At 46.7% G+C, this 144,179-nt stretch overlaps 1 protein-coding gene and 1 long non-coding RNA gene across 2 annotated transcripts; one reads left to right on the top strand and one right to left on the bottom strand.

Annotated features, from left to right (window-relative positions):
- Nucleotides 1–3,181: 3,181 nt before the first annotated feature.
- Nucleotides 3,182–73,782, bottom strand: LOC144132371 (uncharacterized). Its single transcript, XR_013314794.1, has 5 exons — nucleotides 72,209–73,782; nucleotides 25,266–25,363; nucleotides 24,969–25,033; nucleotides 4,577–4,654; nucleotides 3,182–3,352 (listed from the first exon to the last, which is right to left on the bottom strand). It is a non-coding gene; the product is annotated as an uncharacterized LOC144132371 (long non-coding RNA).
- On the top strand, nucleotides 8,875–31,129 carry LOC144132370 (neprilysin-1-like). Its single transcript, XM_077664725.1, has 2 exons — nucleotides 8,875–9,174; nucleotides 30,535–31,129. Exons 1-2 carry the CDS (start codon nucleotides 9,112–9,114, stop codon nucleotides 30,721–30,723), a joined length of 252 nt encoding a protein of 83 aa, XP_077520851.1. The 5' UTR covers nucleotides 8,875–9,111; the 3' UTR covers nucleotides 30,724–31,129.
- Nucleotides 73,783–144,179: the final 70,397 nt, after the last annotated feature.

The raw sequence follows: 144,179 nt of genomic DNA on the forward strand, positions 1-144,179 counted from the left end.
GTGAGCAAGCCAGTATATGAATGCACCCATCAGAAAACTCTCCTTGTGCATTTTTATTTTCTTCTGCACTGCGGTCCTCGACAAATGAGAGCTTGCTTGTACACGAAACAATAGTAGAGTCACTAATTCATCCTCGCCGCAGCGGTGCCTCAATGGTTATGGCGCTCGGCTGCTGACCCCAAAGACGCGGGCTCCATTCCGGGCGCGGTGGTCGCACTTGTGTGGAAATGAAATGCTAGAGGCCAGAGTACAGTGCAATGTCAGTGCACGTTAAAGAGCCCTAGGTGGTCAAAATTATCTCAGGAGCCCTTCACTACGGCATCTCTCACAGCTTGAGTTGCTTTGATACGTTAAACCCCATAAAAAAACGAATTCATCCTCACACCTTCTCCAGTTCACCGTCTGCGTACACTTTGTTTCGGTAACTCTTCCCCTCGATCTCTCCTACAGTTTAGTTCGATCCGTCCAATTTAGCAAAAATGCTTTTTGGTATACACAAGAAAGCAGCCTGTCCCTTCCGCATTTATTAAATATACACAACGCTACATCACACTAAAGAAACGTACGCTTACAAATCACCAAAAACACGCTGTAAACCTCTCTCAGGTATGTACAAGAAATGGACCAGCGATCATACAAAGTGATGAAACAATTTCGCGGCTGCATACTGTCAGCCGTATTACCTCGGCTTGCGCTTCGGAATTTCTACGCATTGGATCTAATTCGGGTGCTCGCCCCTCTGGATCACCGGATTATTTTCGTTTCGCTTCCGGTTTGGCCGCTCACACCACTATGCCCGGGCGTTTTGCTCTTCCAGTCGCCCATGTCACCTTAGCCGCCTTAATTCCACACTTCGAGCACGCCCCGCAGTCGCAACGAATTCGCTAGTTAAGGGGCCCCGAGCATCGATCGCAAAGGCGAGCTCGAACCCGACTGAGCGCAGTGCGAAGCACGAGGCACTGATCTGGCACGCAACGGCAATGGCCTGGTGCAACGAACCAAACAGTTTCGTTCTCCGCTCCACGCCTCCTCATGGCACTCCTCCGGTGCGAGCGCTAGTTGTATTCTGCCCCGCTGGGTGTGGTGACATGGGTGATACAACACCGCCACTTTGGCGAACAGGCCATAAGGCTACCGGATTTAAATATGCAAGCTCTGCCTGTCAGACCACCTGACATCGAGTGCTTCAAGATGGCGGCAGTCCTCATTTTCGCGAGAACACTAGCTCTTTCAGCTATTTTTCTCTCCTAGTCAATGGTTGCTTTGTTTGTTTGTTTCTCCTTCAATATTTTTTTTTTGGATGTGGTACCACCTTGCCCCTGGAAAGAACTCTGGAGTGAAATCAGATGACTAATTAGCATATCAGAATACGTCTGTCCCGCTTCGCTTGAACGCAGCGGCAATTACACTTTTCTTGAAAAGTACACCCAGTATAACAAAGTGGACAGCTACGAGACCTGAAAACAACGTTTAAATGCACTTTCTAGCGCGTTAAAAGCCACGGAACGACAGCTAATGGCGACAACGGAACAACATAAAATAATCAGCGCGTGTTTTACATAAGAGGACATATTTTTATGCTGCTTTTGGGTGTTAATTCCGCATTTTGCAATTTGACAGCCCATTATTCCGCAATGTAGGCTCGGCTTAAGAATGCGTCACGGAAGCGGGCTTCAGTAGTTATAGTGGGAATATTCCTCACTCAGTGCGTTCTTTGAGCACACTGGGAATACCCAAACAGATGTTAGCCTACCGTAGTTCGACTGCATGCTCTTAATCTTTAACAAACGTTTCGATGCGCAAAATGGTGCATTTTTGAAAACAAAAAACAAAAATGCTGGTCATGTAACTTCAGCATGGAAACATGGTGCTGAGGACAACATCGTTTACTTTTCAGCTTTACATCAGTATTGATTCGTGGCAGGTCAGGGGCATGCACAGCTATGCTCCATTAAGTACGCACACAAACAGCTAAAAAAACGGCGCAAGTGAAAGTGCCCAAGGACGCACTGCACTGCCCAATGCACTGACACATGAGTACATGTTCCTCAGAGGAAAAATAGGAAATGCTCGCTTTGCTTTGTCGCAGTTGACGCAGACCACCAAGGCAAGGATGTAACCCTCAGTTACGTTAGCTGCGGCTTCCTAATGGCGGTTACCCAACACTTTTCGGTTAGCTTTGATACCTACCTTTGACACGCTTTCGTCCTTTGGCGTTTGTGGGGTTTCTTGCGCAACTATGACCCTAAACTCAAGGCCAACCCCACTCCGCTAGCTCTAACCACAGATTAGGAATAGCCCCCAGATAAAACCTTTTATTTGAATCCCCATTGAATGCGGACGGCCTCCCTCGGTCGCGCGCAGGCAGGCAGCGTCAGCCAGCAGGCACAGGGAACAACTGCGTCACTTGGGCCCCAGAGGGGTTCCCGCGTCCCATCCGCTACGTCCAGCGTCTCGCTTTCAACTCCCCCGTTGCGTGCAGTGCCCGCGCGGCCCCCTATGTTACGAAGACTCGAGGAGGGAAGGACGACCGCCCCAAGGCGTTGCTCGGGACTTTGGATCCGGAGGGCGTGCAGGTAAGTTTGGTGCATGCTTTGAATGGTTGGTTCAAAGGCTGACCAGGCCTAATGAAGGTAATGCAGCCTTGCAAGCTATCTGTTCGAAGGGCGGCAAGAATGTACTGGCCGCATGAACGCGGCTTAAAGCTCTCGACGAAGAAGAATGCTGAACTGAGCGAGTTGGAATTCATTTATGTTAACATCATAAATGCTGAGAAAAAATACTGTCGGCGTCTCAGGTGCTGCTTCTCTAAGGCCGACCTTTATAACACGCGCAAAAGAAGAAAGGAAGAAAGCGCTCAAATACATTCGGAGCTTGCGCAAGGCAGGCTATGACAAGTAGAAGTTGGAACAACAAGGAACCTATAAGAGTCCTTATCTCACATCGTCATTAGGTGGTGAAAGTGCTAACGAAATATCGGCATGTTTTCGAAGCTAGACTGCACAAAATACTGCTGAAAAACACAAATATTCTGTGACATTCAGTTTTTCGGTTTTCAGCTTTTCTGTTTTCAACCATAAATATGCTGTCTTCGTGTACAAAAAAATTGTGAATGTTCTGTTTTTGCTTTTCCTGTTATCTACCAGACTTTGTTTTCTTCTTTAAACGTCCATTATTCCTTAAACACCTTATGTGTATTTTTTTTTATTTCATGAAAACAGATATGGATGCATTCGACCTATGGAACTGAAGTAACACTATCAGTGCAAGCAGTTTTCGTGCCAGGCAATGCTTCTTCTTCCAAGTTACTCCTAGGTGCCGTTCCCTCATATCCACAACTCTTGTGGCTCACCTGGAAGAGAATGACACGTTTATTATTAACGAATAAATATATCTGAAACATTTGAGTCACACGGTGAACACAATATATACAGCGCATGTCAAAGATGTTTGTGGACCCAGAGAGAACAATTTTTTTTCAAAACGGGCGTCTGAGGTTGTTGCGATGACAGTATTGTGCAGCCTGCACTATAGGTACCTTATCTAGGTTTTCTGCATTGTTGTACTACAGACAATACGGTGGAAGTCGAAAAGTCACAGTTTAATGTGGCTGGCCCTTGCAATAAAGCATGGCCCTACCTCGGTACATTGGATATCAAATTGAAACATTTAATAAACCCACATCCGGCAACCAACAAGTAAAAGTGATCTCGCTAATTAGAGTGCACCAGGTTCTCAGTTCTGCTAGTATTGTGCACTCGTCAGCGGGCCTACCGCTACGAACAAGATGAAGTGATACTCGGAAATTCGCACTACTACCGGTGGGTCGCACGCTTGTAGGCGCTCTAAAAACAGGAAGTGTTGTCTGAAGCCCGACGAGGCTTTCGTCTGATCTCACAAAAAACATCTTACCTCGAACGAGTTATTAGGCGTGTATCCCCGTCTTGCTTTGTTGAGTAGCAAATATACACCTTGAACTCCGCTTTCTTGCTGTGGCCAAAGGCCCGCGCAAGAATCGTCACCGATATTACAAGAGATAGCTTAGACTTTGACCCGTCTCGGCGCACTTACGGACTATTGGCAACATTGTTAATCAGCCGCGACATCAACTACATCCGCGCGCACCACGCCAAATATCCGATTAAGAAAAATGACCACTGCGTGCGCTCATACGTGCACGCAGTGCACTCATGGACAAAGCGTTGTCAGCGCTCCGTAACGACAATTTCAATCGGGGCAAGATCGGCCGTTCAGTACAGCACCAGCAGGGAACAATTTAGTCGCAAAACTAAGTATCAGACTTTAAGCAAGCTAGAATTTTGGGCCAGTTGGTACTTATTTTTACATCGTCAAACATCGTGTTCTGTCTGTCTTTATGTTCATGACACGTGCGGAAAGAAGGCGCGCATTCTCACCGAGGGATTGAGTGCCTTTCGGTTCGCGTTAGTGGCTAGTGCGCTCTTGTCCGTGTCGTTCCTTCCAAGTGTCCTGGGGTTTTTATGCGCTGTTTGACGATGGAAGAATAAGTATTGAACATCATAGAGTATACCCAAAATACGCATTGTGCACGGCTTACCTTATTTGCCAAGTAGTCCGATCGGCAAAAGCGTCAGCGAACACACGTGCATTACGGGGGCGACCATCTTCTAGAATTCTGGGCCGCAGCAAAACAGTGGAACGCACAGCACACAATACAAATCCGTGAAAGCAAAGGATACCTGTATTCACATTTTTACTTTTTAATGCGAATGCATTAGATGCCCCATTAGCGCAAAATCCAGCGACCGCTGCCTATTGCATGCAGTTCGGAGGGTGCCCGAACGCCGATGTACAAGGCCACAGCGCAAGTAAGCGAACGTGTATACTCATCAACTATGAAATCTACCGTATTGTACCGAGCGGTGGCGTAGTCGTTTTTAGCATTCGCCTCTTTAACGGGAGGTGCGGCGTTCGATCCCCAGTGCCGCAGTGTACCCACAGGTGATAGAATGGGTACAAGCTTTATCCTGCGTGGTGATCGACTTCTTTGGGGTTAAATACTCGGGAAATGGGTCTTTGACTCAACCTTGAGTTGAAGAAAGAACCTTGCAGCATGTCGCTCTTTGGCCACAGATTCCCTTGCGCTGTAAAATTTATTCATCGTCAAACGTAATGTACATATCAAAGTACCAGTAAGAGTCATGGCTAATGACTGACCGTCATTCTACAACGTGTCAAGACTCAGTGCTTTACATGTAACGTAATGTAAGGTACACAGAGTTTGTATAAAATATGCGTAGTCATAGTCATGACTAATAATCATTCTGCAACGTTGCTTGACTGAGCACTTTACATGTAGCGTTTGGTAAAATAAAGCATTTATACAAAGTATGCGTAGTTATGACTTCTATTCATAGTGATGACTAATAATCATTAATCAACGTAGCATGACTCAACACTTCACTTCTGCAAAATAGCATGACTCGACTTTGCAAGTAATATAAGGTAAGGTGTATAAAGTTGTACAAACACTGTCCATAGTTATGCCTCTTAGTCAGTAACAACTCATTGTGCCATACTTTAATTAATGCTCTTACTTTCTCACACGTAAGCAGTCTTACGTGTCGAATTTTAAGTATGCAATCTGATTTATAAGACACGCTTGCATTTCAAAAACAATTTTTTTTCTAAGCAGAGAACCAAACCGCCGGCACTTCCGGTGTAGCTGTTCCAAGAACAGATAAAAAAGCAGTAAATACCAGCAGTGACTTTGCACACATTTCTTACAGTGTAGGGGGTGCCACTATTTGGCGGATGCGTTTGTCCACTTTGGCTACGAGGATTAATAGAGTGGCAAAATAAGATCTTCAAGAGCGGCAATGATCCGATGGATGCCGTTTTGACACACCCTTTCCGGCATTGCCATATGTTCACTTATGTTTACCTCGGCACCGTCCTCTTGGGCGAAACTGACGTTCTTTTGATGAGGTTTCGACTTGATAAGTCGAACTCTTAGTGAAATAACGTCGTGCATATCATTTCACTAAACAGACGCACAGGCGGTTGTGGGCTATTTTATAAATAAAATCGAACGTCGACTCCGCACATTCACCTAACATTTCTAAAACATTAGTTTACCATGACATTGGACTCAAGTATGCAAAGACGACCTGAATTGTACGCAGGAACAGAGCTTAGAACACGGGTCACTAAACTCTAAGCTCTACAGGAGCTTGACATATCAGGGGCATGTATCTAAATGTCATTATTGTCATGCAACAAATGCTCTACGCATGACAATCATGACTAGTTGAGAACATCAGGACATTGGAGGGCGGTGATCATGGCCTGGCGGCGTTCATTTCTGTGCGCCAAACTAAGGCTTTGTACGCTTATGGAAAGCGTCGATGGCGAATAAACTACGTTTATTTTATTTGACAGCATATTGCTTCATACTTCGTGGTGTAATGTGTAATTAGCACTGTAGAATTATGTGTATAAAGGTTCCAGGCTGCGTGCAACGGCAGCGATTTTTATTTTGTTACTATTGGTTGGATAGAGCCTGAAAATAACTTCGTGATTTTTTATTGCAGGTGCAGGTGGTGGAGAATATTCAAAATCCTAAGTGACGTTATAAGCCTAATGAACTAAATTTTGTGTGTGCTAGTCCCGGATAATAATCAATATTAATAGCCGTAAAAAATTAGAGAATTGCACTTAACTCTGCTTGAGTGCGGAATTGCGAAAACGTGTTCCTTTCGTCTTTCTCCCCTATTTTTATTCTTTATTTTTAAAATTATGCTAAGCTTTATTTTTAGTTATTTTCATTTTTATTTTGTTTTTCTTTTCCTTTTTTTTCTTTTTTATACTAAGTAAGCCTCCTCACGCACTTGCATCGTTTTTCTTCGAATCATTCCCACAAAACCCACTTCACACACTGCAATTAATTATTAACGCCACTTTAATTAACGTATTTCAAATCATCATCCCAATTTCTCGCATCCTGAGATGTACTCACACACTGCCTAACAAAATTAAATATGATAGTGCGGACAAAATTTTCCGACATGCTTTTCGGACACTTTTTGCAGACGCGACCGTATCATATGATGCTTTCGCATTAATAATTGGTAATCAGGAAAGGAAAGACGCTCTTTATTTTTCATTCTGGGTGGACATTAGAACTCGGCATCATGGAAGGAAGAAGCCGGAGTCCTCTGGTTCGAACCCGACCGCGGAGGCAGCGCTTCGATGGAGGCGAAGCGCGAAAGGCACCCGTGCGCTGTGTGATATATATCAATGCACGTTAAAGAACCTAAGATGTTCGAAATTACTCCCAACCCTACTCGGCGGCTGCTGCTGTTGGTGCTGATATAGGAAGAAGGAAGAGGAAAGTGCACGGGCCTGCCTACTGGCTGAAGCCGAGCCACGCTCGCTGCCGCGTGCTGAATGTAGGAGAGTTAACACAGGTGAAAAGGAAAGGCGCACTCTAATATGTCCCGGGCCGATCCCGGGGGCAGTGCGATACCGGGCCGACCCGTGCCAGAGTGCTTCAAGCCAAGCACTCCGCCATATTCGAAAATTTTGTTTAATATCTTGGGCCCAAGGACCCGCAGCCGATATTTATTCAGGTATCAGATACACCATCAATATTCTGCGGCAGCTTTTTCTTCCTTTAAATACTACGCCCTTCATCACTTCCCCTACGGTTCGGTTCGGGCGTCCACCGAGATGTGTGGCAATTACTGCGTCATTTCCTTTAATGAAACACCAACCAAAATCAATCAACCCCCCACCACGGTACCTCTATCCCTCATTCTTCGTTCCCTCCTACCTTTCTCCTTTCCCTTACGGCGCGGTATAGGTGTCCACCACGAAGTGAGACAGTTACTGCGCCGCTTCCTTTCCTTCACTATTTCTCTTGAACGACGGAGCGAAAGAAGTTAGAAAGAGGCGCCGCAGGTAATTTTGTCCACCTGGAGTTCTTTAACGTACAGTGACATCGCGCAGCAGACGGGCGTCCTAAGCGGAGCGCGATTTGATCACGCGTCCTCAGCCTGTGTAGACGAATTCGCTAACCACAGAGCTAACTCGGCGGACAGATTTAATGGATGGAGCACATTTTCGGACATGCAGAGTATTCATCAAGGCAAGGGGAATCATTGTCAAAAGACAGCACTGTCTCACAATGCCCACACGACCTTTCGCATTATTGCTGAAGACGATATCACCACGGCCTGCATGAATTGTGCAGTGGACACATCTCTTTTCGTTTCCACAAGGAGGAGTATAAAGCATTCGTCTCATATTCACGCCAAATGGTGAGCTAAATGATGACACCGTTGGCGCGTCAACGCAACTTTACATGCGTCCCTCATAGCCTGAGTCGCTTTGGAACGTTCAACTCCAATAAACTATAAAACAGCAATTTTACACAGCCTCATTTCAATGGAGGCAAAATTCTAGAAGTCCGTGTAACGTGCGTTGTCGGTGCACGGTAAAGAACCTCAGGTAGTCCAAACTTTCGGACCCTCCTCTACGGCGTCCCCCATAGCCTTAGTTGCTTTCGGACGTTAAGCTCCCAGAAATCAAGGGAGTACGAAGAAATAAAAGGTTTGAAATGAGCGCAGAATGACGATCGTAAAGCAAAGAATCTAAACACAGCTTGCTTCCAAGAGTCGCGTTGAGACAGCCGTGAAATGGACATCAGACGGGTCTCGGACGCAAAGAAAAGCTGAAGGACGCTTTGACAGCCACGATGAACCTAAGGTAATTGTTGGCAACAGGCACCGCGAGGTCACCTCTCGGACAAAGCGTGGTACGCCAATGCTCGACCGAAAACTGCTTTCAGCTGCCAGCAGAGGGCAAAGAGCCGTGACAGCCGCGTACCATTTGCACTGTTGAGGTTGGAATGAGAACCTGTCCCTTGCAGTCTTCATTGCACTGTGCCACAGTGCACTTTGCCGCTGCCTAAAGCTGATCGAATGGAATAAAGTTTTTCGCTGGCAGGTGGACCCGCGTGGAAACATCGTGTCTTCGTGGCTGAGCGAGACGGTGAAGCCGCTGTTCGCTGTGCGCGTGCTCGGATGTCTGCCCAGCGGCGAGGCCAGCGTGTTCCCAGAGATACCTGCGATGGAGGTGGCGTACGCCGCTTTCAAACGAGACCACAACCAGAACGACACCCAGCTATCGAAGGTAGGGCGCTGATGACTCACCGAAACGTGACATATACTCACCAGTATAGCCGACTTAGATGCTCGAGTGAAGTTTGCAACCGATTAGAGTGTGCATAGGGAATCGGCGAAATGAACATGTGGCCGGCGTATGCTTTGTGCTGATGAATTTTCCCCATTTGCTCAGTGAAAAAAACACGAAGGCTGTTCGAAGCTGTGCTGCTTTGAGACGGCACTGAAGCGCTCCTTGAACGTTGCCTCATCCAAAGGTTCGAAAACACATTCTTCCGCAGCACACAGCAGTGACAAACGCATCACAAATTCGAGACCTTCGTGGGCTTATATGGACTAAAAGCTGCTGAAAAATTAGTCGATTTGCGTAATAAGCCCAAATGTGGACTAGCTGCACTAACACATCGGCTTTCACTTTGGTTGCGGTGATCGGATACAAAGTTCACGGATGAAACTTGTTCGGATAGCGATAATGGCTTAAGGCTTTATTATGCGGAAATGGTCACTTTCTATTTGACATTCATAGATCGCTGGGAGTCCTCATACCACTCCAGGCGCAGTGCGACAGCAGTTAAGCGTTGCCCCGATGTGGCAGGTGATGCCATCGTGATGGGAGTAGCGAGACCCAGGACGCTTTTCCCGAGCAACCTCCCGCGATTAATCGAACTGTCACTTGTCACAGAGGCAGTTAGCCTCACACATACTATAGTCTAAATGGTGGTATTAAAGTTCTTGGTTTTTTCACCGTGCAGATCCCCCTGCTTTTATATTATCACCCATATATATATATATATATATATATATGGACCTTTATATATATATATATATATATATATATATATATATATATATATATATATATATATATATATATATATATATATATATATATATATATATATATATATATATATATATATGGACCATATGTGACCTTTTCACTGTGCAAGTTTTCACTGGCCCGTTGAGCAACCCTAACTGCTATATATATATATATATATATATATATATATATATATATATATATATATATATATATATATATATATATATATATATATATAGGCAGACAAGGTAAAGAAAATAAGGGGATCGTTTCACAAAGACATGGAGGAAGTGACAGTCACCGAAACCAAGGTGCATAGGGGAATGCTTCTATTTTTTTTTATTTGGAGTGCTGATCAATTGGGGAATAGGACTTCGATTATTCTGTCGCCTAAAAAAATTACTTATAAAGCAGCAGAAAAAACAACCATGCCGCCAGTTTGATCGCAACCGACGATTTCCGAATGTTGCGTCCGGTGTTCTGCCAACTGAGCTACGGCGACGGCTGTCCAATCTGCTGCTCTCATGGATATTTATGTTTATTGCGCGTAAGCGAACCTTGAGAGTGTTCACCAGTTGATTAGAACTACAAATAAAAAAAATAGAAACATTCCCCTATGCGCTTTGGTTTCGGTGATTGTTGATTTTGTCAAGCACTCGAAGTGCAAAACACGCAACTTTAGAAGTGTGATTTCCAGTATGTTTTCTTTATTAAGTAGGCTGAGTCAGGATGGAGTTTAGAACCTGTTCTTAACTCTGCAGGCAAAAAACCCCATCGCACGCCTCTACTAGTTCAAGTGCAGCCTTATGAGTGCGACGCGCAATTTCTAAGGCCGAGTAGGTATGGTTGCTACTCAGAGGATGACTGGTTTTTGCTCATAGGTTTGAATACAGAAAAAGAATACAGTGAAGAGGGTACCGTTGTAGCTCCCTCTCACCTTCTAAACTTAAGCCTGGAAAAAGAGGAGTCGCTAATCTACTTAGCAGGTTAGGTTATTTCCAAATAACAAATAATCTTCATTGCAGGGCTGCACTGCTTCTCTAACGTCTAATGATGCAAGTTGCGGCCTAATTCAACTTAAGAACTACTACAAATCGCACCTGTCGCTCACCAGCTCTTCTGCGGAGGTGGCTGAAGTCATCAAAGTAGCAGAAAACTTTTTCCGTGCAAAGAGCGAGGCAGCGCTATCAAACCGTGTCTGCACATCTGAAGTTGAAAGACCAATGCTAAAGAGTATTTGTGTGCAAAATGTTTTTCGTTCATGTCAGAACATAGTGCCTGAAATCGTGCGTATGTTCTTGAGGGTGCGAATGCAAATCTTTGTTCGAACTGAGGCTTCTTGGAGGGCACTTCACGTAGTGTAGAAGCAGAAGTACCGGTAGGCATGCTGTGGTATCCCGAGTACTGTAAACTATTTAGACCTTTGCTAGTGGTGCACATGACAGCAGTATAGCGCTGTCATCAGCGAGGCTTCCACAAGTAATAAAGACGGCGTTTATAAGGATTTGCACGCGTTGGTTGTCTTTAGGCCGATCAGTTGCATTTCTACATTAAGGGACCTAATATTATATTCATGTGACGGTTTCATTTGTTCACCGACTAGAATTCTTTGCTGTATTACCTGAATGTATTCTAGTTATATATGTCATACATTCATATAGATATTAAAATAGTTTGCGTGATAGTGTCGTTTATTTCGGTTGCTGTACATGAGTGCTATCGCGTGGCTTTTTCTTGTATCACCTGCTCAAAATTTTTGGAGCCTACAATTCAGATGTTTCATTTCCTTCAGTTAAGATATAAAATGTTAATGTTGCATTGATCTGGTGCGCTACCCTGAATAATATAATTGTTCTGTTTTCATGCATATGAAAACAGGTGGCTAACACCATGCAATGATTCGTGTTACTGGGCTCGAGCTTATGCTAATTCTAACCGGCGGTTTATGCAAATATTTTCATTTTTCGAAGCCTGTGCCATCCTGGATTTTTTTCTGCGAGTTTCCCGTGTAGCGTTTAAGGAGTCACCTGAAATAAAAATTGCATCGAGGCAGCTGTGTGTTGGTGTTTCGAAGCGGCTGTGTATTCCATGCTCCAGATCTGTACTCTGGGTCTGGAATGAAATTTGCTTTGGGGTGGCACAATGTTTAAAGCAAGTAGCCGAAAAAGCTGTCAAAACCGTGCCACCCTCTCAGGTGTATGGTTATGGCTCGGGCTGTCAGCTTTTCCAGCTCTTACGAAATAGATTTATTAACGAATTGCAAAAGGAATGATATCTGGGTGAGTCATTTATGTAACAGATTGGAAGAAAAAATTGGCGGTGGTTTAGCTCTCGTTAAACCTGGAGTGACGCGATAGCTACAGCTGGCCGAGTGGAACTTGGTTACGTGACCAACCACGTGATCAGGCACTGCGCCGGGCTGCCGGCAGCTGCTCCGCACCACGTGACCAACCACGTGACTCCGTGGCGGCGCAGCCACAGTGTGGTGGCGCAGCCACAGGGTGGCGGCACCGCCACGTGTAAGGCTCGAAATGCTACCGTAATGCAGCTATCGCTACAATAATGCGCAAACGCTGACCAAAACTTCGCGAATACAAGCTTTGAGCACCTTCTTACCTTGCCATGAATCTTTAGAGCGATGAAGGCGTTCGTGCGACTGCCGCGACTGGGAAATTCTACTGCGATTCCGAGGTTTAACGCCACGTGATGAGCCAGTCAGCAAGGATGCCTTTTAAGGCGGACTTTGATCGCCACCAGGCGAAATCTTTAGTCTATGCTCTAAACATTCTTTGCTATTTATGCTCTCAAAATAACGTCAGATTCCTTATCTCTGTGGTTTCTAAAATAGTACGAATTGTTTCTTCGAAGCTGACCCAGCCACAGAATGGCTAAATCCTTTCTTATCGTGCTTTACAGAGCTCAATATTGCATCACCAGCCAGGTAGCCCAAGACAGCGGGCCAATAATAGAAAGCCACTGGCAGAGCGTGGCCATAAGTAGGCCCAGAGTTGCCAATGCGCATCTGATATTGGCTGTGCCATCATCAAGTCATGGCTATCATGAGCCATGTTTGCCAGAATTCTCCCACTCTTTGCCAGGACTGGCTAAACCTTTTTAGAAACCTGGCTATCATGGGCCATGTTAGCCAGAGTTCTCCCACTCTTCGCAAGAATTGGCCATGCCATTTTCGAAACCTGACTATATGGGCCTCTTATTGCCACCTCTTATCCAGTGTTAAAAGCATACTGGCAGATGTTGCTGAACATTGTTCCATCCATTATAATGGGTACAAGATTGATTTTATTGTCGAGTACCATCTCGGCAGTTTATAATTTCGAACGCTCTAAACCTCGTTTGGGCTCCTGGGCTGGGCTTGTGCCAGTTCAAAAATTTGAAGTTTTAATCATCTTTTTCTTACCGAAATTCATTATTACAGCGCAAAGACGGCACAGAACAAGAAGGGGACACAACAGCGCTGATCTCTTACCGAACACTTTCGCAGTGTATGTGTGGAGTTGGATAAACAACGAATACTCTCCGACTGCGCAGTCGTAGATAGAGGCATAGTTATGGAAAACAAGCTCATTGAAATCGAAACTGTCAGCAGATCGCGCCAGTCAGACGGAGCTCTCGTACAGGAGAAACTAAAGGAGGAGTATATGTCGACGCCCTCGAGGCGCGGCGCCGCGACGTCTGCTGCGGGCTCCGTCGCCGATCAACTGGGTTCTCAGGCGCTTCACAACAATTTCCAAACGCATTCGGAAGCATTCCAAATGCATTTGCTCGCTGTATAGCAATAGTGCTGCTGCCGTAGACTTTTTTTCTGTCCGTTCACTGATTTTGAGTTGTGAAACGACGAGACGGCACTTCGGTGGTGGTCAGTGGACTGTGCATATTCCGCCACAGAGGAACCGGTCTGTCGCGTAAGACCGACGGCGACACCATCCAGACCGACAACTGCAGATCTATAGAATTCTATTGCTAATACTGGGCAACTAGAAGCGGCTGTAACTAAGCACTGAAATTCCCTTTAAACGGTCCCGTAAATTTAGTAATTAACGAATGCGCGCTGGCATGACCCAGTTGTCATGATTCGTGTAACTATATATGGCTTAGCCAAGCCGCTAATAAAAAATACATACTTTTTTTGAAAGTTGAACAGACTTTTCACGGTGTTGCCTTTGTCCAATTTCTGGACATAATAATCCGCCTATTGGAATGACATTTACGTGTTTGAAAGCGTGTTTGCACTCTCTGCTTGCGTGAGTATCTGAAAACCAGACCAAGTGGGATTCCTTCTAAAAAAAATCACATGAGTTTCATTTCATCAATTTTTTTTAATTAAAAAAGCGCTTTCTTGCTTCACTCTGGATAATTCACTGCCACACTGCGCAGTGGGTGTCTGCTTAATGGAGATCCTAAATCAAATGTAATAGCTTAATGCAAGTGCATTCCCTAAGCCGACTTTGTGCTCAATTTTAGCAACGTACAGAAACAAAGCAGTGGCCGCGTAAGTTACGTTTATAAGTTACGCACGCGTGAAATATTAAGCCGCCGCTCCATAAACGCTTGCGATCACGCGGTAAGAGATTCCTACGCTTGCGTACGTCGTTCCCTGTGATCGCGCATTCCCCTGTTTTCCAATTTGCTTTTTCCTTCCTTTTCTTCAGATCGTAATGTTTCAAAATGTTGTTTTTTGGCGCATTTTTTATCTCTAGCTGTTGCGTAATTTGCATTAAGGGCTATATCTCTTGCTGGCGGCATTACTTATTTGCTCGCAATTTAATTTTTTTTTGCTTTCGAACATTACCTTTATTGATGAAAAGCATAAAAAATAATTGCGAGTCACAATTCAACACGGTTTTGTTTGCTTTAGTTTCTTGCGTCAAATTTCCACACCAACCAAAAGTTGGAGGATTCGTCGACGACCAGAGAATAAATCTACTGACAAATGGTGTTAGACGCCTGTTTACCTAGCTTGTTTGCCACATGTCCCGTATGGGATACTATGAAAGTGCCAATTTGCTTGCAAAATATTTTATTTATTGTTTATGTCTTTGTTATTTCATGATATCATTTTAAGGCATACTGAACTAACACACGGCCCCACAAAAAGCGCGAGTGTCTGAAGTCGTTTTGGTGAAATCCATCTCGAAGTTCCACGTTTTTCGCTTGAAAGTTTTCGATCGCCGGACATAGCGCTTCTTCGGCGACTTTGACGCTTCTGCTTTTTCCACACCCTTGCCTTCAAAACTGCTCATGACTTGTTCTCCGAGAATTGAAAACCTCTTTCACATTTGTCAGCCCCCTCTCTCGCTCTTTTGAAGTCTCATATCTCCCCAACTCATTCCTGGACGCGCCCTTTACAAGGCAGCCCGCTCACTCCCTACTCCGCGAAGCGCTTTTTTTTTACTCCCTTTCTCCTAGCTGTGTCTCCCGTGCGGAGCTACGCGCTGCACCGTTCGTGCATCCCCCCCCCCCCCCCAAATATCTTCCTTTCTTTACCTTTCAGCTCGATATTGTTTTTGCGGCCCGAATAGCTGTGTAAAAAATAATGGTTCTGCCCCCTGCAGCCCCCCCCCCCCCCCCCCATGCATCGCCACGACACATTCTTGACTGGACGAAGCTTGCCTTGTCTGGCACGGCGGCGCCCATCCGCACAACCAGCGCGACGAAAAAGCATGAACACTCGAGCTGGCTCCGTTCGTAGTCTGCGCAAGCGAAAACCCACATCTGATACTATATGAGAGCTCCGATGCGGTTCACTACCCTGGCCGGCATTATCTTATTTGTAAGTACTACATATACTTTATCTTGACATACGTTCCGAAATGAATGTTGTTTTGGGAGTAAGTGTTGCTCTGACTACATGCGGCTTTATTTTTGCCGGCAGGAACAGAGAACGAGACAAAGCACTACGACTTTTATGTACCTACTCTCATTGCCAAGTGTCTGGCTTGACGTCGTGCGCAGTGCAGATCTGTCCGAATGGTAGGAACTTTATTTTTCGTCTTTGGTGCCATGAAATCACGAAACATTCACTAGTTTGTGGAACAGCGGGTTTGAATTCATGTGACCTGAGATCCGATGGATTCACGAATGCGCTTGGCATATACAACTTATGCAGGATAGGAATCGGGGCGGCTTTGTGTCCCACTACAGACCAGTCGGTAAGGATATGTGTACTACTTCCGCACTGTTTCCATATGGATGACACACATGCAGGACCAATAGAAAATCTGCAATTTATGGTTAAACCTTTCGCCAAGCTATCTCTCAATGAAAAAAAGGCATTACTCTGGACAGTTAGACAGGTGTTTTGTGTGGTTTTCAAGTCAGTTTCGAATGTGTATTACATCCATTGGAAGCGACTATGATAAAGTGTTGCATTTAAAAACAAAACAAAGGTGTTATGAGTTTTTTCCGTCCATCCAAAAAAAAACGAGTTTTGTTCAAAATTGTTACTTTGAAGTCTATATGAAAAACATTCTACAACCTGTGCATCTTTACCTGAATAAAAAATGCGCTCGCAATTTAGAGATACGTAGTTATGATATTAAAACAAAATAATACATTAATTTTCTTTCATGATCACGTGACTTTGTTTTGTTTTTCACATTGAATATCTTTACTTGAGGTGGGAAACGGCGCATTTAACTAAAAATCACCAATTTGGTACCAGACAAATTAAATTTCACTTTGGCCAAAAAATGTGGTGTTAGTTGTTGCAAATTATCCTGTAACATGTGTGTCGAGTGTCTTCACGCCAACTGTGCCCCAGAAAGTTCGGTTTTATTTAATCATTTCTGTTTTGTCCTGTGACACCCATATTTATGCTCATCATGATATCATGCCTCTCTTTGCAGGCTCGACGCATTGTGAGGTGATCGTGCAAGACCTGGACGAGGAATTTGAGTGCAGTGGAAGGGTTCTTTGGCAAGAGAAGTTCAACGATTACTTCAGGTATGACTGATCAGTTCACTGGAGGACAGCTTCGTTAAGCACTTTATGGATGTCTTATGCCCCTGTCACACGGGCACATCAAAGGCCTTTGAGAATCGGGTCCTTCTATACAAAGGCGTAAAGTGTGCAGCTACAGGATACAAATGTTGCGCCTTTGCCACTAGGGGCCTTGGAGGCGAAGGCGCACGTCCGAGACCTTTGGAGCCCAAAGGCGTGGCCTTCGAGAACCTGCGATGGCAGTGCCATCCAACATCAAAAAGTAAAATCAATGAAAAAAAAGTAGCTGAAGCTAACAATGTTGGAAAACAACTTTTAAAAATATAATAGGAGTGTCTAGTGTTGCTCTTTGTAAATGTGTTTATATTTTATGCCCAGATTTCAGGGCAGTAAATATGTTGCAGACACACCGAGTGCCCCTAGTGGCAAAGGCAATACAGAAAACCTGCTGCTGCTGATGACAGCAGCTGTTGTAGTTCTTTCAAGCAAGCAGCTAGAATGAAAAAAATTGTCTGAGCTGAACGAATCAACAGAATTCCCCAGTTTAATTTTGAAACACTCACCTGAGCCGGCTCGAGCACGCCAGCAGGTGCTAAGCCTCAGCGACTGTTTCACCTTTGGGCTGCACCGGGTAGCAGCATAGCTGCTCCTTTAAGCTTTCGCTCCTATGGTGAAAAGAGGTGCCTTTGCTGGAAAGGCTTTAGAGGAATGCGGGGTCTTGCCGAGCTGCATTGTCCAACCTGAATCATCGGCACGCAGCAAACCTGAATATAAATGATTTTCCCAGAGCCTCTGTCGCCATGGTACTGGGTCTTTTCTTTAATTCCCAGGATGACTGGTAGCAGCGCAAACCATTCTGCGTGCGCTAGAAGCGTGATCCTTGTAACTCGATGCAATAAACCGGTCTTTTTCCTGTTTTCTTAGGCACCGAACCCGGGAACTCCGCTCGACTACTGATCTGGAGTTCCCGGGTTCGAACCCGACCGCGGCGGCTACGTTTTTATGGAGGAAAAACGCTAAGGCGCCCGTGTGCTGTGCGATGTCTGTGCACGTTAAAGATCCCCAGGTGGTCGAAATTATTCCGGAGCCCTCCACTACGGCACCTCCTCCTTCCTTTCATCTTTCACTCCCTCCTTTATCCCTTCCCTTACGGCGCGGTTCAGGTGTCCAACGATGTATGAGACAGATACTGCGCCATTTCCTTTCCCCAAAAACCAATTATTATTATTAGGCACCTTCATTTATGAATATTGGCTCGGTTGAATGGTACATCCACAGTTCCTGTCATTGGGCAGTGGTTTGTGTTGCATGTGCCAATTTTTGAAAGCAGGATACCAGTGTTCGAAAGCTGGCTATGAGTGTTTGAAAGCGGGATACCAATATTCGAAAGCTAGATGCCAGTATTCGAAAGCTAGAAAGCCAATACGAAACCTTTACTTGCCCATGGCGCGGAACGAACTCCAGGCCTGCGTTGGCCGCTCGATCGGCCGAACGTTGGCCCAAAACTGGCCTAAAAGTGCGGCCAATGTGTCAGAGTGGTAGCGCTTTGCGTAAATGCTAATGTAGGACCGCCGTTCATGCCACTTCTTGCCAATGATCGCCCAGTGTTCACCCAATGCTGTTTCATAGAATAAGACATAGGCAGTTAGAAAGGCAAGGGTGTGGCAAACGCGGAAGTGTCAAAGTATTGTTGCAAAGCCGCAGGAGAAGCATCATGTCCAGCGACCGAAAACTTTGAAGCGAAAAACGTGGAGCTTCGAGATGGATTTCGCCAAAACGACTTCAGACACTCGCGCACTTTGTAGGGCCGTTCAGGATGCCTTAAAATGGTATCATGAAATAACCAGAACATAAAACAATAAGTAAAATCTTATGCAAGCAAATTCGCACCTTTCATAGTATTATACACTTGACATGTGGCAAACAAGCAAGGTTAACATGCGGCTAACACCATTTGTCAGTAGATTCATTCGCTGGTGGTCGAAGAATCTTCCAACTTTTTGATGGTGTACAAATTTCAAACATTTAGCAAAAACAAAACAAAACGGTGTTGAATTGTGGCACGAAAGTATTTCCGCTGCTTTTTATCCATCAAGATAATGTTCGAAAGCAAAAAAAAAAATAATTTGCGACGAAATAAATAAAGAAGTCAGCAAGAGCTGTAGCCCTGAATGCAAATTACGCAACCGAAAAATAAAATGCGCAAGAAAAGAACATTTTGAAACATTACGATCTGCAGAAAATGAACGAAAAAGCAAATTGGAAAACTCAGGGGAAGGCGCGATCACAGAGAACGACGTACGGAAGCGCAGGAATCACTTACTGTGTGATTGCGTGTGATTGCGCGCGTTTGTGAAACGGCGGCCTAATATTTCGCGCGAGCGCAACATATAACTGTAAATTACGGGGCCACTGCTTCGTTTCTGGAAGTTGCTAAAATTGCGCACAAATCCTGCTTAGGCAATGCACTTGCACTAAGTTATTACGTGTGATTGATGATCTCCACTAAGCAGACACGCAGTGTGGCAATGAATTCTCTGCAGTGAAGCAAAAAAGCGCTTTTTTTAATTAAAGAGCTTATGAAAATGATTTCATTTTTTTTAGAAGGAAGCCGCTTTGGGCTGGTTTTGAGATACTCGCGCAAACAGTGCGTGCAAAAACGCTTTCAAACACAGAAATTTAATTCAAATAGGCGTGTTATTATGCCCAGAAATAACAAAAAAAGAAAGAAAAAGGCTGCCACCGATTGGAAGACGTTGAAGTAACGAGCGTTTGCTGTCTGTTTTACTAGATGAAGAAAGCGAAGAAGAACGCGCCGCTCGTCTCCATAAACCGAATATGATACACATTGAAACGGGGTGGATTGCCATCATGCTCGGCTACGCGTGCCCGCCGCCTAGTGGAACGATCGTTGCCTAGCGCCATCTATCAAAGAAATTATGATGCACGTGTACCATTATCGAGTTGCACCCCCTCATGATACGTCCCAAACTGAATTTGCTTCGTTTGGGGGGTCAAGATGGGCCTAGAATTCGGCTTTCGGTGCGAAATGGTAACAATTCAATTAGTAATGGCGTGTTTACGTTTGCCTATTATATAATTTACTTATTCTGCATACCTTCAATCGCCGAAGCATTGTAGAGTGGTGTAGGTTACACAAAGCAAAACCAGAATATAAAAGCGCCAGGTATGTAGTGCAAAATACAAAATAAATCATATAGCGTGAAAGGTTAGAAGGCAAGAAAACGAATATAATTTCACTAGAGAAGTAGACCGAAAATCAAAAAAAAGACATGGATAACAATAACAAGAAAACAGCAAAAGGAAGAAAAAAGGGCATCAATAAACCCTTAGGTGACATTACAAAAATGACTGAGCAATGCTTGCCTGGAGAGAGCGTAATCTGATATATATGCGATCTCTGAGGGAAGGTGGTTCCAGTCTTTAGACGTGTTTGGCAAGAATTAATAATAAAAGGTGTTAGTGCGGCAGTTAGGAAGAGCAACCTTGCGACGATAGTCGACACGTGAGGAGAGGTAGCTAGGCGACACAATGAATTCACTATGTTGAGAGTCATGGTAGTAAATTTTTAGAAACAAGCAAATTAAAAAATTTTACGGCGCAAAGACAGACACGGCAAACCGACATTAGACCTCATTAACGTTATGCTGGCTGCTCGGTTATAATTAGAAAGTACAAATAAAATAGCATTACTCTGCACCATTTCAAGAGCATGAGATAAAGTGTATTGATTGTAATCCCAGATGGAGGCAGCATATTCAAATTTGGTTCGGATAAGGGTTTTATAAAGACGAAGCTTTAATAAAGTAGGGGCTTTACTGAAATTACGTCCTAAGTATCCTAAAGTGCGATTGGCGTTGCTAATAATTTGGTCAGTGTAAGCTTTCGAGTTTAATGCGAAAGAAATTGTTAGGCCAAGGTATATTTATGAAGACACGGACTCAAGTGCAGTGTTAATTGTGTACACCGAAGTACAGGGGTAGTCAAAAAATCCAAGGCCGCTCCGAACGGCCGCGGAGCGGCTCCTCTCCGCTATCTGGGCGCTGTTATCGCACGCTTGTATCGCTGCGCTTGTGAAAAAAATAGAGCGGCGTACTCCTGCAGCGTTCGCTCTTCGCTCTCCGTAGTCGGCTGTGGTGCAGCGCGTCGCGGTGCAGACGACCATTCGCATAAAGTGACGCACTATGCTGGCGGCCGTATTTAGTATGACTTCATCTGCTTTGCCTGCGCGAAGACGCTAAACCTATTCATTAACACAAGACTCGAGATGACAACCTGTCAATAACGAAGCAGTAAAAACTCTTCAGAAATACAGGCAGAGAATGCGTCTTCAAACCCTGTTCGAGTGTACTAGGCTTCCAGAAAGTTGAACAAAAATACTGGAAATACTGAACGTGAAAATTAAAAGTTGACTGCTCAGAGAGCCGCAACAGAACTTAGGTGAAGGTAAATGCACTATATCGTACGCCAGGAAACCGAAACGTAGGAAGAAGCACACGAAGTCATACTAAATACGGCCGCCTGAATATTGCGTTACATTATGCGAATGGTCGTCTTCACCGCGACGCGCTGCACCACAGCCGAATACGGAGAACGAACGCTGCAGGCGTACACCGCACCATTTTTTTCACTGCTTCGTTATCGAGGAGAGCGAGAGAGGGGGGCATCACCCCCTCTCTGCGCATACCCTGGAAACACAAGCGCTGCGAGACAAGCGTGCGATAACAGCGCCCCGATAGCGGAGAGGAGCCGCACCGCGGCCGTTCGGAGCGGCCTGGGATTTTTTGACTACCCCTGTACATTCACCTTGTCGAGAGACACGCATTTTTTTACATTTGTTAATGTTTAGTTTCATACGCCATTTTGTGCACCAAAGGGCAATGGTACTTAAATCGGACTGAAGTATTATTCTGTCATCATCATTACGAACCTCGCGATAAATGACACAGTCGCCAGCGTATAAATGCATGCGAGAAGAGACGCAGCTCGGCAAGTCGTTAATGTATATTAGAAATAAAAGTGGCCCTAAAACGGAGCCTTGGGGCACGCCTGATGGACTTCGGTTAAGGGAGAATTACAATCGTTAATACAGACGTACTGAGAGCGACTAATGAGAATATTTTCAAGCCAATTTAGTACAGCAGGTTAAAGATTCAGTGCAGATAGTTTAGTCAATAATATGCTTATGAACTTTATTAGAGGCGTTGCAAAAGTCCAGAAATATACAGTGTGCCTGGGAATTACGATCAAGTATGCTGTTTAACGAATGCGTGAAATGAAGAAGCTGAGTTTCACATGAGGAAGAAGGGCGAAGGCCATCTTGAAGAGATGTAAAAAAGGAATTAGAGTGCAAAAAGCGATAGATATGAGAATATAATATACGCTCCAACAATTTACACAGAATACTGGTCAGCGATATGGATCGCTAATTTAAAGGGGATAATTTGCTGCCTGTTTTATGAAGAGGAACCACCTTTCCGATTTTCCAGCCCTTCGGCAAAATCTCTTGGTCGAGTGACTGCTGGAATAGTTTTGCGAGAAATAGAGATGAATACATTTTGGTTTATATCAGGAACATAGAATTGGTGCCGTCAATGCCACATGAAGAAATTTTTAGGAGTCAATTAATTTTACAATTCCAGCAGGGTCGACGACAATGGCAGGCATCGGAGAAAAGTTATATTGCAGGGTGGTTTCAAGTGCACTTGCAGTCGAGAAAAAATCTTGGAAAACATATAATTTAATGAAGAGGCACAATCAAATGACGACAGGGCTTCTCCATCATCATTGTTAAGTGAAATTGCACTATTATCGCGTGAATGAACACTATTCCAAAATTTTCGCGGACAATTTCTTAACATTGAAAGAAGAGTTTTACTAAAGAAAAAGTCTTTAGCGTCACGCACAGCTTTCAGGTAATGTACTTCAGCCGTCGAGTACGCCTCCCAGCGATCGACACTCTTCAAACGCTTTGCGGAACGGAAAAGTCGTTTTCTTTTTTTTGCAAATGCGTCTCAGAGTGGTTGTGTACCATGGAGCATTTGAGTTAGATCAGATATATTTTAATGGGACATGTGCATTCGTGAGCTCCTTTATTTTATAGCAAAAGATGTTTTATGGTTTATGAGGGTTTAACGTCCCAAAGTGACTCAGGCTATTAGAGACGCCGTAGTGAAGGGCTCCGGAAATTTCGACCACCTGTGGTTCTTTAACGTGCACTGACATCGCACAGCACACGGGCCTCTAGAATTTCGCCTCCATCGAAATTCGACCGCCTCGGCCGGGATCGAACCCGCGTCTTTCGGGCCAGCAGCCGAGTGCCATAACCACTCAGCCACCGCGGCGGCTTTTATAGCAAAAGAGGTCCCAGTTTTCTTGGACACTTCGCTGGTCGAATTCTGCAAGGTACGAGTCTAAATAAATGGCCAGGTCAGATTTTATAGCATCAAAATTTTCTTTTTTGTAATCACGAATTGGTTTTACCACTGAACTACAACGTGGGAGTGAAATGGTAAAGTCGAAATGAAGCAGTGAGTGATCGCTCAAGCCAAGTAAGTAGGTGATAGGAGATACAAAACCTGATGACGTACAAAGTATTAAACCGAGCGTATTACGTGAATGCGCATTATATCTCGTGGGGCACGTTACAACTTGTGTTATATGAAAAGCTGAACATAAATCTAAGTAATTTTGACACTGAAGACGAGCATTTGAGGCAGGAATAAGGGCCAGACCAAACGATATTAGGAAAGTTAAAATCCCCGAGGAGAACAATGGGGGCTGAGGGATATCGAGAAACCACTTAATTTATGGCGTCATAAAGATAGTCAACAAAAGTAGCTGGAGCAGTGTTCGGCGGGCGATAGCAATAACCAAGGGTTATTCGCATGTTTTTGACAGTTCTATATAGAGACCGAGACTAGTTCCAAATTGCTGATAGTAAAGATTGGAAAAGAGGGAATTTCGTTTGATACTGCAATCAGTGTCCCACCGCCGAGTCGAGAGTCTCGATCGCCGCGGTATACACTATATACCTTTGGTCCCTGGAAAATTTCCGCTCTACAAACTTTTGCACTGAGCCATGTCTCAGTCAAAACAACTATGTCAGCATTATTTTCGCATACAACAGAGTTTAGTTCATCGCGTTCGTTCATTAAGCTACGAATGTTTGTGAAGATAACTGGGATGCATGAAATAGAAGAAAATGCCTCACAAGTACCGCTAATTATTTGTTAGGATTTATCAAGTTGTGGCCCGGTACTTGGCGATGATGCTCTAGGGTGTGAACGAGTGCTGGCCGCGGGCCCGTGGGCGCTCTGGTGGGCGTCAGTTTGCTGTCTAGCTGTCTGCGCGTGCACGCTGCCACTTTCGCTAAAGCTTTGCTAACAAGCAGCCTGTCATGACGATGTTGGAAAAACTAGGATTCTGCAAGAGCTTTCGCAAACTCTGTAAGCTTTTTCCTTGCATACCTCTTAGTCGGGGGAAAAATCTTCGGTGACAGAAACGTCGGAGTTTAATTTAGACCGCTCTTGAAAGACTTTATCCCGAACCTTAAAATGACTGAATCTAACAAACACCGATCTGTTCTTGCTTTCACAATACGGGCTGCCGAATCTGTGGGCACGTTCAATTTTTTTTCGCAGTGAGACCGGGATCAATGTTTGCTGTTAATAGGTTTACATTTTTTTTTCAGTTTCATCCCATGATTCAATGCTGTCTTGTACACCGTGAAAAACAAGATTTTTACGACGAAACCTGTCCTCCAGGTCGCAAAGCTGAGACCGTATCTCATCGGTTTGCTGCAGGACGCTGTTAAATGTTTCCTGCGTATGCAAAACATCGCTCAATTTTTTTTAAATTCGTGTATCTAGCCTCAACGTTTGAAAGACGGGCGCCCATTTCAAGAAAACTAGCTACCGTACACTATTGTGCTGCTTTAACATCATTTACGGTGACAAACAAGTCAGCTTGCCCTTGAGTAATGATTGCAGACTCACGTTTCAGGTCTCTTAGGTACTGTAAAATTTGTTGCTGCCAGTCTTGCTCATTGGCGGTACCAGCCCTAGTAGCAGGATGGTTAGGGCCAGGATTACTTTCGACATCGCCTGAGCATAGCAAACTGATCACAACATTACTACATTCTTCGAATTCATCGCAAAAAGTGAGGTGGCATGGACACAGGAACAGATAACGATTGCTAATACGTTTCGCAAACAGTGAGCATGTATTACGAACCGCAAAGAAGCGGATGGGCAGCACGTCAGTCATCTCGGAAACGGCAGTGCCGTACTCACGCCCACTGAAGAGCGACCAGGTGGCGTGGCCCTTTAAATGTTCCGTCGCTGGTGATGCCGGTGCCGATGTCACTGTCGTTGTGAGGCGGAGGTAACTGCTGCCGAGAGAAACAATAATAATAATAATTATTATTATTATTTTTTTGGGGAAAGGAAATGGCGCAGTATCTGTCTCATATATCGTTGGACACCTGAACCGCGCCGTAAGGGAAGGGATAAAGGAGGGAGTGAAAGAAGAAAGGAAGAAAGAGGTGCCGTAGTGGAGGGCTCCGGAGCAATTTCGACCACCTGGGGATCTTTAACGTGCACTGACATCGCACAGCACACGGGCGCCTTAGCGTTTTTCCTCCATAAAAACGCAGTCGCCGCGGTCGGGTTCGAACCCGGGAACTCCAGATCAGTAGTCGAGCGCCCTAACCACTGAGCCACCGCGGCGGGTAGAGAAACAAAGGTGTCCGCGTTGTGGCCGTTCCTCACGTCGTTGGCGATGGTGCACAGGACCGGAGCAGACCGCTTTTTGGTCCGGCGCTGATTTCGACGAATGCCACAAGGCACACAAAGATTTGGGCAGAAGATACGGCGTGTTAGACATGTCAACGGCAGTGCTACACTCACGCCCACTGAAGAGCGACCAGGTGGCGTGGTCCTTTAAATGTTCCGAAGCTGGTGAAGCCGGTGCCGGTGGAACTGTTGAATTGAGGCGGAGGTAACTGCTGCCGAGGGAAACAAAGGTGTCCGCGTTGTGGCCGTTCCTCACGTTGTTGGCGATGGTGCACAGGACAGGAGCAGCGCCGGTTTTTGGTCCGGCGCTTGTTTTGACGAATGCAACAAGGCACACAAAGATTTTGGCAAAACGAAGATATGGTGTGTTAGCCATGTCAACGGCAGTGCCGCACTCACGCTTACATGGCATAGCGATCAGGTGGCGTGGCCATTTAAATATTCCGTCGGTGGTGAAGCCGGTGCCGATGTTACATTTGGTTCTGATGCCAATTTTGGTTTTATTTCTAAACCACAGCCGATTGGATTTTGGTTGCTGCCAAATTCGGTATACAACTGTCCCCGAATGGGTGCTTGTTGTTGTCGGAGTATATATAGCGGAACGAATGTATACATGTATAGCGGTCCCGTAAAGGGACAGTTTTCCTACCCGTTTTAGGATATATTTGGTGGGGGAGGGAGGAAGAGATGAGAGGGCAGAACCAATTTTAAAGGCCGCCATCATAGATTCGAGAGACCGAAACTATGCCGTCATTTCGTCCCCTGACGTGATACTCATATAGTTTCACTGCTATCCACCATATTGGATCGTGACATCATCACTGGCACACGGCAGGTGGTTGTTTCTACAGTGCTATTGTAGATGACGCTACAAGTCTCAATGCGAGATATGCTGTTTTCTAGTTGCAGCCACAGATGGCGATTTCATCTCAGGGTGGTAGGAGACCACATGAAATATCGAAACGTGATGAGTAGTTGCTGCCACAGATGGCGCTGTGATCAAGGGTGGCAGCAGACCCCAAGAAATATCGAATCGTATTGAGTAAGTGCTAAAGCTCTTAAAAGTACATTTTTTTCTAGCGGCTTGGGTAAGCCATATATAATTATACGAACCATTACAACTGGTTCATGCTAGCGCGCATTCGTTAATTACTAAATTTACGAGACGTTTTAAAGGGAATTTCAGTGCTTAGTTACAGCCGCTTCTATTTGCCCAGTATTAGCGATAGAATTCTATAGATCTGCAGTTGTCGGTCTGGATGGTGTCGCCGTCGGTCTTACGCGACAGACCGGTTCCTCTGTGGCGGGATATGCACAGTGCACTGACCACCACCGAAGTCGCCGTTTCGTCGTTGCAAACCTCAAAATCAGCGAACGGACAGAACAAAAGTCGATCGCAGCAGCAATGTTGCTATACAGCGAGCAAATGCGTTTGGAATGCTTCCGAATGCGTTTGGAAATTCTGGGGCACCTTACACCTCGTTTGGTGCGAGTGCCACTCGAAATGTCGATTAGCATTTGACTCAAAAGTTGCTTAAAAGTCGGCGTAGCATTGGTATTAGATAGAATAGCAGTAGTAGTAGTAGAGTAAAGCACAGCGCTACTACTCTAATACTGCTCAAATGTTATGATGTGCTCCAGGAATATGTGCTTTGATCTCAAGGATCACCGTAAAACATTTACTTTAGCCGCGTATACATGACAGTTATAGTTAAACTGACATGAGACAGGCCTATACAGGTCTGGAACTTCTTATACAGAGCCCAAGTCAGTTTTTACGAGTTCGAAAAATTGTAAACTGCCTCTCTGTCGTGGCAATATTGAACGTTGTCATGCTGTTTTAGCAGATGGCACAAGGTTGACCAGCGTTTGCGAGTACACATTTAACACTGGATGAGTGATGGCAAAGCTAGGCCAATACAGACAGCTTTCGTGAATGGCATAGCCAATTCTAGCAAACAGTGGGGACACTCTGGCTAACATGGCCCGTGATAGCCATGATTTCAAGATGGCATGGCGTTAAATGGCAGGGTGGGAGAATTTTGGCTAACGTGGCCCATGATAGCCATGATTTGATGACGGCACAGCCAGTACTGGAAAAACGATGGAGAACCAGGGCCATCATTGGCTGTGTTAGTAATTGGTTCAGCCAAAATCATATGCTCATTGGGAGGTCTGGGTCTACTTAGGGCCATGGCTTGCCAACGGTTTTCCAATATTGGCCCGCTCTAATGTGCTACCTGGGATATGGGCGGCATATGAATCACACAGAGGCGCCAGGCCTTTAGGACTGAAACTTGACCCCCCCCCCCTCCAAAAAAAATTCCTAATGTGCGTTAAAGTAAATCTCGCAGCATTTTTGCGGCCATTGTCGTGCTTCTGAAACTTCACGCGATAACTGACATTTAACTAAGTGAGCGCAATCTCTGCCTTGCTCGATTGCAAAACGATAGAGTCATAAAATTTACTTCCACGAAAATCCAGCGCTAGATGAAATTGCATTTAAGGGAGCGCCACTGTGCCGGAAAATATTGAAGAATTGACAAATTTAACCAGATTACTATGCTAATAAAAGACCTGCACTGTTGAGGAGGATGGTGTTAAGATATCAAAGGCGGTGTGGGTTATATTCAGTAAGCAGTGATTGCTCATCCCGCAAGCGCTCACGTTTAGCGCTTCCATTGATCCAAAGAAAAGGTGATAAATGTGAGTCGCGGTAGAGTCAGTCACGTTCGGTCCCATTCCAGTGGTTTCGTTTGATAAGGGAGCGAGAGAAAAAATGGCGGTGGTTTAGCTCTGGTTAAACCTGGAGTAACGCGATAGCTACAGCTGGGCGAGTGGAATTAGGTCACGTGACCAACCACATGAAGAACCGCGTTATCAGCCACGGCACCGCGCCGCCGGCAGCTGCTCCGCACCACGTGACCAACCACGTGACAGCGTGGCAGCGCAGCCACAGACTGGCGGTGCCGCCACGCTGAAGGCTCGAAATGCTACCGTAATGTGGCTACCGCTACAAAAAGCGCGAACTGACGTGCAATCCCGGGTGCAAGCGAACACATCGGGCCGGCGAGCGCGCGTTCGCCTGCGAAGCGTGCGGTGCGCAGCGCGCACAGCCGGCGGGCGAGGATAATCGAGAAAGAAAGCGCGGGATTGGAGGAGAGTGTCGATACTTTCAATATCGAGGGTTTTTGAGAGCTCTGGTCGCGTGGCGCCAGCTATCAGTAGGACCAGTACCCAGCTCTTTTTTTTTTTCATTCGAAGCGGTGACGCGGCGCCGAGCCGCTGCTAATATCTCATCTTTCTATGTCGCACGTTCTGGCACCAGCCCCTCTTGGCCTCTTCGGCACGTGGCGAGAGGTGGTCGCTGGGGTCGCCTGGCATAAAAAGTGGCAAAGAAAGCTAGGAGCGCTCTCGCTCTTGGAGGAAAGCTAAAGAAAGGTGGCCGATGAGGGACGTTCCCCAAGGCTCCTGTGCGCCTGTCAGTAGAGAGTTATAGCGTAGCGCAATCCGCGATCCGCTACCGTGAACCGCTTCCGCGAGGCGCCACTGCGTGCGCGCAGAACGCACTTAGGGTTTCAGATGGCGCCATGTGCCAGTCATCTGCGTGCGCGCCTGCAGCGTCGGGACCAATGAACGCGTACTCAGTGGTCACGTGTCACTGTGTGAGTGGTGGCCGCGGTAGTGGATCACGCTATGCTATAACCATATGTCAATGAGCCGTCCAAGAGTACCGTACACGTTTCCTGCAGTGCATTTCATGCTTACATCTGCTCTCAACGACGATATAGTATGCGATTTGTTATTATCAAACCAAACAAGGGGAAAAAATATAGTGTTGTTATCCTTCATTTCTCTTTCGGGTTTATCAGTGGAAAATTTTAGTGTAAGCACACTTGGGCTGGAAGTGAAGAAAATAAAAGGCTGTCCTTGCTTTCAGCGATTGTTGGCTTCCTTCATATGTTCATCGTAAGATCCTCGGTTCCCCAAGTCAACTCCTCACTTTTGTCGACTGTGACTGTGAGGCTTTCAAAAGGATTTTATAGTGATGTTTGCAGATCCTTAACGGAAAACACATAATTTACAAGCTCTTTAATAGGAATTGCCGAATATCTTGATGTGCTTCCTAGAAATAATTTTAAAGTGACGAGATAACTGGTCCACTGCGCCCACACGTCAGTTTTTCAATTGTCACCACGGTGTTAAGCTACCTACTTATCCACCTCTTCAAAAAGTGACACTGAATGCTCACAGATGTGAAGAATTGGGACTGTGTGTTCTAAATATGAGGTGAGCTCCGAAAAAAAAACAGAAAAATTTGTAGCGTTCAGGCAATGAATATTCGGTCTCCTAGCTTAGCAGGGTATAGTCGTAGACCAGTTGGCAATATATTAAATCAACAAACAAAAGCAATAGACACTGGACAGAAGCAGGCGTCAACACGGAAGACAACCGCCCTGTGTAGTCCCCTGGTTCTGTACTGGGTCTATTGCTGCTTTTGTGCGAGGCTGCGTCCCGAAGCACTGCCCGCTCATCGTCTGTTGCGTGTCCACTAAAAAAAGGCGCCAAATTGAATCAGTCATTGTGTGTGCGGCTCATTTCAGTCATTCAGGCATTTAAAATCATTAAAAACAACCTTTGCCCGTGGCCGTGCTTTCGATATGGATAGAATGTTGTAAACATTTCCAGTATTTTTGTTTTTTACGACCTCGTAAGTTCTCCGAGAGCATAATGTATTTGCAAGTTGTGCGGCCTTCCTCTGTCGCAGGAGTTGACCGAGGAGAAGGTGTTCTTCATCACCGCCTGCCTCCAGAGCTGCGCAAAGACGGACGCCGACAATTTCTACGGCGGGGACTGCAACAAGGCGATGGCCAACTTTGCTCCCTTCGCCAAGACCTTCCAGTGCCCCGCAGGCTCAGACATGAACCCCATCAAGAAGTGCGCCTTTTTCTTATGAACACTAGACTTCCCCTTTCACTGTTCTGTTTCTTCACTGCGCCCTCTCTTTGGTTCCGCATCGTGTGCTGTATGTGACCAATCTCCTTGGTGCCTTCAGTGTGGAATTCCTAGAATTTTTCATTATGATATCCTTTAGGGGTAAAACTTTGATGCAATTGCAGCCTTGTTTGAGGCCGCATCTGCAGGAAAGCGGTAGCGCCTAAAAGATGTCAGATTTTATGTTGTTAAATTGATGTAAAATATATACCGTGAGTGGTGTATTACGACAGCCTTTTCGCTGTTTACACCATTAGCATTCGTTCTGGTACACTGACTGCGGCAATGTGCTGCTACGAGAGCGCGAATAGTTGATTTAGAGATAAATTTTATGCAGAAGCACGAAAACGCGCCACTTTAAATTAAGAAATAGGCTGTTCACAATGTGAACGCTTATTAATCACTCAGCTTTTGGATTTCCATCGCCGAAATATTTCTGTGGACCCTGATGAACCCGCAGTGACAACTTGGCTGCGTTCATTTCTGTCTTGATCAGTACGTTTACAGGTGACACTGCTGTGAGAGAAATTGCCTAATCAGTGGGTGTTCACTTAAAGCCACCGTATTAAAGGCAAAGTGCGAATCGCCTCTGCTATCGCTCACAGAATAATGGCGATTTATTGTAACTGCTATCAGAAAGCGAATATTATTTTAACCGTGATTACCCGTACCGTTTTTTTTTGTTTTCAGTTAGCAGGATTGCGGCGCTTATGACACTGACTTTCATTCCGTTACTGGTCGTAGCCTTTAGAGACTTGCAGACCAACGTTTTGTCATATTAGAGCCCCAATTGAGCCAGCGTTGATTACTGGGCGCATTGTGCACCGGACTACATGCATGAACTGAAGCTGTGAGCGTTCTGAAAGCTGGCCTTAATGTGTTCGTGTTAACGCGGCATGTATTGTGAGCTTAAATTTAATGTGTGCACAGATTAGCCATTAGAGCATTCAAATTTTGTTACTTGCTCTGTGCAGACCACACAACACATTTCTGTGCGTGGGTTCTCGCCGCCGCTATTTCGTGGCTGCTCAATATATCGAGCTACCGATTAGTTACGCAATAAACTGCGACACTGTTGTGGTGCACATTTCTTAGAGTCTTTCCCTTCCCAGCAAAAAGCTGGCCAACAAGTCGGAATATATATTTAACGAGCCGTATTTGGGACGTTTTCAGTGGTAATTTTGAATGCCCTCTCTTCAACGCTGATTGTAAGGGGTATACGACGAAGTACGGCATTGAACATAATTACCACTACGGCGTCCCTCATAGCCTGAGTTACTTTGACGTTAAGTTCCCCTAAACCAAACCAACCGGTCTAATATCAAATTCGTTGTACAGGAAATGTACAATTGATGAACTATGGTAATTATGCGAAATTACCAGCTGGTGAGTTCTGCTATTTATATAAAATTCTTTCGAGCATCATACTCGGCGATTGAATGGGCTCATCGGATAAATTCCATTCTGATATTCTTTGTTTGATAGAAAAAATGTCGCACTAAATTCATCCTTCCAAAGTAAGGTGTAAAAGTGAATACATTTTGCCTCATGTGCCAATCTTGTGTCTACTGAAGGGGTTCCGATAATCCACACGCACTACAGTCTATGTCGTGTTAAAGGAATACGTGTTAGCGCATTAACAGACATAGGGCCCGGCTCTGAATTTTACCTCATGTGCCAATCTTGTGTCTACTGAAGGGGTTCCGATAATCCATGCGTACTACAGTCTATGTCGTGTTAAAGGAAAACGTGTGAGCGCATTAACAAAGGGCCCGGCTCTGAATTTTGTCTAGCGTGCCAATCTTGTGTCTACTGAAGAGGTTCCGATAATCCACACGTACTACAGTCTATGTCGTGTTAAAGGAATACGTGTTAGCGCATTAACAGACAAAGGGCCTGGCTCTGAATTTTGTCTCATGTGCCAACGTGGTGTCTACTCAAGAGGTTCCGATAATCCACACGTACTACAGTCTAAGTCTTGTTAAAGGAATACGTGTAAGAGCATTAAGCGACTAAGTCCCCGGCTCTGAATTTTACCTCATGTGCCAATTTTGTGACTACAGAAGGGGTTCCGATAATCCACACGTACCACGGTCTATGTTGTGTTAAAGGAATACGTGTTAGCGCATTAAGCGACTAAGGGCCTGGCTTTGAATTTTGTCTCATGTGCCAATGTTGTGTCAACTGAAGGGGTTCGATAATCCACACGTACTGCAGTTTATGCCGCGTTAAAGGTTAACGTGTTAGCGCAATAAGTGAGTAAGGGTCCGGCTCTTAATTTTGTCTCACGTCCCAATGTTGTGTCTACTGACGGGGTTCCGATAATCCACACGTACTACAGTCTATGTCGTGTTAAAGGAATACGTGTTAGCGCATTAAGCGAATAAGGGCACGGCTTTGAATTTTGTCTTATGTGCCAATATTGTGTCTACTGAAGGGGTTCCGATAATCCACACGTACTACAGTCTAGGTCGTGTTAAAGAAATACGTGTTAGCGCAATAATTGACTAAGGGCCCGGCACTGAATTTTCTCTCATATGTCAATATTGGGGCTACTGAAGGTGTTTCGATCATCCAAACGTATTGCACTTTATATCGTGTTAAAGGTATATGTTCAGCGCATTAGGCGGCAAAGGGCCCGGTTCTGAATGTTCTATCATTTATCAATGTTGCGGCGACTGAAGAGGTTTTCTTAATCCAAGCGTACTACAGTCCATGGCGTGTTAAAGGAATACGTCTTAGATATTTTTTTCTTTATTCAAGATTGATTAAGCTATAGATTAATAAACGCTCAAGGGGCAAAATGAGCTCGGCATGACGTAGGCCTTACACAGGCAAGCCTACCTGAACTGCACGAGCCGACCTTGATGAAATTAAATAGGGGGAGGTTGGGGACTGACATCGGACTATAATAATAATATTAATTGGTTTCTGGGAAAAATAAATGGCGCAGTATCTCTCTCATGTATCATTGGACACGTGAATCGCGCGGTAAGGGAAGGGATAAAGGAGGGAGTGAAAGAAGAAAGGAAGAAAAAGGTTCCCTAATGGAGGGCTCCAGAATAATTTCGACTACCTGGGGACCATTAATGTGCGCTGACAGCACACAGCACACAGGCGCCTTAGCGTTTTGCCTCCATAAAAACGCAGGTGCAGCTGTCGGGTTCGAACTCAGGAACTCCGGATCAGTAGCAGAGCGCCGTAACCACTGAGCTTTCGCGGTGGGGCAAAACATCGGACTCCCAGAGGCCGACGAACGAATTTTGCTGACTTCCCGACGAGCATGAACGTTTACACAGCGGAAACCTAATTTTAATTGTTTGGTAATTGGCCCGATATCGTGTGCCAATGCCAGCCCAAGCAAGAACCAATCACTTCGAGACCTCTGTCCAGCCATGTGCCGACCTTTCCCCGGGAACCGATATCAATCTATAATAATACAGCTATGTCTTGGGTCCCTCTCCTTTTCACTCGTGTAAAGTCGAGAGCTTCACGGGGAATATTAAGCAGCGGCAACACCCCTGCATCCAATGGCTTGCAGCTGGCTCATGGCTTCCTAGATAGTGAATGTGAAGTCAATAAAGAGCAAGCCATGAACCAGCTGGAGGCCAGTAGCGGCGCGTGTGTGGCAACTGCTTAATATTCACTGCGAATCTTTACCACTTGTTTCAGAGAATAAGAGTTGCAAGAAAAACAAAAAGAACCACGCAGGGCGAACGTCTACGTAACCATAAAATCTTATCAAGCATACGTCACAGTTGTGCACTGCTTTTATTTATGCAGGTAATGATCTCAGGATGGTAATAATCTTTCACTACATCACTTCGTTTACTCTGCACAAGTTTCAAGTGGGATTTTTCACACTGCACAATGAGAATTCGATTTTATTTACACATGAGCATCGAAAGCCAGACTGAACAAGGTGCAGGAGCAGGCACATACGTGAGCGCGGTAACATAGTTTGTATCTTTTCTGCAGAAGAATAGTGGGAGAAATTATGTTGTATACAACGAGAAACCCAGTAAAACCACCAAAATACCCCTTCACGTATACTTCACACAGTGCATGCTGTTGTATCAAGGTGGTAATGCTCTAGGCGAATCGAAACCAGCGAGAAAGATGGAACAGGAGTGGCCGCATTTTAAATCTCGAACGCTTATGAACGCTTTCGCCTCAACAGGTCTGGGCAGCTCATGAGCGCGGGCCAAGGTGACCATTAATCATTTTGTTAACTTGTATCACTGTTCTTTCAATATATTTTTAATGCCCGCCCTTCGCCCAACGCCTCCCTACAACAGGATAACGAATCAGCATACATCTCAACAAATTTTGAAATCCTGTAATGGTGCCGCTTGCCACAGATTGCGTTATGGTAACGCTCACAAGTCTGCACATCACTAGGAAAGCCCATTAACCTCTCTCGTATTAATAAACAGTGAGGTGGCGTCAGAATACGGAATTGTTTTGTTTCCTTCAAGTGTTTGTTCCTGAAGATCTGCCGTTGTTGGTTCATTGAGATTCCTGAGCACCATTTCCCCGGCCAGAAGCTGCATATCAGTAGAACAATTTCTTGGGCAAGTTGGTTCATAGCTTGAGTAGATGAAGCGCACAAAAACACAGCACACAGGAAAGGAAGACACGAGACAGGCGCCTGTCTCGTGTCTTCCTTTCCTGTGTGCTGTGTTTTTGTGCGCTTAATCTACTCTAGCAGAAGCTGCATAAGCGCTTTGCGTGGTAGAGCAGCGGAAGGCCTCGGATTAGTTTGGACAGACTGTGGCTCTGCATATGGGCTGCGTGCGGTGCCGCTTAGACTACATGTAGCTGTTTAACGTGTAAGATGACTTCCACAGTGCACGAGTAGTTTCGCATTTCAGCGCCTTAAGGATGGGGATGCACCAGCTAGGATTTGATCTCGAGACCATCGGTTCGGTGGTCAAAGGCACCGAGCTTCTGCAGCAGGTAAATGGGGAAACGCGCGAGAGGCAAATGGGGAAAGCAGCATTTTCCTCCCCGAAACGGCTTGCTACTGTACGCAAAGTAGCGAGTGGTAAATACTACGATATAGACTTCTGGTAAGCAACAGCAGTGTTTATTTTTTAGATGTCCTGAAAGGGCTGTCATGTAATTCCTTTAATCTGTCGCGTGGTGCGTTTGGGCAAACTAACAGGTGTTTATTACAAACTAAAAAGAGCCCGCGTGCCCCTTTCTTCACATGCATGTTTTCACTTCAGGAACTGCGGTTGTAAAAGCAGTTTCGGAAAAGAAAACATGAAATTTATGAATTAGAGAAAAAAATGGGAATATACTCATATTCGAGAATTTTCTTCAAATCTCTGTTGACAAAAGAACGGTCCTACCTATGCAAAAAATGTGAAATTTCTGAACGTACGAGATCCTTTCCGTCTTCATGACATCAGTGGCTTTCTTTCTGCAGACTTGGCTGGCAATCACGTATTCCTCGCAGAAGAGAGATCAACATTGCGTTAACAGTGCGCCAAAGAGGCTGTCAGCTCGTTCACTGAATTTTGGACCTTGTGCTGAATGTGGCGAAATAACAAAACACATTAAAAAAACACCGCAATGTCAAAAAACAATTCATAGCCTTTTCGTACTGAAAATGCTAGAAAGACTTTTGTCACTGTGAAACCTAAAAGCGATAGCACAAAAAGGACTCGAATTGTCCTATTTCTTCAAGCAATTCTAAAACACTACACGTGTAACAGAGGTTATTCCTAAGAAACAATCCTTTTTCTGTTAAAAAAAAAAGACATTTCTGATATCACTGTGCTTAACCCCGTCATAACTCTGCCCCCTCTAGAACTCGTCTGAACACCAAAGTAGCCTGCCTACAAAAGATATTTACTTAACATTGATTAAATAAATAAGCATGTAGAAATTATGGTAGGGTGACTTATGATCCAGTAAAGAGAGATATCCTGGCATTACATTTCTTAAGAAAAAATAAAAAATTATAGGTACAGTACAATACCTTTTGGGGAAAATATTACGCAGAGAGGATGGTTTGGTTTATGAGTTTTTGGGGATTTAACGTCCCAAAGCGACTCAGGCTTTGAGGGACGCCGTAGTGAAGGGCTCCGGAAATTTCGACCGCCTGGGGTTCTTTTACGTGCACTGACATCGCACAGCACACGGGCCTCTAGAATTTCGCCTACATCGAAATTCGACCGCCGCGGCCGGGATCGAACCCGCGTCTTTCGGGCCGGCAGCCGAGCGCCATAACCAATCAGCCACCGCGGCGGCTGCAGAGAGGATGATCTCACAACATAGGAAGATTCATTGTAAACAACGCGGGAAGACTGGACATGCGAAAGAGAGACAATATAGGCGCTGACTCGCAACTGATTTTTATTCAAAGTGTCATAGGTTTTTCTTTCCAGAAAAACAAACATAAAACAAAAAAGACTACTCATCATACAAGGTAGCAAGAAAAAAAGCGCCCATCACTGCGGTGCAACAACACATGAAGTTAGAATTTTAGATGATGCAAGTTGGAAAGATGATTGTTAGACAGTTAGTTACAAAGTTAGATGAAAGTTAACTGTGTTTTTCAGTGTCGTGTATGATGAATAGTATCGCTTTTCCTTGTTTTTCTTCTTTTACATGTGGTGTTTACTGTGTTTTTTTGGAAAACAAAAATATTGGTTGTTTTGGTTTATAGGGGTTTAACGCCCCAAAGCGACTCTGGCTACAAGGGACGCCGTAATGAAGGGCTCCAGAAATTTCGACCACCTGCAGTTCTTTAACGTGCACTGACATTGCACAGTATGCGGACCTCTAGAATTTAGTCTCCATCGTAATACAACCACCGAGGCCGGGATCGAACCCGCGTTATTCGTGGCAGCAGCCGAGCGCCATAACCACTGAGCCACCGCGGCGGTGGAAAGGAGAATTGATAAGGACAGTTTCTCTGAATAAAAATCGGTTTCCAGGCCGCGCCTGTGTTGCGTCTTTTTCTTTCATATGGCCTATCTTTCCGCTGTTTCTAAATCGCAGCCTGTAGTAACATAAGGTTTTTTTTTTTGTCCAGATCGAAATGTCACAACTAAAACCATCCAAAAAAACAAAATATGCAAGTTTTCTCTTTGAAAACAGAATGAGCAATTTATCTTTAACATCTAACATTTCTGCCTTTCTATAGAGCTTGTAAGGCACAATTACATTAATATTACTATAATTTACCACGCTTTTAACATGAAATATTATTTTAGGTGCCTGTTGATACAGAGTGAAGGTAAGTCTTTATTGTCCTACTCAAAATTTGATAATCTGCTGCCGCTCAGCAGAAGAACCGGTCTCATCATGTGAGCACGGCTCAGAGCGCAGATTTTAAGTCGCTTCTACCTTTTTTGCATATCCCAAGTACTAGGGGCAGGGTGTGTAGCCTTTTGGATTGGAAGTCTTGAGGCTGTTTGCACCCAGGAGATTTGCTTTGTGCAGGACGCCTGAGAAGGTCACTGCGAAATACAGGCATACAGTCAGGCATTCAGCAGTCATACAGGCATTGCGTAATCAGGGGGTAGAAGAGCCTTATGTCAAAATACTGGAAGATATATACAGCAACTGCACAGCTACTATAGTCCTCCATAAAGTCAGCAATAAAATTCCAATAAGGAAGGGCGTCATGCAAGGAGACACGATCTCGCCAATGCTGTTCACCGCATGTTTGCAGGAGGTATTTCGAGGCCTGAATTGGGAACAGTTGGGAATAAGAATAAATGGAGAATACCTAAATAATCTGAGATTTGCTGATGACATTGCCTTGCTGAGTCACTCAGGAGGTGAACTGCAAATCATGATCAACGAGTTAGACAGGCAGAGCAGATCGATGGGTCTAAAAATTAACATGCAGAAAACCAAGGTAATGTTCAACAGCCTAGCAAGGGAACAACAGTTCACAATTGGCAGCGAGAGCCTAGAAATTGTGCCGGAATACGTCTACTTAGGGCAGGTAGTGACAGCTGATCCGGATCATGAGAGGGAGATAACTAGAAGGATAAGAATGGGGTGGAGCGCATATGGCAAATTCTCGCAGATCATGAGTGGCAGTTTGCCAATTTCCCTCAAGAGGAAAGCGTACAACAGCATAATCTTACCGGTACTCACCTACGGGGCAGAAACGTGGAGGCTAACGAAAAGAGTTCAGCTTAAGTTAAGGACAACGCAGCGAGCCATGGAAAGAAAAATGATAGGTGTAACGTTAAGAGATCGGAAGCGGGCAGAGTGGGTGAGGGAACAAACACGGGTTAATGACATCCTAGTCGAAATCAAGAAAAAGAAATGGGCTTGGGCAGGGCATGTAATGCGAAGGCAAGATAACCGCTGGTCTTTAAGGGTAACAGAGTGGGTTCCAAGAGAAAGTAAGCGTAGCAGGGGGCGGCAGAAGGTTAGATGGGCGGATGAGATTAAGAAGTTTGCAGGCAAAGGGTGGATGCAGCTGGCAAAGGATAGGGTTAATTGGAGAGACATGGGAGAGGCCTTTGCCCTGCAGTGGGTGTAGTAGGGCTGATGATGATGATGATGATGATGACCCGCAGTTTCAAACAGAATTAACTGATATCTTTAAGCGAAGCAGCAGCACATGTAAAACAGCGCCAAAAACTAGCTCCCATAATATTTACCCACCTGAGCAACAGCAAAAAGTAAAATCTGCATCACCCTTGTGTACAACGCTGAAGCAGCACATTTCCCTGCAAACAGCATAACAGACTGCCAAATTTAACCGCTCTGGCTTCCCCTAGAGCTTGTCAGGCACAATTACATCAATATCTCCATAATTTTCCTGCACTATTAACATGAAATATTATTTTAGGTGCCCGTTGGTAAGGGAACCTCACTGCAGCTGCTAGGCTCTGCAGAAATAATTGCACAAAAGTAAAGCAGCACAGACCAACAAAGCAAGACTTAATGATTACTTAACTGGATCGCTATTGTCTAATTTCAGTAACTGGAGTACTCTTCTTAGCAGCTGTACACAATGGGAGCCGCACACACTACAGTGTGTTGTGGAAGAAGCTTAAGAGACTTGCAGGAACATTGATAGCTACTAATATGGACTCTTACAGAGATTGTATCATTTTCCTGATGCAATTAAATAGGCTCCTTAAGTACATATTGATACAGCTAGCTTATTCCCTGGTATTCTTGCGTTAAGGGGGAATTTGTATAACTGAATTTCTTCTTGATGCTATTTCGGTTTCAACAACCAAATAGAGCTCAGTCGCACACGCCCCGACCCTTGAAAAGGGAAAACCTGGGCTTCACAGTCTCCCCGATAGCGCGGAGAATCAGCGGCACCTCCCGTTTATCCCCCTTCATTGAAGCAAGCGATAAACACGCTTGTTCACGACGCCGGTGCTAGTAGGTCTTTGCAAGGCCTTTATATTTATACAACGTAATAGCGCTTAACGAACAAAAACGTTGTGAGCAGCAGAGCTGCGATATTACAACCATTACCACGATACAGTCTCTCCATCTGACGTCAAAGAAATTACTGTCACAAAAAAATTACGTTCCAGAAGAATTCTACGAATCTCCTAAACTAATGAGTTGAACGCGATAAAGATGCTTTCGCTCACTTTCAAGCAGACGCCACTGAATCCTACCTTTGCCGAATCCGCATTCCATCCTCAGCATTTGTCATAACACAGAATATTAGCCTTTTCTATACTGGCATAGTTTATATCCTAGCCCATACGTCGAACGTAGACAACCTGGGTTTCACAGTCTCTCAGATAAGGCGGAGTATCAGAGTCGTCCCCGGTTTATCTCCCATCATTGAGGAAAGCTTCAATCCCGCTTGTTCATGACGCTAATGGTAATAGGTGTTTGCAAGGCTTTTATATTTGTACAATGTAATTGCGTTCAATGATCAAAGATGTTGTGAGAAGCACAACTGCGCCATTAGAGGCATTCATCCACCTGATTTGACATCAACGAATTTCCAGTCACAAACAAAAAACATTCCGGAACAGTCTTGCGAATCTCGAAAAATTATAAAGTTGAACATGTGTCATGGATCTCCCCGGAGAACACTCGGACCGAAAGAATGGTCTAGGCGCCAGGTGAACCCACACAGACGAACATTTAATACACCCTACGCGGCACGAACACTAGCACACAAAATCAACCAACAAAACTAACACACCACACTAAGACTATCAATACACACGACCCGGGAACACTGCTACTAGTGTTTACTACTAGCGTTCTACTGTTAGCGGACGGCGTTCGTGCTGACGGTTCGGTGCTGATGCGGCGTTGTATGAATCCAGTAGCCGGCGTGGAAGCGTCGTTCGACGTGCTCAGGCTGGCGTCGCTGGCAGCGTCGGTGGCTGCGTTGTTTAAGCTCCCGGTCAAAGTGCCCGTGGAGGTGATGCCGGTGTTGTTGGCGTTGGGGCACCACCCGGATTGGTGGTAACAGCTCTGGAGACACCTCTGGCCGTAGCAGGCGGCTGCGTCAGCCGAAGACTCCCCGGATCGGGCTCAGGAACGGCAGGAGGTCCACCGTGCGGCGCCGTAGAATTCGAGATAACCGGAGCAGTAGCCGGAGTTGCTCTCTTCCATCCGAGGCGTTCCTGACCCACCGGAACCTCCGCTTCTATGTTGTTCTCCCCGTGCCTCGCTCACTCACACTTTTATAACCTTCTCGGTACTTGTCATCCTTGTCGTCGTCCTCTCCTTCTTCTCTTCTCAACCATTCACATCTTCCCACTTCACCGGACACTTCATCTTCTTTATTCCTCGGTTAATACACGTCATCCTTATCGCCATCCTCGTCGTCTCCTCCAAACACCTTTAGTTCAAACTACTATTCCAAACCCCTATTATACGTGACAAGGGCTCCCTCTATCAAGAGTTTTGTTTTTCCATAAAAATATTGCTCACATCATCCTCTTCTTCCAGCCTTCCAGCCAACCGACTATCTTCTGTGGCGATTTTGGACCCATCACACAACACACAGCAGATTTCAACCCCACATCAAAAGCTCACCACTAACACAGCACACCAAATTGCATTCTCAGAACATTAAGACACCACTGCTGTTGTCCGTACGGTGTCCTTAATAAACATGCTAATGTCCACAACATACTGCCTTGTATAAGCGCACAACAACAACAAAAAGATACATCCCAGAGATAGCTAGAGCTGTTCAGTTGGCTCTACTTATGAAGTCCGCTCTGACGTTATCTCTGCCTTTAATATATTCTACCTGAAATTAGTATTCTTGCACGGTCAAACTCCATCTCATAACATTGCTATTGTTAATTTTGGCCTTGGTTAAGTATTCAAGCGACTGATAATCCGTTCGAATTCTGAAATGTCTCCCATAAAAATAATGTCAAATTTCTTTACCGCCCACCAATTATTCCTTTTCAACAGTGGAGTAGTTGAGTTCACTAGCCGTTAATCTCTTACTTGCAAAAAATACCGGATGTAGCACGCGATTCTCTTGGAAAAGTATGGCTCCGAATGCTCGGTCTGATGGATCAGTGCGAAGCACAAACTCTATCCAAATTTGGAGCAAGCAGAACAGGTGGTTTTGCCATATGTCATTCGCTCTATACGTTCTAGAAATCACGCATGCGTTCTCATGTTCAGCAGTCCAATTCAGCTTATTGCTTGCACATGTCGCGACACACTCTGCAAATTTCCGCGCAGCCTCCACCCTGTTATCATCCGGCCCAGCGTTGCACGGCCACACGCTGGACCGCGTTACCGATAAAGCACCGCGCCACCGCTGCGTCACCCGAGGTACGCGTCACGAACGGCGGCTACAAAAACAGGCTGCCCGGCTGGGAAGAGCGGCTGTTTTTCCTCCGCTACCGGACGATCGTAGCGTGGGTATGCTCGTCCGCTGCCGTCGTTAATAAACAGTTATGTTTTATGTTGGGATTTGTCCTTCGACCGAATGGCATCCCACACACCCTTCTTGATGAGTTCGACAAGCGGATCGGCTATGCGGGCATAATCGGGAATAAAGTCCCTGTAGTATCCCGTCAAACCCAGGAACGACTCCACTTCTTTGCTGGTCGTCGGTGTCTGCGCTTACTGCAATTTTGACCAAGATGTCGTCTTTCGTGGCGATGCGGCCCATCCCCAGCTTGTGTCCGAGAAAAGAAATGGCTTCAAAGTCCACCTCACATTTTGCCGGTTTTATGGTCAACCTGGCTTGCTGAACTTTGTCAAACAAATTTTCCAGCGTAATCACATGCTCTTCCAACGTACCTGTTGCCACCAGGTTGTCATTAATATAGTGTTCTTTATTTTGTAGCCAACCCCAAGCTTTCCTCATCAGCTTCGTGAATATTGCTGATGCTGTCTTCATATCAAAAGGCATGAATTTAAACTGAATAAAACTGCCAAGAAAGAAAAAGCGGTTTTCTCTTTCGACGAATCTTTCATTTGTATTTTCAAATACCCTTTAGCTAGATCAGATTTCGAAAAAAAAATTTTGTGAGCCACCTTAGCGAACACCACTTCCGCTCTTCGTATAGGTTCGGCTTCGGGTACTATGATTTCGTTTAGCCAGCGAAAATCCACACACAATCGGTTAGTACCATCCGGCTTTTGGACAACCCCGAGAGGCGCATTGTATGCTGACAACGACTTATCAATTAGCCCAAAGTCTAAAATATCCCCCACATCATTTTCAATTGATTTTTGAACTACTAAATGTAGTGGGTATTGTTTCGCACTGATTAGTCTATCTGTAGAGAGGTATAATTTGCAACATAAGACATCCGTTTGGTCCGGCACATCCGAAAACACATCCTCCTTGTTTTTGAGTAGAGCCATTATCTATGATCTGTCTTCATTCAAATTGGGGTTTCTTAGCCCCTGCTCCCTCCCACACTTTTCTTCCCACTGCACGTGGGCACCTCGGCAACATCATCTGTCTTCTCTGCCACTACCGAGCATGCTAGCTTGGGGCTTTCCGTACGCGAACTCTTTCTTCGTACTTTTTCAGAATATTTGCATGAAAAACCTTCTTGGTGTTATTTATCAATAACTCATAAGCCATGTCATTTTTCTTCTGCGTCACAAGGTGATTGCCCTTCCAATGCATCAGTAATTTATTATGATCCGTGGGTAGCAGGACGACAAACCTGTCGCCTGGATCCAGATTTATGTGAGTGGATTTCTTTTCAGAGTATCTCTTATAGCATTCGCACGCCCTTTCCAGGACTTGATGTGCAAGCCTCCATGTTTCCTCCAACTCGTCCCGGAACTCAAAAACGTATCTGTGTGTTGTCTTGAGATTTGATGCAATCTCTTTATTAGCACACAGCTCCTTGAGTATTGTAAGTGGACCTCTAACGGTTGTTTCATACATCTCGAAGGGAGAGTAACCAAGGCTGATTTTCGGTACACCGCGGAAAGCGAACAAAAGAACCCGGAGATACCTATCCCAATCAGTAGGTCCCTCCTGGGGCATATTCCTGATCATATTTTGGGGGGGTGCCATTGAACCGCTCTACAGGCCCAGTACACGTGGGTTGGTATGGAGTTGTTAGTAATTGCCTTACTGAAGAAAGGGCGGTTAACCTCCTTCATTACTTCCAACGTGAAGTTCGAGCCCCGGTCACTCAAAATTTTCCTCGCGAACCCATAACATGAGAACATCTCCACAAGACCTTCCACCACTTGGGTACTGTCAATAGTCCAATGGAATAGCGTCATGATAACGATCGAGTGGCCCCAATATGTCAATAGCCACTCTTTGAAACGGTAGGGGGATGGCTGGCATCTTGCCCAGAGGTACGGAACAAACTCTTCTCTTCGGAACTGTGCGCTGGCACATGTCACACGAGCCAACAAAGCGTTTAGCGTCACTCTGGACACCTTGCCAGAAGAACCCCTCGGTGATCCTAAACACCGTTTCTTGAACACCCTAGAGTACGGCAATAATGGCGTTATGTCCTAAGCGTAACACTGTCTCTCTCAGATCTTTCGGGAACACCCGCCTTGGACCCGCCTTCCTGAGCTAAATATGCATTCCCTGTATGGAAGACCATTTACCAATTGATACCCGAATGTCGTACTACTCCTCTTTTCACTTTTTCCCCAAATCTTTCAAAGCAGGCTTTCAAGCTCAGGTATTCTCTTTGCCTAATTGCAATTTCACGCAGTGTTACGCCCAGGCATATCCTAACGACAGTAGAGAGCGGACGCTGCGTGGCTCAGGCTGTCTCCTGAGCTCTCGTCTCCACTGCCGACGAGAAACTGCCTGCCCCATCACCCGCGTGAGCTGTCGTGGGCCTTTGTTCCCGTGGGCTTTCTTCAACGTCGAGCATCCTCCACTCGGGAAAGGGGTCCTCGACAGTTCTTGCATCCGTAATGTTTCCGAAGACGAGATCGTAGATGGGTTGCTCTACGCATTTTTCCACTGCCTGTCCAGTATATAATGGCGTGGACACTAGCATTCTGGCTTCAGGAAGGTACCTTACAGTGCTATCCTCAACACTGACGGCCGACGCTTCCCCTGTAAGATCCTCGTCCTTCACTAGGCTTCTCCGAACCAAAACTGTGTTGGCTCCGCTGTCTCTAAGCACCAATATGGGACTGTCCCTATTTGCCCAACCACCACCGGCATTGGTGCTTTCGACTTCGGTGTTCCACTCACCACTTCGTTTTCCAGCGGCGTTTGCTCTGCTTTTAGCTGTGGAACTTCAGGTGGTGTGACAAGTTTTTTCGAGAGTCGACAACGCATGTAGCTCGGTCCTGCGTTCTATATCGGCACTCATCCAGAGTATGACTCCTCCTCTTACAACCTTTACAAACAACCTGTGTCTTGTGCAAAGCTACTAGTACGACAGTCCACTGCACGGTGTCCCACCTTGCCACCGAGGAAACACCTTACCAGCTCCTTAGATGCACCGCCATATTCTCTCGGTTTTGTCGCATATGTCTCTTGGACGTTTTGAGTTTCCTCATTTGCTTTACTCATATATCTCAGCGCTTAGGCCTCGAGGAATTGGAATGCACTGTCGGCAAACTCTTCCAGGCAACACAACTTTTTTCTTTCGGGAATAGCGGTAGCTTTGGACTACAACATGCTAAAAACTGCTCTGTCAGCAGCTTGTCACGCGCCCCTTAAAAACTCTCAAGACACCTGTCGAAATGACTGGTCAGCCTGCAGGAAAACTGCTTAGCGGATTCAGAATCGTCTGGTTTCGCGGTGTGAAAGGTCTCCCGAAAACTCTCGGCCGCGAGCGTCTGCGCGTGCTTGCGCCCTTTCCTCTCTCTGCCCATTTCCTACCTCTCTCTGCCTCTTTCTTGCTTAAATCTAGCTTAAGAACTAGTTCTAACGTTTTTGCCAAATCCATACTTTCTGCCGTCGAGAGATCGGAACGATCCGCGATAAAACAAAAAGAAACAAGGAAATGAATCCTGGCAGGGTCGCCACATAACTTTGTCATGGATTCCCGGAGAATACTTGGGCCGAAAGAATGGGCGACGCGGCAGATATACCCACGCAGGCGCACATTTATACACTCTACGTGACGCAAACATTAGCACACAAAACTGACTAACACACCCCACAAAGACTATCAATACACACTACCTGGGAACACTGCTGCCAGCGTCTACTACTAGCGTTCTACTGTTAGCGGACGGCGTTCGTGCTGACGGTTCGGTGCTGATGCGGCGTTGTATCAATCCAGTAGCCGGCGTGGAAGCGTCGTTCGACGTGCTCAGGCTGGCGTCGCTGGCAGCGTCGGTGGCTGCGTTGTTTAAGCTCCCGGTCAAAGTGCCCGTGGAGGAGATGCCGGTGTTGTTGGCGTTGGGGGCCCCACCCGGATTGATGGAAGCAGCGCTGGAGGCACCCCTGGCCGTAGCAGGTGGTTGCGTCAGCCGATGGCTCCCCGGAACGTGCTCAGGAACGGCAGGAAGTCCACGATGCGAAGCCGTAGAACGCGAGCTCACCGGAGCAGTGGCCGGCATTGCTGTCTTCCATCCGAGACGTTCCTTACCCGCCGGAACCCCCGGTTCTCCTTTTCTCCCCCCGTGCCTCGCTATCCCTCGCGCTTTTATAACCTTGGCGTTGGTGCACGTCATCCTTGTCGTAGTCCTCTTCCTCTTCTGTTCTCCACAAATCATCTCTTCCAACCTCACCGGATACTTCGTTATCTTCTTTATTATTCGATTAATACGCGTCATCTTTATCGCTGCCTCGTCGTCTACTTCAAATATCTTTTGTTGACACTTCTATTTCAAAGCCACCTATTATATGAGACAACACGATACAAACGATAGAATGACTTCCAAGGTGACTTCTCTGAATCCCGCCTCTGCATAATACACGTCCTATCCTTAGCACTTCTAATTCGCCACAGGATGTGATTTTTCTATGCTGATAGAGCTCAGATCCAAGACCTGATCCTCGAACTGGGCTTCAGTCTTCCAGATAACGTGGCGTCTCATCGTCTTCCCCGTTTAATCCCCCTCTATCGAGGCAAGCATTGAACACGTTTGTTCAAGACGCTGGGGAATTTAGGTGGTTGCAAACCTTTATATTTGCACATGGTAATCGCGTTTAACGAATAATAACATTTTGAATCCCAGAACTGCGCATTAGAGCCATTACTACTATATATTCTCCCTCATTTGACATCAAAGAGATTCCGGTCTAAAAATTGCGTTCCGAAACCATCCTAGAATCTCCAAAACCACCCAGTTGAACATACTAAAGTTCCAAAAATTAATTCCAGGAGGCTGCTCTTTATCTTGCCTCTGCATAACACTTATGCCATCCGCAGCATTTGTCATTCGCCACAGGATGCGCCTTTTCTGTGATGGCAGTGCGCAGATCCCACCCTGACCCTTGAACTGGGCCATCCTTGGCGTCTGTCTTTCCGGAAAGTCGGAGTATCAGCGTCGATCTCTTTTTGTCTCTCATTATTGCGGCAAGCATTAAAAACAATTTTCCATGATGCTGGTGGTAGTACGTGTGTGCAAGCCATTTATATATGTTCAAGATATTTGCGTTTGTGGAACGAAAACGGTGTGACTAGGAGAAGTGCGATATTAAAGCCATATGTACGATATAGTCCCCCTCATGTGACACCAAAGAATTTTAAGTCACAAAAAATTCGCGGTCCACAAAACTCCTACGATTCTTCAAAATTATACAGTTTAACACGATTGAGATGCTAAAAATAATTTTCAAATAGACTGCTCTGAATTCCGCCTGTGCCTAATACTCATCTCAACCCGTAGAACCTACCTTTCACCACAAGAAGACCCTTTTATATGCTCGCAGAGCTCATATCTTTACCCTGACCCTTTAACTCGGCCTACCTTGGCTTGAGTGTCCCGATAACGCAGTCTCAGCGTCAAACCCTTTTTGTCTTCCATTAATGAGGCAAGCAACCGTTAAACACTCTTTGTCACGACGCTGGTGGTAGTTACTCGTTACAAGGCTTTTATATTTGTACAAGGTGTTTGCGTTTAACAAATTAAAACGTCGTTATTAGAAGAACTGCGATATTACAATCGTTAACACGAAATAGTTCTCCCATTTGGCACCAAAGAACTTCCTTTCGCAAAAAAGTTATGTCCCGGAAGAATCCTGCAAATCTCCAAAGATAAACAGTTTCACGCGATACATACGATAAAAATTTCTTTCAAATCGACCGCTCTGAATTCCGCTCGCCCATAACACTCAACCCCTCCTCAGAACTTACCTTTCGCCGCATGATGTTCCTTTTCTATGCCTACAGAGCTCAGATTCACAGCCTGACCCTTGAACAGGATCAAGCTTTGCTTCACAGTTACCCCGATAGCGCCCTCCGGTTTATCTGTCAAGAACTCCGCACTCGCTTAAGGCGCTTGTTCACAACGCTGGTGGCCGTAGGTGTTTGCAAGGACTTTATATATATATACAAGGTAATTGCGCTTAACGATCAAAAGTGCGACAATACAGCTGTTACCACGATATACAACCCTCATTTGACATCAAAGAAATCCCGGTCACAAAAAAAAATTACCTTCCTGAAAATTCCTACGAATCTCCAAAACGATAAAGTTGAACGCGATAGAAATGCCTTGGCTCACTGTAAACAGACGGCTGTGAATCCTATCTCAGTCTAATCCACATCACATCCTCAGCATTTGTCATAATCCAAATGATGTGCCCTTTCCATCCTGGCATACTTCAAGTCATAGACATACCTTGCACATAGCCAACCTGGGTTTCACAGTCTCTCAGATAGCGCGGATTATTAGAGTCGTCCTTGACTTGTCTCTCATCCACGAAGCAAGCCTTAATCATGTTTGTTAATGACGCTCATGGTGGTAGGTCTTTGCAAGGCCTTTATATTTGTACAAGGTAATTATGTTCAATGAACAAAGACGTTGTGACGAGCAGAACTGCGCATTAAGAGGCATTACCACAAGATGTTTCACCTGATTTGACATCAACGAAATTCCAGTCACATACAAAAACTTTCTGCAAAAGTCCTACGGATCTCGAAAATTTGTAGAGTTGAACATGATACAGACGATAGAATGACTTCCAAGGTGATTTCTCTGAACCCTGTATCTACAGAATACACGTCCTATCCTTAGCACTTCTTCGCCACAAGATTCGCCTTTTCTATGCTGACAGCTCAGATGCACTGGCTGACCCTTGAACTGGGCTTCAATCTACCAGATAACGTGGAGTCTAATCTTTTTCCCTGTTTAAACTCCTTGAATCGAGGCAGCCGTTGAGCATGCTTTTTCACGGCGCTGAGGAATGTAGGTGTTTACAAGGCAGTTATATTCGTACACGGCAATCGCGTTTAACGAAGAATAACATTGCGTATCGCAGAACTGCGCTATTTATCGCTATTTCTCTATTTCGCTATTTCGCTATTTATCGCTATCGCTATATAGCGCTATTTATCGCGTATCGCAGAACTGCGCAGAACTGCGCAGGAGACCGCTCTTTTTCCATCTTCTGCATGACACTTATACGCAGCATTTGTCATTCGCCACAGGATGCGCCTTTTATATGCTGACAGAGCGCAGATCAACTCTCTGACCATTGAACTGGGCCAACTTTGGCTTCATTCTCCCAGGTAACGCGGAGAATCAGCGTCGTTCTCGTTCTATGTCTGTTTTACCACATTTTCAAGCGAACTATCTCATGTGCCAAAAACATAACCGCAGATCAGTGTTCACGCCCTTCCAGGTTGTTTTAATGGTCAATTCAACTTTAACCATTGTCAAACTGCTAGTGTGAATGCGTGCCGTTATATTAATGCACACTGCAAAGAATCCATCTTTCTTCACCCTACAAACGAAGGTGAATTTACAACGCTTTTCAAAGAACTCAGCAACAGTACTTCCTGTGATGTCGATGACCTGCAGTTCAAGGCCCGTGATGTGTCCTTGACCTAATTTCACCTGTTCTTTTTCATGTTTACTATATTTGTCTTTCTTCAGGCCAATTTCCAAAAAGAATGCTGGTGGCAAAGGTGCTAGCCCTTTTCAAAAATGGTGACAAAGCTCAAATTTCTGACGAGAGGCCCATCTCTATACTTCCAATTTTTTGCAGATGACTTAAGATCATTTTTGTAGGCTTCCAGTTCAAGGGTCAGGCCGTAGATCTGAGCTGTCAGCATAAAAAAGGCGAATCTTGTGGCGAATGAGAAGTGCTGAGGATGGGACGTGTATTCTGCAGAGGCAGGATTCAGAGAAGTCACCTTGGAAGTCATTCTATATTCTGTATGATGTTCAACTCTATCATTATTTTTATTCGTAACACTGTTCTGGAAAATTTCTTGTTGGTTACTCTCATTTCCTCGATGTCAATTTAGCTGGATTATATTGTGGGTGTGCCTCTAATAGCGCGGTTCTGTTCCTCAAAACTTTTTTTTTATGGAACGTAATTACCTTGTATAAATATAAGGGCCTTCCAGACACCTACAACCATCAGCGTCATGAATAGGCGTGATTAAAGTTTACCTCGCTGATGGGAGATAAACCGGGGACGACTCTGATACTCCTCGTTATCGGAAACCCAAGTTGACTACGTTCAAGGTATGGGCTAGGATATGACCGATCCCACTATGGAAAAGGCAGATCATGTGGGTTATGACAAATGCTCGGGATGGGATGTGGATTAGGCAGAGGCAGGATTAAGAATAGTCCGCTTGACAGAGAGCTAAAGCATCTTTATCTCGTTCAAATCTATAGTTTTGGAGATTCGTAGGATTCTTTTGGAACGTAATGTTTGGTGACTGGAATTTCCCTGGTGTGAAATGACCGGGACTATCTTGAGGTAATAGCGTACTATCACAGTTATGCTACCCACAACGTTTTTATTACTTAAATGCAAATGCCTTGCACAAATATAAAGCTCTTGCCAACACGTACTACCACCAGTGTCGTGGCAAAGCGTGTTGAACGTTTGCTTGCCTCGATAATGGGAGATAAAACGGGGTCGAGGCTGAGACTCCGCGTTGTCGGGGAGACTCAAGCCCAGGTAGGCCCAGTTCAAGAGTCAGGGGGTAGATCTGAGCTCTGTGAGTATAGTATAAGAGGGAAATCTTTCGAAGAATGGTAATTTCTGGGGATGGGATGAGTATTAGGCACAGGCAGGTTTCAAAGCAGTCGTTTTTAAAGTGATTTTTAGCATCTTAATCATGTTCAACTGTATAATTTTGGAGATTCGAGGACTGTTCCGGAAGTAATATTTTTTGCGACTGAAATTTCTTTGATGTGAAATGACTGGGACGATAAAGTACAAGTGGCTTTGTAATGTTAAAGATCTTCAGTTTTTCACAGTGCTCACAAAGTTAGAACTACCGCGTAAGGAAAACGGAAAAAAATGAGAAATTGGTACTACTAAAAGTTTTAAAGGCCTGTGCAACATCGGCAGCTATCCTAGCCCTGGCAAGGATCTTGAGGCGCCCAACTGATCAAATAAAGCCTAAGCCTTCTTCTCAGGGGTGAGAAAGTGGATGAGGTGAACTAAAATTCTACAGAACAGTGGGTAAAAAAATTAGTTTCTCGAGAAATCCCGTTCCTCTAAGAGAACTAAAACGCACGGGATATCAACAATTGCACTATCTCATAAAAACAGGACAGAATGGATTGAATGTATTCGTTAATAAATTAAGCTACATTTTATTTACTTTTTCTAGTTGTGCGCAAGAGAATAATATATGGTTAACCGCAACTTCATCTTCGCATTCTTCGCAAACAGGTTTATCTTGTTTTGTCAGCAGGAAACTGTGTGTGAGGTGCATGTGTCCTACACGAAGACAGTAGGTAATAACTTCCTTTAAACGTTCCTAATGGGTGCAGGACTCCCGTTCACCTGTAATTGGTTTTACATTATGTAGTTTCTTATTTACTTCGTTGTTCCACCCAGGCTGCTATTTCTGTCTTATGTTAAGATGAATTGTTTAAATACAATCTTTGAACGGTTTTTTATTTTCACGGTTTGCTTATCATGAGCTTGAGCAACGCAGAAGTCTGCTCTTTCGTTGGCTTTTATGCCGATACGGCTATGTACCCCGCAGAGGTTTAATTTTTGTCCTTCAGCTATGGCTGTTGTTATGTTGTGCATAATGTCACCTAGGAGCGGCTTGATTGCATGTCTGGAGTGAAGGGCTGTAAGTACACTTAGCGAGTTTGTGTATATAAGACTGTTTGCGAGGTTCTCGTTCACTATTTTTTGCATTGCTACAGAGATGGCGTAGCATTCGGCAGTGAAAAAGGAGGCACACTGTGGAAGCCTAACTATTGCATTCCAATTCCCTTGTACCACTACGCTTCCAGCGCAAGCGTCTGTTTTCGAACCATCTGTATATACAGTTGTAAAAGCACTGTACTTTTCCTAGAGTGCAAGAAATTCTTGCATGATATGTTTTTGTCTCATTAGTTCCTTCTGGAAGTGTGTAAGAGTTTAATAGCTGATATCAGGGAAAATGTACCATGGAGGTAATGGTTCTCTTCTTTGTGAAATACCAGGTAATGTGTTTTGCACGCCAAGATTCTGGCACATCTCTTCAAATCGCCAGAGCTATGGTCTGATAGCCTGCAGTTTGTTGTTAAAGAGCGTTCGAGATAGGCACTTCGTCGCTATAGGGTAACATATATGTTCTTGCAGGGAACGGATTTTTAGAATATACGAGCATGTAAGCAAGGTTCTTCTCCCTGTAAGCGATGGTTCATTAGTTTCTACATATCGGCTGTTTATGGGTGCTGTCCTGTATACCCCTATGGAAAGACGTAAACCTAAATTATGTACTGCATCCAGTCGTTCAGGATACGATGGTCTCGCTGACCCATATACTGTACATCCATAACCTTGGGTAAATCGTATTACAGAACGGTAAATTTGTAGAAGACATGTCCTATCGGAACCCCAGTGTTTTCGGGAAATTACTTTCAGTATACTGAAGGAACCGACGGCTTTCTTTTTGAGAGCATTGATATGAGTTAGGAAGGTAAGTTTTTTGCCAAAAGTAATGCCTAGAAATTTGGTTTCATTTTTACGGCTAGTTGAGTGTTGTATAAATTTTAGATGGGGTTAGGTTCTAGGCCTCGTTTTAGTGAGAACAGAACGCTCACTGTTTTCTGTGTGGAGAACTGGAAACCATGTTTGTCTGCCCATTTCTGTAGTTTGTTTATTGTCAACTGTATTTGTCTCTCACATGTTGCTAAATTGGAGGACGTGCAGGCTATCTGCAGATCATCCACATGAGTTCATAACGGGCTGCGGAGTTGTTTTGTTAATAGAATTAATATTTATAGCAAAGAGAGTTATGCTTAAAATACACCCGTGAGGAACCCCGCTCTCTTGAACGAAGTTCCTGGACAGGGATGATCCCAGGCGTACTCCAAATGAACGGTACGACTGGAAGTCGCTAGACAGCCTAACGTACTTTCCGGATGCAAACGTCTGCAAGGTCGCGAACCATCTCAAACCTCCACGTTGTGTCATATGCCTTCTCCAGGTAAAAAAAACACCGCTAGGCAGTGCTGTTTATGTATAAAAGCTTCTCTGATTGTGTTTTCGAGGCGAACTAGATGGTTGAGCATGCCTTTTAAAACCGCACTGATGAATGTCAAGAAGTTCGCGAGCTTCAAGGACAAAAGTTAATCTGATATTTAGGACACTTTCAAAAGATTTGGCGAGACAGCTTGTAAGGGCTATTGGCCTCCAGCTGCTAGGGGAGGTTGGCAGCTTTCCAGGTTTCATAAATGGTACCATAATGGCTTTCTTCCATTCGATCGGTATTTTTCCTTCTATAAATATGTTATTAAAGAAATTCAAGAGTGCTTCTGTGGCAGGCTGGTAGGTGTGGAAAGCATTTTGTAGTGTATCTGATCGTGCCCTGGAGCAGTTTTTTTTCTCGGTATACAGTATCTATTGATTTCTTTGAGGGTAATTCGTCTATTGTATTTTTCATTAAGACCTGCGCTTGTTGAGAGCCTGTGTTTTTCGTCTGTGGGTTTGTGTTTTAGAAATGACTGGCTATAACATGAGGAACTAGAAACCACGGCAAATACTCTCCCAGTATGTCTGCCTGTTTTGCTATATTTTTTGTGCATCTGGTCTTGTCAGAAAAGAAACAGTGAAGGGTGTGTAGCTACCATTGAATTTTTTAACCCGCTCCCACATTTTTTGGATGAGATCTGGCTGTTTATAGATGAGATATAACTTTTCCATGATGCTTTCTCGGCGCTACGACGAGCGTACCGAGCTTTAGCGCAGGCGTTTTTAAAATTTACAAAGGTTTTCTGTGTCAGGTAACTTCTGAATATGGCCCATGCTTTGTTTAGTTGTTTTTTGCTTTCTTGCACTCTTCTGTCCACCAAATTTTGTGGTTTTGTCGCACAACTCCAGAGGACTTAGGTATAGCTATGTGGGAGGTAGCTACAATACAATTTGTGAATTTTTCATTTATCTCGTGGATGTAGAGACTATATATAATAATTTTTCTAAAGAGGCTTCTCCTGTAAAAGATGCCAGTCTGCTAGATGAATTTTCCAAAGTTCCGGTTTTGTTCGGATTATTTCCGGTGAACATGTTAAGCTAATTAGTACAGGGAGGTTATTGCTGCCATATGAGTAGTCGATGACATCCCGTTTGAAATCACTAAATACAGACGGTGAACTAAACGATAAATCTAAACCGCTCAACTTTCCTGCGCTTGGGGAACAATATGTGCGCTTTCCCTTGTTCTGTAGACAGACATTATTGCACAGAATAAAATCTTCTAAAATGTGACCTCTAGTGTTTCCTCACATCCCGGCAAAGAGGCGTGCGCATTAAAATCCCCGACTAACGAATATGGCTCTGGGAGTTGTTCTAAAAGTGTTACTAGTTCATGCAGTGTAACAATTAGTTGTGACTCAAGTTAAATGGGACATAATGTGATGGTTTTAAAATGAACAACTGTGACTGCAACGGCTTCATATTTGGATTTTAACGTGATTTCACATGTACGAAAGCCAGACTGATAATCTACACACCTCCAGAGAAGCCTACTCGCTTGCTCTCCGTCACACTGAAAGACTTTATACTTTTTTTTAAATATTTATATGTTTTGAACCTTGGTTTGTTTCCTGAAGGCATAATGCCAAAGGGGAAAGACATTAAAAAATCTGTCACATCGCTGTAGTTTCTTAAAAGTCCTCGACAGTTCCAACTTATTAGGAACGCCATATTGAGTGAGCTTTGGGAGTTCAATTAAACCTAGTTTCAAGGTATCGAGCGTCCTGTTACCAGGATCCTCTCTTTTCCGCTAAAAGAGAGTTGTGCCGCTGTTGCAGTGGAAGAGAGTTTTACGTTTTGTCCATTGCCTCACTAGAGGCTCTAGACAACCGCGGGGAACCCGCGGGCGTGCGGTTTAGAGGCCTCTCCCGAATAGGGGAGCCTTGCGGGCTGCCGACTGAGGGGCCGGCGGGCCCATTTTCAGGGGTAGCAGGGCAGTCTTCGCTGCGTCTGCCGGAGGTGGGGATGGCCCTGCCAGAGGCTTTGCCTGGGCAGTGGCCAGAGATGGGTTCGGTGCTCCACCCCTACGCACCATATCTGCTAAGTTTGCCTTTGCTGTAAATAAAAATGGATTTGCGTGTGCCAACCTTTCCCTGGCTTCTTTGAATGTTATTTTTTTCGATTTCAGTGTTATGATTTCTTTTTCATTTTTTCATCTTGGGCAAGCCCTAGAGTAAGCAGGGTGGTCTCGTTCGCAGTCGGCACAAAGGGACGCCACTGCATTGCAGTTCTCAATTCGTTGTTCTCTTGAGGCACATTGCGCGCAGGTTTTATGAGGCGGCAGCTGTTTGACCCATGTCTCTGTCTTTGACAGTTGTATAACCTGCGAGAGTTAGGTATGAATGGTCGGACTTGGATTTTCAGGTAACCTACGTCTATTGTTTCGGGGACTGTGCTTGCATAGAATGTGAGTATCATGTGCTGATTAGGAATTTACCGTCTTTTCTGATTGTGATTCTTTGAACATTTCCCACATTTTGGTCCACGAGACCATCCACCATTTCTTTTTCAGTGATGTGGAGGAGGTCAGGGTCGAAAACTACGCCACGGACGGTATTCAACGATCTATGTGCAGTGATAGTGATAGGTACTACTCAAATTAACTGAATGTTCGAGAGCTTTCCTTGCTGCGATTCATTATCAAGTTCGAGTACAAGGTCTGCACTGCCAATTTTACTTGCTATGTACTCCAAGCCTAGGGCATCTGTCAGACATTTTTGTACGTGGAAGGGAGACAAGATTCGGGCTGGCTTTTCTTCAACTTCGGAATGTATTACGCGATATTTAGCAAAACGTTTCTTTGTTCTTTGCATGAAATCTGCAGTGTCATCGCTTCACCTCCTTTTGACGGCGCGATCAGTTTTTGAGGAATGGGAAGCCATAGAACGGATATTGTTCGGTAATGGTGCCAACCGCCCACCATGGAGCCCAACGAGGGATCGGGACAGCTGCATAAAAGAGCCCTGCCCACACGAGATGTACACTGTAGCTGTATCGTGCGTCTAAAGGGAATAGGCACACATTGCAGCAAGGTGCTGTGCCGACGAAGAAGAAAGCCCCTCGGCAGTTTATTCCTCTCCTTTTTAAAGGCCACGAAACGAAAGAGGGGAAGGGGAACGAGGGAGGGAAAGATGCGGCCCGCCGTTCTCGGGCTGATAAGCTGCTATCTGATACATCTTCTCTTCTGTATAAAAACAAAAAGACAAAAAGACAAACTACGATATTTGGCGGAAACTGCAGTCATAGTGAAGTCGTCGAGGTTCCGCACGTTGCCTGGTTGATTTCCGCGGACCTGACGAGGTGAGATCGTTTTCATGCGTAGCTGCTTTTGGATCTTCGATGTTCTGTCTGTGCCGTGGAGATTGTTCTTGCGAGATGTCGACGTCCCGGCCTGTCTCCTGAGCCGCGTGCGTCGGATGCACCATGTTTTGTCGGTCTGTATGTGCGTGTCCTCCCGGGCGGTCGACATCCTGGTCTTTGTCGCTGAGACACTGTTTTCCCAGGCTGTCGACGTCCTGATCTCTGTGCATACTTTCATCGCCTCCGGGAATGTGCAGCAAGTGTTGCCTGTTTCGCCTCAAGAGCCGCTGGTTCTCAGTCTTCACCACGTACGACCTCGGTGCTGCTTTCTCGATTACTGTTGCTGTGCGTGACCAGTTGTCGCCGTGCACACGAACTGAACTGCCCTCTTTGAGAGGTGGCAGTACCTTTCCCCTCGATGATTGGCAATGCTTTCGCACTGGGACACTGGAATCCTCGTTGTATTCAGGCAGGGAAGTGCGGAGGCGTCGGCCTTGCAGCAGTTCGCCCGGAGAGCGGCCATCTTCTAAGGGAGAAGAACGATAGGCTAAGAGACCCAACCAAAAGTCACTGCGTGACTCATTCGTCTTCTTAAGGATGCGCTTAATTATCTGAACCCCCTTTTCCGCAAGCCCATTTGACCTTGGGAATTCTGGACTCGATGTAATGTGCTGGAAGTCGTACTTCTGCGCAAACAAACGAAATTCTCGCGATGAAAACTGGGGCCTGTTGTCAGTCCACACTTGCACCGGGATGCCGTACCGTGAGAAAATGGCCGATATCTTGGCTATGACCTCTTTTGCCGCTGTGCCTCTTAGCTTCTCTACTTCAGGGAAATTTGAGTGGGCATCGTACACTACGACATAAGCGGCTCCCCCAAACTGGCAGAGGTCAATTCCTACGCGGTACCATGGCCTATCCGGGGTGGGCTGCATGAGCAAGGATTCCCTCTGCTGGTTGTACGCATACTTTTGGCAAGTACTGCACACTCGCACGAACTCGTCAATGGCACCGGCCCCGTCGCTGATTCCGCACACTCCGATATCTAAAATATCGAACCCGTCCTCCATCTTATCTTCTTTTACTTCATCTACCTGTCTGCTCTGGCGGCGCCTGCAGCATACCGCAAACTGATTCGGCTTCTTGCAAGCATAACATATCTTTCCATACGCCGGGCAGTCTCCTTGCGCATTAGCCCTGTTGCATTGTCGACATCGAAAAGGTTTCCGGTCATGCTCCCGTTTGTGGGCGTAGTCTACTTGTAGGGTGTCATTCGACCAAGCAGCATTTTGCCGCGCTGAGACCTCGGCCGCTTTGCACATCTGCTCCGCCTTCTGTAAGGTTAGGTCCTTTTCTCGTAGCATTTTCTCCCTTATCTTCGGATTGTTTGTGCCGAAAACAACCTGATCTCTTATCATAGATTCTTCGAGCGTGCCGAAATTGCATAGCTTCGCCTGTTTCTTTAACTGCCGCAGATATTGCTCAAAAGGCTCTCCTTCATCCTGCACGCGGAGGCGAAAAACGTGTCTTTCGTAAACTTCGTTTCCTTCATCCACACAGTACGCCTCAAACTTGCGCAGCACTGTCTGGTAGTCTTCCTTGCTCTCACCTGCTTCGAAGGAGAAGTTGTTATAGACGTCGAGAGTCTCTTCACCCGCGGCGCTGAGAAGGATTGCCGTCTTGGCGGCTTCCGATCTGGTCGCCGTAGCTCAGTTGGTAAGAGCACCGGACGCGATATTCGGAGGTCGTGGGTTCGGATCCCACCGGCGGCACCATAAGAGGCACAGCGGCAAAAGAGGTCATAGCCAAGATATCGGCCATTTTCTCGTAGGTTTCCGGAGAACTGTAGCTGCTCTGGAAGCTTGACAATATCCATATCGGCGGGGCTTCGGCACTTCTGACACCATGTATCGTGCGTCTAAAGGGATTAGGCACACATTGCAGCAAGGTGCTGTGCCGACGAAGAAAAAAGCCCCTCGGCAGTTTATTCCTCTCCTTTTTAAAGGCCACGAACCGAAAGAGGGGAAGGGGAACGAGGGAGGAAAAGATGCGGCCCGCCGTTCTCGGGCTGATAAGCTGCTATCTGATACAGTAGCTATAACCAAATATGACGAAACCCATAATATTTCGCCACACAAGGGTAATCCTAGCCCCCTATGAAAAGTGAAAAGACAGAGAAGTGAGGAGGAGACAGGAAAGTTGTAAAAAAGAGATAGGAAAGTGAAAGATATATGGGAGGATAGGAAAAGGCGACTGCCGACTTCCTACGGTCGGGTCAGGCCGGAGGTGCCGTCTCTGTGAAGCTGGGGCCAAAGTGGTGTGTTGTCTCCCCCGAGGCGCCTTAAAGGTCCAAACGCTCGGCATCCACTCAGCCACCAGGACCCCCTTTTCCCCGGACACGACGATGCCACGCAAGGCGAAGCGCGGGTGCTCAGGTCCGTGACGCACTGCTCACCATCATCCCACCGCGGCGATGTCCCTGCAGATGCTAGGGAACGCGTGGTGTCGACGCTCACCAGCGTCTCGAAGCTGCAGACGCCCCCGGCAGGGCGTATATATGGCTTTAATATCGCATTTCTCCGAGTCACATCGTTTTTTCTTGATAAACGCACTTACCTTGTACAAACATAAAGGCCGTGCATACACCTACTACCGCCAGCATTGTGCACAAGCGTCTTTGATGCTTGCCTCAATGAAGTGAGATAAAAAGAGAACGATGCTGAGAACGATGAAACCCTATAAGATACAATACTAACTGTAGCCAAGAAAATAAAACGAAAAAAGAAAAAAACGCCTTTCACAGCTTATTACAGAATACAGACATGCGCACAAAAACATTTCAAGCAGGTTTCTTACAGAACAAGTGAGCACATCGATGTTAAATTGAGTAACTTCTTTTAGTAACTTCGGCAACCTGTAGCTTAACATTTGTTGACAATAATTAGTTTGCCGATGAGGGTCAGACCAAGTCTCCGGAGCTCGAGTAGTGTAGGGGGCTACGCGTTTTGTATGATTAGCGTGAGAGAAAAAATTACCTATTCCAGTCTTTGTGTCTTTATGAGAGGAAAAAACCAGGCGCTGATTCAATAAGGGGGAGGTGTCAGGGTTCAAAGTTCACAGAAAAGGGGAGAAGAATGAAAGTTGTGAAGCTTATTGCATATGACGCGGAGAAATTTTTTCCGGATTACAAAAAGTCTGTGAATATCTGTGCAAGTTGTTGTACCCCACACAAGACAGCAGTAATTAAGATAAGTGAGTAAAAGTTCGTTTTATATTAAGAGTTTTATGGAAAAGGAAAGACATCTGACAGAACGTACTAGAACCAGCGCCTGAGGCAGTTTTCCAGTCAGAAAATTTATATGGAGAGTGCCAGGACATCCTATGATCAAGGTGCACGCCAAAACCTTTGAATGTTCGTAAAACTCTGATTTTAAAAGTATTTAGTAGTATATCACTAGGTATCGCAGTGTTCATGTTTTTCGATTGCAAGAGTAAGGCTCTAGCTTTAACGGTATTTATTAACAGACCGTTTTCAATATACCACAGACGTAACTTAGAAAACACGTGGTTAGCATGTAGGGTTAGGTCATCTGGAGATTTGGAGAAGAGAAGTGTGATGCCATCAGCATACATAATGAATGTGGCATTGGAATCAATGTTAGTGAGATCGTTACCGAAATTGTTAAACAATAGAGGACCCAAAATACTCCCTTGCGGGACACCTACCACAACAGGAAGGACGTTAGATGATGTTCCATTCACAAGCACAAACTCCCTTCTATGACTTAGGTATGATTCAATTAGGTTGAGACGATGCCACGAATGCCATAGTAAGACAATTTGCAAAGCAGAAGTTTATGGCAATAGAATCGAAGGTTTTAAACAAGCAGAAAAAAAACACCTAAGGTTAATAAGCGTTCCTCAAAATTCTTTACGACTAGCTCTTTCTGTTTAAGGAGTGCCAGTTTGGTCGACATGCCTTTGCATAAGCCGTGCAGGATCATTTGTAGGATACAACAGCTAGCACAAACATTCACAGGCAACTTGTCATCCAGAAACATTTCTCCTCGTCATAGGCAATAAGCCTCACAACTTTCATTCTGCTCCCCTTGTCCGTGAACTTAGAACCCTAACACCCCCCCCCCACCCATTATTGAATCAAAGCCTGGTTTTATCCTTCCATAAAGACACACAGATAAAAATAGGTAATCTTTGCTCTCTCGCTAATCTCACAAAACGCGTAGCCCCCTGCGCTACTGGAGCTCCGGAGGCTTGGTGTGTTCCTCATCGGCGAACTAATCATGATCAACAAATGTTAAGCTACAGGTTGCCGAGGTTACTAAATGACCTTACTCAATGTAAAATCGGTGTGCTCACTTGTTTTGTAGGAAACCAGCTGGAAGTGTTTTTGTTCGCATGGCAGTGTTCTGTAATAAGCTGTGTACGGCGTTTCTTATCTTTTACTGCTTGAATTGTATCTTTCTGAGTTTATTGTTTTGCCTTTGTTTCAGCTCTTGTCTATTCATAAGCACTCTCTCCGCCCTGCTGCATCACTGTAATGGTACTTGGGGCCAGTCAAACTGCCCCTGAGCCGCTTTTTCCGCTTGTATCCCCCGCAACTATTGTATCTCCTTGTTTGTGGAAATAAACTCAAACTCAAACTCCTCATTGAGGCAAGCATTAAAGACGCTGGAGCACGATATTGGTGTTGGTAGGTGTATGCAAGGCTTTTGTGTTTGTACAAGGGAATGCTTTTATCAAACAAAAACGATGTGACTAGGAGAAGTGCAATATTAATGCCACTTCTGCGATATCGTCCCCCTCATTTGACATCAAATACATTTCAGTCGCAAAAAATTATGTTCCGGAAGAGTCCTACGAATCTCCGTAATTATACTGTGCAACATGTTTAAGGTGCTAAAAATCACTTCCAAAACGACTTCTCTGAATACCGCCCGTGCCTAATACGCATACTGTCCCCAGAACATACTATTCCCCAAAATATGCCCCTTTTCTATCTTCACAGAGTTCAGGTCCACGCCTCGACCTTTGAACTAGGCATACCTGGACTTTAGTCTCACTGGTAACGCGGACTCTTAGTGTCGACCCCGTTTTACCTCGCATTATTGAGGGAAGCAAGCGTTAAGCACGCTTTGCCATGACACTGGTCGTAGTAGGCATTAGCAAGGCCCTTATATTTGAACAAGGTATTCTCGTGTAACCAGTAACAACGTTGTGAGCAGCATAATTGCGATATTACAGCGATTACAACGATTTAGTCCAACCCCCGCCCCCATTTGACACCAGAGAAATACCAGTCGCAAAAAAAAATTACTTTCAGAAAGAATCTTACGAATCTCCAAAACTATAGGTTTGAACGTGATAAACATTGTTTAGCTCACAATGAAGCAGACGGCTCTCAATCCTACTTCTGCCTAATCCACATCCCATCTCTAGCAGTTGTCATAACACAAAGATGTGCCTTTTACATAATCTTATAGTTCATATCCTAGCTAATACCTTGAAACTAGAGCAGAAAACTTGGCGAGTTGGAATGTATTCATCTTTAAGCAGCGCGATACACAGGACAAGAGGAAGAAACACGAGACGACACGAGCGCTATTCTAACAACTGTGTTGTTATAATAGCGCTAACAACTGAGTTTTTAGAATAGCGCTCGTGTCGTCTCGTGTTTCTTCCGCTTGTCCTGTGTTTCGCGCTGCTTAAAGATTAATACCTTGAACGTAGCCAACCTGGGTTTCACAGTCTCTCAGATAAGGTGGAGTATCAGTCTCGTCTCCGGTTTATCTCCCATAATCGAGGCACGCTTTATTGACGCTGGTTCATTATACTGGTGGTAGTAGGTGTTTGCGAGGCCTATATAATTGTACAAAGTAATCGCTTTCAATCAACAAGCAAGTTATGAGGATCATAATTTCGCTATTAGAGGCACTCCCACAATATGACCCAACTGATTTGACATCAACGGAATTCAAGTAACCAAAAAAAACTTTCCGGAACAGTCTTACGAATCTCGAAACATGATAAAGTTGAACATTATACAGACGATACAATGAATTCTAAGTTGATTTTTCCGAATCCTGCCTCTGCATAATATCAGAGCAGTTTTCATTCGCCACAAGATTTGCCATTTCTATGCTCACAGAGCTCACATCCACTGCATGACCCTTAAAATGGGCTTTAGGCTCCCGGATAACGTGCAGTCTCATCGTCTTCCCCGTTTAATCCGCTTGACATCAAAGAGATTCCAATCTAAACATTATGTTCTGTAAGGATGCTACGAATCTCCAAAACTACGCAGTTGAGCATGATCAATATGCTAAAATGACTGCTAGCAGACTGCTCTTTATCCAGCTTCTGCATAACACTTATCCTATCCACAGTATTTGCTATTCGCCAAAGCCCCGCCGCGGTGGCTCAGTGGTTAGGGCGCTCGACTACTGATCCGGAGTTCCCGGGTTCGAACCTGACCGCGGCGGCTGCGTTTTTATGGAGGAAAAACGCTAAGGCGCCCGTGTGCTGTGCGATGTCAGTGCACGTTAAAGATCCCCAGGTGGTCGAAATTATTCCGGAGCCCTCCACTACGGTACCTAATTCTTCCTTTCTTCTTTCACTCCCTCTCTTATCCCCTCCCTTACAGCGCGGTTCAGGTGTCCAACGATATATGAGACAGATACTGCGCCATTTCCTTTCCACCAAAAACCAATTATTATTATTATTATTATTCGCCAAAGGGTGAGCGTTTTCTATTTTGACATAGCTCACATCAATGCCCTGACACTTGAACTCAGTCAACTGAGGCTTCTGTCTGCCCGGTAACGCGGAGGATCAGTGTCGTTCTCGTTTTATCTCACATCATTGAGGGAAGCATTAAAGGCACTTGTGCACCATGCTGGCAGTAGTAGGTGAATGCAAGACCTTTATTCTTGTACAAGGGGACTGGTCTTATCAAACAGAAACGATGTGACCAGGAGAAGTGCAATATTAAAGCCATTTGTACGATATCGTCCCCCTCATTTGATATCAAAGAAATTTCAGTCGCAAAAAAATTACGGTCCTGAACAGTCCTACGAATCTCCAAAATTATACAGTTCAACATGATTAAGACGCTCAAAATCATTTTCAAAACGACCGCTCTGAATACCGCCTGTGCCTAATAATCATTCCACCACCAGAACTTACCATTCGGCAAAAGATGTCCCTCTTCTATGCTCACTGAGCTCAGATACACGCTCTGACCCTTGAACTCGGCATGCCTGGGCTTGAGTCACCCGAATAACGCGGAGCCTCAGTGTCGACCCCGTTTTATCTCATATTATCGAGGCAAGAAAGCGTTAAACACGCTTCGCCACGACGCTGATGGTAGTACGTGTTTGCGAGGCCATTATATTTGTATAATGTATTTGCGTTTAACGACTAAAAACCTTCTGAGTAGCAGAACTGCGATATTACTAATTACTGCCATTACCACGATGTAGTCGCCCCCCCCCCCATTTGACATCAAAGAAATACCAGAAAAAATGACTTTTCAAAACAATCCTACGAAACTCCTAAACTATGTGTTTCAACGAGATAAAGATGCTCTAGCTCACTGTCAAGCAGACGGCTCTGAATCCTACCTCTACCAAATCTACGTCCTATCTAGAGTATTTGAGATAACCCAGAAAAGGTGCCTTTTAAATACTGGCATAGATCATATCCTAGCCGATACCTTGAACGCAGACAACCTGGATTTGACAGTTTCTGATATAAGGCGGAGTAGCAGAGTCGTCCCCGGTTTATCTCCCATAATGGAGGTGAGCTTTAATCACGCTTGTTCCTGACGCTGATGGTAGTAGGTGTTGGCAAGTCATATATATCTGTACAAGGCAACTGCGTTCAAAGAACAACAAGTTGTGATGAGCAGAACCATCCTGTCTTCTCACATAGCGTCTTGTCAGGCAGAAGTAGATAAAAGAAAGCAGTTTCATATGCCTGCATTAAAATCAGCTGCCATGGGGTCTTAGATTCATGCTATTTGTTGGAGAGTTCGACTGTTGAGTCACTTTTTTCTCCGAAAGTAATTTTCAAGCCAGTGTCACAGTTTTCTTGAAATTTCTCAACTGCCCAATCGTCGTTTCCAACGTTTTTATCAGCACCGCTTGTATGAATGGGCTTGTTAGCCTTCCTAAAGATACCAAGACCACGAACGGAAATGTTCCTGCCTTGGCATTCTTGAAAAAAGCAGCATGAATACTCTACCAAGATGGTCCGATACTGCATTGTGCTACTTGCTCTAGCAGCTGTTTTCCTTGTTTCCCGCAAGGAGGCGTCTGCCGCTTGGAGACGTTGATGAGTGGCGACACCATGGGTTCCCGAGCATCCGCAGGGACATCCCCGCGGTGGGGGGATGGTGAGCAGTGCGTCACCACGGACCCAAGCACAGGCGCTTCGCCGTGCGCGGCGTCGCAGTGTCAGGGGTTTTAAAGGGACACTGAGGAGAAATTGAAGTTGGCTTGTATCGATAGAATACCAACTCCTGACCACAAAAAGGCCACTCTTACTGAAAACAAAGCTCTTGTAAGGTAGAAAATAGCAAGCACCAAAATACAGGTATCGCCACCACAGGCAAATCTCGCAAATACAAGCGTGGTGACGTCTTAGGAAAAGAGACGCCACCTTGGAGGAACTTTCCTTCCTACATGGAGGCGCGGATCTCTGAGGCTGACAAAAAAAGGTTGCGCGGTTCAATATTAAAGTAAGTTCTGTTTTAAAAACGGTAGTGCAGTTTTATCACACAAGGAAGGCAGACAAAAGACAACCTGAATGTTGGAAGCAAAGAAAACCGATGCTCGGTGGCGCCACAGGCGGCCAGGAGAGTTTCGATTTTTTATGGTGCTTCGCGTCTCATCTTTGGGGGCCCCGTGGTTTTGCTTTTCACGCGCCTCGATTTACAAGCGCCGAACAGCAGAGGAACTCTATGTGCCGCGTCAAGTGCTAGTTAAGCTTTGAAGAAGCCTGTTAGGGCTTCTCAGATGATCGCCACGGTCGATGAAAAACTGTGATGGCACGATGGTCGGTGATCGTACAAGGCAGTTCGCAGTATAAAGAGCACTTGTGTCTTCGCACGCTCGCCCGGCGAAACAGTCCCGGCTGCGCCAGTCAACTTCAAACTACTTAACAGAAATCGTTTATTAGGGACGGGAGACAAGATTGCTGATATCCTAGCTCTCTTAGGGCAGGATATACGTAGCGAAAGCGCAGAGCTTTCTGCATCGGAGGAGTGTATTCACTAGATGCGCCTTTATTAATCGTTTTACCTTGAGTCATCGTGGCGGAGTGGTAGCGTATCCGTCTCAAACGCCATAGGCCCTGTTTCGATTCTGAGCCTCGGCACAGGATTTCTTTTTATACTCAGTGAGCGGGCGGGGGGTTTAAGTGGCTGCCATAGATGCCGCCACCGAATACGTTGGTTAGCGGTTAAGCGTAGGCTCTGTTAAGGCGCGTTTATGCTCCAGCGTAACGCGCGCGCTGCACGGCGACGTCACGTCGGCAAAAGCGAGACCCTCTATACTCCAACAGCGCTTGACCGCCGACGCATTCGGCGGCTTCGGCGCACTCTGACCGCACTGGCGGCGACTTGGAGCATGTCTATGTTTCGCACCGAGTGCGCCAGCCTCCGCGGGCCCGGCCAGACTGATTCGGCTCCGCGGCGAGGTGCGCGTTGTGACGTAATTCAATAGTAGCTTCGGCAGTTGGGCAGGGCTGTTCTTTTCGAGCTCTCGGCTAATTTAATCCATTCACAGTACACATCTGAAGGTACATGCAAGTGGGCGTGAGAGCCCGTTCCAGTGGACCCGTTGGTTCTAGCGGAATTAAGCCGTTGAAGTGTCGTGCGCCGGCTTTAGTTTCAAGCCACCAACTTTAAACGGGACCGCCCTTGAGCACCCATTTATTTCTTGTGGCAAAAAAAAATAAATAACTTGGCCCAATTCGCGCCTTTCAAGGAATCACAATTCGTTGCCCCCAAAGCCCCGGCCAGCCTCCGATGGGCGCAACGCGCCAACCTTGTCCTGGCCCCTCGCGACTCCCGGCACTGGGGTTATGATATTTAGTTTGCAACGGCTGCTCACTGAGGAAGGGGGAAACGAGCCGCCTGCGCCTAACCTAACCGTGCTCCCTCAAAGCATCGCACGATCTGTGGGGCTGAGGTCGCTGAAACGCAGGCCGGAGTTTTTGCGAAAACTATGTCGTCGGGTTCGGGAACGGCATCCATAATACGCTGGCAAGACGCCGGTGTAAACGTAAACGAAGCGACGGTAGCGACCCCCGATGGATGCCTTCAACGTGCGGCGGCGGTAGCTTTCATTTCGGCTGCTGCTAGACCGCACCGCTAGCCGCCAAAAATCATGAAGTCTGCGTTTTCGTCACGTATCACGTCACTCCGTACTGTGACGTCGTAAGAGTGCTCGAGTTTGAATCGGAGCGGCAGGAAAATCTTTTTCAACTTCCAATCCAAATTTCTTTGAAATAAGTGCATCTTTCGCTCCTGGGCAAGCGGCAACAACGCCATGAATCCGAACTATCGGATTTTGCTAACAGAAAAAATCTGATAGAGTTCTCCTCAGTGTCCCTTTAAAAGGCGCTCCTGGTGGCTGAGCGCCGAGTGTTCGGTCCTTTAAGGCCCCTCGGAGGAGGCAACACACCACTTTTTCCCCAGGTTCTTGTAGAGGGACCTCCGGCCTGACCCGACCAGGGAAATCGGCAGTCGCCTATTCCTATCCTCCACTCCATCTTTCACTTTCCTAACTTCTTTCTTAGAACTGTCCTGTTTCCTCCTCTGTTTTCAGCTTTTTTACTTTTCATAGGCAGCGAGGGTTAACGTTGTGTGGCCAACTACCCTGAGTTGTGTCATATTTGGTTATAGTTAGGGTTTACAGGAGCCGTGGGCACGACTTGCTAGAAAGTTGTTGTCCCGTCTCCTAGTTGGGCTCCATAGTGGGTGGCTGGCCCCCTAGCCGAAAAACACCAATATTCTATGGCTAACATTTTCTCAGCAACTGATCGCCTTCTCAAGAGAAGGCGGACCTAGGTAACTCAACACTTCATGCAAAAAAAGAAACCAAGTTTTCCTAACCTTCAGGTAATTGATAACGAACAAACACAGAAATCTGCCAGAATAATCTCGTCATTCATCGTAGAAAAATATCTAACGGGTGCCTTGGGCTTAGGCTACAAGGTTAAAAAACGGCTGGTGGAGTCCTCTTCGTCCAACACTCAAAACATTCCAACATTGTGCCCATGGGTGACATACCTGTCTCCATCGCAGCCCATCGATCCCTCAACACAGTCTGTGGTGTAATCTCTGAAAATGACTTCCTCTACCTTACAGAACAAGAACTCAATGAAGGGCTTGCTGAGCAAAACGTCGTTGATGTCAACTAGATGAAGAAAAAAGGGCAAAGAAATCCCAGCAAAACACATAGTCTTGAAATTTGCACAAAGTTCTCTCCCAGACTCAATTGAAGTGAGTTATCTGAAAATAAAAGTGAGCCCTTACATTCCTAACCCTCGGCGATGCTTTAACTGCAAGAGGTTCGGCTATGGTTCACAGATTTGCCGCGGTAGCAAAACGTTTGCGAAATGCGTTTCAAAAGTTGACGGTTCTGGTGACTGCGATGGCGCCCCACGCTGCGCAAACTGTGAAAGGAGACTATGATGCACTCCAGGGCGTGTCCGTCTTGGAAGAAAGAAAAAAGAATATATACACTGAAAAATTCTGAAAGTATTTCTTTCAAACAAGGAAGTACAGACAATCAAGCACATTCTCCTTCACCGCAAAAACAAACTTCGCTGATGTGGTGTGTGGGCACGGCACACCACACCAGGCTTGCACCTGCCCAGCCCGCTCGCAAAGAGCCTGTGGCACGGCCATCCGCGCCTCTCGGTGGAGTAGCTGACACTGCCCTGCAGTTGAGTTTCCCCTTCAGGTGGTGATGAGAGGAAGCACCTTGTCGATGATGAAATCTGGGTTTCATGATGACCCGGTAGTTCTAGCTCGCAAACATTCACGTTACTCGAAGCAAGGAGAAGGTTAAGTATTTATTTACAACAAATAAAACTAGAAGAAACAAAGCAAGGAGAAAACTATTTTCTTGACTAAACCATTGATCAGACGAATTCAGCCCCCATTCAATCCAGAGCGCTTGTTTTTAAACCCTTTGTCTCCGCCCTTAGCGCGGACAGCTACCAATAAGATTACAAGCGACACACCTCACCAGTCAGTGGTTAGGGAAAGGAAAACAAGGTTTCCGCCAACTAATCACAGATTGGGGAAAGAGTATGGATTAAACATTAGGGAAATGAGAGGTTGCAATCAAATACACAAACAGCACAAACGCAACCACTTTCTCCCACGGCACCCACGGCACAGCGGCTACCACTTTCCTAACATAAGTTTTCTTTTCGTACACGCGACAAACATATGACGACGAGACGATCACTAAAGTTCTTTACAGAACACACCTAAAGAGAAGAAGACAGTTATTACTGGAATAGTGGGTTTCCGGTAACTCGGCTAATACTCAGCCGTATCTTGTGCATTCCCGGAGCTTCAGCAACCCCTTGACAACGCACACATGTAGGCACCTGTACATGGTTAGGCTTCTTAAGACGGGCTCTGCCCGTGACCGCGCGGAGGAGATAAGGACGTCCGCCGCAAGCAGGGGAGGCCGGGACGGGACGGCTCCCTTTGTTGGAGACTTCCGACCCCACTGGAGCGGCCTTCCTTGCGAACATAAGACCAACGATTTCGCGGAAAAGTCAAAGAACTCCGCACCTCCCAACCAAGAATGTCACGCGGACACTCGCTGTCAGTGTGACATAAAAGTCCGATGACAAGGTTCCAATCAGCACTGCGCGCACACACACAGCCTCAATTCGTTCCGTGTACAGAAGGTTAGGACACCAATCTGCACGTTCCAGAACTTGCCATGTCCGCTCTCTGTATGTCAACTGCCAAGCTTGTCCCTAGCCTCCACTTCCCACATTACATCTACTGGTTACTTATGCATGCAAACATTGGGCATTCTGGGAACTCGCATGCTTTTATCTCTTCAGCCGCGCCCAGCTGGGACGCGGTCTCACTGGTGCCGACCGGTCACAAAAAAGGACAACTCCCGCGCCCCCTTTGCAAGCGCTTCTGCGTTCCGGTAATAAACCTACAAAGGCTCGGTAGCGCGGTTATTGTCGGACGGTTCGGCCGTACAAAGACTGAAATGAAAGCGCCGTTGCCTATCAAGCTTTCCCCCCTTGGCAGCAATCGGCAATCTGGCGCACCCGATGAGTGTTTTTGCTTTCTGATGCGTGGTGCGCGACCAGTTAGCCCCGACTGTCGCCTGCCAGGTACTCTCCGTTTGGGGCGGCGCTCCAGCCTCTTTTGAAATCTCTTACGTCGTGATTTCGCTCGTCCCTCTTTTTCCGTGCACACTGCTGTTCCCACTGAATAATTTGATACGCCACTTCCCGCCTGTCGTTGCCTATCCACAACGTGAACGCCTATTGCGGCCGAGGAGCACGCCTTCACCTTGCCTTTCCTGTGGCTACCGTCTGAGTCATCCGCAGGCGTAGTCTTAGAGGGCTCGGCTTTCTTGCGTTTAGGGTACATTTTGGCGGTAAAATTCAGCGCGAACGGACGAAGTACACGACGGAAGGAAAGGGGGCAAAACAAGCGCTGTCTCGCAACTAAGATTTATTAAGAAGGAACGCAAAAATAAATACATATACAGAAAAACGACATAGGTGCGTAGGTACAAAGTACACAGATAGCGACGAGGGCACTATCGCCTCCAACGTTCAAAAACCCGAATGCACTGCGTCACAGATCAAACAAAAAAGGTGGTACATCAAGAGGCATCTAAAAAACCTATCTCACTGTCATATAACGCGACCGAGGGAGTGCTGACACAGACATCTTTTTTTCTTTTCGATGAAATATGCCTCCATTATCTCTCTAGTGCGCTGGTCGCTATGCCAGTACAACACGGTGGTTTTTTTGAAATCAGCTTTGCACACCTCATTATTTTTCTTGGTGCACTCTGCACAGTGTTGAGCGATGCTTGAACGAATGGTGTCTGAAGAAAGGTTATCGTGTTCCATGAGCCGAACGTTAGGGTACACTCGGCGGCGACGACTCTTTCTAGGTGTCCGATGGTTTCCTGCGCGCGCTTCCTTTGTTCCAGAACCATTCATAGAAACCGTTGCTGAATCATCACGCAGCTCTTTGCTGTCGCCCGGCGCGCTCAACGCGTCTGCCAATACCGCTGCGTGAGTTAGCGCAACCTGCGTTCTTTGTATCGACAGCTCGACCGACACCAGCGGCGCGTCCTCAGCTGCCAGTGATGGCTTACAGGCCACCTCGGCGACAACTTCATCAGAACATGCAGTTACCTTCAAAGTTTTTCGTGCGCTTTCACGGTTCTGGGTAACTAATCTACCAGGGACAGCGACGTCAGATTCAGAATTAACATCTCTTAATTCTGGCCTCGCTCTCTGTGTTTCCAGCACCTGTACTTTTTCTGTCTAGCTGGCCTGTTCTCGTGCTATACGCTCCGAACGAAGACGAAGCGTTTCGCGCTTCAGTTCAAGCGATTCGCTCTCTACTTCTGCAATCTGCAACCGCAGTTGCAGTATCGCTAACCGCGTCAATGTCGCCTATGTTGCGGCGCTCTTCTGACCTCTGCCCGTGTCGCCCGCGGGCGCCAATGGCTCGTTTTCTGGCATATGAGCCAGTACCGTTCTCAATTCATTTGCATAATCGCCCAACCGCTCTCCATGTTGTGCATCCGCTAGTGGCGGAAGCTACATTTGCATCAATTGTATTTCTTTAAGCTCAATTTGGAGCTTCTACTTTTAAATTTCAAGCATTTGAGCCCTGCGCTCCTTTTCTTTCCACAAAGCTTGAGCCATGTTTCCTAGTGCCTGCTCTGTTGACGCGAGTTGCTCGATAGGCTATAGACCATTCCCCCTCGCGGCATCCATCCCTGCATCAGTCATTTCAATGCTACCGTATAGCGTACGACTTTTACGCAGAGATGACAAATTCGGAGAAAGCACGAAGGTGTCCTACCTCTTTTGATGCTCCGACGACCGCAACACTGTCGATCCCAGCGTGATGACAGCGGGCTCCCGGGAAGGTAGACGCCCACAAGTTGATCCTGGTCCCTCAGCAGATCACCGCTTCGGACCTCGCTTCACTTGGTCGCCTGGTTACCTTTCAGCAGCTGGCTGACTCGAACCCTTTCGAGGTGGACGCCTGGTTCTTTTTCAGCAGTTCGCTGACTCGAACCCTCAATGGCTTGTCGTTGCCCGGCTCCTTCAGCTCCTCGCTGACTTGAGCCTCCGACGTCCTCTCGAACTTGGCTCGTGATCATGAAGCTCTCGACGTCGCCTTTCGACGCAGCTTCACGTTTTCTTCTTTAGGACAAACAGCTTGTCCACCGACTTGTTCTTCTCACCTTCTGTCCAATGCCTCGAGTAGAAAGAAGTTGCGATCCTGTCGACTGCGCCAGTTGAGTTTCCCCCTTCAGGTGGTGATGAGAGGAAACACCTTGTTGATGGTGAAAACAGGGTTTCTTGATGACCCGGTGGTTCTAACTCGCAAACATTCACATTACTCGAAGCAAGGAGAAGGTTAACTATTTATTTACAACAAATTAAACGAGAAGAAACAAAGCAAGGAGAAAACTCTTTACATGACTAAACCGTTGATCAGACGAATTCAGCCCACGTTCAACGTAGAGCGCTTGTTTTTAAACCCTCTGTCTCTGCCCTTAGCGCGGACAGCCACCAATAAGGTCACAAGCGACGCACCTCACCAATCAGTGGTTAGGGAAAGGAAAATAAGGTTTCCGCCAACAAATCACAGATTGCGGAAAGAGTATGGATTAAACAGTTGTGAAAGGAGAGGTTGCAATCAAATACACAAACAGCACAAACGCGACCACCCTCTCCAAAGCAACCACGGCACAGCGGTTACCACTTTCCTAACATATGTTTTCTCTTTCGCACACACGACAAACATATCTCGACGAGACGATCACTAAAGTTGTTTACAGAATACACCGAAAGAGAAGAAGGCAGTCGTTACGGGAATAGTGCGTTTCCGGTCACTCGGCTAATACTCAGCCGTATATCGTGCATTCCCGAAACCTCATCAACCCCTTGACAACTCACACATGTCGACACCTGGTTATGCTTCTTAAGACGGCCTATGCCCGTGACCACGCGGAGGAGATAAGGACGTCCGCCACAAGCAGGGGAGGCCGGGACGGAAAGGGTCCCTTTTTTGCGAATTCCGACCCCACTGGAGCGGCCTTTCTTGCGAACAAAAGACCAACGAGTTCGCGGAAAGGTCAACGAGCTCCACACCCGCCATCCCAAAAGGAGGCGTAGCAGACACCCGGGTCGGTGGCCCCCAGGTTTCCTTCCACAGGTCGAGGTCTAACTCTAACATCCACGTGCCCTCTGCACGGTCGTCCCGCGCTTTTTCAGAGGCTATGGATACGACCCAGGGCAGCCCCATGCGGTCCACATCGGACGGTCGGCGGAGCTCTCTCGATCTGTCAAAAAAAGATGGGCCGCGAATCAAGGGGCCACATATACCTTGATATAGTTTTTAACTTCATAGAAAAACAAAATCAAGATGGCTTTCATAGTTCAATAGGACTGTAGAGGACTAGTAAATAACTACAGTGACTTAAAAGAAGTTTTAAACAAGTACAATGTCTTTCGGAGTGATCTAGAGCAAGCAAATAAGCCGTCTGGAGGGGTTGCTCTTGTCGTTCAGACTGGTGTTCTAACCCAGGAAACCAAACATAATAGCAAATACGAAGCTGTTGAAGCCACCGTTATTCATTTTAGCATGTTCACAATATGCAACATATATATTGAGGCACACCTAATTGTAAGATTTTATGACTTAGAAAAAAAATCAAAACGGCTACCAGAGCCATACCTGAAAGTTGGTGATTTTAGTGCCCACTCCGGTTCTTGGGGAAGTGCACAAACTAATGCAAGAGGTCGTATTTGAGAAGATTTTATTTTAAGCAATAATGTTTGCCCCCTAAACACCGGAAAAGATACGTGCTGCTCTCCGAGCGCTGTAAAAACGAGTTCCGTAGATTTGTCTTCTAGTTCACCCACTGTTTTTAGCGATTTTAAATGGGATGTCATTGGCAGCTCATACGGCAGGGATCACCTCCCTGTATTAATCAGCCAAACATCCCCACCACAAGTCATCCCAGCGAAACCACGACGGGGGAAGTTACATTTAGCCGACTGGGCACTTTTTAGAGAAAGCGCCACCTTAAATAAAATAGTTGCAGATAATCTCGGCATAAACGAACTAAAGGAATTTATCGCAAATTGTATTGTAACCGCTACACACCTAGAAGTTCCACAGTCGTCTGGTGTACTAAAACAAAATCACAAATCTTGGTACAAACGAGAGGGCCGAGACGCGAAAAGGAGGCAAAACAGAGCCTAGGGAATTTTACGTGGATATGCAAAGCAGGAGAGTTTCATCAACTTCAAAAAATCCAGAGCAAAAGCCCAATATATTCGCCGTAATGCCGAAAAAACTTAATGTAAAGGTTACGTGTCGTCAATAAACAGCACAATCACATGAAAACAAATATTGCAGATGGTTAAATAGATAAATGGAGCTGCTCCCCATTCACAGTTCCTTCTCTGTGAGCGCCAGGTATGCAGACAAATTTAGAATAACAGGCAGACATTGGGTGAACATTTTTCTTGAGTCTCCAGTTCATCGACCTACACTATTCATTAATAAAATACAAAAACGCGGCTGAAAAACAAAGACTGCCGGCAAGGGGCGGCACACAGGAATCCTACAATAATTTACTTACAGTTGAAGAACTTAGTAAAGTTTTGTCCGCCGCTAAGCAAACTGCACCCGGCCCTTACGAAATACATTATCAAATGTTAGGCCATCTTTCTGAATCCGTTGTAGAGGCACTTTCAGGATTTTTTAGCAACGTTTGGGTATGGGATAAAAATCTCGAAGCCTGGGACAAGGCCATCACCGCAAAAACAAACTTCGTTGATCTGGTGGTGGGCGCGGCACACCACGCCAGGCTTCGGCGCCTGCCCAGGCCACTCGCAAAGAGCCTGTGGCGTGGCCATCCGCGTCCCTCGGTGGAGTAGCTAACACTACCCACCATTCCAAAAGGAGGCGTCGCAGACCCCCGGGTCGCTGGCCTCCAAGACATTCTCCTCCCACAGGTCGAGGTCTAACTCTAATGGTGACTTCCAATCGCAGAGTTGGAGCACTTCTGGAGCAACGTTTACTGCTCTTTTCGGAGCAACTGTATTCCAAACGCAGATCTGAGGCACGGATCACGTCTTCCATTCGTAGACAGGGAGCGGTTGCCGAGCCGAGATTGCTCCGTGGAGCAGTTGGGACTGCTCCGCCGAAATAGGCGGATCCGACCGGAAGTTTGCGCGACGTTCTATTTCAGCGGCGATAGCGGCGCCCTACATGCTCTGGCCTACATGCTCTGGCCAGAGCAAGTGTACTCCAATCGCAATTTCTTGCCGCGCGCTCTGCGCTGGATTCATGCGCTCTGTCACAGAGCGTGCAGACCGCTCCGGGTCTGCGATTGGAATTCACCATAAGATCCACGTGCCCTCTGCACGGCCGTCCCGCGCTTCTTCAGAGGCTATATGGAAACGACACAGGGCAGCCCCATGCCGTCCACATCGGACGGTCGGCGGAGCTCTATGGATTGGTCAAAAAAAAAGACAGCCCCGAATCAAGGGGTCACAAATAACCTGATATATGTTTCTAACTTCCTAGAAAAACAGAATTAAAATGGCTTCAATAATTCAATAGAAATGTAAAGGACTGGTAAATAACTACAGCGACATAAAAGAATGTTCAAACGCACTGTTCCGGTGGCTTTATGCTGACAGGAGACCACCTTAGGTCCCAAACAAGAAACATTCTAAGCAAGTATAATGTCTTTCGGTATGACCGAGAGCAATGAAATAAACTGTCTGAAGGGATGCTATTGTCGTTCAGAATGGTGTTCCAACCCAGGAAATCAATCTTAATAGCAAATACGAGGCTTTCGCAGTCCCGTCACCGTCATTCATTTTAGGATGATCAAAATATGCAACATATATCTTGTGTCACACCTAAGAGTAACATGTAATGACTTAGACAGAAATTTAAAACAGCTACCAGAGCCATGCCTGCTAGTTGGTCACTTTAATGCCCACTCCGGTTCTTTGGGAAGTGCACAAACTGATGCAGGAGGTCGTGTTTAAGAAGGTTTTATTTTAATAATTAATGTTTGCTTCCTAAACACCGGCAAAGATACGTACTGCTCTCAGAGCATGAGCAAAACGAGTTCCATAGATTGTCACTTAGTTCGTCCTTTGTTTTTAGCAATTTTAAATGGGATGCCACCTCTACCCATGCGGCAGCGATCACCTCCCTGTATTAATCAGCCTGACATTCCCACCGCAAGTCATCCCAAATAAACCACGACGTTGGAAGTTACATTTAGTCGACTGGGCACTTATAAGAGAAAGGGCCACGTTAGATAAAATAGTTTCAGATGATCTCGGCATAAACGAACTAAATGAATTATCGGAAATTGTATTCGAACCGCTGCACACCTTGAAATTGCGAAGTCGTCTTGGTGTACTAAAACAAAATCACAAAACTTGGTACACACGAAACTGCCGAGACGCAAGAAGAGGGCAAAACAAAGCCTTGGGAATTTTTTGTGGATATCTAACGCAGAAGAATTTCATGAACTTCAAAAAGTCCAGAGCAAAAGCCCCATATATTCGCCGTAATGCCGAAAAAACTTAATGTGTAGGTTACGTGTCGCCACTAAACAGTTCAACCACATAAAAACAAATGTGGAAGATGGTTAAAAAGATAAATGGCAGCTACTCCCCATTCACAATTCCTTTTTCTGTCAGCCCCTGGTATGCAGGCAAATTTAGAAGAACAGGCAGACATTTTGGGTGAATATTTTTCTTGAGTTTCCAGTTCATCGAACTACACAGTTCATTACTAAAATACAGAACGCGGCTGAATAGCAAAGACTGCCGACAAATGGCGGCACAAATGATTCCTACAATTATTTCCTTAAGGTTGAAGAAATCAAAGTTCTATCCACCGGTAAGCAATCTGCACCCGGCGCTGACGATATACATTATCAAATGTTATCCCATCTCTATGAATAAGCTGTAGAGGCACTTTTAAGAGTTTTTACCAAAGTTTGGGTATTGGGTAAGATTCCCGAAGCCTGGAAGAAGGCCATCATTGTCCCATTTTTAAAACCCAGTAAACCCCCTACTATTCCTAGCAGCTATAGGCCCATAGCTCTGACAAACTGTTTAGCGAATTCCTTTGAAAATATATTCAATATAAGATTAACGTTCGTGTTAGAAGACCGGGAGCTTCTGGATATACACCAATGTGGTTTAAAGAATGCGTGCTCCACTACAGACCATATAGTTTGTCTTTAAAATACTGTCAGAAAAGCTTTCACACACAGGCAACACTGTCTTGCTGTACTTTTCGATTTTGAAAAAGCATATGATACAACCTGAAGGTTCGCGATTCTTCAGGACATAACTGAGTTCGGCATCCGTGGCAGAATGCTGAACTTCTTGAAGACTTTTTGTCTAACCGTTCATTTATTGCCCGCCTAGGCTGAACATTTTCAAGCTTTGTATTGATGAAAATGGAATACCTTAAAAGTGTATTTTAAGCACAACTCTCTTTATTGTAAAAAAGAATTCTCTAAGCACAATAATACCGAGGTCCGTTATGTATTCACTTATGTATACGACATTAAATATAGATTGCACATCCTCCAAGATATGGACATGCGAAATACAAACACAGTTAACAATAAACAAACTGGCACCATGGGCAGACAGAAATGGCTCCCGGTTTTCTGCACAGAAAACAGTAGCCATTATTTTCTGACTGACGCGCCAATTACAGGCAGATCTGACCCTATACCTGAACGAAACCAAGTTGCCCGTAAGAAATGAACACAAATTTTTAGGCATAGCATGTGACAAAAACAGGCTTTTCTGCTTCATATTTACACGTGAAAAAAGAAAACATCTAGATCACTGAACATACTCAAAGTCTTTTCACCTAAACTCTGGGTTCTGACAGGGCAAGCCTTCTAAAAATTTAATGCTCTTTGGTATGATCCTGCTTAGACTATGGTTGTATAGTATGTTTCAGCAAGGCCATCGTACTAGAAACCACTAGACCCAGTACGAAATTCACGTTTACGTCTTTCAACTCGTGCTTACAGGACATCACCTACAAACAGTCTTTATGATGAAACCAACAAACCGCCCCTTACACACAGAGGACTCACGCTCACATGCTCATACATATTAAAAATTCGTTTGATGCCCAAAAACCTATGTTACCCCATAGTCAAAAAGTGCCCGTCCAGAATTCTTTTTAACAACAAACCGCTAGCTATTAGGCCAGTCCTCCTGCGTTTTGAAGATATGTGCCAAAACTTCGGAGTAAAAGATACATTACTTGGCATTGCTCGAAGACCACATACACTGCCTCCATGGTAGAATTTTCCTACAACCTGTGCCTTCCCTCTTACACAGTTCCATAAAAGATAAACTCCGCAACAACAAATCATAGAATTCCTTGCCCTCAAAGGAAACTACTGTAGTTTTACAGACTTTTACACTTATGGATCAAAAACAGATGGTTACGTAGCAAGCGCAGTGGTGCTAGGGAATTTGGAGGAAATAGTGCGACTGCCACAGTGTTCACCCATATTCACCGCGGAGTGCTACGCAGTATGTGTGGCCATAGAAAAAATACTGACCGAGAATGTCAAGAATGCTACTATTTGCACAGACTCCTTTAGTGTAACTAGAGCTCTGTATTCTAAATATGCATGCACCCCTCTGCTTGATGACATCACACAACATAGTAACTGGCACCGCTCAAGGACAAAATATAAAATTTTGCTGCGTCCCGAGTCATGTGGGAATAAAGGGCAATGAGATAGGAGATTTTTGCGCTGCTCAAGAGAAAATATACATTTTGGGACTGTGCGTCTCTCATAGCCTGAGTCGGTTTGGGGCTTTAAACCTCCATAAACCATAAAACATTTTAGGACTGCATAAATTTATTACAACAGAAGTTAACAGAAAAAAATGGCAGAATGCTTGGAACAATGAAATAAACAACAAACTGCACCTGGTAAAGGCAGTCATAGGTGATTGGAAATCTTGTTTGCACCATGAATGTTTCATTGAAGTTATTTTATGTTATCTCCGTATAGGCCACACACAGCACACACAATTTTCTATTGACAAAATAAAAACCGGTGCGTGGAACTTGTTTAGATGACCTAACAATTATTCACCTTTTATGGTCATGCACAGTACTTGATAAACATAGGAAAAAATATTTTACTCAGTTTTATAATGAACACATCCCTTCACACTAGTATTACTTTTGAGTGAAGATAAAATTGTTAACAAAACTTGTGTTTTTAGCTTTTTAAGGGAAGCAGGTTTTCTCAGCAGACTCTAAATCGTTACCCACTGAATCACTTCATTTTTTGATTTACTTCAGCCACATTCTCATTCATGAGAGGAAGGCTGTGGTTTTGTTTTACTGGTTTGGAGGCTGAACACACTTGCCCAGTCAAGGATGCCTGATGAGAATTCCCGACCCCCTTTAAAGCTCTGATATTCGTCATTCACAACATTTTTCTTCTTTTATCATCAGGTAATGGAAAAGAATGTTATAAGCCGAATTAACCATCGATAATTTCTTTTACCTTGAGTTTGGCGCAGGATGGCGTGAGTTGCCCATGTGCCATAAAACACAACAAAACAAACGTTGTGAGGAGCAGAACTATGCTATTAGAGGCATTCCCACAATATGATCTGCCTGATTTGACATCGACAAAATTCCAGTAACCAACAATAAGATTTCAGGGACAGTCATACTAATCTAAAAAAATTATGGCGTTCAACATGATGCAGACAATACAATGACTTCCAAGGTGACAACTGTGAATCCCGCCTGTGCATAATATACGTCCTATCCTTAGTACTTCTAATTCATCACAAGATTTTCTTTTTCTTTGCTGACAGCTCAGATCCACTGACTGACCCTTGATCTGGGCTTCAGTCTATCAGATAACGTGGAGTCTCATCGTCTTCCCCATTTAATATCCCTCCATCGAGGCAGGCGTTGATCATGCTTTTTTATGGCGCTGGGGCATGTAGGTGTTTACAAGGCCTTTATATTCATACAGGGCTATCTCCTTTAACAGAGAATAACATTGCGAATCGCAGAACTGGGCTATTAGAACCATTTCTACGATATAGCCTGCTTCATTTGAGATCAAGGAGACTCTAGTCTCAAAATTACGTTCCGTAAGGATCCTAGGAATCTCCAAAATTACACAGTTGAGCATGATAAAGATGCTAAAATCACTTCCAGGAGGCTACTCTTTAACTATCTTCTGCATAACACTTATCCTATCTGCAGCATTTGTCTTTCGCCAGAGGATGCGCTGTTTCTTTGATGGCAGACCTCAGATGCACGCCCTCACTCTAGAACTGGGCCATCTTTCGCCTCTGTTTAGCCGGAAAGACGGAGTATTTGCGTGGTTCCCTTTTTATCTCACATCTTTGAGGCAAGGATTAAAGGCGCTTGTGCACAATGCTGGTTGTAGTAGGTGTATGCTAGGCCTTTATGTTTGTACAAGGTAACACAGTTTTTCAAACAAAAAGTTTGTGACTAGGAGAAGTGCGATAATAAAACCATTTGTACGATATCGTCCCCATCATTTCACATCTGTAAAATTTCAGTGGAAAAAAATTACCTCCGCAACAGTCCTACGAATTTCCAAAATTGTACAGTTAACATGATTAAGATTCTAAAAATCACTTTAAAAACGACTGCTCTGAATACCGCCTGTGTCTAATGCTCCTCCTATCGCCGGAACTTACCATTCCCCAAAAGATGTCCCTCTTCTATGCTCATGAAGATCGGATCCAAGCCTCGACGCTTGAACTGGGCCTACCTGGTCTTGAGTGTCTCCGATAACGCGGATTCTCAGCTTCGACCCCGTTTTATCTCGCATTATCGAGGCAAGCAAGCGTTAAACACGCTTTGCCACGACGCTGGAGGTGGTAGGTGTTAGTAAGGCCTTTATATTTGTACAAAGTAGTTGCGTTTAACGAGTAAAAATGTTGTTAGTAGCAGAACTGCGATACTACAGCATCCACATCCTTACCGTCGAACTAGGCCTACCTGGGCTTGAGTCTCCCCGATAACGCGGAGCCTCAGCGTCGACATGTTTCATCTTTCATTATCTAGGCCAGCAAGTGTCAAATACAATTTTGTCACGACGCTGGTTAGTAGTAAGTGTTTGCAAGGCCTTTATATCTGTACAAGGTGTTTGCGTTTAAAGAATAAAAGCGTTCCGATTATCTGAACTGCGATATTACATCCATTGCCATGATGTAGTCTCGCCCCTTTTGACATCAGATAAGTACCAGTCGCAAAAAAATTGCGTTCTAAAAGAATGCTACGAATCTCCAAACCTAGATTTGAATGCGATTAAGATACTTTAGCTCACTGTCAAAAGACGGCTCTGAATCCTACCTGTGCCTAATTCACATCGTATCCCGAGCATTCGTCATTAGCCAGAAGATGTGCCTTTTCCACGCTCGCATACTTTGTATCCTAGCTATCACCACTTCGTGCACTTAAGCGTGCACTCCCAGACACCCTTAGAGCATGTGGGGGTAGCGGTCTCGCTCACCAAAGAGATGCCCTCGACTCCGCGTTTCAAGCTCAGCCGGAGACCAGCTACCAAGTGACAAGGGGGTTGGTCGTTTGGTGCCCAGCTTTCACCGGTCGCAAGCCAGAAAATGGTTCGAAGTCAAAAGTTCACAAAACAAAACAAAGTTTATACAGCTAAGAGACGATACAGAGGAAGTTACAATCCCTCATACGAGCACATACAAAGTCAGTTAAAATACATTGAACTCATTCAAAGTAACAATCGACAGAGATTACAATTGTGGTGACACACACTACGCATATTTCCGCGCAACCTCTGCCTTTTTATCATCCGGTCCAGCGTAACACGGACGACGCACTGGACTGCAAGCGCCACCGCTGCGACACCCGAGGCACGCGTCACCAACGGCGGCTACAAAAACAGGCTGCCCGGCTGGGAAGAGGAGCTGTTTTCCTTCCGCTACCGAGATGAGCGTAGCCTCGGTATATGCCTATATATGGTATGCCTATATATGGCATACCATGTCTATATATGTATGCCTATATATGGGAATAAGTGTAGTACGGAGATGGTAACTTTCCCCCGCCCTTGCCCCTCACTCAACCGTTGTCCTTTGCCTAACCAACGCGTACTGAGATATACGTTGGATTTGGAAAGAGTTTGTGCCATGGTATTTACTGTACACAAATTTTTGGCCTCTTCGGCACGTGTTTCTTTCTGTTCAAAATGGTGACTGCTTCGCGAATTTTTCTTGCACCTGTTGTTTCAAGATTACCTTATGTAGTATTCGTGTCTAATCATTGTCCGGTGTACTAATATGTTCTCTTTGTGACCACAGCGTACTGAGATGTATGTTGGATTTGGAAAGATGATGTGCCATGGTATTTACTGTACATAGGTTTTTGGCCTGTTCAGTATCTGTTTTTTTTCTGTCCGAATTGGTTACTGTTTTGACTAATTTTTTTGCTCCTGTGGTTTAGAGATTACCTTATGCACTATTCGTGTCTGATATTGTCTGGTGTACAAATAAATTCTATTTGGTAGCTTCGGTATGCTAGTCCGGGCCGTCGCTAATGAACAGTTCTGTTTTATGTTGGGATCGTCCTTCGACAGAATGGCATCCCACATCTGTTGACCCGTACGCCGGCATCTTCCCATATCTGGTGACCCGGACAACGAACAATAACGCATCGTCGTCCTTCTGCGTCCAATGACTTCGCAGATCAGGTGACCTGGATTACGGACAATAACTCACCCCACATCTGGTGATCCAAACGTCAGCACCCTCCCACATCTGATGACCCGTCGAGCCGAACCTTTTCCCTCAGCTGCGTTCCGTGATGGCTTACTGGCAGGACCCAGGCCACAACCCGCCGCTTCCGGCGTTCCGGCCTCAAGGCATCGGAGGGTGGTTCGCTCAGTTCGAGGCTGCGATGTACCTGAACGGCATCACCATCAGCCGTCCAAACACGCAGTCCTCTGCGATATCCTCCCACCCGGCCTGCTGCGCCGGTACGCCTGCCCTGCCGTGGGCAGACGGCCGTACGACGTGTTACGCGCTGCCATTCTGGCGGACTTCGGCGTCTCCTACTTCCCGATGCCGCTCTACGACGCTACAGAACCGCTGTCGCCGCCGCCAGCAGCTGTCCCAGCGTCCCTGTCTCCCACGCACTCTTCGTCGGAACCCTGAGCACCTCGGCTACCCCCGGCCGCCTCCCCGCCACTCCTGCCTAGAATCTATGGCCCGGCCGTCCCTCTTCACGACACACGAGAGGCACATTCGGCCCCGTCCCCACCTCCTCGCCCGCTGCTGCCGCTATCGCCACAGATTCCTGACGACAAGGAACGCTCTGTAGCAGCAGGTATGTCGCGTTTTTCGTCACCTCCGTCTGGCTAGCCACAACACGCCTCTGCAGCGCTATTGCAGCCGCGGCCGGCGGATTCTCATGAGCTTTCGGCGCGCCCGGCGCACCCAGCGCCCCCAGCCATCCTCGCGGCCTCGGCCCTCCGGGCGGCCTCGGCTCTCCTGGTGCCCACGGCCCTCCCGATAGCCGCGGCCCTCCCGACGGCCCAGTCCCTACCGGCAGCTGCGCCACTCCAGGTGCCTCCGATTGCCGCTACCTCGCCGGCGTCCTCCTAACTGCACGGCTTGGCGCCACTCCCGCGGCCGCCCATCACGTTCAGGCCAATAGCTCCAAGGTTGGATGTGAGCGTGTCCCAGTAGCCCCATGCCACTCACCACTGCCAAAACCCTGCCTGGAACCTCGCTGAGCCTGTGCCCCTCACCCCCTCTGGGTACCGGGCAGCTCGGCCCGGCGCCATCTGCGCTAATCTCGCGACCCGCAACGCACCTAGCTCCCTGTGCTGCCCCACCCCTCAGGCGCCGGCCATCAGCTGTTTATTTATTTATTTATATTCAAATACCCTAAAGGCCCTCTTGGAAGAGGGTATTACATAGGGGGGGCACACGAAACACACTAATACGCAAACACCAATATTGGTAGTGGAATAAAGTTCGAATGAAGATAAGAATAAAGTGTGAAAATTGAAACACTGGAGGTTCAAGGATAACACAAAAAGAGAAACAACTGCAATACAATGTCGATCAAGATGCAAAGGTATTAAAATAGCCCTGAAAAAAATAGCTAACACCAAAAACGCACAGAGACGTCAAATTCAGATATGAGTCCACAGCATTTGATGAAATTGATCGGTGTTAACTTCAGTGGCAATATCTGATGGTAGGTTATTCCAGTCAATTACGGTTTTGAGGATGAATGATTGTGCGTAATGGGCCGAGTGGCATGCTGGGCGTTTGACTTTGCAGGGGTGATCACGGCGAGGAAAAATGACAGGGGGTGACTGAAAGAAGTCGTCGCGCAAACGATCATGATGATAAAGTGTTTATGAAATAGAGATAGGCGGGCGTGTTTCCGTCGTAGTGATAGCGGATGCAGATCACCACGAATTTTAAAAGATGTAACACTGGAGTACAGAGAATAATCTGAAAAAATGAAGCGAGCAGCACGGCTTTGCAGGGATTCAATGTTACGTATAATGCAGTCCTGGCTCGGGTCCCAGATGGCACATGCATATTCAATTTTCGGCCTGATTAACGTGGTGTACGCGAGTTTTTTTAGGTGTGAAGACGCTTGCTTTAGTCTGTGTTTCATGATTCCGAAAGTACGGTTAGCAGATGCAAGAGTAACGTTGATGTGATGATGCCATGTTAGATCCGATTGCAAGTTGATTCCTAAGTATTTGTACGTGGTAGTAAGTTCGACAACATTGTTACCTATAAAGTATGAAGTTGGAATACGGGAAAAGGAGTGTGTAAATGACATGCACTTCGTTTTAGTATGATTTAGGGTCATTTGCCAGTCTGAACACCATCTGTTTATTGCATTGAGGTCTGACTGCAATGCTTGATGGTCAGTGTCAGTAGAAATGGTACGGTAAATTACGCAATCATCGGCGAACAGTCTTACTCTGGACGACATGCAGTTAGGCAAGTCATTAATATAAATTAGAAAAAGCAAAGGGCCAAGCACGCTCCCTTGTGGAACGCCGGACGTGACAGGAATAAAATGGGAGTTGTAATGATTAATATTTGTGAATTGAGTTCGAAATGACAAGAAATCCTTTATCCATGCAACGACTACTGCGTCAATGTTAAAATGTTTTAGTTTCAGTAGTAGCCTGTGGTGAGGAACGCGTTCAAAAGCTTTGGAAAAATCTAAGAATATCGCGTCGACTTGGTTGCCAGCGTCAATACATGAAAGCAAGTCATTAGTAAACCCTGCATGTTGCCCATCGCATGAAAATCCCTTGCGAAAGCCGTGCTGGTATTTGAAGATTATGTTTTGTTCTTCTAAGTATTTAATGATTTGAGAATGTATGACATGCTCCAGTAGTTTGCAAACGGTGCTAGTTAACGAAATAGGCCGGTAGTTAAGCGGTGACGAGCGATCGCCAGATTTAAAAATTGGTATGACCTTGGCTGTACGCCAATCATTAGGAATTTGGCCGGATGACAATGACTGTGAAAAAAGAGCGCACAAGATTCCCGAAATACTTTGCGATGTACTTTTAAGCAACTTGTTGTTGAACCCAACGTGGTCAGATGCAGATGATACCTTACGATTATTAAGTAGTGATATGATACCGGACTCCGCAATATTTATCTGCGGCATGATGAGTGTACCTATGTTTGGGCATGAAGTGACGTCCTCGCGGGTGAACACAGTCGAGAATGCATTGTTTAATATTTGTGCACACTTTGACTCGGGAACAATGGCGCCTGTGGGATCGGTAAGCACAACGTCAGAGTGATTGCTTGGATTTATTACTTGCCAAAATTTACGAGGATTGTTAGCATAGATGACAGGTCGTGGTTGAAAAAGTGACGACGACTGGATTTAAGTAACTCTTGGTATTCTTTGTCGAACTGTTTGTATTTAAGCCACGATGGAGCAAGACTGGATTTCTGGGCTTGCCTGTACAATCGCTTTTTTTTTTGTTGTTTAGACGCCGAAGTTGCTTGTTGAACCATGGCGTAGAGCTCCTACTCCTAATTGTTATGGACGGTATATACTTGCTAACGACGTCAGTAAACATATTTTTGAACGCGACCCAGTTTTCTTCAACTGTACGGGACAAGAAGTCATTAAGAAACTGGTCTGCAAAAAGAGATAATTGTGCATTAATTCCTACTGTTATGCCGACAAACGATGTTCCCAGTAATGACGGCATGATCGGAGAGCCCATCTAGGTGACTAATGTTGGCGCAAATGTCAGGGATATTACTAAGGATTAGGTCAAGAATACTGGAGCATGTGGCAGTGCGCCGTGTGGGTTGCATGATAAGTTGGGATAATGAAAAATCTAAACATGACTGAAGAAATGCATTCGATTCTCTTTCACTCTCCGTGACAGATAGAGTTGCCCAATTGATGCGTGGATAATTAAAATCCCCAAATATTAATAACACACAATTTGGAAATCGGTTACACACTTCACTTAAAATGCGATAGAACTCTTCAACAAAAGCACTGCCCATATCAGGGGGGCGATAAAAAACACCAATAAGTATGTCAGTACTGCTACCGTTTAACAACACCCATAAACATTCAAGAAACGTAGAAATTATGATGGGTACACATGATAATTCTTTTTTTTTATTGCCAATAGAACACCACCGCCTCTCCTATTTGACCTGTCGCAGTGAAATATGTTAAACGTCGCCTCGGTATCAAAATGCTGTCGTCGGGAACATTGTCCGTAAGCCACGTTTCCGTGAACGCGATTAAGGATGCAGAGCATGAATCGATAAGCGAGGAAATGGGAACAGCTTTAGAGAGGATACTTCTGGTATTTGTATAAAGGAAAGTTAATGCGGTATTATGGCAAGGCTTATGAACTGACGGCAAAGAAGGGTTGATTACTTGAGTTGAGGCAGGAGAATGATTGGGTCATTCGTCAGCGCTTCCGTTGCACCGGAATCACCGACACTGGGTCCACTTCGCAGGCTGTCTCATCTTCTTCACCTGCCACTGCACGTCCCTCGTTGTGGCCGATCATAGTCGCCACTGCCGTGGTTGCACGCCTCGGTTCCGCGATACCACTATCCTGAACAAGTTCGGGTCTAAACTAAGCAGAGAAGTGCACGAGGCCTACTATATCAAGAGGGAATCCGGCTCGTGTGTCAGCAAAACCTCGGTAAACCTGTTTGATAAAGAGTATTCATATCTAGATTGCATGATGTCCCGTACACGCCTGTGCACAATGGTTACGTGATGATCGTTTGTCATATTACAATGTGATTACGATGACTCTATAAATGTGACACACTGTTGTAATAAACCAGTTGAAGTTCCGCGCCCTGTCCTGTTAGTTTCTTCCTCGTCCCTTGTCTTTTTGCATGGTTTCAAGATGCATTCTACCGATAAAGCACAGCGCCACCGCTACATCACGCGACACGCGTCACCAACGGCGGCTACAAAAACAGGCTGCGCGGCTGGGAGGAGGGGCTGTTTTCCTTCCGAGACGAGCGTACCGTCGGTATGCTCGTCCGCTGCCGTCGCTAATAAGCAGTCATATTTTATGTTGGGATTCGTCCTTCGACAGTTTGGCATCCCAAACAATTCGACAGAAGTTTTTGCGCCTAAAGTGCACTAAGACAATGAAACAAACAAAGCACAATTTGTTCACCTGGCACTGCGAAAGTCCGACAACCTGAGAAACACAACGAAGCCGATCCGCAGGTTGGCGCGCGTTGCCTCGCTGGCCCGTGGCTGGTCGAGTGGTGTTCTCCCGGGAGTCGATCGGGAGCGCTTTTCTGAAGCTTACACGGCGGCTCGGGCTGCCAGACAGCGGTTTAAGCCCCTAATTTATAGGCGCGGTCCGCGTCTGTTCGTTCTTCGCGCCAAGGCAGGCGCGCACATACATGCAGTATCAACTGCGCAAGGTCCTCCTTGTCGCGCCGGGCGCGCGACCCCTTCAAGCAAGCTTGGAGACAGGGTTCCAGAAGCATCGAGGGCTTTCTCCTCTTGCGCCGTCGGTGACGCGAGGGGGCAAAGGAAGAGGGCACCACTTAGCACGGTCGAGGCTGCGACCTCTCCGTTGACAATGAGTAGAAATCACTCGGGCCTTCTGGAAGAATCGACTGCGCCCGCGGCCATGTCTTTGTTGGCGCCGCGGCGGCGAGCATTACTGAAAGGGCTGAAGCACACGCAAGGCTACGCGTTCTCCGGGGTTCCTTCTCCGCTGCTTTTGTTTATTTTATAACGCGCGACGATTTATTGCGCGCAGCTGCGTTTTTTTTATATGCGTCGAATTTTGTGACACTGCCCCTTCCTTTACGAACAATATTCAGAAAACACAAAATTCGCGCGTGCATGCTTGCGCTCACAAACTCAATGGCGAATGTTAAAATACACACTTCAATAAAATGATGTCTGCTCGCACACAACACTTGACAATGGGCAAAATTCAACACAAGCCGTCACTCGGCAATACATTAAAACAACACAAACAGGGAGCATTCAAGTTCGAGGCATTCTTGCGCCTATACTTCCAGACTCGGCCTACACAGTGGACTCGGAACAGGACATCTTCTCTCAAGTTTTCGACCGCGATTTTGATTCTCTTTAGCACGCGACTCTGGTCGTTCCTCCTATCGCGAGCTGTGCTCTTCTTCCGTCTTTTACAGAGGCTTCTCTTCCGATCGCGGTTCTGAATCCGCTTTCTACTCGTACTTCTCTGTGTGTTTCTGCTCGGACTTCAAGCCCTCAATCTTTTCCTGCGAATTGCGCGTCTGTTGCGAACAGATTTTACGCGAGTTCGCTCATGACAGCTCCACTTCTCGTGTGTTTCTTCTTCTCGGCTTGCGTTCTTCTGTTCGCGCTTACGCTTCCACACTGAGTCCTTTCTGAAATTTGGGCTCGTTCGTCTCAGCTTCTTTGTTCACTTTGCTGCGATGTTCGTGCAGCTTGCTTGCACCCGACTCAGCTGTTTTAAGCTTGGTTCTGTTTCGTTCCACTTCCTTCCTCATTCTTTTTCGGGGCAAGCCTGTTTCGTTTTCATTTGAATCATTGGAGAATAATTCTCGCGATGAAGCCGCTGGTTCAGTTCCCTTTTGTTCTTCGAGGACTGAATTTTCTTCTCGGCCAGATGTTTTCTTCCTGGTCTTCTTGTTGACCTTGCCTCGTGTTGCGTGCTGAGGGCACGGCTCATCAGAGGTTGTAGACGCATTCTCCTCACTTGCACTCAATTATTCTTGAATTCTTTCCTTCAGATGGTCACTTTCATTGTAGTCACAAACTTTCTTTCCTTCTACTGCACATTCGGCCTTCCCACAGCAAGAATTTGCCTCGCTTTCCTAATCGGGAAAGCCCTCCTCAATGCACGAGGGTTCCTGCTGAACAGGTTCCGGTTTTTCACTTGTAGCGCTCTCCGCAGCTACAGTGACGACCGAGCCCTCGTGCTCTTCGTAATTTGACCGCTCTTTCTCACGGTCACTACTGCAACAATCGGGCGTGCAGCACTGACTTCTAGGTGAAACTCCTGCTTTCTTCCTCAACTTCAGGCGCCTTCCTTAAGGTCCCCTCTCACTGAAGTGATAGGTTGGCCTGCTCCTCACTGCCTACTACCTCGGTAGTAGCCACACTCTCACTTTCCTGAGAAAGCGACAATCCGGTCTGGTCCTCAATCTCTTTAGTTTCGGCTGCAGGAACTGGCTGTTCGCCAACCGAACTCTGTCCTATAGAGCTAGTTACAGTTTCTTCTGTGGCTGCTAAAGAATCAGGCTCATTATTCCTGCACATGTTCTCGACAGAGGCTGACAAACCATGCTCCATGTTTTCAGCCTTCGCTTGTGCTCGCGCCGCCGACTTTCCTGAAGACCTCTCGCCTACCGACCTTTCTTCCGTATTGGGAGTGACGGTCTTGTCAACCACACCGGTGGGCCATATCTCTGCGTCGTTCGGCGATCTCGCGCCCTTAATGTTCCCTAGGATGAGGTCATACAGCAGGCACTCCAAGCATAGTGCCGTCACTTCTCCGGTAAAGTACGGAGTGTTCACGTGTACTCTGGCTTCAGGCAACAGCTGAGCGGTAGCATCCACGATATACACAGGGCTCATCTCTCCAGTAAGTTCTTCATTGGTAAACAGTTCTCTTTTGATGAAAACGCCGGTGCTTCCTGTGCTTCTCAGAACAGAAACCGAATTTCCCCGAAATTTTCCATTGAGAACAGGCATTCCCTCAGAGATCATGATCTTATGCACGTAACTGTGCATAACACTGTAGGTTTCTCCCAGTACATCTGTTCTACGCACTCGGCATTAAAGTCTTCCTTCTCGCTTTTGTACGAAGAGCCACAGGGATGCGATAGCTGTGGGACTGGCTTCCATAGACTTGCACACGCCGCAGCATTGTGTCCCTTATCTCCACACTTGAAACAGTCATTGTTTTGCTGGCTACGTTACCACGGTAATCCGAGGCGTAGTGGCCTACCTTCCTGCACCGGTAGAATTTCGGCAGGGGCTCTGGCACTCTTCAGTTCCTGCCCCTTATTTTGCCTTGAGCTGTGAGCTGAAGCTCGCTCTTACTTCTCAGTTCATTATCCCTCATAACAGGAATCTCGTTACCTCGCTGAGGTTCTCTTCCTTGTTTCCATTCGAATTTCCCTGCCTCTGTTCCGGCACTTTTCCTTTCCTGAACACCGCAATAAAATCCAGGGTTCGACGAAAACCCGTCTGGTCGGGTATGCTCATGGCGGAAAATCTTCAAGCGCCGACCAATCGTTAAAAAAGATGACGTTTCGGCCCCGGCTTAAGGGGGCCTTGTTCACAAAGAAAGACAGGAGTGAAGGTAAGTTATATAGGTTTCACGGTATGACGCAAGCAGAGGGAGCATATCGGGGGTAGATTGCCTTCGTTGCGATTAAGCGTGTTTGCCGTCGTCTGAATATAAAAAGATTCTAGGTAAAGCCTTGTCGTCTTGCTCTTTTCTTTTCTGATTATCTTCGTGCCGTCCCAGTCGATGTCATGGCCCTCGGAGATAGCATGATCAGCCAGTGCGTTTGTTGCCACGCGCTTGTTCTTGACATCATTGTGGTGCTGCTGCAATCTTTTCCGAAAATCACCTGTTTCACCGATATAGACATGCTCACAATCAGCGCAGGGAACCCTATACACGATGCCCTGAGCACCATACCGTGCTCTCTTCCTTTCTCTCTGCGCTTCTTCTTGCGCTTTTTTATACACTGGAGCCATTTCTTTTTCTCTCTCGGCGGCTTCTCTAGCCATTTCTCTCGGTCTCTCCTTCTCGTTTCGTTCTCTCTCTCTCCCTTCTATTTCCTGGTTCACCCAATCCGCAATCACGGATTCTTCCAGTCCCAGCTGACGAGCCAACTTAATAATATCTCTTAGATCCATTTTGGAATCCGAGCTGTTCAAGCCTCAAGCATAGCTTAACTTTGGGACCCGTATCCAACCGCTTCTCTGCGGTACCTCACAATATCGCTCTGTGCTAACGTTCGTTTACAACCTCTTCGTAAACTCCTTCCGACTCATTCTCCGTTATCTGAGCTCATAAAGCACCAAACGTACTGTCGCGGACGCCAGAATATGTCACCGCTTCGTTAACTTCAGCGTGCACTCCCAGACACCCTTAGAGCGTGTGGGGGTAGCGGCTTCGGTCACTAAGGAGATGCCCTCGACTCAGCGTAGCAAGCTCAGCCGGAGAGCAGCTACCGAGTGACAAGGGGGGTGGTCGTTTGGTTCCCAGCTTTCACCGGTCGCAAGCCAAAGAATAGGTCGGAACCAAACGTTCACAAACAAAACAGTTTATACAGTATATGACCATACAGAGATTGCACAATCACTCGTACGAGCACATGCAAAGTGATTTACAAATATAATGCAACTCATGTAATGTAAAAATCGAGAGAGATTACAACTCCACAAAATTCTTCGCGCTAAAATGCGCTAACACAGAGAGAGACAAACAAGCAAAACAGTTTGTTCACCGGGCACTACGACAGTCCGACGTCGTGAGGAACACGACGGAGCCGATCCGCAGTTTGGCGCACGCTTCCTGGCTGGCCAGTGGCTGTTCGAGTGGTGTTCTCCCGGGGAGTCGACCGAGCGCGCTTCTCTGAAGCTTAAACAGGGCGGCTCGGGCTGCCAGACAGCGGTTTAAGCCCCTCATTTATAGGCGCGGTCCGCGTCTGTTCGTTCTTCGCGCCGACGCAGGCGCAAACATACACGAAGTATCAACTGCACAAGCTCCTTCTCTTTCTTGTGCCGGGTGCGCGAACAAATTGGTCAAGCTCGGAGACCGAGTTCCAGAAGCATCGAGGGCTTTCACGTCTTGCGCCGCCGGCGACGCGAGGAAGAAAAGGAAAAGGGCACCACTTAGCACGGTCGAGGCCACGACCTCTCCCTCGACAATGAGAAGAAATCACTCGGGCCTTCTGGAGAAATCGACGGCGCCTGCGGCCATGTCCCCGATGGCGCTGCGCCCGGGAGGAATACGGAAAGGAAGGAAGGAAGGAAGGCCTCAGACGTTGCTGGCACATACCCACTACGGGGGAGTGGCCAAGACACAGGCGGTTAATTACTGGATACAGGACATTTTTGACGGGAAAAGCAGTGGAAATAGTATGTAGTCTGATAGATTGGAAGAGGGAAGGAAAGGGGTCCAGTTAACTTCGAGATCGAAGACGGGACAATTGCTTAATGTGCATAATAGTACACAATGCCTGTAATGTTGCAATGTCGTACTGATAGAGGGCGGGAAAAAGAAATTAGAATGGGAGTCGCTGCGTTTCTTGAAGAAAATTTTGCACAGCAGAGCGCACACTCCTGTCGCTTCGTCCAAACAAAGAAGCGCCAATGGAAAGAACAACCGCGGAAGACACAGGCAAGCCCCGTTGATGAAATGGAATTTGCAAAAGACGCTTCCTCAAATGAGAAAAGCAGCGGCAGAACAGCAGGAAGTGATCTATTGTCTCAGGTTCGGCACAAAAAGGGCACAGTGGGGAAGCTGCCAGGCCAGATCAGTGAAGGTAGATATTTAGAAGGGGAACCCGGCAACGCAAGCGCGTGAAAGAGACCTCTAGTCTGCGTGAGCGCCAGTCTTTGCTGCTCCAAGGATGCAGAAGATGCTGATATTCGGGAGATGATGTAAGAGCCGAGGCAGCAAATTCCTGAAATATTGTGTAGCTGCGACACCTCACCGCAGCTGTATATGCACACGATGGTAGGACAGCAACAATTGGGCCGCTGAGAGAGGCTCTTGCTAAGGAATCTGCAACCTCATTTAAGTGAAAGCCCATGTGACCTGGTACCCAAAGCAACCTTACCGAATTTAGATGCAGCGGAATCAGGAACCTAAAGAGGCGTAATGGCCGAGAGTCAGTGGGTGAGGATAAGGAAGAGCAAATGGACAGAGAGTCTGTCATAAACACAACCTGGGAAACGGTAGATTCTAATTTTCGTAAGGCTAAGATTACTGCTAATAATTCAGCCAGAAAAATTGGAGTGAAGTCAGGAACACGGAGAGAAAAAGACCAATGCAGTGAAGGTGAAAAAATTTCCACACCTGCCTTTTCGCGATCCTGCGAGGCATCGGTAGCAATAATAACATGAGAGGGAAAGGACCTTAGGTGGCGGACATCAGTGAAATGGCGGACATCAGTGAAATGAATATTTATGCGATCAAGGAGCGACTGCACGTAACATATCTGCGGGGTATGAAATCGAGACCAGGCAGCACTAAAAAAGGCGGAAGGTTGACTAAGAAATATTATACTGGAAGCGTGAAGAGGTGAGTCGCACAATTTTAAAAATGTTTGAACTTTTAAAAGGCGAAACCTAGCTGATAACGAAGGCATTCGCGCCTCAAGGTGCAGAACAGCATTGGCGACATATTTTGGAAGCCCCAGACAAAGGCGCAACGCCTCACGTTCCAAAAGCACAAGAGGGCGAAGTTTATAGGCAGGAGCTCCTGAGAATAAAACACACCCGAACTCCAAAATTGGGCGGACGTACATTTTATAAATCATCAGAAGCGTATGCCTTCTCATGCCTGACCTAGCACTACAAAGCCTGCGCAGGATGCCAATGGCCCGAACTCCTTTTGCAGAAACTTGCTCAATGTGTGGCCGCCAGGAGAGAGTAGAGTCGTATATTACACCGAGATACTTGACCGTCTGAACTTGAGGTATTATGTTATTTCTATAGACCAGGCAGATGTTTACAGGAACAGAAACTGGAAATACTAACAGTGCGCATTTCTTCACATTAAGGGACAGATGAATTCTTCCTAGCCAGTTGTCAAGAACATTGAGGTAATTTTGCAGGGTTCGATAAAGAGTGTGAATGTCACCTGCTGATGCAAAAAAATGCAATATTGTCGGCGTACACATAAGTTTTCACATTTTGAATGCATGGAATTGAGCTTAGAAAAATGTTAAAAAGAACAGGTGAGAGAACTGATCCTTGCGGAGCACCTCTTGTCTGTGGAAATCTCCTTGAGGAAACACCATTTTGGCAGCAGTAAAATTCTCTATTTTCTAAAAAAACAGAAATCCAGGCTACAAAATAGCTTGGGAAGTTGAGTTCCTGTAATCTTAGTAAGAGAGTCGAGTGCTCCACGCTGTCATATGCTTTACTGATATCCAAGGTGACAAGCGCAGCAAACTGTTTCTATTGCGAGCTAATTTAATACGGCTCTCAAGGTCAGTATTAGCACACCAAGTTGAACAACCCGGCCTGAAACCAATTTGACATGGATTCAATACAGCATTTTCTGAAATGAATGACATGACACGGCTGAGAAGGACCCTTTCCACCAATTTCACTAGGTTCGATGTTAACGAAATTGGGCGTATATTGTCTAAATTTAAGCCCTTACCTTGCTTTTTAAGCAATGGAACTATTTCAACAAGACGCCACTCATGCGGTATCCAAGGACCTTTAATAGAATGGTTAATTAGAGCCAACAGGTCTGCAGGAGATTCATTGAACAATATTTTGATCATAGATGAAGTGACCTTATCGGGGCCAGGAGCCGCTGGGGATAAGCGCGGAACAATTTGCGACAGCTCAGGCATAGAGACCTCAGTGAAATCACTTGAGGTGCATGTGAATATAGTAGGAGAAGGTAAAGCAGATGTTAAGCGGAGCTCTAGGCCACACGCAATATTCTCTAACGCCTTTGCGATGTCAGAAGGGGACTGAACAAGGGATTCAATGTTGGCAGCCGGAGGAATCACCTTGTTGCGCCTCATGAAATTAAACAAAGCTCGTTTATTTCCTGATTGGGAAAGGAAATCATAATGATTTGTATTATACTCCTCCTTTGCACGGGCGACAGTGCGCCTAATTGTTGCTGCAACATACTTATAATCCAGCCAATTTTTTGGGCATTGATTGATGGGAAGTTTCTTCCAAGATGCTTTCCGTCGTCTATAAGCACGCGTGCACTCAGCATTCCACCAATTGTTCGCGATTGCACCCTTTGTTCTCTTAAGCAAAAATTCAGACTTTTGCCTTGCATGGTCCAGTACTGAGCATAGATGTGCAGCCTTGCTTTCGGCACTCCTCTGAGCGCGAGTGTCTGAAGTGATTTGGAGGGCTGATTTTAGCGCGTCTTTAAAGCAATTTTAATTTATTAACGTGCGCTGATGTCGCTCAGGAAGAGTTAATTTACACGCAAACTTGAAACTAATCGGTAGATGATCACTGTTTGTTGCACAGTCAACAGGCGCCCAAGACATAACAGAGATTCCTGGGGAGGAAAAAGTTAAATCCAAGGCAGAGCGGCATTGACTGCGAACAAACGTAGGCAATCCGGAATTGTTGCAGATCAAGTTGTTGCTAGAAGCCCAATCAAATAGCCTAGAACCAAAGCTGTCTGTTTCAAACCCCCAAGTCACATGGTGCGAATTGAAGTCGCCAAGTAATAGAATCTGAGATCGGCTACTAGACATGAGTGAGTCAAGGGGCCGAGTGTCACGCACACCGAAATATGCATTAGCTACCGTAAAGGGCTGTTGACCTGGGACACTGAGGTCAACCGCAAGGATTTCACATTCATTGTCCGCATATTGAAAATAAATGCATGCCCTGTGCAAAACTTTGTAGATATGAGCACTAACAACCCTCCCCCTCGTGATGACCGGTCAAGCCGGAACGTATGGTAATCCTTGAGATGATAATTAAAATTTGGAGTTAGCCATGTTTCCTGTAAAGCAACTAAATCTGGTAGAAGCTGATTGCATAGGCAATTTAAATCTATTGAAGCTGATAATATTGATCGACAATTCCACTGGAGTACACTTAAGAACCCTATCTTGGCGAAAGTGCCGCAGCCGCGACTGCCTTTTCTAGAATACTGGTTTTAGCGTTTTGACTTGCGTTACTTTTCTTTGTCTTTGACTGGAGGCAAGATGGACCTGCAATATTCAGAGGAGACCCACTTCGTTTCTGGGCGCGGAGATCAGACTCCATATCAATACAATCCATAGAGGATGCGTCCAGAACGCTACTCGAAGGAGAGGCCTGAGAGGTCTTTAGTTGCTCACATTGTTTTTGGCCCTGTGGAGCGGAATCGATTACTACAGAGGAGGGGTAGCTTCCGAAGCCAAAGAAGACAATAGCGGAGTAGTGGACGCCTGCAGAAGATTGGTCATCTGAGCAGCTATGACCTGCGAAATGCACGTGGACACGGTTTCCATAATGCGATCCATTGCATTTTCCACAGCTTTCTCAACTGCCGCTGTAATAGCCTGGGACAAACTAGAATCCATTATGGATGGGCATTTGGCGGCCAGACTAGAGTAGGCTGAGGCTCTCTCCTTGACTGCGGCAAAAGCCTCTCTCCGCGTGCATCTGCGCTTGTCTATAAGCCCGAGCACCTGAACTTCTTGTGCTCGTGCAGGACAGTCAGGCGAATCAGCAGGATGAGCACCGCTACACAAACAACACTTCTCTTGCTGTTCAGGACATTCCTCTCTGCAATGACGTTCCCCACAGGCACAGCAGCGTAAGGCCGATTTGCAGGCTTTGCCGCTGTGGCCAAATCGCCAACAGTTTTGACACTGAAGGGGCCGAGAGTTAAAGGCATCTACTCGAAAAACCAATGGCCACACCTTAATCTCTGACGGGCAAAATAATCCTGCAATTGTGGCAATGACGGACTCCGTAGGAATTTTTACTCCCTCAAACAGCCTGCTGCATCGATGGACAGCAATCACTCCCGCAGGCGAGAGGTTCTCAAGCGTTTCCGCAGGGCTCAATCGAGAGGGGAAAGGGCAGCGCAACACTCAAGGCCACGCGCTCTCCGGGGTTTCTTCGCTGTTTTTGTTTTATGTTACAGCGCGCTGGCGCGATAAGTTACGCCCATTGCCTTTTATTTTAATACCCCCCGAAATTTGTCACACTAGCCGATACCTAGAACGTAGCCAACCTGGGTTTCACAGCCTCGCAGACAACGCGGAGGATCAGAGTCGCTTCGGTTTATCTCTCATTATCGAGACAAGCTTTAATTACACTTGTTCATGACGGTGATGGTAGTAGGTTTTTGTAAAGCATATATATTTGTACAAGAAAATTGCGTTAAATGAACAAACAAGTTGTGAGGAGCAGAACCGCGATATTGTCACTGAGAAACGGTTGACGTAAGCAGGGCTGGTTTACTTGCTTTAATTAGATGCGCGAGACGTTGGAATGCGCAAGGCAGCAGGCCGCACGAGAGATGATGACGAAGCATCTAGCCCCGAGATGGCTCAAGGCTTGCCGACTGCCAGGAAATTCAGTTTGAGCGCTGCATGGCGCCACTAGAGTAGTTAGTAGCGTAGCATTGCTCCCCCTCTCTTGAAGACACCGACTCGGTGTGGTAGCAATTGCAGGCAGGACCGCAAGGGTAGTCGCACGTGTCTGGCGTGTGGTGTAGACACGCGCGAGGGGCTAGCGGGCGTGATACGGCTTCATCCGAGCGACGTGGACAACTTCGGAGGACGGCCGTCTAGAAGAGCGAACTGTTCCTTGGGGTAGAACTTCGTAGGTAACTTGACTGAGCTGGCGGAGCACCTCGTAGGGGCCAAAGTATCTGCGTAGAAGCTTCTCAGAGAGTCACCTCATGCGGATTGGGCTAAACACCCAGACTTGTTCGCCGGGCAGGTAACGCACATTTCGGTGACGGAGGTTGTATCGCTGAGCGTCGTGAACTTGCTGGTGCCGGATGCGCTGTCGAGCGAGTTGGCGGGCGGCCTCAGCGTAACGAACAAATTGGGCAGCACCCATAACAGAGGGGGTAGCGCTAGCTGGAAGCAGCACTGCATCGAGCATGGTTGTGGCTTCGCGACCATGTACTAAACGAAATGGAGTGAAGCGTGTCGTTTCCTGGACCGCAGTATTATAAGCAAAGGTGACGTAAAGGAGTATGGCGTCCCAGTTCCGGTGGTTCGCGTCGACATACATTGAAATCATGTCGGCGATCGTCTTGTTGATCCGTTCGGTGAGGCCGTTCGTTTGAGGGTGGTAAGCGGTTGTTTTGCAGTGACTGGTGCCTCTTAGGCGCATAACCTCCTGCGCAAGGGCCGAGGTGAACGCTGTTCCCCTGTCAATTAAAACGATGGTGAGTGCACCGTGACGAAGCACAATGTTTTGAATGAAAAAGTTCGCAATTTCGTCAGCAGAACCGCGGGGAAGAGCTTTAGACTCACAGTATCGGCTGAGGTAGTCGGTGGCGACCACAATGTAGCGGCTACCCAGAGAGGACTCCGGAAATGGGCCGAGTATGTCCATGCCAACTTGGTGGAAGAGAACGTGAGGCGGATCAATAGGCTGGAGTAGGCCGGCTGGCTTAGTCGGCGGCGTCTTTCGACGCTGGCAGTCGCGGCAAGTTCTTACGTAACGTTTCACAACTGCAGCAACCCTTGGCCAGTAGTATGTTTGCCGTATTCGTGCCAAAGTTCGACAAAAACCCAGGTGACCAGAAGATGGGTCATCATGGCTCGCCTGCAGGACTTCGTCGCGAAGGGCCGTAGGCACGGCGCGTAGAAAAAACAGCTTCTGTTGGACTGTAGTTTTTCTTATACAGGACGCCGTCACGTAAACAGAACGACGACAGCCCGCGCGAAAAGATTCGCGGGGGAGACTGAGCGCTTCCTTCTAGATACTCAATGAGGGGACGTAGTTCGCTGTCGTTCCTTTGGTGTTGAATGAGGATGGACGTGGAGATGGCACCAAGAAAAACAGAATCGTCGTCGGGGTCAGCTCGGTTGTTCTCGATAGGAGCACGAGACAAACAGTCGGCATCACTGTGCTTCCTACCAGACTTATGGACGATGGTGACATCGAATTCCTGAAGCCGAAGGCTCCAGCGTGCAAACCGTCCCGAGGAATCTTTGAGGTTCGCCAGCCAACACAGCGAGTGGTGGTCGCTGACTACCATGAAAGGGCGGCCATATAGGTACGAGCGAAATTCTTTACTGCCCACACAATGGCCAGGCATTCTTTTTCGGTGGTGGAATAGTTCGCCTCAGATCGTCGCAAGGTGCGGCTCGCGTATGCGATTACGCGTTCGAGACCATCCTGCCTCTGCACAAGGACCGCACAGAGGCCGATGTTGCTGGCGTCTGTGTGTAGTTCAGTGTCGACTGACTCGTCGAAGTGTCCAAGGATGGGCATACTTTGGAGACGAGTGCGGAGGTCTTCAAAGGCTTGCTGTTGCTCCAGGCCCCAGAAGAATGGTTCGGAATCTTTCGTGAGTCGCGTGAGGGGCTCAGCGATCTGGGAGAAGTTCAGCACAAAACGCCGATAATAGGCGCAGAGCCCTAGAAAGCGGCGCACACTGCGCTTATCGGTGGGCACAGGAAAAGCAGCCACGGCAGCAGTCTTATCGGGGTCTGGGCTAACCCCTTTAGCGCTAACGATGTGGCCCAGAAACTTCCACTCTTCGATAGCGAAGTGACACTTTTCGGGCTTCAGGGAAAGACCGGCCGACCGAATTGCTTCGAAAACAGCGCGCAGGCGTCTCAGGTGCTCTTCGAACGTGTCAAAAAAGATGACAATGTCATCCAAGTACATGAGACAGGACTGCAATTTGAGATCGGCAAGAACGGTGTCCATCATCCTCTGGAAGGTTGCAGGAGCCGAGCACAGGCCGAAAGGGAGCACCGGGAATTCGTACAGACCGTCCGGTGTAATAAAGGCGGTCTTTTCCCGGTCGCGTTCGTCCACCTCGATTTGCCAATAGCCGCTTCGTATATCTAGCGATGAGAAGTACGTGGCGTGGCGCAGCCGATCCAGGGAGTCATCAATACGCGGGAGAGGATAAACATCCTTTTTAGTGACTGTTTAAACGTCTGTAATCAACGCAGAACCGTAGGGTTCCATCTTTCTTTGCCACTAGAACAACAGGCGATGCCCACGGGCTCGTCGACGGCTGTATCACGTCGTCCTTGAGCATTTCTTGAACTTGGCGGCGAATGGCATCGCGCTCCTTCGAAGAGATGCGGTAGGGTGGCTGACATAACGGCCTTTGGTTGGCGTCAACTACAATTCGGTGCTTTGTGAGCGGTGTCTGCCTAACCTTAGAGGTCGAGGCAAAGCAGTCGCAGAAAGACTGGATAACGCTTTCCAAGCAGCGTTTCTGGTTAGTTGGGAGGTTTGGGTTCACGTCAGTGTTTATGGGAGTGGTCGGTTCCTCCACTGATGCCGGGGCTCCGGACAAAGCGTGCTGTCCCGCGAATTCGCTGAGTTCCTCGAAATACGCAATAGCTGTTCTGCGAGGCAAACACTGAGGTTCACAACCAAAATTGGTCACCAAGAGTTCGGTTCGGCCCTTGCTCAGTTCAACAATTCCTCGAGCAACACAGACTTGCCGACCAAGGAGCAGTGACATGTTATTTTCAGCGATGCCACGAATTTTGGTGCTGTTATCACACTCTACAGTAACAAACAGGCTGGATCTTGAGGGGATCAAAACGTGGTCGTCACAGACGCATAACTTAGCCCTGCGTGGCTCGGTATCGTCGTCGACACGACCTTGGGTGGAAAACGACACGATTAGCTCCTGGAGATTGATAACGGCACCGTACTGTTGAAGGAAATCCAAACCGAGTATGCGGTCTTTGGAGCACTCGGGTAACACAGCAAAGCAAGCAGGGAAAGTAACACCGCGGATCTGGATTCGCAAAGTGCAGACACCGATCGGAGTTACCACGTGGCCACCAGCTGTCCGGATCTGCGACCCAGACCAAGAGGTCAGAACCTTCCTCAAGACCGTGGCTAACCGTCTGCTCATTACCGAAAAATCGGCGCCGGTTTCCACGAGTGCGGTAACGTCGTGGTTGTCGGCGGATACCGGAATTTCGGCGGAGGCCAGTCGGTCGCAGCGCGTCGTCGAGGTCGTCGGGTCAGGTCGTCGTCGGTCGGAGCGCCGCGTCGAATCGTTGGGTGGAGGCTCTTGACTCGGTCCACTAGCGGCACCCCTACCCACGGAGGACGCCGTATTCAGTTTTCCCGACGTGGGGACGTGCCTCTGAACTGGCCAGAGCATGACGGGCGGCCGGGCGAAGAGAACCACCTTGGGGATGGCAGTCGGGATTGGCGTCGCTGCGAGGTCGAAGATTGCACGTTATCAGCCATGTACTGTTCTATATCCCGTGGTCTTTCACCGTAGCGTGGTCAAGGTGCGTCACGTAAAAACCCCCTTAAACCGATCCTGCGGTAGGGGCAGTGGCGTAGGATGTGGCCGGGCTCTCCGCAGTGGTAACAGAGCGGCCGATTGTTTGGCGTACGCCAAACGTGCGCTTTGCTCACGGGAGGCCTGAACTCCGGCGGCACGGAGGGTGCTGTTGCGATTGTCTCCTGCAGGTATTGCACAGGAGCGATGGGAGAAAAGGCTCGCATCGCTGGCCCAGGACTTCGTAGCGCCTCGCTGTACGTCATAACGGAGGGCGCCGGGTGTGGAGCTGGGGGTGGCTGCACAACTCGTCGGATTTCTTCGCGGACCACGTCGGTAACGGCAGCGACGCTGACCTGTGGAGCTTCAAAGCGAAGTTTCCCCAGTTCCTCGCGCACAAGGCTTCTTGCAAGCTACCGAAGGTCCTCGGCGTTCAGCGATGTAGGCGAGTACTGGGACTGCGAAGCGGCTGCTACAGTAGCCTGACGTCCGTAGTGGGCGCCCCGTTCCTGTAAAGAGCGCTCGATACCACTTGCCTCCTTGGTGAAGCCGGACACTGTTCGTGGCGGGTCACGGACCAGTCCGGCAATCAGCTGCTCTTCCACACCCCGCATTAAGTGGCGTCCCTTCTGGGCTTCGGGCATAGCAGGGTCGGCCCGATTGAACAGTCGGGTCATGTCCTCGATGAACATCGCGACGCCCTCGTTCGACTGCTGTGATCTCGAGCGCAGGGCGATTTCAGCTTTCTCTTTTCTTTCGCTGCTGGTAAATGTCGCTAGCAGCTCTCGACGAAAAGCCTCCCAGGTGGTAAAGGAAGCTTCGTGGTTTTCAAACCACGTTTTGGCCGAGTCCTGCAGCGCAAAGTAGACGTTTCGCAGCTTGCGCTCGCCGTCCCACTCATTGAAACCCGCCACTCGGTCAAAGCTGGCCAACCAGTCTTCGACGTCCTCGAACCTGTCCTCGTGGAACGGTGGCGGCGATTGAGGTGCGTGAAGGACAAATGGCGGGGAATTCCCGGAGTGCTGACTTGTCTGGCTAGCCGCGGTGGATGTCATGGCCCTTACCGGCGCTGTCAGTTGGCCAAACTCGGTTTGTAGGCCTCGCAGGCGGCGGCTCGCCTTGTGGACTGGTGTTGTAGCCACGCGTTGAGAGCTGACGTCAAAGGTGTCCTCGAGGTCAGCGTACATGGGCCGTCACCCTGCACCTCCACCAAATATGTCACTGAGAAACGGTTGACGTAAGCAGGGCTGGTGTACTTGCTTTAATTAGACGCGCAAGACGTTGGAACGCGCAAGGCAGCAGGCCGCACGAGAGATAATGAAGACGAAGCATCTAGCCCCGAGATAGCTCAAGGCTTGCCAACTGCCAGTAAATGCAGTTTAGCCGCTGTATGGCGCCACTAGAGCAGTTAGTAGCGTAGCAATATTAGAGGCATTCCCACAGTATGATCCGCCTGATTTGAAATCAACAAAATTCCAGTAACCAAAAAAACTTTCTTGAAAAGTTTAAAAATCTAGAAAAATTATAGAGTTGAATATGATACCGACGATAGAATTACTTCAAAGGTGACCTCTAAATCCTGCCTTTGCATATTACACGTCCCATCCTTGGCACTTCTCATTCGCCACAAGATTTGCCTTTTCTATGCTGACAGCTCAAATCCACAGCCTGATCCTTGAACTGGGCTTCAGTCTGTCAGATAACGTGGACATTCATCGTTGTCAATCCGGAAAATGGTGTTATCAATCTGGAAAATTATGGAGTTGAATATGACACAGACGGTAGAATGACTTCCAAGGTGACTTCTCTGAATCCTGCCTCTGCATAATACACGTCCCATCTTTAGCACTTCTCATTCTTCACAAGATTTGCCTTTTCTATGCTGACAGCTCAGATCCCCGTCCTGACGCTTGAACTGGGCTTCAGTCTCCCAGAGAACATGGGGTCTCATGATATTTCCTATCTAATCTCCTTCCATCGAGGCAAGGGTTGCACACGCTTTTTCACGACGCCGGAGAATGTAGGTTTCTGCAAGGCCTTTATATTCGTACACGGTACTCGCGTTTAACGCAGAATAACATTGTGAATCGCAGAACGGCTTTATTATAGCCATTTCCACGATGTAGTATCCTTCAGTTGGCATTATAGAGATTCCAGTCTAAAAATTACGCTCCGTAAGGATGCTACGAGTCTCCAAATCTACGCAGTTGAACATGATAAAGATGCTAAAATGAGTTCCGGGAGGCTCCTCTTTATCAAACCTCTGAATAGCACTTATCCTAACCGTAGTATTTGTCACTCGCCACAGGAAGCGCCTTTTTTATGCGGACAGAGCTCAGATCCACGCCCTGACCATAGAACTGGGCCCACCTGGGCTTGAGTCTCCCCGATAACGCGCAGTCTCAGCGTCGACCGCGTTTTATCTGCCATTCTCGAGGCCAGCTTTAAAGTCGCTTATGCACGATCCTGGTGGTAGCACGTGTGTGCATGACCGTTATGTTTGTGCAAGGTAACGGCGTTTATCGAACAAAAAAGTTGTTGCTCGGAGAGGTGCGATGTGAAAGCCATTTGTCCGATATCGTACCCTTCATTGAACATCAAAGAAATTTCAGTCACAAAAAAAATGTTCCGGAACAGTCCTGCGAATCTCCAAAATTATACAGTTGAGTATGGTTACGATTATAAACATTACATTCAAATCGACTGCTCTGAATACCGTCTGTGCTTAATGCTCATTCCATCCCCAGAATTTAAAACTTGCCAAAAGATTTCTCTCTTCTATGCTCACAGAACTCAGGTCGACGCCCTGACCGACCTTTTACTGGGCCTACCCGGTTTTGAGTCTCCCCGATAGCGCGGAGCCTCAGGGTAGGCCCCGTTTTATGTCCCAATAACGAGGCACCCAAGCGTTAAGCGCGCTTTGCCACGACGCTGGTTGTAAAAGGTGTTTTCAAGGTCTTTATGTCTGTACAAGGTGTTTGTGTGTAGCGAATAAAAACATTATGAGTAGCAGAACTGCAATATTACAGCCATTACCACGATATAGTCCCCGCCATTTGCCATCAAAGAAATTCCAGTCCCAAAAAAAATTGCCCTCCAGAAAAATCCTACGAATCTTCAAAACAATAGATTTCTACGCCATAAAGATGATTTAGGTCACTGTCAAGCAGACGGCTCTGAATCCTATATCTGCCTAATCCACAGCCCATCCCGGGGATTTGTCATAACCCAGAAGATGTGGCTTTTGTACAGTCACACATTTGGTATCCTAGCCCATAACTTGAATGTAGCCAACCTGGATTTCTCAGTCGTTCCGATAACGCGGAGTATCAGAGTTATCCTCGGTTTATCTGCCATAATCGAGGCAAGCTTTAATCATGCTTTCTTCTTGACGCTGATTGTAGTAGGTGTTTGCAAAGCCTATATATCTGTACAAGGTAATTGCGTTCAATGAACAAACACGTTTTGAGGAGCAGAACTGCGCCATGAAAGACTTTCCCACAATATGATCCACCTGATTTGATATGAACAAAATTCCATTAACCAACAGAAACTATCCGGAACAGTCGTACAAATCCCGAAAAATTATAGAATTGAACATGATACAGACGATGCAATGATTACCGAGGTGACTTCTCTGAATCCTGCCTCTGCATAGTACACTCTCCATCCTTAGCAGTTCTCATTCGCCAGAAGATGTGCACTTTTCTATGCCGACAGAGCTCAGATCCATGGCCTGACCCTTGAACTGGGCTTCAGTCTATCATATAAAGTGGACTCTCATCGTCTTCCCCGTTGAAGCTCGGTCCATAGAGGCAAGCGTTGCACACGCTTTTTACGACGCTGGGGAATGTAGGTGTTTGCTAGGCCTTTATATTCGCACATGCTCGAGGTGCACAACAAAATCTCAGGGAATTTTTGATTGTAGTACGTGCGTCGACAGTGGTGCGTCGGACAGCGGAGCGCTGCGCGTGTCAGCCCAGCATTGCGCCTGTGCACGTGCGAATGGTGTGTGCGAGGCGACGCCGACAGGGAGTGTGGCGAGCTCGAGGAGCGGAGAGCTGACGTGCCAGAAAACCGAGGTGTCATGGGAGACAGTGCAGCGATGATGTCATTCAAGTGTGGAGTTGGCAGCCGTCGGACGTTGGGTCCATGCTGCCGTGAACCTCCCTTGGATCTCCGACGCAAGCCTCCGGCGTTCCTTGCAAGCCTGGAGGTGGCAACCGATGGACTGAGGGTCCGTGCTGCCAAAAGGCACCCTTGGATAGCCAGCTTTAAGCCTCTGGGGTTTCGGGCCGTCTTCGACGGGTCTCGGCTACGATTGTTCTTTATGCTGCTTCTAAGTCTTTCGGGTTGCCGACGGGAGTCCACCGGCGTCTCCCTGTGTTCCGCTCCGCTCCTACGACCAAATGGCTCCCTTCTGCCGCTTTCGTCGACGCAACGCCAGCGGCGCGTCGCATTGCAGCCACACGCGTCCGCCCTGTTTGCAAGACATCCCCGCTTCACATGGGTCGCTCAGTACCTGGTGAAAACTTTCCTTTATTCTACGGTGTTGTACGCGTGTTGAGTGTGTGTTTTTCTTGTTTTCGTTTCCGTTTCTTATTGGCCCCTTTCCTTTGTATTATCAACACAGCTTCTTTTCTTGTTTGATCTTTTTGTTCTCTTGTCTTGTTAGAACCTGCACGTGATAGCGTTCCCCTACGGAATGTTGGGGCCGCGTTACGAATTCGCGACACCATGGTAATCGCGTTTAACCAAGAATAACATTGCGAATCCCGGAACTGCACTATTAGAGCTATTGCCACGATATAGCCTGCGCGGTTTAGCTTCAAAAAGATTCCCGTCTAAAAATTACGTTCCGTAAGGATCCTACGAATCTCCAAATCTACGCAGTTGAACATGATAAAAAGGCTAAAATGACTTCCAGAAGACGCCTTTTTGTCCAGCCACAGTATGAGCCTTTTCTATGCTGAAAAAGCTCAGATCCACGCCTTGACCTTTGAACTGGGTCATCCTTGGCTTCGGTCTCCCCCGTAACGCGGAGTATTAGCGTCGTTCTCGCTTTATCTCACATCATTGAGGAAAGCATTGAAGACGCTTGTGCACAATGCTGGTGTTAGTAGGTGTATGCAAGGCATTTTTCTTTGTACAAGGTAACACCGTTTATCAAAAATGATGTGACTAGGTGAACTGCGATATTAAAGCCATTTATACGATATCGTGCCCCTCACTTGACATCAAACAAATTTCAGTCGCAAGAAAAAACGTTCCGGAACAGTCCAACGCATCTCCAAAGTTATACAGTTCAATATGTTTATGATGCAAAAAAAATTCAAAACGACTGCTCTGAATGCCGGCTGTGCCTAATACTCATCCTATCCCCAGAACGTAGCATTCCCCAAAAGATCTCCCTTTTCTATGCTCACAGAGCTCAGATCCACTCCCTGACCATTGAACTGGGTGCCCCGCCGCGGTGGCTCAGTGGTTAGGGCGCTCGACTACTGATCCGGAGTTCCCGGGTTCGAACCCGACCGCGGCGGCTGCGTTTTTATGGAGGAAAAACGCTAAGGCGCCCGTGTGCTGTGCGATGTCAGTGCACGTTAAAGATCCCCAGGTGGTCGAAATTATTCCGGAGCCCTCCACTACGGCACCTCCTTCTTCCTTTCTTTTTTCACTCCCTCCCTTATCCCTTTCCTTACGGCGCGGTTCAGGTGTCCAACGATATATGAGACAAATACTGCGCCATTTCCTTTCCCCAAAAACCAAATATTATTATTATTAATATTATTATTATTGAACTGGGCCCACCTGGGCTTGAGTCTCCTCGATAATGCGCAGTCTCAGCGTCGACCGCGTTTTATCTCCCATTATCGAGGCAAGCAAGCGTTCAACACGCTTTGCCACGACGCTGGTGGCAGTAGGTGTTTGCAAGGCCTTTATATTTGTACAAGGTTTTTGCCTTATGAGTAAAAACGTTGTTAATAACAGAACTGCGATAATACAGCCATTACCGCGATGTAGCCCCCCCCCCCCCCCCTCAGGTAGGTAGGAAAAACTTTATTGAAAATGCCGGCAACCGACGGTTTGACGCGTCGTGACGTTGGCCAAGCGTCGACCCGGGGTTATGCCCTCCTCTGCACTACCCCCGTTCGGCCCGTTTGTGGTGGGTCGTGAGGCTTGTGCTTTTCGAGCGCACCCCGGGCCTGCTGGACGGCCCATAGTTGAATGTCCTTGTCTGCAGACTGCACTGCACTTTGAAGTTCGGGCGGGTATATCCTGGAGGTAGCCTCGGTCGGGAACCTGGCACAGTCCCACATGATGTGCCATTGGTCCGCCGGACCAGCTGCACAAACATTGCACACATCGCTCGGATATAGTTCTGGGTGAAGTACGTGTAGCACTGCCGGGGCGAGGAGTGACCCGGTCTGTATCTGTCTTAGGATGACCGCCTCCTCCCGACTGAGTGCCGGGTGGGGAGGCGGCATTGTCCGTCGAGCTAGGCGGTAACACATGGTAACTTCGCCATAACTGGTTACGCGGTCCTTGGTTTCGAACCACCACACGGAACGGTCACTCTCGGGGGTGGCGCGGAGGGTAAGCGCTCGCGCCGCCGAATGGGACGTCTCGTTGTGGTTCGGCGAGGATGCACACTCGTCCGCGTGCGCCGGGAACCACTTGATACGGATGGTGCTGCGGCGGTCTTGGGGCTGGAGCTTGCCGATGATGGCGGCCGCCGGCGCGCTCACTCGCCCCTTGGCAAAGTTGCGCACGGCGTTCCTCGGGTCACTGAGCACGGTGTGACACTCGGCCTCGGAGGTCGCCAGAGCGATGGCAACCTCCTCGGCGTCTGTGGCGTCCGTGCACCGCACGCTCGCTGCCGTTGTCGTGGTGCCGGTAGCCGCCGCAACGACCACTGCCGCGAAGCCTTCTCGTTTGTATTCCGCTGCGTCCATGTACCGGGCGTGCGGGTCTTGGGCGTGTTTCTCGATGAGGGCCTGGGCCCGTGCCTGCCGCCGTTCTTGGTTGTATTCGGGGTGCACGTTCTTCGGGATGGGGTCCACATGGATGTGAGCCCGAGCCTCCTCGCTGATCTCGCATGGTTGCCGGCTGGGGGTTCGGGGGTTGTAACCCAGGGATGTCAGTATACTGCGCCCCGTCTTGGTGGTAGAGAGGCGCTCCATTTGCGCGGTGAGCTGCGCCTCGGCTATTTCTTCTAGGGTGTTTTGGACGCCGAGCTGCAGGAGCCGAGCCGTACTCGTGGTCTCCGTTAAGCCCAGCGCCGTCTTGTAAGCCCGTCTGATCAGCGTGTTGATCTTGTTCCTGTCAGTGACCTGCCAGTTGAGGTAGGCCGCAACGTAGGCGATGTGACTGATCACGAACGACTGGACGAGGCGCACGAGACTGTCTTCACGCATGCCCGCCCGTCGTGTCGAGACTCGGTGTATGAGCCGGATGGCGTCCATTGCCTTGGTGGTAAGTTTGTTGATGGTCTCGTCGTTGCGGCCGCTCTTGTTTAGCAGCAGGCCCAGGACTCTGATCTTGGGAACTTCGGGGATGCGTTGCCCCGATGCGGTCATGATCTTGATGTGATCGCACTCCCGAGGGGGAGCGCGTTTCCGTCCCGGTCGTAATGGTGTGAGGACGAACAGCTCGGATTTGGCGGGCGAGCACACTAGGCCGGTGCCGTCAAGGTGCTGCTCGATGGCGGTAACCGCGGCTTGTAGCTGTTGCTCGATGCTGGCGTCGGTGCCGCCGGCCGCCCACAGGGTAATGTCGTCGGCGTAGATCGTATGCCGGACGCCGGTCCCCGCTACTGCCCTCGCTACCCTGATCATAACGAGGTTGAAGAGCAACGGCGAGATGACCGAACCCTGCGGGGTACCCGTGCTACCGAGCTTGCGTTCGGGGAGTCTGAGGTCTCCGGCGTGCAGTTCCACCGTGCGGTTGGTCAAGAAGTCTTGGATGTAATTGTAGCTCGTTACCCCCATGTTGAGTCGTGATACTTGTGCTAATATGTCTGAGTGACTTTGTCGAATGCGCTTTGTAGATCGAGCCCCAGAATTACTTTGCTGTCTTGTGTCTTGTTGTCGATGATTTCTTGTTTTAGTTGTAGCATGGCGTCTTTTGTGCTGAGTCTGTGGCGGAAGCCGATCATCGTGTCCGGATAGAGGCCTTCCTTCTCCAGGTATTCCTGCCACCGGTTGGCCACCACGTGCTCCAGCACCTTGCCCACGCAGGATGTAAGCGAGATGGGACGCAGGTTGCCGATGTCCGGTGGTTTGCCCGGTTTCGGGATCAGGATTGTTCTTGCCGTTTTCCACTGTCCGGGGAGCTTGCCCGAACGCCAGCATTCGTTGAAGTAACGGGTTAGTGCCTCGATCGATGCATTGTCGAGGTTTCGTAGCATCTTGTTGGTAACGAGATCGGGGCCGGCTGCTGAGCGGGTGTTGAGCTCGTGCAGCGCTACTCGTACCTCTGACACGGTAATGTCTCGGTCGAGCCACGCGTTGGGCAGCCCCCCGTACGGCGGGTGGATTTCCGTTGGCGTGTCCGGCAGATACTTGGCTTCCAGGCTCTTGATAACGGCGTCTTTCCCTTGTTGTTTTGTGGTGGTGTGCAGGAGGCGGGTGAGGCGGTCGCGCTGGTGTGACTTGGTCTTGGTTTCGTTTAGGAGGTGCCGAAATAGATTCCAGGTGCAACCGCGATGCAGTTGCCTGTCAGCTCGGTTGCAGATTTCGTTCCATTGCTGACGGCACAGGACCTTGCAGTGGTGTTCAATGGCCCTGTTTAAGTCGGCTACCTTCTTTCTCAATTTGCGATTCCACCGTTGCCGCTTCCAGCGCGCCTGTATCGAACGTTTGGCCTCGAACAGTTGGGCCAGGCGGCTATCCATGGCGATGACGTCCACGTCCGTTTCGATGGTATTGGTGGCCGAGTGCACAGCATCGCAAAGCTCTTCCGTCCAGGTTTCGATGTCTGTGATGTCTTGTGCTGTGGTGGGACGTCCCTTTCGGAAGCCGTCCCAGTCCGTCCACTTGTGCATAATGGTGTTGCCCCGGAATTGGTTCGGTATCGTAATTTCGAGGATGTAGTGGTCGCTGCCCAGGTCGACGCCGGTGTTGTGCCACGTTACTTTGCCCGTGTGGTCGTTCTTGATGAACGTAAGGTCTGGTGTGGTGTCTCGTGCTACGGAGTTGCCGATGCGGGTGGGATGAGCGGGGTCCGTGATCAGGGCACAGTTGTGGTCCAGGATATCTTGTAATAGGTCCCGTCCCTTGGCCGTATCCTTCACGTAACCCCACGCTCGATGGGCGGCGTTGAAGTCCCCTCCGATCAGCAACGTGTTGTCTTTGGCTTGGGTGCTGGCTGTGTGTAGTAGGGTCTTGAGTTTCTGTGTTTGGTGCTTGGGGTTACTGTAGATGTTGGCGATGAACAGGCTGCCTTTCCGTTGTTTGTTTGGGATGATTTCGGTGAAGGTATATTCCACCCTGCTGCGGCCGTGTTTGAGTTGGTGCTCGATGAACGTGAGCCCTTTGCGGACGAACGTGCAGACGCCCCGTCCCTCCGCCGGGCTAACATGAGCGTGATACCCAGGGAGGGTGGGGGTCACCGTCGCCGTTTCTTGCAGCAGGATGATGTCGGGTTTCTTGGCTACTGTGGTGATGTGTTGTTGCAGCACTGCTCTCTTGCTGTTGTAACTGTTGCAGTTCCACTGCCAGACCGTAAGGCCCGGGAGCGATCCTATTGTGGCTTGGGGCTGGGACATGATTGTGTCGGAGTTGGGGCTTGCGTCTCTTCTTGAAGGTATGGGTGGTTGGAGAATTGCGCCACAAAGGTGGGGCTGCGTACTATGGGCTTAAGGGTCTGTTCAATGAAGGCGAAACGCTCTTGTATGGTGCAGAAGGACGTAGTGATCAGCTCCTCCAGCCGCGCCAGGCGTTGGTCGGTGACGGCAGCCGTGCTGGCGTAGGTGTTGGCGAACGCTTCGATTTTTGCTTCGAGCTGAGTTTCCAATTGGGTCAGGTCCTTGTACTGTCGTGATGAGGTGCGTGCTCGTTTCTTGGGGGTTGGGTCAGTGGTCTGCTCCGGCTGGGGCTCGTCTTGGGTTGTATCCATTGATTGTGTGCCTTGGTGTGATGGCGTGTCGGTTTTCTGCTCGGTGATAACGGCGGGTGTACGTGTCTCGGATGACTGAGCTGGGACAGTGGCTGGCTGGGCTCGCTGTGCTTGGAGTTCTTTCTTGGCCTCGGCTAGTTCTTGGGCGAGCCGGCGCGTGGTTTCTACCAGCGTCGCGTTGGTTGCGCGGAGTTGTTCGAGTTCCTTGTAGTAGGGGCTGGTAATCCACGCCTGCCAGCTGCTCGGCGTGGTTCGGCCACTAGTGGCGCTGCTGGAGCTAGCGCTGCTGCTTTTAACTCCGCCCTTTGCGGCGTCGGCCCAGCTGACTCTGTCACGGGAGCGCGATCGCTGAACGCCGAAGCTGTTCCCGTCAGGTGAGTCACGGCCGCGGGATGCGCTGCGCGAGGCATGACGGGAAGCGTGGCGTGAGGCATGGCGCGACGCGCTGCGGGATCCACTACGGGACGCACTGCGCGAGCGGGAGCGTCCGAGGCGTGGAAACGAGCTTGATTCGAGTGCTTGCTTTTGCTCTTCTTCGGCGTTACGGCGTTCCCATCGCCGTTGCCGTACGACGTATGGAACCTTGTATTTGGTTCTGCAGAGGCGGTCCCCGGTGGGGTGTTCTTCGCCGCAGAGCTTGCACTTGGGGACACACTTGTGGCCCTCTCTTGGATTAGAAACACCGCAGGCAAGGCAAACGCGAACGTCCTGTGTGGGGCACACGTCGCGCCTGGGGCCGACCTTGCCGCATACCTTGCAAACTTCTATTTGCTTCCTGTAGAGACTGCACGGGTAGAGCGTGGATCCGTAACGCACATACTTGGGAATCTTGATACCGTTGAACACTACGATTACTGTCGTCGTGTTTCCGATACGCTTCGCCCCCGCGGCGAGGGGGTTGTACTTGGTAACAATCTGCTGCATTATTTCGGCTTCGCTGTCCTCGAGTGCTATGCCCCTGATCACGCCCTTGACTGTGTCGTGGGCGGTCGTTCCGTACGCGCGCAGCTCGTATATTTTGCCTCGGACGTTGATAGCTTGAATTCGAGCATACTTCTCCGCTCGTTCCTCGCTCGGAGTGCTGAGCACCATAATGTTCTGCTGGGTATTGGGACACGCCATATCCTCAGCTCGGTCAGCCGTCTCAATTCCCGCTGCCGCCATGATGGCATTAGCCACGCATGCAGCTCCTGCCTTGAAAATATCGAGCCCATCGCGGGGCCGCACGACGATCTTAATTTCTTCTACAGGCATGGCGGGCATGCGAGCCGCCCGAATAACTGCACTCCAAACGTTCTTGTTGAATTTAGGCTTCTGTCGAGAGCTCGGAGTATCGGCACGAGAAGTCGACTCACCCTGCGTTCCTTGCAGGCGTGTTCGGCTCGTGTGCCCGCCGATCTGCAGCCATCCGGGCGAGCGTCGGAATTCCTCGGGCGTAATTTCTTCTCCTTCTACTTGCACGCACATTTGGGAAACCTGGGAACCGTGCGTCAAAGCGGCGGCGGAACCCTCCATGTTGTGGCAGAACAACAGCTGGCTAGGCCTAGCGAGCCCTGGGTTCGCTTCGGCCTAGCGTCTCCTCTTGGCGGTGAACCAGGAAAAGTCCGATGAATCGATGAAAAACGCAACTTGGATGGAAAGTCGGGTATCGGATGATAGCGGATATCTTCACGAACACAGTGGTGATAAAATCTTCGTAATCCAAACTAATCAGCACTGCCAAAGCGGGCATTAACGACGGAGCCGATATGAGCACGTCTGCTCACCACGGCGAACGCAGCGCCCCCTCCCCCCTCAGTTTAGATCAGGAATATTCCAGCAGCAAAAAAAAAACTATGTTCCAAAAGAATCTTACGAATGTGCAAAACATTAGATTTTGAACGCCATAAAGATGCTTTAGCTCACAGTCAAGCAGATGGCACTGAATCCTACCTGTGCCTAATTCATATCTCATCCCGAGCATTTGTCATTAGCCTGAATATGTGCCTTTTATATACTGGCATAGATCATACCCTAGCCTATACCTTGAACGTAGACAACCTGGGTTTCACAGTCTCTCCGATAACCCGGAGTATGAGAGTCGCCCCGTTGATCTCCCATAATCGAGGGAAGCTTTAATCACGCTTGATCATGACGCTGATGGTACTGGGTGTTTGCAAGGCCTACATATTTGTACAAGTTAATTGCGTTCAATGGACAAACACGTTGTGAGGCGCAGAACTGCGCTATTAGATGCATTCGCACAGTATTATCTACTCGATTTGATATCATTGAAATTCCAGTAGCCAACAAAAAACATTTATTAAAAAATTAAGTTGACTTGTTGGTGCTTTTGATTCACAGACGGCGACATATTACTAGCGTTAATAAACACAAAGGACAGAGAGCAGAAACACACAGGACAGACGCTAGACTTCAACTGCCATTTATTACACACGCATGAGAAGATATACTATGCGCTTCTGCGCATGGTCGAGATACAAGACAAATCTGATTGAAAGAATGCTGGCTATCGCTGACATATAGAGTACTAAAAAAGAGAGAGAAAAAAACAATCTAAATTCACAATAGATTGAATCGCGTGTTTTTGCCAGGTATGCAATTTCTTTACTCGTGAGGGCTATTGAAGGGGTGCTCATGCATTTATCTCCTGCCTTATCAATACAAAAGGCCTCAAATAATTCCCTATCAACCTGCTTGTCGAACCGCATCAGCACGCGAGTGCTGCGAAAAAGAGGGGTCACTCTTCCTCCTCTATTTCGCCGTGTTTCTTTGTCTTGCACTTGCGGCAATGGGTCGCCAAATGGCCACCTCCCATTAGCGCTGCGACAGTTTTGCGATGCTTCCGCAATCTTTCGTTGAGGCACTGGCCCGTCTGGCCTATGTAGCACTTGCCACAAGACAGTGGTATCATGTAGACCACCCCAATGATGCAGTTAACAAACTGCGTGGCGTGCTTGGTTCCACAGGCTATGGGTTCCCTGGAGTGTTCACCATGCGGCACATCCTGGACATTTTGAGCGGCGCCGAGAAAACAACGCGTACGCCGCAGTTTCCCGCCACCTTTTAGAGGCGATGGGACAGGCCATGCATGTATGGCACACACACAGGACGCCCCTGTGGACCATCAATGCTGGAGTGCGCTGACTTACGTCCATGCCTTACCTCTTTGACAAGGCTCTCGGCGATGGACGTGAGAGTGCTGTCTGGGAAGCCAGCACTGCTCATACGAAGAGCCTGATGTTTAACACTCAAGTTCACCTTGTGTGCGCATGATTTTTGAAGGGCGGCTCTCCAGCAGTTCAAAGCTATCCCTCTCCTAACAATTTTTGAATGGGCCGAATTATAGCTTAGGATTGGCTTTTTTGACCGAGGACAATATGTCCAACATACCGAATGATCATTAAAGCTGATGTTTAAATCAAGGTACTGCAGGCAACCCTCAATTGGAACCTCGCGAGTTTGTCTCAGTCCCTTCGCACATCCTTTAAAAACGCTAAAAACGTCCTCCACGATGACATCTCTTTCCTCAGGCGGCACTCCTTTCAACAGAACAAGATAATCGTCAACATATCTACAAATTTTTGCGTCAAAGGTCTTGTCAGTGCGCGAAAAAATTTCTTTGTCAACACAGGCTAAAAATAGGTCACTTAAAACTAGTGCAATGCACGAACCAATGCATATACCTTGTTTCTGAACGTAGGAGTCAGCATTAAAATCAACAAGAATAGAAGAAAGATAAAGACTCAGCAATTCCAAGAAGTTGTCAACTGACAAACCTGAAGAATTCTGGAAGGAGACTGTGCCATGGGACTCGATGCTCTCCCTAACAGCGGTACAGAGCTCAGCCTGAGGTATGGAGTAGAAAAGTTCCTCCACGTCAATAGAAAACCCATAACGCACATCTGCCGTGTCATCGTGTGTCGAGAGAAAACGAACAACCTCATTCGAGTCCCTTGCAAGGAAAGGATCATTCAATTGCAGTAGGTTAAGGCACTTTTGAAGGAACTTCGAGAGTTCACCCTGCCAGCAGCCTTGCTCAGTGACAATAGCTCTCAGAGGTATCCCTTCCTTGTGCGTCTTGGCTGAGAAAAACAGGCTTAGCTTGTCCGTTTTTGCACCCATCATACTTCTGACAAGGCAATCAAGGCTCATTTCATGGCACAGAGCCAAGGCTTTTTTCTTCATCTTAGCCGGGACACTCTTGGAGCACGCAAATTTTTTTTCCACAGCTCTGCATGCTTTTTCACTGATCATTGATGTAGGCATAACTACAAATCCCCCTTATTTATCAAAAACGAGTAACTTCAGATCTTTTTCTTTTAGATATTCTACCGTATCTTTACCGCTAATCTTAAGGATGATTTCTGTGGTTTTGAGGGGAGATATTGCACAGCCTCTGCGACACACCTGCTCGTATCATCGCTGCTAGCACGGCTCGCTATGTGCCTGACGATGCCTAAAAGAGAAACAGGCGATTCTTCAGGTTAAATGCAAAATTTAGGCCCGAGTTTTAACACTTCCTCGACTTCAACAGGTAGCTGTTCCAGTCCAATGCAAGTTATCTGCGCGGACCTGGCAGGCACTTTTCTACTACAATTCTTGCAGGCAATCAGGGTTGGTAGGCACTGCTTCCACAGAAATTCACAAACATGTGAAGCCTCGCGAGTTCTTGTCCTAAGCACAACTTCCCAGTCCTGCTGGGCACTCACTCGACAAGCAGGTTGATAGGGAAATATTTGAGGCCTTTTGTATTGATAAGGCAGGTGATAAATGTGTGAGCACCCCTTCAATAGCCCTCACGAGTAAAGAAATTGCATACCTGGCAAAAAGCACGCCATTCAATCTATTGTGAATTTACATTGTTTTTTCTCTCCCTCTCTTTTTTTAGTACTCTATATGTCAGCGATAGCCAGTATTCTTGTCAATCAGATTTGTCTTAAATCTCGACCATGCGCAGAAGCGCATAGTATATCTTCTCATGCGTGTGTAATAAACGGCAGTTGAAGTCTAGCGTCTGTCCGTTGTGTTTCTGCTCTCTGTCCTTTGTGTTTATTAGCGCTAGTAATATGTCGCCGTCAGTGAATCAAAAGCACCAACTAGCCCAACTTAATTCTTTAATAACGCTCCTTTCTAGTACATTGGGCACTGTTCTTCCCCACTTTCTTTTATGTGACCTTCCAACTACATTTGTGAATTTGCTAGCCATCACAACGTGCCGTGCCAGGATTCTCACCTTCGCGCTGAACAACCGCTTGGTTCCGTTGGAAGTTCAAGCCTTGTTCGCCCCCTGCGCTCCTTCAGTCCAACATGCAAGACGCATCGTCAAGATTATGACGCCAGAGCTGTGGCGGCAAGTAAGGCTCTTGCACGATTGCCTGCGCGTCGTCTCGTCATGGCAAGTGAGTGCCCAGCAGGACTGGGAAGTTGTGCTTAGGACAAGAACTCGCGAGGCTTCACATGTTTGTGAATTTCTGTGGAAGCAGTGCCTACCAACCCTGATTGCCTGCAAGAATTGTAGTAGAAAAGTGCCTGCCAGGTCCGCGCAGATAACTTGCATTGGACTGGAACAGCTACCTGTTGAAGTCGAGGAAGTGTTAAAACTCGGGCCTAAATTTTGCATTTAACCTGAAGAATCGCCTGTTTCTCTTTTAGGCATCGTCAGGCACATAGCGAGCCGTGCTAGCAGCGATGATACGAGCAGGTGTGTCGCAGAGGCTGTGCAATGTCTCCCCTCAAAACCACAGAAATCATCCTTAAGATTGGCGGTAAAAGATGCGTTAGAATATCTAAAAGAAAAAGATCTGCAGTTACTCGTTTCAAATAAAGAAGGGGGATTTGTAGTTATGCCTACATCAATGTTCAGTGAAAAAGCATGCAGAGCTGTGGAAAAAACTTTTGTGTGCTCCAAGAGTGTCCCGGCTAAGATGAAGAAAAAAGCCTTGGCTCTGTGCCACGAAATGAGCCTTGATTGCCTTGCCAGAAGTATGATGGGTGCAAAAAGGGACAAGCTAAGCTTGTTTTTCTCAGCCAAGACTCACAAGGAAGGGATACCTCTGAGAGCTATTGTCACTGAGCAAGGCTGCTGGCAGGGTGAACTCTCGAAGTTCCTTCAAAAGAGCCTTAACCTACTGCAATTGAATGATCCTTTCCTTGCAAGGGACTCGAATGAGGTTGTTCGTTTTCTCTCGACACACGAAGACACCGCAGATGTGCGTTATGGGTTTTCTATTGACGTGGAGGAACTTTTCTACTCCATACCTCAGGCTGAGCTCTGTACCGCTGTTAGGGAGAGCATCGAGTCCCATGGCACAGTCTCCTTCCAGAATTCTTCAGGTTTGTCAGTTGACAACTTCTTGGAACTGCTGTGTTTTTATCTTTCTTCTACTCTTGTTGATATTAATGCTGACTCCTACGTTCAGAAACAAGGTATATGCATTGGATCGTGCATTGCACCAGTTTTAAGTGACCTATTTTTAGCCTGTGTTGACAAAGAAATTTTTTCACGGACTGACAAGACCTTTGTCGCAAATATTTGTAGATATGTTGACGATTATCTTGTTCTGTTCAAAGTAGTGCCGCCTGAGGAAAGATGTCATCGTGGAGGGCGTTTTTAGCGTTTTTAAGGAATGTGCGAAGAGACTGAGACTAACTCGTGAGGTTCCGATTGAGGGTTGCCTGCAGTACCTTGATTTAAACATCAGCTTTAAAGATCATTCGGTATGTTGGACATATTGTCCTCGGTCAAAAAAGCCAATCCTAAGCAATAATTCGGTCCATTCAAAAATTGTTAAGAGAGGGATAGCTTTGAACTGCTTGAGAGCCGCCCTTCAAAAATCATGCGCACACAAGGTGAACTTGAGTGTTCAACAACAGGCTCTTCGTCTGAGCAGTGCTGGCTTCCCAGACAGCACTCTCACGTCCATCGCCGAGAGCCTTGTCAAAGAGGTAAGGCATGGACATAAGTCAGCGCACTCCAGCATTGATGGTCCACAGGGGCGTCCTGTGTGTGTGCCATACATGCATGGCCTGTCCCATCGCCTCAAAAAGGTGGCGGGAAAGTGCGGCGTACGCGCTGTTTTCTCGGCGCCGCTCAAAATGTCCAGGATGTGCCGCATGGTGAACACCACCAGGGAACACATAGCCTGTGGAACCAAGCACGCCACGCAGTTTAACTGCATCATTGGGGTGGTCTACATGATACCACTGTCTTGTGGCAAGTGCTACATAGGCCAGACGCGCCAGTTCCTCAACAAAAGATTGCGGAAGCATCGCACAACTGTCGCAGCGCTAATGGGAGGTGGCCATTTGGCGACCCATTGCCGCAAGTGCAAGACAAAGAAACACGGCGAAATAGAGGAGGAAGAATGCACCCCTCTTTTTCGCAGCACTCGCGTGCTGATGCGGTTCAACACGCAGGTTGATAGGGAAATATTTGAGGCCTTTTGTATTGATAAGGCAGGAGATAAATGCGTGAGCACCTCTTCGATAGCCCTCACGAGTAAAGAAATTGCATACCTGGCAAAAAGCACGCGATTCAATCTATTGTGAATTTACATTGTTTTCTCGCGCTCTCTCTCTCTTTTTTAGTACTCTATATGTCAGCGATAGCCAGCATTCTTGTCAATCAGATTTGTCTTGTATCTCGACCATGCGCAGAAGCGCATAGTATATCTTCTCATGCGTGTGTAATAAACAGCAGTTGAAGTCTAGCGTCTGTCCTGTGTGTTTCTGCTCTCTGTCCTTTGTGTTTATTAACGCTAGTAATATGTCGCCGTCTGTGAATCAAAAACATTTAGGAACAGTCTTACGAATCACGAATAATTTATTGATTTCAACATGATCACCACAGATTCGCGTCGAGCCTGTCAAAAACAGCCTGGCTGGAGAAGTTTCACCTTTAGCCTACTATATTCTAAAGCTAAGACTCCGGGGCATCAGGGCATTAGAGGTAACGAGGCGTCTTCTGACGCGGCTGCCCGAGCGCATACCCACCAGGCACCTCATCCAGGCTCCTCCGTCTCAGAGGTTAAGGAACCGCTTAACAAAAAACGAACACAAACGGGGGCAGAGACGTCGTCAGGCTTTCCTAGGCTTTAGTCTGTCCGTGCATACATGCACTGAAAATAAAATGGTTTGCATTGATTTGATCTGAATTTGATTTCATTTGGTATGAGGAAGAACAGAGACTTCTCTCCCATAACTGAATTCTCCATAATGCAATGAAATGCAGGAATCTTAACCGTATCTTGCGGTAATCTTCTGGTCTAGCGCACCCCGCTGCTTCGATTGACGATTTTAGCGCCTTTGTTCAACAAATGCTTGATTATGTGGGCCAAAATAACCTAAATATAGTCGTGGTAGGAGACATAATTATTTATTTCTTATTAAATAGATCAGTGACCAAAGGTTTTCTTGATATGATACACTGCCATGAAAATGAAAATATCATTAAAGCACTCACAAGAGTAACGGTAACACTGATAGCCTCATCGACGTATGCAATATTAATGTAATGCCTATAATATCATTGCAGGTGTCTCGAAAGTAGGAACAGGTGACCACATGTCGATTTTTGTTTACTCCCATATTATTCTGAGCACTTCATAAACAATAAACAAAAGAACACATGCAGAAAAGTTGTTGACACTACCCATGAAAAGTTTCGAACGGTCGACATAATCAAAAACTGGAATAATATTCTGCTTCAAAAAAATCTATGTGCATCATTCCACCTGTTAGCAACCATTGTTATTCAACATCCTGATGATGTTGAATAAAGTATTGATTGATTGATTGAAGATTGATTTTCAAGAAAAATTACGCTCGAGCCCTCCCTGAAACAAACTTCAAACGAAATAAAAAAAATATCGTAAACTGTGGACCACAAGAGTTCTTAATGAGAGGATCAACGGAATAAACCGTCTATTTTCAGATTAATAATTTAGACATATTTCGTCAATTCAAAATAACTAGCAAATACCAAAGCGCAGATATGAAAAAAGCGCGTAGGGACTATTTGCAGATAATGTTTGCGACGTCACGTGGCCCCCGAGAAACATGGAGTAACTTTAATGAATTGGTAGCTCATCATGCCCCAAACCACACCGACTTCCCTTAATCTTGGTGGTCAAGATTTTAAAAAGTGAAGTTGTTGCAAATAAAATGAAAATTTTTTTACTGTAATAAAGGTACAAAATATTCAGTCACTTACCTGAAGAACAGCTATGCGAAAACAAATTTTCGTACACCTTGTAGAGCTGCTGAAATTATCAGGATTACTAACACACCTCAAAACAAAAGCGCACCCTGCACTGATGGCATCCTAACATTGCCAGTCAAAAAATTTGCTGATATAACTGCTGCTCCTTAGCACATACAATTTACAGAACACTATCAGAGGGCATCTTCCCTCAAAGCATGAAAATAGCCCGTGTTACTGTCATTCTCAAAGGACGGAACCAAAACAACCTCAGTAACTTCGCACCTGTATATATACTTTCAGTGTTCGGGAAGATAGCTGAGGATGTGATTAACACCCGCCTCTACCGTTATCTTGAAAAAAATAGAATTATCGCTCCAAAGCAGTTTGGGTTCCAAAGAAATAGGTCTAACGTGTATGCCTTATTACAAATAGAAGAGAATTTAGTAGAAAGCATTGAAAACGAATCCATTACTATAGGAATATCTCTATATTTGCGTAAATATTGTGATACTGTAAAACATGAATGCTGAGTAAAAAATTGCACCAACATGGTCTAAAAGGCCCTCCATTAGATTTGATAAACACTAACCTTTTATAACCTATGAGATTATACAGTGATAAATAACTATCAATCTAACTTATCGAGAAATAATGACCTGAGTTCGTCAAGGCTCAGTTCTAGGTTATTTTTGTTTTTGACATACATCAATGACATGACTAACATTTCTTACACAAGACGCGGTTATGTACGCTTAAGCAAATGCTTTCTTTCCAGGACAAAACTTACAACATGCGCAACTAAGAGCTAATGTCTGGCTTGCAGAACTCTCAGAATGCCTTAAGTCCAACAGACTTCAAGAAAACCAAATATGTACTGTTCAAAGCTAAAAACAAAACTATATCAGACAATTTCCAGCTCAAGTTTGAGGACAATGTCCTTAATCATGAAAGATAGATAAAATTTTTCGGCGTGCTTTTTGGTGAACACTAGCTGTGGTCTTATCTTGCAGATTACCTATGCATAAGGCATCTAAGTCCATCGGAATTATAAATAGGTTTTGAGCGCTGCTACGACTGAGATTCATCAAAGTTCAAACTATAGCTTTACTATTGATTATTTTATCATAAATTGATTATGTATTACTGGTATAGGGAATGACAACAAAAACGAGCAAACAAAACTTTTTACTGCAAAAAAGAGATGTGCCGTAGTAAACACATCATTTAAAGACAGCACGATACAGCATTTCCTGAAATGGAACCTTCTTTCTGTTTAACAGACACGAAGACGCTTGCAAATTATGAACACATGCTCAATGAATCAAATACAAAATTTAAAGCACACTCTAGTTATGGTTTACATCACATGAAATATAACGTCCGGAATGTTCGAACTAACTATGAGTTTGAGAGGCATACCTAATGCTTAGCTTGTAACGTACCTATCTACAAATCTTGGATTTAGTCATCGAAAACTGCAGCGATAAGCAATTTAAAAAGCGCTTGTTCAGGTCATTTCTACGAACTGAAGCCCAACTGTTCACCCGCACTTTCTAAGTTTCATATCTTTTCTCAAGCCTATTTTGTCCAGACGTTTCTCCCTTTGATGCCTTGGGTTCATAAATGTATCTCCTCTGTGTGTTTTATTTTTGCTCTGAGTTATATATTGTTATATCCCGTACATTTGATTTACCAGCGATATGTATTATACGTAGCCTTTTTTCAATGTATACTTTTCTGCATGCTTCTTATTGCCGCGAATCTTTGTAGTGTTGATTTTTCAAAGCTACCGGCACGCCGCTGTATCTGCTCTGCTTGTGATGCAAGACGCGACCAGATTTATTCTCATTGTCCTTATCAAGGCAGTGCCGAGTCTACGTTGTTCCAGAACTTTGTGGTAACATTGCATGCCTATCTCGAAAGTTCGCTGTCAGCTTTAAATTGAATGCTGCTGAAAGCAGCAGGCATTCTGTTCGACGACCGCCGAGCAAGCTTGTTTCTATAGGTAGCTCTACAGAAAACTTCCGGTGAGTGTCTAAGTTCGGTAACGTGGATTGTGCGCCGTGTTTTTAGAATCCTGTGACCAGAGAAGCTCTGCCAGTTCGGTTTACCGCTTCTCAGGTTAGTGAGCCGAGCCGCGCGTGCTTTCTAGGAAAGCGTGAAAGGCGCGCGGTGTTATCGCGCTTGTTCTCCTTTTGCCTCCGACAGCAGGCCTTGCAACTGTGCAGTTATGCGTACGCTACCTTGAGGTGCATGCTCCAAGATGGCAGCGAATAACGGTCCAGAGAGCGACGAGTAACACGAAAGCAGACATGAACAAATTGCGCTTTTCTATTTCTCGGTGATGAAAATCCCCTGCGCGGCGCACTCGGAATCGGAGGTGCGGTAGAATTAGTCTACTTCGTTAGCTGCAGTTTTGGTTCTGTTTCCAGTTTCGTTTACGCAGTGATAACAAAATTTTGCTTTCGATTAGCCAGAATTTTTCTACTGCGTTACTACAAAACCAACCAACTAGCCAACCAATGAGGCTGGTGTTCTTTTCAAGCAGGGATTCTGCTTTATCGACTTCCTCTTATCGAGATTCTAGCATACTATGCATTGTTGACATGTTCTTTTACGTGTATGGGGCTATTTGCCAGTGTAAGGTGTGTATTTGTGACGCTGTTCGCATTGAAATTTTCTTGAGTACATAAAGATGCTTTTGCGCTGGTACTTGGTCGTGTAAGAAAGCAAGGGAATTCGCATTGGTGTCCTCCTAAGTCTTTAAGCCCAGGTATGCATTACATTAGTTTTTACCAATTATTTGTGATTCGTTCATCGCTCTACATTTCTGAATGGAACGATACGTACTCCAGCTGTGGTCGCGATGCTATTTAAAAATATTTGGGTGTGTTTCAGCTGCACTGCAGCTGGTGATGCACCTCCTGCTTAAAGTCCCGCAGCAGAACAGGGACACGCTGCCGTTCTTTAAAAAGCTGGACTCGAAAACAGATCGGCTGGCGGATCGATTGGCAATCCTGGAGAAGGGCAGCAGTGGAGCTGCTGCGACTCCTGGCACCGCACAGCCCCCTGGCGGCTGAAGCTAGGGCTGAGACGATGAAGGCGTTCGAAGCAGCCGAGGCAGCTGGGCAGGATGACGTTGTGGCTGCAGCACTGGTATCGTAACCTTTCTTGAATACATTATTCATGGTTGAATATTGGTTCGACGGTACCAGTGACTGTACACTCTGGCTGAAAGCAGTCACAGTGTGTCACATATATTAAGGAGCCTAAATTAAATTTTAAAGGAAAAAGGTGTGAAGAAGACGAAGCGAATTAACCGAAGAATAAAGAGGAGGAAGAAGAAGCATTCGTTAAGGTGGAGAGAGATGATTGGTGGAGAAGAGAAGAAGACGACGACAAGGCTTACGTGGACTAAGACCGAGGCTATAAATGGTGAGTTAGAGCGAGGCATTGGGGGGAACAGCAGAGAAGCGGAGACTCCGGCGGGTTAGGGACACATCGGCTGGAAGAGAGCGACGCCGGCTACTGCTCCGGTGAGCTCGCGTTCTACGACTCCGCATCGTGGACTTCCTGCCGTACCTGATCCCGTTCTGGGGAGTCAACAGAGGACGCTACCACCTGCTACGGCCAGGGGTGTCTCCAGCGCTGCTGCCGCCCATCCGGGTGGTGCCCCCAACGCCAACAACACCGGCATCACCTCCACGGGCGCTTGGACCGGCAGCTTGTACGACGCAGCCAGCGACGCCAGCCCAAGCACGGCGAACGCCGCCTCGACGCCGCCTACTGAATCCATACAACATCGCAGCCACACCGAACCAACCGTCAGCACGAACGCCGACCGCTAATAGTAGAACATAGTAGTAGAGGCTAGTACCAGTGTGTCCGGGTCGTGTGTATTTATAGCCTTAGTGTGTTGTGTTAGCGTTGTTAGTTTTGTGATCTAGTATGTGTGTCGCGTAAGGTGTATTAAATGTGCGTTTGTGTGGGTACACCCGTCGCCTAGTCCATTCTTTCGATCCGAGTGTTTTCCGGAGAGATCCGTGACAAAGATAAGTGGCGAGCCTGCTAGGATATATTTCTTTTTTCTTTTTTGCTTTGTCTCGGATTTTTCCGATCTCTCGACGGCAGAAAGTATGGACTTGGCAAAAACCTTAGAGCTGGCGCTCAAGCTAGGGTTAAGCAAGGAAGAAGCGATGCGTCTCTGTGACGAGGAGAAAGAAGAGGCAAAAAGGCAGAGAGAGGAAAGGGCGCAAGCACGCGCAGACGCTCGTGAAACAGAAGAACGCGAGGCGAAAAGAGCTCTCGAGGCGGAAGAGTGAGAAGAGAAAAGAGCTCGCGAGGCAGAAGAACAGGTGAAAAGAAGGATAGAACGGGAGAAGGAGTTTATTTTGTGGAAACAGGCGCATGTCGCGGGAGGATATGAGGAGATCACGGACAATGATCAGCGTTCCTTAGCGGGTACAGAATCTCCTAGACCAGCCAGAGTTTGCCCAAGGAAGCTGATGGCTCCTTTTGATGACAAGCGAGATGATTTGGATGCATATCTGCAACGATTCGAGCGGATAGCTTTGGGGCAAGGCTGGAAGCGCAGTGAATGGGCCACGGCATTAAGCATGTGTATAGTCGGAGAGGCGCTGAATGTGTTTGGAAGGATGCCTGCTGCTGATTCCATGGACTACGAGAAAGTCAAAAAGGCACTCCTCCAAAGATTGAGGCTAAGTGCAGAGGGTTTCCGTGACAGATTTCGCACCGCGAAACCTGAGTATTCGGAAACTGCGAAGCAGTTTTCCTGCAGGCTGACTAACTATTTTGATAGGTGGCTCGATATGTCAAACACAGAAAAGACTTTTGAAACTGTGCGTGACAAGGTGGTCACAGAGCGATTTTTAGCGTTTTGCAGCTCAAAGCTGGCGCTATTCCTGAAGGAAAGAAAGTTGCGTTCATTAAAAGAGTTCGCCGACACTGCAGACCAATTCCTCGAGGCTCAAGGGCTAAGAAACTTGAGTAAGGCAAAGGAGGAAACCCAAAAGGTCCTAGAGACAAATGCGGCAAAAGCAAGAGCTTATGGCGGAGCGTCTAAGCCGCCAGTAAGGTGTTTTCTCTGCGGCAAGGTGGGACGCCGTGCAGCTGACTGTCGAACTAGTAGTGCTGCCAAAAAAAAACACAGATTGTGTGTCAAGGTTGTAAGAGGAGGGGTCATACTCTGGATGAGTGCCGATACAGAACGCAGGACCGAGCTGCATGCGTTGTCGACTCGAGGGTAGAACTTGACACGCCATCCGAAGTTCCACAGTTGAAAGGAGAGCAAATGCCGCTGGAAATTAAGGCAGTGAATGGAACACCCAAGTCGAAAGCTGCAATGCCAGTGGTGGTTGGGCAAATTGGGGACCGTATTATATTGGTGCTTAGAGACAGCGGAGCTAACACAGTCTTGGTTCGTAGAAGCCTGGTGAAGGACAAGGATCTTACAGGGGAAGCGTTGGCCGTAACTCTTGTGGATAGCACAGTAAGGTACCTTACTGAAGCCAGAATCCTAGTGTCCACGCCATATTATACTGGGCAGGTAGTGGCAAAATGCGTAGACCAACCCATCTACGATCTAATCCTGGGAAACATTACGGGTGCAAGAAGTGTCTAAGACCCCGATCCCGAGTGGAGGATGCTCGACGTTAAAGAAAATCCAAAGGACGAAAGGCCCGCGACAGCTCAGATGGGTGCAGTCAGCTTCTCGTCGGCAGTGGAGACAAGAGCTCAAGTGACAGCCCGAGCAACGCAGCTTCCGCTCTCTTCTCCTGTTACGATGTGCCTGAGTGTAACACCGGGCGAAATTGCAATTAGGCAAAAGGAAGACCCGAGCCTGAAGACCTGCTTCGAAAGAGTCGGGGAAAAAGTGAAAAGAAAGAAGAGTCGGACGTCCTTCGAATATCGATTGGTAAATGGTCTTCTGCATAGGGAGCGCATATTTAGTTCAGGAAGGCGGGTCCAACAGCTGGTGTTACCGAGAGATATGCGAGAGGCCGTGCTGCGCTTAAGACATGCCGCCATTATGGCCGGACGCCAAGGTGTTCATAAAACGGTGTCTAGGATCACCGAGGAGTTCTTTTGGCCGGGTGTTCAGAGTGACGTTAAGCGCTTTGTTCGCTCATGTGACGTGTGCCAGCGCACAGTTGCGAAGGGAAGAATTGGTCCCGTACCTCTGGGAAAGATGCCAGCCATCGACCTACCGTTTCCGCGAGTGGCTATTGACATTGTGGGGTCAATCTCTCCAGTATCCGCCAAAGGCAATAGATATGTGTTTACTCTAGTTGACGTGGCCACTCGTTATCCTGACGCTATTCCACTGAGAACTATTGACAGTATCCAAGTGGCGGAGGGTCTCGTGGAAATGTTTTCGCGTTATGGGTTCCCGAGCGAAGTTTTGAGTGACCGGGGCTCGAACTTCACACCGGAACTAATGAAGGAGGTTAACCGCCTTTTGTCAGTGAGGCAGTTACTGACGACGCCTGGCCATCCCATGTGTAATGGGCTTGTAGAGAGTTTCAAAGGCACCCTCAAAAACATGATCAAGAAAATGTGCCAGGAGAGACCTACTGATTGGGATAGATATCTCCCAGCTCTTTTGTTCGCTTACCGCGAAGTACCACAAACGAGTCTTGGTTTCTCGCCTTTCGAGATGTTATATGGGAGAACCGTTAGCAGTCCACTTGCAATACTCAAGGAGCTGTGGGCTAATAAAGATATTGCATCAGATCTCAAGACCACATACACATACGTGTTTGAGTTGCGGGATAGGCTGAAGGAAACATGCAGGCTTGCACATCAAAGCCTGGAAAAGGCGCATGAACTCCACAAGGGATGTTATGAAAAGAAAGCCATTAACAGAAATCTGAATCCGGGCGACAGAGTTTTTGTGTTGCTACCCATGGATCATGATAAGTTAATGTTGCAATGAAAGGGCCCGTACCTTGTGACGCGGAAGAAAAAGGATATCGATTATGAGGTAGTGATATATGGCATTAAGAGGGTTTTCCATGAAAATACGTTGAAGAAATATGAAGAAAAAGGTCCCGTACGGCGGTACGCCCCCAGGGCAGCTTGTTCAGTAGTGGCCGAGGAGACAGGTGATGCTGCCGAGGTGTCCACGTTCAGTGGGAAGAGGAACGCAGGAGGGGATGAGGTACGGAAGAATCCCAAGTTGAATGCAGACAGAGGATTACAGATCTACTTCCAATCAAGGGGGAGACGTTTTGGGATGGGCCAAGCCAAATTGAGGTCATATGTCACAAATTAGACTTGTATAGAGATAGAGCTAACTGGTCCGCTCTGGGTGTCTCTGGGATTTATTATGTTGTTGTTGTGTTAATGTATCTCTGGGATTTATCTTGTTGCTGTTGTTGCTGCTGTTGGTGTTATGTGATCATACAAGGGTACGTGTTGTGGACACGAACATGTTTATTAAGGACTCTGTACGGAAAACGGCAGTGGTGTGTTAGTGTTCTGAAAACACTTTTTGGTGTGCTGGGTTAGTGGTGTGCCTTTGGTGTGTGCTGGACATCTTCGGTGTGGTGTGTGTGCTGAGTCCAGAATAGCCACAGAGGATAGTCGGTTGGCATGGATGGCTTGAAGATGAGGATGACGTGAGCAGTTTTTCATGGAAAAACTCTTGAGAGAGGGGGCCCTTGTTACATTATATTAAGGAGCCTATATTAAATTTTAAAGGAAAAAGGTGTGAAGAAGACGCGAATTAACCGGAGAATAAAGAAGAGGAAGAAGAAGCACTCGTTGAGGTGGAGAGAGATGATTGGGGGAGAAGCATACGGTGACGTGGAGAGAGATGATTGGTGGAGAAGAGAACAAGACGACGACAAGGCTTACGTGGACTAAAACCGAGGCTATAAAAGGGCGAGTTAGAGCGAGGCATTGGGGGGAACAGCAGAGAAGCGGAGACTCCGGCGGGTTAGGTACACATCGGCTGGAAGAGAGCGACGCCGGCTACTGCTCCGGTGAGCTCGCGTTCTACGAATCCGCATCGTGGACTTCCTGCCGTGCCTGATCCCGTTCCGGGGAGTCAACAGAGGACGCTACCACCTGCTACGGCCAGGGGTGTCTCGAGCGATGCTGCCGCCCATCCGGGTGGTGCCTCCAACGCCAACACCGGCATCACCTCCACGGGCGCTTGGACCGCGAGCTTGTACGACGCAGCCAGCGACGCCAGCCCGAGCACGTCGAACACCGCCAGCGACGCCAGCCGAAGCACGGCGAACGCCGCCTCGACGCCGCCTACTGGATCCATACAACGCCGCAGCCACACCGAACCAACCGTGAGCACGAACGCCGACCGGTAATAGTAGAACATAGTAGTAGACGGTAGTAGCAGTGTGTCCGGGTCGTGTGTATTTATAGCCTTTGTGTGTTGTGTTAGTTTTGTGTTCTAGTGTGTGTGCCGCGTAGGGTGTATTAAATGTGCGTTTGTGTGGGTACACCCGTCGCCTAGTCTATTCCTTCGGTCCGAGTGTTCTCCGGAGAGATCCGTGACACAGTGCCACTGAACATATGATGTCTACTATCTACTCTATATTTTAACTCTATCAAGTGCTTCTAGCACTAAAGTGCGTTCTACTAATGCACGGATTTGAAAGAAAAGCCAATGAGTTTCGAACATAAAGTTATGTTGAGGTGTCTTATTCCTTCAGGTACTTGATAAGGGAGGGCTCTAAAAGTTGAACACAGCTAGCTTTCTCTTCAGTTTTATGGCTAGATTGCATTAAATCAGAAATTACAAGGGAAGTGTTTGAAGAAGCACGACGTTGACATCGCACCGACTAGCAATTGAAGTTTACGCGGAATGTGCACACACACACTATGCAGCATGTTTCAGAGAAGCCCGCCGCTAATCTCTAAATGTCTGATTTAGAGTTTAAAAGACGGCCTTTCGGCAGAACAATACCAAAGTTATTTTAATATATATATTTGCTTGTTTGTTTGTTTATTTATTTATTTAAAAATACTGCAGGCCAGCGTTGGCCCAAGCAGGAGGGGCATGACAAAACACAAAGCAAAACACTACGTGAAAAACATTTCATGTGGCACGCAGCAAAAATGAAACTTAAAAGATGAACATAGCAATGACAAATATAAATACATGCTGAAAAATTGAATATAGAAAAGTCACTTCCATTTTTATTTAAGCACAAAATTTTAAGCGCCTGTTTCACGTTAGGAGAGTTAAAAATTGATTCAGGGAGTTTGTTCCAGTCTGTTATTGTTTGAGAGAGAAAGTTGTGCTTAAATGCGTTTGTTTTAGCAAAAATAGGCTGTAAGGAGTTCTCCCTACTATGGCGGGTCTTTCGAGCAGTGGGGTGCCTGAGGAATGAAGGGGGAGAAATGTTAAGCTTATCTGCGATAATTTTATGAAGGAAACAAATGTGGTTAAATTTTCTGCGTGTACGGAGAAACGAAATGTTATTGTCTTTCATGAGCGGTGTGGGGAATCTTAGCTTCTATATTTATGATAAATGAAACGTACTGCATTCCTGTGGATGAGCTCTAGCTGATAGATATCTTTCTTAGTGTGCGGGTCCCAAATTTCAAAAGAATATTCAAGTTTGGACCTGACGAAGTTTTGTAAGCCAAAAGCTTAATATTTTTAGGAGTAGGTTTAATTTACGTCTCAAGAAACAAAGCTTAGAGAAAGCAGCTGAACAGTTCTCAGAAATATGAGTGCCCCAGGTTAATCAGTTGTTAAGAGTAATTCCTAGATATTTATATTGTGAGATCTTTAATGTGGCTGTGGGGAAGGCAATATTTTTAATTACTAACATTTTTTTCTCGTAACTCGGTGAAGTACACTTTTATCAATGATTAAATTCATGTTCCATTCATCACACCCGTGACATATTTTGAGAAAAGATTCTTGAAGCAATTGATGATCTCTAATTGATGTTATTTCTGTATATACTACGCAGACATCTGCAAACATTCTTATTGACACAAACGGAGGAATGGTGTCTATTAAATCGTTTATATATATTAAAACAGCAAATGACCTAACACACTACCCTGAGGAACACCGGAAGTAACAGGAAGGGATTCAGAAAGAGTATCATTCACAACAACACACTGAGTTCTACCGCTTAAATATGCTCTGACCCACACAGTAAGATAAAACGGAATACCAAGTAACTGCAATTTGTGAAAAAACTTTGATGTGTCACTTTATCAAAAGCTTTTGCCATATCCAAAAAACACATCGATCTGTCCCGAGTTATCCAGAACTCTAAGAAAATCATCAATAGTCCTTACAAATTGAGGTATGGTTGACGTACCCTTCCTTAATCCGCGCTGGAGAGGTGACAGAATATTTCTTTTATCCAAAAAGTCAATTATAAAGCGGGCGATGATGTGCTCTAAAAGCTTACAGGATGTAGAGATAATTGATACCGGTCGGTAATAAGTCATGAGTAACTGTCTCTTTTTTGTGTGAATCGGCACAACACGAGCCTTCTTACAATCTTATGGCCACTCACTGGTTTGAGGAGGTAAAGTAAAAAGATTAGCTAGATGCTCCGAGATCTTGGGCGCGTAACGCTTTAAAAAGGGTTTTGGAATGTCGTCCAGACCATGACCCTTCCGAATATTTATTTTTCGCAGCAAAGCGAGAACCCCTTTTGCGTAAACAACAGTAACTTCGTTAGGATCGATGGATTGTTTGGGTGTATTCACAACAATATCTGAAAGGCTCCCGAAAACACTTGGAAAGTACCTGTTAAATAGTTGAGCTATATCTTTCGCATCAGTGACGAGGCTCCCATCCTCACTTCTGATTTCTTTAAAGGCTTCCATTTGTTGACCAAGGTATCGCCAAAATTTTCTCGGATCTGTTTTTATGTATGAAGGAAGGGTGACCTTAAAGTAATGGGATTTTGATGTAGAAAGTGCCTGTGCTAATTCATGTTTTAATTTCTGCAAATACTGAGAAGCTAAGGAGTGATGTCGCCTAAGACGTTTAAATCTCCGCTTCATATGAATAATATCACTACTCACCCAGGGGCTCCGACGCTTGTTTCTAATTTTTCTCTGAGGCACAAAATTTGCGGTACAAAACAAAATGCCATTCCTTGAGGCGTTCTTATAAGCTGTGTGTGTCACCTTCGTTGGTGCACATCAACACATCACCCAAATAATGAGTAATAGAAGGGTCGTCAGAGGGATCATAATCATGGACATAGGCAACAGACAAATTTCGGGTACATTTAACGTGACCGGTCGGAGAGGAAAAATACAACAATAGGTGATCTGAAATACCTGGGTCAACTCTAATTTTTTATTTATTCAAATATCTCAGGGCCCGAAAGCAATAAAGTGGGAGTGGGAAGGACATACATTGGGTCAGATACAGTGCAGCATAAAAACAAAATAGAAGAAATGAAAACGCGGCGAAATATGAACAAAACATAACACAAAATAAGGCAAGAGAAGGCAAAGGGGAAAAACAACAATTCCCCCCAAAAAAGAAAGCATTTCCGGCAGACAGCAATCAGACAACGAAAACGAACACAAAATAAAACTGACTAAAATAATAAAGATTGCATAGGGCAGTCTTAAAAGAACTTTGTTCAGAGATATCGTCGATGTGCCTGGGAAGGTGGTTCCAACTGTCAGAAGTGTCGGGGACAAAAGAAGAAAAAGCGTGTTTAGGATGGCAGGCGGAACACCAATTTTGCGAAGATAATCAATGCGGCCTGAAACATATGTAGGGTTAGTTAGTAGCCGGCTCTTAAGGACTGGATTGTAGTAATAGATCTTATGAAATAGGCATAAGCGCGAAAGTTTTCTGCGGAATGAAAGAGGCGGCAATGATAAGGTAGTTTTCATAACAGTAACACTAGAGATACGGTGATAATTGGAAAGTATGAAACGTGACGCACGGTTTTGGAAATATTCGATTTCAGTAGCTAATGATGACAGGTGAGGGTCCCAGACAGATGCTGCATATTCCAATTTAGGCCGAATAAGTGTTTTATAAAGGAGCAATTTTATTGAAGTAGAAGAAAGGGAGAAGTTTCTACGCAGGGTACCTCAACATGCGGTTAGCATTGTTAGTAATAAATTCCACGCGAAGATTCCAAGAAAGATTAGAAGTTACGTGCACACCAAGGTATTTTTACGAAGACACAAATTCAAGAGGAATATTATTAAGGTCGTATGTGGCTATTCCAGTGTTACGTCGAGAAACACGCAAATGTTTACACTTATTAATGTTAAGTTCCATGTGCCATAATTTTCACCATTCTGAAACTTGGTTAATAACAGATCTAAGGATAGAAGTGTCAGGGTCACTGTTAATTTCACGGTAAATAACGCAATCGTAGGCTTAGGCAAGTCATTAATATAAATGGGAAAAAGTAGGAGTCCTAGGACAGAACCCTGGGGAACGCCTGTGCCTACTGGAAAGGAACGAGAGTTGGATTTATTAGCAGCCACGAATTGAGAACGATTAGTGAGGAAATGCTGAAGCCACGAGATGATTTTAGGGTCGAGATTGAGATTATTTATTCTAAAAAGGAGTAATTGGTTAGAAACTTAGTCAAAGGCTTTGGAAAAATCGAGGAGCATACAGTCAGCTATGGAACCCCGGTCAAGAATGAAATGAAGATCCTGTGTAAAGCATAGAAGTTGCGTATCGCATGAGAATAATTTACGAAACCCGTGTTGGCAATGACTGAAACAAGAATTTGACTCAAGAAAATTGGCAAGGTGAGAGCAGATGACATGTTCTATGAACTTACACGGGATGCTAAGAAGTCAAGTGGGCCGATAATTATTAGGAGAATGTTTGACACCAGCCTTGTGCAGAGGAACCACCTTGCCCGCCTTCCAGTCGCTAGGAATACAGCCAGACACAAGAGATTGTTGAAATAGTTCAGCAAGAATAACAGCACTATACACTTAGGTATTTTTCAAAATTTCGAGTTTATACTATCCAATCCGCATGATGATAACGTCTTCAGCTGATCAATTATTTTCTCCATGCCAACACGATCCATTATAATGGGGTCCATAGTCAAGAAGTCGTGGGGTGGGCAATGAGGAATTGCGGTAATTAAATCGTCAGTAAGAGAAGCTGTAAACACATCATTAAGGAAATCAGCACACATTTCACTGGGAATTACTTGATCGTCTAAAGATTTAAGAATAATTGTAGATGGATTAGTTATCTTAACCACGATTCAAAATTGTTTGGGATTTTTAATAGCATCGACGGAAGAGTAGGACTAAAAATGTCTCTTTAGCTTGTTTTAGTGCTGACTTATATTCAGACGCAGCGGTGTGATAAGCATCCCACCGGGGCACAGAATTGGACAGTTTGGCGGAGCGAAGCAGAGGTTTATTTTTGTTTGGTAGCCTTTTTAGTGAAGAACTTAACCAGGGCGAACATTTTTTAGTTAATACTTTTCTCAGGGGAACATTAGAATCTGTCAGGGACGCAATTTTCAGCTTAAAAAGGTTCCAGTTAATTTCGATTGGACGTTCGTGAAAAGAGGGTAAGTATACAACGATAAAAACAGCGAGTTCACGATTTATGGCTAAAGTTGGCATTTTTGTAGTCACAGATGTATTTAGAATCGTTACTTTGGCGTGATGACATGACGTTCAATGAAAGATGAAGCATACAATGACCACTTAAGCACGGCAAATAAGATATTGGAGCAACAAGATCAGGCGACGTGGTAAGAACAAGGTCTAACAAGTTGGACGATGAAGATGTAACGTGGGTAGGCTTAGTAACAAGTTGGGAGAGATTAAAGTCGACACATAAGCGCAAAAACATCGCACTCCGTAGAACAAGGGTCGGCATAAGAATGTACATTGGACCAAATAATAGTTGGAAAGTTGAAGCCTCCTACCAAATGAATAGGAACATTCGGAAAGCGAACGGTAATCGCGCAAACAGCATCATGAAGTTCTTCAACGAAAGTGGCACTGTGCGAGGGAGGGCGATAGCAAACGCCAAAAATCATTTTTTTCATGCGCATGCGCAGTTCAACCCGAAGAAGTTCTAATCTGGTAACACCATGAACAGGAGAAGAAAAAAGTGTGCCGGCAACAGCTATCGAAACACCGCCACCGTTTCTGTCGCCTCTGTCGTACCGGTAAGTGGTAAAATGCTTGTGGCAATAAAAGATTTCCGAGCTATCAACTTTAGTTGAAAGCCATGTTTCAGTAAGGCAAACGATGTCCGCATCACATGCGTCGATAGTCGCGCGAAGCTCATCACGTTGAGGCAGAACACTTCTATTATTAGTATATAGAAACGATAATGAGCGATTAGACAGTGTCGGGAGCCCACTACACCTCACGCATCGTTAATCTGCGGACGTTTCGGATTAAAGGCATCCAATACCGCGAACTTCATAAACGCTGTCATTAAGCTGGTCGTAACAGTAACACCTACCGATCATGTAAAGCTTACTATAGCGCAGTTTGAATTTATACTTTTGAGTGATAACAAATTCAACGAGTTTTTTCCGCGCCTGTCGAGTCATGAAAGAAAAATTTTCACTTACACTAATATCATTCTCTTTCAGTTTAGAACTTGAGAAAAAAAAATTGCCTTGTTTTAAAAAAAGAAAACTTAGCAATAACTGGCCTGCTTTTACCTTCAGAAAAAGCTCCAAGTCTATGAGGCCGTTCGATCGATAGTTCCAACGGCGGCAAATTCAAGGCAGATGAAAGTACATTGAGAAGTTTTTCTTCGGTGTCATCCCAGGACTCAAAATTGGCATCAGAAAGTCCATAAAACAGAAGATTATCACGGCGCTGCCTATATTCAAGTTCCGCCTGATTAGCCCTCAATTTCGAATTTTCACTAGCTAGGATATCAGCAAAACATCGTAGTCGTTTGCACTCCTTCTGCAGAGATTCACTGGTTGCAGTTTTGCCTTCGACCACGGTAAACCCACAATCAATATCAGAAAAATGATTCTTAATTACCACCTCACTTCTCTTAATATCATTCACAGCGCTGATTAAGTTGGTCTTTCTCCATTTTGGCTGTTGGAATATTCATATCCTGTAGCAACCTAAACATATCACTTAGCTGCTTCAGCTGTGCATCGTCGTCATCTCTTGCATCGTGGGAATGGGTATTGCATCGCGGTCCTGGGTTTTCTTCCACAGCACCACACAGCAGAAGAAGTTCTTTAACAACAACAACGCACTCACATAGCAAAGATAAATGTATTCCCGTGAATGGGAACAGCAACAAGCAGGTATTGTCGGATGTACTTGTGTAAAGACAAGAGTCATGACAGACCTGGGCAAAGAAACAGACGAAATTGAACAGCCGCATCACAGAGCTGCTCCAACGCCCACTGACTATTAGAGAACGCCCAATTCACGATTAGAGAACAAATCACTGACTAAAAACAAATCCAACAGAGAATTTTTACGGGTGCAGTCACACACAATTTGGTTAAGGTCTAAAACTAACATAATGCCCATAATTAAATTACTAAAAACACACGTTTCGTAAAATAAACTCTCCCAGTCCAGGCCTGGTAAATTGAAATCCGCCGTCAAAATCACATTATTTTTACGCTTTGCTAGCAGGTGATCATATAAGCTCCTAAGAAATGCGATTTAAGTGTCAGGAGCGCGGTAAGCTGCACATAGTAAAAAGTTCAGAGCCCATCACGACACATTTAAAAACAGACTTTCATGATCAGGAATTTGGTCGACGACAGTAACCCGCAAAAATGACTTCACAATTACTGCGGCACACCCGCCCCCTGAACCACGATCCCTTCTAAAGATGTCATAGCCAGGGGGAATAATCTCGTTATTACTTATTTTTTCATGCAACCATGTTTCTGAAAAAACAAGAACGTGTGGTTCATAAGAAAGTAGTAGCAGTTCAAGGGTGTCAGTTTTCTTCTTAATACTTCTGACGTTAAGGGACAATACGCGTAGATCGTGCGCTTGGGCATGCAACCGCTATTTTTTTGAAGTCTCGCCTCCTCTGATAGGCGCTAGAACACGTGAATTCGAAGCATCGCCCTACACGTAGTAGGTGTTATCAATTTGCAGTTTGTCATGGAGAAGGGAAACCTTTTTGCCACTATCACCTTCATTTTTTGCACTCAGCCAAGGTAATTTGCGCCTTTTAACTGTCTCCGTAGATTAGTCGTTTTCGATAGACACTCCGGTCTCTTTTAGTTTTCCAACATTGCTCGAAAGCTGTTGTTTTGCAATGTAATCCTGGAAGTATAAGACAACTGTCAATTCGCCCCTCTCGACCTAACCTGTGAATACGGGCAACAGATAAACGTAGCCCAAATTTATCGTAGAAAACTTGGTCGATAACCTTTCGGCGCAATATTTCTTCAGTCTCGTTTTCTTCTTTTTTAATGCCAAATACAATCAAATTGCTCCTGCGACTTTTATCCTCTCGATCAACTAACCTTGCACTCTGCGATTTCAAGGATTCTTGGACTTCTGCTAAGCTTTCATGTAGGCCGTCAATTTCCTCCGTCTTGCAGGCTATTATTTTCATTTTTTCCTGAAGTTCGTTCACGCGCAGGCCAAAGTTCGCAAGAGTTTTTTCGTCTGTTCTAGCCTACTGATAACATTGGCCAAGTCACTGCGTATAGCTTGCTGGCCTATAACAACTTGCTGAAGCAATTCAGTGACAGGGGGATCTCGCCCATGGTTTTGCTCAACGTCTCCGCAAAGCAATAACATCGATGTAAAAAAATACTCACAAGCAGTGCTCAAAACCATATGTGGGCTCGGCATAACCACAAGACACATTTCGTCACATCTGTACGAACAAACACTACTAACCTGGACAGTAAGCAGGAATATTTGCGTTAGCGACATGATCCCCGCCGCCTCGCCGAGCCCACTGGTGAAGTATCGCTGAGGACAGTCTTTTACAGGCCATGCTGGGGACGTCAATGGTGTGGGAAAATCCTGAAGCGGAACACTGCTCATGTCAGACAGAAAGTCGGAATCCGGCAAAGGGCAGCTTTCACCGACGGAGCCATCTTTGCTGGTATCCGATCCCAAGTGGCGACACGCGCTTGGCAGACATCACAAAACAACTGATTAAATTTAGCGGTAAGCCGGTCTAATTTCTGATAGTTAGCATTTTGACTTTTACAGGCTGGTTTCAATTACCCATATTTAGAGCAGCCTGTTTTTAGAATTTCGAAAGCGTGATTACCTTAGCGTTGTGGCTCGACACGTTCTGGTCATTTCCCGCGCAATTTAGAAGGTCGCGTGCTAGATATATGTGCCCAGGGATGTTCGTCAAATTGCTCCATTTCGCGGCTCACGTGCCGCGTGACCTCGTCCCCTTCTAGGCAACAGCAATTAGCAGAGACGAGCATCGAGGTCTGGACGGAGCAGAGAAGGTCACGTGGCATGTGCGCTGCGAAGTGTCGAGTATTGATATACGTCGCTGTGCGCACATAGCTGGTGCCCGATTTGTGAACTGCGCGGAAAAACATTGTTTCCGCACCTTACAAAGACTTCGGTTGCTATTAAGAGCTGTCTGAACGCCGTGCTTCTTAAACCTTCTCCCTTTTCCACTGTATGGTTCAAAATGCGCGACCAACTAACCGAAAAATTTGTTGTTTTTTTTCGCGGAAGAAATTATATTTTTGAGATTTCAATTTCATTTCCATTCACGAATTTTCACGTCTGGCTGTCAGTGCCAGCAGCTGATGCAGCTGGGGGCCGTAAGCTGCCAGATGTAGCGGCCAATGTAATGACGGCAGTCATGGGCTTTCCCGTGCAGCTAAAGTACAGTTCACACGGCAAAAAGGATAAGAAAGCCTCTATATTCACAAGGCTTTGCAGGATGGTTATAGGTCATTTTTTATTGTTAATCCTTGCTGCATTTACTAGCTATCTTAGCTACTAATGGCGGAAATGCATTCTGCAAGTAACGTGTTCATTTGCGGTTTGTATGTACAGATGTCATCACGGAAAAGGAACAGATATGTGCAAGCTGCCCGGGCATACATCGGCAGATAGCTGCCCAGAGCTTCTAACAAGCGCATGGCTGAGGTGCTGGCTAGGACAGCACCTTAGCTTGCCCTCAATGCAGCCACTTACTCTAGCTCGGGACCTGCTCCAGCAGCTGCGGACACTTTGACCAGGCGGTCGAGCCCTGATGAAATTCTGCAGCACTAGTCACTTCCGCGAAGCCTGCACACGCTCACGTCTTCTCGCTTATTCTTATGCTTTTAATAAATGTTCGAGCATTAAACTTGCTGGTTTACTCATTTGCAGCACGTCCAACTATAAAATGTTGCGTTTAGAAATACATTATGAAAAATGGCTATCAAAGTGAAAAATTCGTCACAAATGGACTTGGCAGTGCAATGCATAGAGTGCATAACGAGCAACCTTGGGGAACGCGTAATGGAACTGCTGATGAGTCTAGCTGTATTCATGCAGTGAACAGCCAGTGGGTAAGCTTGGGTGGGACATATTCGGCAGCCAGTGATTGAGTGGCTGGATGCCTGTGACGAAAAACCAGTGGATAACCTTGGGTCTCGGAACACCTCCTGTAAGCAGGCGGTGGATAGCATTGGCGATATCCTGTCTCTCTGCCTGACACCCTTCCTTAATGAAATATTACTGCTTGCCTTGTGAACTACTATGGCAGCTGTGCAGCACTTATATCTTCCAGTATTTTCACACAATGCTCTTCTACGCGCCGCCGCGCTGTCTCGGTGGTTATGGGGCTCGGTCGCTTACTCGAAAAAAGCGGGTTCGATCCCGGTGGCGGCGACCAAATTTTTATGGAGGCTAAATTCTAGAGGTCCGTGTACTGTGCGAAGTTAGTGCACGCTAAAGAATCCCCGGTGGTCGAAACTTCTGGAGCCTTTCACTACGGCTGTTCTCATAGCCTGAGTCGCTTTGGGACACTAAAACCCCCATAAACCAAATACACTTCTACACCCTAATTCCACAATACTTGCATGACTGCTGAGATTTTCACTGAGTCAAAAGTTTTTAGACAGCTTGGCTCGAGATATCACGTACCGAGCCGAGCGGCCATATATGCCCTGGCACCGCACTTCACCGTGGAGATCGGATTTTCAGAATACCTAAACTATCAAAGAGGCAGGTGAATTAGATACTTCCCGCCACATAAGGGCCTAACACAACAAGAGGGAGCTAGTTGGCGGAGGCTGCAAACGGGAACATTCTTTAACCTACATATACTTAGCAAGATGTATCCTACACAGTATAGGAACACATGCCAGTGGTGCGGGGCAACCCCCCCGCTTTACCATATAACCTGGGAGTGCAAGCGAAACTACACGTTCCACCAACACAAAACCCCGAGTGCGGAGCAGTGGGAGAGCCGGCTCACCAGCTGCGAGCTCGCCGCCCAAAGGGCAATGGTGCAACACGCAAGCGAAGCAGCGCGACTCAGTGCAGCCCTTGACTAGGAGCCCAACCCTGCTTTGAAGGTCAAGAGTCTGCAGCGATGCAGAAGAAGACCGAACGCTAAACACTTAATAGACCAAATAAAGTTTTTTTTCTCTCTCTCTCTCGCAACCAAAGAACGCTATATATTGTTATGTGGCGGCCAGCCGAAGACGTAAGGCACGATGAACGCTGGAAGTGAGATGATTTTAATGGCCGCTGGCATAGCGCGAGCGCTCCGTCCAGCGCCACTGCCACCTTCGTCGTCTTCATGACACCAGTCGGACCGGGGCTGCCCAGCGATCGTCTCGATCGCGAATAGAAGACACCGACGAAGAGACGCGCTCAATGGAGATGGGTTAAGTCAACGGTACAACAGAAATGGCATGGTGGTGAAGTGCTGGCTGCCACGAGGAAAGTTATGGGCGAATGAGTCCTGGTCCACGAATCTTCCGGGCCGCAGGTCGCCAGGAGCCGATGGCCGAATCCTTTTGACGCGCCTAACGGCATGGGCATGGGCTGTGTCCTCGCAGGTGGGCAGCGTCTCGGGTCGGTGGGCGCGAAAGGTCTGCTCATTGCGTCCGCTAAGTTCGTCGTGTCAGGTGGTTGGGCGGGCGAGGGGGAAAAGAGCAACGGCGAGGCCAGTTAGGGCTTGGCAGGCTGAGGCACAGCTGGGCGGCGTGCATCAGAACTTACGGCCGACGACCACGGCTGACGGAGGACGCCGAAGCTCTAGGACCAGGATGGGGATGATAATCCGCACGTCAGCCTCACATTTTTGCGTAAATTTTCTGAAATATACTTTCCGTGTATTCCCGTGAAGAAGTGCAGAACATGTAAAAACAGTCGCAAACCTTATGAACTAAAGAATCGTTAAACATTTTGAAGAAACGAGATCAATTATATACATTCATACAAACTAAATCTCTTGAAGCCCTCAATAAATTCAAGTCATACAGCAATTTTGTCCTTAATTACGTTCTTGCTGAAAAAGGACATTATATTCACCTCTTTAATTCGACAGAAGGGCGCACAGGAAATGTGTGGAAACCACTTAATGTTGCAACTGGGACCTCAACAGAAACAGTAAGCAAAATAACTAAAGATGGAATAAAGTTACAAGGTGCTGAACTAGCCAACGCCTTTAACACTTTTTTTCAGTCACTTGGCGAAGTTAGCAAACCCACCGCTGACTCTTCTCTGATGAACGGCCCAAATGTACGAACAATATTGTCACGTAGTGGTGACGGCAGTCAAAGCAGCGATGAAGACGGACGAAAGGGTCTTCTAAAAGAACTGTTTATTGGGCTGACGTACCCAAAATGGACTGACTCACTCGGCGGCGGCGAAGCGACAAGCGTGCTCGGCGGACGTTGAACAGAATGCCGGCCGCTGTCGGCCGTGCTCAATTTAAAGCTGATAGCGAACTTTCGAGATAAAGAGCGCAAAGTTACTAGAACATTCCGGAACAACGTAGAATCAGCTCTGCCTGGCTGCGATCAATCGAGATATATCTAGTCGCGTCTTGCGTAGCAAACAAAGCGATAAAGTGATGTGGCGGCTGATTTGAAAAACAAACACACTGCAAATATTCGCGGCATTAATCCCCTCTCAAAGAAGCATCGACCCGATGCATTAAAACAAATAATGCGACTAGTAAGGAAAAAGAACGTATCTTGCGAAAATAGAGCATGGAAATGCAGCGGTCTTTAGCGCGCATAAAACGGCTTCAGACGGACTACATGGACAACTTCTGGTCGTACGCGGCGTCACTGGGATGCAGTCATTGCGTCAGGGATAACTTCATAATCCAGTTCACCCAGCCGACGAAGAACCTTGTACGGGCCGAAATAGCGGCGCAAAACCTTTTCACTCAATTCACGGCGGCGAATGGGCGTCCACACCCAGACTTGGTCTCCTGGCTTGTATTCCGCATTGCGTCTTCGTAGGTTGTAGCGTCTGGCGTCGGACCGCTGCTGATCTTTGATCCGTAATCGGGCAAGCCTTCTAGCTTCTTCTGCGCGTTGAAGGAAGGCGGCAACGTCGACGTTTTCTTCTGCAACGTTGGGCAGCATGGCGTCTAGCGTGGTCGTGACCTCCCTGCCATGGACGAGCCTAAAAGGCGTCATCTGGGTGGTCCCCTGACTGCGGTCTTGTAGGCGAAGAGGACGTAAGGTAGGATGACATCCCAGGTTTTGTGTTCGGCGTCGACATAAATAGCGAGCATATCGGCGATGGTTTTGTTCAGGCGCTCGGTCAGTCCGTTCGTCTGCGGATGGTATGCAGTTGTCCTCCAGTGGCTGGTTTGGCTTTAGCGCAGGATCGCTTGCGTTAGTTCCGCCGTGAATGCTGTTCCTCTGTCCGTGACGAGCACATCGGGGGCGCCGTGTCGAAGAAGAATGCACTCCACGAAAAATTTGGCGACTTCTGCTGCTGTTCCGTTCGGTAGGGCTTTCGCCTCGGCGTAGCGCGTCAGGTAGTCGGTCGCTATGATAATCCACTTATTTCCAGATGTTGACGTTGGAAAAGGGCCAAGCAAGTCCATGCCAATCTGCTGTAAGGGCTTTGAGGTAGGTTCCATAGGGTCAGAAATCCTGCTTTTCGTGTGGGAGCAGTCTTTCGTCGCTGACAATCTCGGCAGGTTTTCTCATAATGTGCGACATCTGCAGACAGTCGGGGCCAGTAATACTTGTCTTCAATGCGGCGGAGGGTGCGAGTAAACCCGAGATGTCCAGCTGTCGGCTCGTCGTGTGAAGCCTGTAGAACTTCTTCGCGTAGACAAGTAGGTACAACAAGGAGGTAGGCTGTTTTGTTCGCTGTAAAGTTCTTCACAAGGACCTCATTCTGCACACAGAAGGAAGACAGTCCTCGCTTGAATGAAGCGGGGGTGAAGAAACCTTGCCTTCCGGGTACTCGATGAGGCCTTTTAGGTCGCGGTCCGAGCGTTGCTGCTGAGCAAAAGAGCTGGGGCTGATGGGTCCCAGGAGGGCGTCCTCATCGTCGTCCGGCGGCGGTGCATCTAGAGGGGCTCGTGAGAGGCAATCGGCGTCAGAGTGCTTGCGTCCGGACTTGTAAACGACGGTGACGTCAAACTCCTGGAGACGCAGACTCCATCGAGCGAGTCGGCCAGAGGGGTCCATCAAATTGGCAAGCCAGCAGAGCGCGTGGTGGTCGCTGACCACCTTGAACGGCCGTCCGTAGAGGTAAGGGCGGAATTTTGACGTAGCCCGGTTGATGGCAAGGCACTCCTTCTC

The sequence above is a fragment of the Amblyomma americanum genome, chromosome 5 (genome assembly GCF_052857255.1).
Source record: "Amblyomma americanum isolate KBUSLIRL-KWMA chromosome 5, ASM5285725v1, whole genome shotgun sequence".
NCBI classification, from domain to species: domain Eukaryota; kingdom Metazoa; phylum Arthropoda; class Arachnida; order Ixodida; family Ixodidae; genus Amblyomma; species Amblyomma americanum.

Excerpts from the sequence above, each read along its gene's own strand:
- LOC144132370 (XM_077664725.1), top strand. The coding sequence starts at position 9,112 with ATGGAGGTGGCGTACGCCGCTTTCAAACGAGACCACAACCAGAACGAC. Across the intron at positions 9,175-30,534 it reads ACGACACCCAGCTATCGAAG|GAGTTGACCGAGGAGAAGGT; the intron begins GTAGGGCGCTGA and ends CCTCTGTCGCAG.